We start from the raw sequence: 144,179 nt of genomic DNA, 5'->3' as shown, positions 1-144,179 counted from the left end.
ACTGATGGAAAAAATGTGGGTCTTACACAGTTTGCCCAGCTTTAAACTGTCGAAAATTGAGCTGTGCTCAGTAAACGCAGCATTCTGAGCTGAACGCATCAGGTCAGATAATACTGGTAGTCTAGACCGACAGCAGCCTGGCCTGCAGGGCGGGAACCTCTAGGTTATAGAACCTTATAAATGTAGACGGGGAGGCCCAGCCTGCCGCCATACAAATATCTTGCAAGGCAATCCCACTCGACCAAGCCCACGAAGAGGGCTTGGTCGAGTGGGATTCCACAAGCCCTCCACAAGAGGCCATGCCATGTCTTGCGCATTCCACAAGAGGCCATGCCTCTTGTGGAATGCGCTCTGACACCCAAAGGGCACTGCATGCCCTTGGAGGCGTATGCCAGCGCTATAGCATCAACTATCCATCTGGATAGGCTCTGTTTCGACGCGGCTAGTCCCTTAGAACGTCCGCTAAACGAAACAAAGAGCTGTTCCGTCTGTCTGAAAACAGACGAGCGAGACACATAAGCTCGTAATGCCCTGACTGGGCAAAGGAGGCTCGCGTCTCTTTCCTCATCAGGGACCGGTAGGGCTGACAGAGAGATAATCTGCGCCCTAAACGGTGTGTTGAGGGATTTTGGAACATAACCGTGCTTAGGTTTGAGTATAACTTTTGAGTCATTGGGCCCAAACTCCATGCACGCCGCGCTCACAGAGAGAGCGTGCAGATCCCCTATGCGCTTCACCGAAGCGAGAGCCAGCAAAAACACCGTTTTGAAAGACAGGTGTTTCAAATCGATTGACTGTAAAGGCTCAAATGGCGCACCTTTCATGGCTTCCAGAACCGTAGAAAGGTCCCATACGGGGACTGAGGGAGGTCTGGGAGGATTCAGTCTCCTAGCTCCTTTAAGGAAGCGGATGACTAAATCGTTCCTTCCTATTGACTGACCAAGCGTTGTTTCTGAGAACGCTGCTATAGCCGCCACATAAACTTTGAGCGTGGAGGGGGCCCTGCCCCCATCCAACAGCTCTTGTAGGAAGGAAAGCACCTCCGTCACATCACAATTTGTGGGTGACACACCACGGGCTGTGCACCAGCCCGAAAACACTGACCATTTCGAAGAATAGAGTCGTCTTGTAGACGGAGCTCTAGCCTGCGTGATCGTGTTTAATACTCCTTTAGGGAGTCCAACATGTACCCGTTGATGGCCCAGACATGAAGGGACCATAGATCCGGGTGAGGATGCCAGATCGAGCCGCGGGCCTGTGAGAGGAGATCTCTCCTCACTGGTACTGGCCACGGGGCAGTACTTGCTAACTGCATCACGGCTGGGAACCAAGGTTGGTTTTTCCAGAGCGGTGCTACCAGCAGTACTGAGCATCCTTCTTCCCTGATCCGTTCTATCACCTGAGGCAGGAGAGAGACGGGGGGAAAAGCATAGAGCAGGCGGCGGGGCCACACATGGGCCAGCGCGCTCCTGCTCTTGGAGAAAAATTCTTGACAGTGAGCGTTTTCTTGAGACGCAAACAGGTCCACTTCCGCTCTGCCGAATTTCTTCCACAGCAGTTGGACTGTCTGTGGGTGTAGGGACCATTCGCCTGCCGGAACGTTGTTCCTGGACAGTCTGTCTGGTCCTATATTCATGATCCCTGGCACGTGCGCTGCTCTGAGCGAGCGCAGGTTGCACTGAGCCCATACCAGGAGGCGTTCTGCCAGCCTGTACAGTTTCTCGGATCTGATGCCGCCCTGGCGATTTATGTAGGATACCACAGACATGTTGTCCGAGCGGACCAAGACGTGGTGACCTTTTATTTGGGGACAAAAACGCGTCAGCGCGTTGTCTACTGCCAGCATTTCGAGGCAGTTTATGTGCAGGAGCTTCTCCCGTTCTGACCACTGGCCGAAGAACGGTCTGCCCTCGAGCAGCGCTCCCCATCCCGAGGTGGACGCGTCCGTGGACACCACTTTCACCCTCGAGGAAGTCCCCAGGCTTACACCTGATTGGTACCAGTCGTTCGCTTTCCAGGGTTTCAGCGCTGTAACGCATTTCTGATTGACCCTGAGGCGAAGCAAACCGGGTGCCCACGCTTTGCGTGGGACTCGCGCTTTCAGCCAAAACTGCAGCGGGCGCATGCGGAGCAGACCCAGCTGGAGTACTGACGATGCTGAGGCCATGAGACCTAGCATCTTCTGAAATCTTTTGAGCGGGACAGACGCGCCGCAGCGAAAAGAGTTCGCTGTGCGTCAAATGTCTACCGCGCGCCGTTGTGATAGTCGCGCTATCATGGATAGTGAGTCCAGTTCTGTGCCCAGGAAAGATATTTTCTGACTGGGTGACAGGGAGCTCTTCGCCCAATTGACACTCAGACCCAAATCCTCGAGGTGATCGAGTAAAATGGTCGTGTGTTCTATGAGCACTGCGCGAGATTGCGCTAGAATCAGCCAATCGTCCAAATAATTCAGCACTCGTATGCCTCTCATTCTGAGGGGTGCGAGCGCCGCGTCCATGCACTTCGTAAATGTACGGGGTGCTAGGGACAAGCCGAACGGCAGGACTGTGTACTGATATGCCTGGCCCTCGAAGGCGAATCTCAAAAATCGCCTGTGACGTGACGCTATCTGTATTTGAAAATACGCGTCTTTCAGATCTATTGACACAAACCAATCTCCTTGGCGAATCTGCACAAGGATTCGCCTGGTCGTGAGCATCCTGAACTGTCGCTTCACAAGCACTTTGTTCAGTTGCCTTAGATCTAGTATGGGTCTGAGACCCCCGTCTTTTTTCGGTACCAGGAAGTATCTGCTGTATAGCCCTCCTTCGCTCTGATCTTGAGAGAGGGGTTCTATGGCCCCTTTTCTCAATAGTTTCGTCACTTCGGCTCGAAGTAGATGTGCTACTTCTGTTTTTACCGTGGTCTCGACGCGCGCCACATAGCGGCGAGGGCGTCGGCGAAACTGCAGCGAATAGCCTCTTTTTATAATGTTCAGCACCCACTTCGAAACCCCGGGCAGCTTTGCCCATGCGTCTGCATGGATAGCTAGGGGTCGAATACGAAGCGCGCTCCGCTCGCTCAGCGATGGAGAAGCTTCTGTGTGCTGTAACACAAGCGTGTCGCTCGTGACATTTGAGGCATGGGGCGCGCTGATGACAGCGGGCAGATTGCCCGCGCTCGACTCCTCTACGGTGGTTAACCGCGAGGGGGAGGGCTGGGCGGTTCCCGTGGGAACTGTCATGTCTATGTGTGGATGTGGGCGCGGGACAGCGGGCACATTTATCACACCGAAAACATCGTTCGCTTGCGTGAAGCGAGTGCACGTTGGTTTCGTTTTTACAGAAACCGTGAGACATGCGTAACGTGGTGTTAGTGGGCACTGGGTAGTGGGCACATTCACCATGTTTGAAGCGCAACCGACCTGAGTCGGTTTTATGTGCGCGAGCCCTGTGTGACAGGCTGTGCTTATGTGTAGGGATGGGCACTGGGCAGTGGGCATTCTTACTACACACGAAACACCATCGGCCGTGGCCGGGACACCAGAAAATACGCTCTTTTGGGGATTTATCTGGGTAGCCGTGAAAACGGCATTTGTGTGCAGGCAAGCGGGTGACAGAACCGACTTGTTGGCTGCAGAAAACACTGGAACAGTCACATTTTCTGGAACTGGACGAGCGAATAGCTTTGGTGTGAGTCCGGCCGCAGCGGGACTGGAACACCGTCGTTTTCCTAGCTGTGCTAGGACGACTTCGGGGCCTCGGGCTTCACCGTAACCTTAGGTCGCGGGCCGCGTCCTGCGGGGCGGCGACCGGATGAGCGGGAGCGCGGTCTCGCGCTTCTGGCCTGGCGGCGCTGTGAAGTGGAGGCAGTGGACGGTGGCTGTGGCTGTGAGCTCTGAGCAGACGGTTTCGCACGGCCTGCTGCAGAGCTGGAGCGCTTCGGGAGGAAGTGCTTCATAGCCTGAGACGCTTTCTGTACCTCTGCGAATCTCTCCGCGAAATCTTTGACGGAGGATCCGAAGAGGCCTGCGGCGGAAAGCGGGGCGTCGAGGAACGCGGTGCGCTCAGACTCGGCCATTTCCGAGAGCGTCAGCCATAGATGTCTCTCAGACACGGTGAGAGAAGCCATAGTCCGTCCAATGGCTTGCGCTGCGGACTTAGTAGCACGAAGGGCGAGGTCCGTGGCACTCCTTAAGTCCGGCACGCAGATCGCGTCAGGTCCTTCCTCATCCAGCTTACGGAGGAGATCGGCCTGGAAGATCTGGAGCGTTGCCATGGTATGCAACGCTGACGCAGCTTGCCCGGCGGCGGAGAAAGCGCGGTGGAGCAAGCTCGACGTCGTGCGGCAAGCTTTAGAGGGTAGGGCCGGCTTAGCGCGCCGTCCAGCGGAGGGCGGGCATAAGTGGGCCGCTATCGCCTCTTCAACCGGCGGCAGCGAGAGGTATCCTTTGTTCTTGGCATCGTCAACAGCGGAGAATGCCAAAGAAACAGCAGGACGCACTCTAGCAGAATAGGGGGCGCTCGAGGACTTGGCGACTTCTTCGTGTAACTCAGGAAGAAAGGGCGCCGGCCTGGACACAGGTGAAGCGCGCTCCCCAGGCAGGAAAAATCCATCCAGCCGGTTGTGAGCGGGCTGCTCAGGCGAAGACCACTCGAGGCCGAGGCTCGCCGCGGCCTGTGCGAGTACTCGCATGAGTTCCGTCTCTATGGAAGCTCTCTTGCCTGACGAAGTGCGGGCAGGGGGCGCGGGGTCCTCAGAGCCCGCCCAATCCTCACTGCCTGACGCCAGGATAGAGCAGGAATCATCCTCTCCCAGCAGGGCTTCCTCATCCGCGATATCAACGGAAGCGGCGGCAGACGGCGGCCGCTGTCCGTCAGGAAGCGAAATAGAAGAAGCCGGGGAAGCAAGCGGGCGAACCGGCGAGCTTTGGCGGCTGAGGGAGGGTTCCGGGGCCCGCTGGGCACGGCGCTTTTTACGGCGCGACGCCGCGGCGGGCGGGGGAGCAGTCTCGGTGAAGACGGCTAGGCGAGTCCTCAGAGTCGCCATTGCCATCAGCTCGTAGTGAGGGCATCCGCCGTCAGCGAGCGCGAGAGCTGCATGTTCCTCACCCAGGCAGGAAACGCAGATCACGTGGCGGTCCCCGTCGCTGAGTGTGGCTCTGCACGAGCCGCAGGAAGGCATCTTTAAAAAGACGCTAGCTCTTTTAGAAATGTGTGTCGCAGCGGCGACACACACACACAGAAATACAGTGTAATAAAAGAGAAGGATATAAGCGCCGGAAAGCGCAGCAGGAAGGCAGGAAGGCGGCGCGGCCAGCGACTTCAGTGACTCGTCCCGCTGAAGGTGCTCTCTCTCGACGGCGCGGCTCCTAACCCAGCTCCAGCGATGCGTGTGCTTCGCTTGAAGGATGAAAAATCAGATAATAGCTGCCTGCGAGCGATATTTATAGGCCTAGACCACGCCCATTTCGGCGGGACGTGACGTAGCGGGCGCGAAGTGCCCTGATTGGGTCTGACGTCACGCCAGGCCTCGCTCGATAGGCTGCTGCAGTTGCCGCAGAGCAGCCAATAGGCGCGCGAGCTGTCTCGCCTATGTCTGCATTGCTGCTGCAACGCGTTTTGCATTATAACAAAATTAAGGATAATTTTTGGCTTCAATATCTCGCGGAAAAAGGATTTTCCCCTAGCGTAAGATATCTTACGCAGTACGAGAGACCTCTCGTAAGAGAACTTGATTTTCACTTTAACTAAAGCATTATTATTATGAATCATCCTTGCAGAACTGCTTCAGCTCAGTGGCATTTGTAGGATTTCTCACGCATGAAGATTGCATGCTTGAAAACTTGCAAACAAAAGAAACATGCACCAAACTTTGTGTACATTTTACCACCAGACTCTAAATACTAAACACAAACCAAAGGATAATCTGACAAAAATAAAATGTTAAAATGTGCACAAGCTCAGGCATTAAAGGTAGGGTAGGCAATTTCGGAGAGGCTAGCGATAGCAAGCTAGCTTTGAAAGCATGAGATCCCACCCTCCCCTCCAGAGCGTCTCCAAAGCCACGCCTCCTTCAAAACACATGAACACACGGATCACGCTGATGAACTGTGATGTCGTCTTGAGAGAGCAGGTGCACGGAGGAATGGAAATACATAAGTTATGTTGACAGGCAGGTATGATATCGTGTCATAGCGTTCGGACCAAATACAATGATTGGATGAAAATGTTTCGGTCCTGAGACTTTCACAAAACAATTTTGTTTTTATATTTATACCACTTCTATGAATGATTGCTAACAGGATGTGAAGAAAGTTTCAACCAATTTAACCTATTTAATATCTTGTCTAAAAGTTTAATAAACTATTCCATTTCAGTAAATAATTTTAGGAGTGCAGGCCTGATCTGAAATTGTAAGATGTAGTGTTTTTACTCACAGGAGCCAGAAGGGGGCGATCAGGCTGCCATCCATCAACAGGCACACGAGGGGAAGCCAGTGAACACACTCTCTGAGAAGGACATGCTTTTAGCGCTGCTTCACTAACCATCCACTCCGGGGACCTTCTGTGAGGACAGACATGTGAGCAATGTTAAGGATAGCATACTACCATAATACTATTTCTACAGTACACTGTGCAGAGTATGCAAAAATAAAAGGTCAAGTAGCACTCGACCTTCCTTTTCATGTGAAAATGTCTGTTGCTGCATTACGTTTTCTGTTTCACATTATATTTTTCTATCACTATATCATTAAATCACATTTAGTACTGCCATGAATCGTGATCATGATCTTCTAGCTTCTTTCTTTTCTTCAAATCAACTAGACGACACCCGAGAGAGCTGGATTCATATTTGCTTATTAACTAATTACAGATGCGCTCATCAGTTGAGAACGCAGCCAATAAAAGCCCTGTGATGAGCTTTGAGACTTGAGTTTAGCGTTTGAATGGAACCAAGAGGACAGAGAGCGGGAGAGAGCAGTTATTGCACGAAGACGTCAGTTGTTTTACTGTCTGCGTTATTAAACTCTAAACGGAAACTGAAATTATGAGATAAGCATCCTGGGATATTTTGGAGGTGAAATTACTGTCTGTGTCCTTTAATGATGATGAAATGGAATGAATATGAGCTTAACTCTCATCGGTTGCATATACACATGAATGAAGGCGGAGGTGTATGCATAAATGCAAAAAATAAAAATAAACTGTTATTAATATTAATACATGCATATATTCCTATAATTTAACATTTGTTAGTACTGTATATTGTATAACAGGAGAATCTTATTATACTGAATTGGATTTAATATTGAATTGAATTACATTATATTGAAATGGCTTGTTATGCAAATGGAGTTAAAATGCATTTATACAGCCCTGTGCGTTGACTATTTCTTTAAGAACTGTAGCTTTACATTAAGTATTTTTAATGGAAATAACATCAGTCACCTGCTATCCTTAAAGAAACGGCTTGATTGTTTGCCCTGGGCGAGCTTCTCCAAGCGAGGAGTCAGTTCTGTGGAGACAATCTCAATTACCTTTTTAAATGAATATCTTTACTGAAAATATTTTCAATCACATTGTAAACTTTCACACTGTAAAGAAAAAAAAAAGTCCTATACTTTAACTTTTTAAGTAAAGCAAAAGAGGTGCCAGATTTGCAACCTCGCATTCATTAAAATCATGTTAACATTTTCATAATGCTTCAAGGCGTTCGGTAAATGAAGTGATTGTCATACCAAAGGCAGTTGTGGAGATGTTCTTTGACCTGGTTGGTAGTTCATCAAGCCAGTATACTGAGCGCCTGTTGTGATATTAAAAGAATACAAAATAATTCATTATTGCAGAAAAACACAAAGATAAGGTGAATTGAACACATTTAGCTGCTGTATTTCATCATATACTCTCAAGAATCAAGGTATTTGCAGTGATGGCTCCATGAAGAACATTTAACATCCTTGAAACCTGTCCAATGCACAAACATTTCTTTATAGTGGAAAAAAGTTCTTTAGATTACTAAAATGTTCTTCACACTAAGAAAAAGTGGTTATTTTATGAACTGTTCACTGAAAGGTTCTTTGAAAAACCTTTCTTTTTAAAGATGTACATTTCCAAAACTATTGTTGGGGTCAGTGTCACTGCAGTGTTATAACAGGAATGCGGCAGAGACGAGTTCATGTGAAAGCATGAATAATTCATAAAAGGAAGCCGAAGTTATGTGCTGCAGTCTGAATGAGTCAAAGAGCCCCCTTGTGGGCAAACATGCCAGTTCGTTTAAAAACTAGGTCAAGCACAGACAGAGGTTTTGCCCATGTGAGAGAATGGCAGTCTTTATTTTCCTGGGACACAGCAGTTCAGTTCTGTCCTCTGTAGAGGATGATGCCACATACTGAAGTCCTTGTATGTCTTGTATATCTATATTTTCGAATGACATTCAAAGCAGAGTAAGATGTTCTTTACATATTCTGAATTATTACTCATTATTTATCTATATATAAATATATGGTGGTGGCGCAATGGATAAGACACATGCCTTTGGTGTGAGAGACCCGGGTTCGAATCCACTGTGAGACACCAATGTGTCCCTGAGCAAGACACTTAACCCCTAGTTGCTCCAGAGGCGTGCGACCTCTGACATATATAGCAATTGTAAGTCGCTTTGGATAAAAGCGTCAGCTAAATGAATAAAATGTAAAAAATGTAAAAAATATGGTAACTATTAACTATGACTTTTGCCTCAGTAAACTCCTAATTACTGCTTATTAATAGTTAGTAGTAGTTAAAGTTTAGGTATTGGGTAGGATTAAGGGATGTAGAATATGGTCATGCAGAATAATATGTGCTTTATAATTAATTACTAATGAACAGCCAATATGCATGGTAATAGCAATGGACCTTAAACTAAAGTGTTAGAAATATTTTTTTTTTTTCTCTGGCCCATCTTTGACTTGCTTTTCTTCGATTAATCCATATTCTGTCTCTGAGTTAATCTTGAAACTCTTCATCTTGTTGACTTGACCCCACATCTACTTCTCTCCTGAAATTCTGCCACTCTGTCATCTTTGCACCTGTTTCTTACTTCATTGATACATCTCTTACCTTTGCTTCATTTCCTCTGCCACTCAAAACTGCTGCAGTTTCCCCAGTTCTCAAGAACTGAATACTCAACCTCTGCCTTGATTTACTTATTTCTCGCTTCTCGGATGTGGGTGTTGCTCTTTCTTGGTTTTCTTCCTATCTCTCTGATATAGGCTACAATTTTACATTTCAATGCGGGATTTTAGACCTCAGACTATCCCTCTGAAGCGAGGTGCCCCCCAGGGAACCATTCTAGGTCCATTACTATTCATCATTTACATATACTACCTCATACATGGTTTTATCATTAGCTGATGACATCCAGATATACACAATGTGCAAGCCTGCTTTATCTACTCAAATTGATCATATATCCACTTGTGAGAATGAAATGAGAATGGTTCAACTCCAGCTCTCTGAAACTAAATATGGACAAGCCTGATATCATTATTACTGGAACCCCAGCACTTACAAGCAAAATTCCTACTGACTTTGCCTGTGAGATTGCTACTCTAACCAAACCATTCAGTACTGTAAAACAAATCTGTTATTTTTGATTCCTCTCTCACATTTGAGGCTCATATGAACTACCACCAAATCTGCTTTCTTATGTCACATTGCCCATTATTGCTAATAATGTATAGGCTACTATATACATATATAATGTATGTATGTAGGCTACTATATATTTATCAAAACATTTATGTTGCCTATATTCACACAAATTGAGTGATAAGAAAATTGTAAACATTTATTTGTCAAGTAAATGATGTTATTTGGAAACTTGGCACCGGGATGTTGTAATCACACGTCCATATATAGGAAAACCCCGCTGTTGATCTATATAAATTGGGATGTGCTGGTGTACCTGTCTGGGAATCTGAGCAGGTTTGGTTTGGGCAGCGCGAGGCGGTCTGTGCGCGTGGCCATGGTGAAGCGCGTTCCTGCTCACTAAACACAACAGCTTACAGTAGTTATAGCCGAACTCCGGAACAGAAACTTGTGCTTTAACCTGTATAAATATATGAAAACATACCAAATATATCTGCATACACATGTAGGCTAACTGAAGAAAAATAAAGTGAATGTTGGTATTAACCAACATATGCACATAAATTCGAATGTAAAAAAACAAAAACAAAGCGAAAGAAGCCTAACCTACAACTTCAGACAATACCGTTAAATACCGTTTAAAGGTTGTTTTATTAGATGAACAGAAGCTTCCACAACTCACTCATCACCGGTCCAAGCGTCAGTGGCGCGTTACGTGTCACCATAGCGACCGGTGACGCGAGGACGCTCTGTCTACCCGGATCTTCATTTAAATGCGTTGGGAAAAAAATCTTAAACTTCGTACGTAACATATGGAGAGGTTTAAAGTCATTTTCTGTAGGAGACAGATGTTATTACAAGGCCATTAGGAAGGACATTTCAAATCCCGTGTCAAGAATAGATTCTCTCTCGATTACTCACTTGTTTTCATGTTTTATGGGGACTTTCCATAGACATCATAACTATAGTGTACAAACTGTATATTCAATCCCCTTACTCTAACCCTGACCCTAAACCTACTGAGAACTTTCTGCATTTTTACATTTTCAAAACACTTGTTACTCATGGGGACCAAAAAAAATCCCCATTTATTAGTCAAAATTCTCTCAACACTTTTTACTCATGGGGACCATGACTCCCTCCTCACACCTGCCTCCATTTTGTTATTTGCAATACTATAATGTTCATTTGCACTGCTGACTGTTATTATAGTAACAACTGTTTACATATGCATCTTGCACTAGTACTACCTTGACTGGAATATGCTCAATTTGCACTGCCGACTGTTTATTTACAGTACCGACTGTTTACATTTGCAATACCGTACTTTAACTGTAATATGCAATTACTTTCCACTGCACTTTTACTCGGATAGCTTCTGTCCAAACTTTATTTTCACTACTTTAAATCCATTGTTATACTGCTCATTTTAGCCTAACTTATACATTGTAAAATTCTGTTTATAGTAATATAGCCATCTGTATATTATGCTCACATTCTGTTTATAGTACAGCCATCTGTATATATATTCATAGTACATATCTATCTGTAAAAATTCTGTTTATAGTAATAGCCATCTGTATATTATATTCAGTACATATCTATCTGTAAAAATTCTGTTTATAGTAACAGCCATCTGTATATTATATTCAGTACATATCTAGCTGTAAAAATTCTGTTTATAGTAACAGCCATCTGTATATTATATTCAGTACATATCTAGCTGTAAAAATTCTGTTTATAGTAACAGCCATCTGTATATTATATTCAGTACATATCTATCTGTAAATTCTGTTCACAGTAATAGTTATCTGTATATTATATTCATAGGACAAATCTATCTGTACATTTTTGTTTATAATAGTATTCAACTCTATATTTATGCAGTACATATCCATGTCCTGCACTTATGGAACCACTGTATATCCTGCACTTGCTGCTATTGCACTTCTGGTTAGACCTAAACTGCATTTCGCTGCCTTGTACCTGTACTTGTGTAATGACAATAAAGTTGAATCTAATCAAATAAAAATGTACTGGTATACCTTTGTGGGAGACAACGAATGAGTCCCCATGAGTAAAAAACACACACACACACACATACTGGTATACCTTTGTGGGAGACAACGAATGAGTCCCCATGAGTAAAAAACACACACACACACACACACACACACACACACACACACACACACACACACACACACACACACACACACACACACACACACACACACACACACACACACACACACACACACACACACACACACACACACACACACACACACACACACACACACACACACACACACACACACACACACACACACACACACACACACACACACACACACACACGACAAATATAGGGTATAATGTAGTTGCCTAAATCACGCATACACATTATAGCCTACAAATATACATAGCCTGCCTTGTCCTGGAAATACAATTCAACCTAACAGTTCAAATCAACCTTAATTATATTCTCATCCCTGGCCTGAATTAATGCTAGTGTGGTTTTACTGTGTTCATAACACATACAAAAAATATGATTATATTACAGTTTCAATTTGGACAAAGTTGTGAGGTGAAACCAACATACATAACCACATCAGCTAGAGAAAACAGACATGTATGCAATTGGACTCACTTTAGGGTTGCAAAATACAGACCCCAAGATAATTAATTAAATGATAATAAAATCAATTCACTTGACTTGTGTAAACAGTTTGAGGAGTAGCTAATTCTGCTCACGCGGGGAAGAGCTGCAGATATATAACAGTGTCAGTGTGTGAGAGCTCCAGCACAGCAGCAGAAGGGGGTGAGAGCTTAGCTTGCGTAATGATCACCAAAGTCAAATGTTTTAGACTGGTAACTGTGCCCAGCAGAGGGTGAACCACGAGCACAATGCTGGAGATTAGAAAAACACAAATGCATCAGAAAAGAAGGCCATCAGCAGCTGTGTGTGTCCTCTTTCATTCAGATCTCACTGCACCTCCTGCCAACTCAACTGAACATATCATATTCGGATTGGTCAAACGCACTATACAATGTTTGTACAGTGACCTCTAAAGTGGTAAAAGATTACTGTGCTAGTTTCACATCACTGACTCCATGGTCTCCTCCCTTGTGAAAAAGTAGTACACTAGCATACTTCGAAAACACTCACTTTTTTAGACTCCTAATTGCATGTTATACAATTAAATATAAAATTATTATTGTTTAATTATACAATGCATTTAGTTGAACATAAGAATGCTTTTTGACCCATTTAAGTATGCAATTTCACAATTACTTCTATTGTGTTTGAAATATGTTTAAAGTGCACTGCCGTATGGACTGACAAGAGTTTACGATAAAGTAAAATATAGGTAAATTCTGGATAATTGGGACATTTTCCCCCCAGTCATCAGAGAGGCAACAAGTGTCCAAATTTAGCTGAATTCACCTGTATTTTACTTATAGGCCAATTCAAGTAATTTGGGACACTTTGTGCCACTGAGACGTCTGGGGAAAAAAATGTCCCAATTATCCTGAATTTACCTAATTTAATGCAATTTCTACTGAAACTTGTTTTTAAATATATTTGAAGTTGCAATTTAGTACATAGTTTATAAAACATTAAATAACATGTTAAAATTATAATAATCAAAACAAGTATATATATTTAAAGCATGACAACATATTAAAACAATGATTTATGATGTACTTTGAAATAAAACTTTTAATGTGACTGTTACAAAGTGTACATTTAAAAAGTGTGTAAAAAGTTGCCGCCTTGAATTTTTAAGTACCATCAACTTCGATGTTTAAGTCATATCAACTTAAATTACATTAAACTGACTTTAAAAAATGAGTTGAGTCTTATATAACTTATAAAACTTATTTTGATGAGTTAAAGCAATGTAAAAACATGTCATAACTTATTAATCATCATTTTTTAGTGTACACACTTAAGTGGTCTTTTATTTCATTAATATATTATCTGCAAGAGTTTTTTGTATTTTTTATTATACACTTAAGATTTGAAGTACACTATAAGTACACATTCAATACATTTAAGTGCACTTATTTTCACAAGGTAAATATAGTAAAATAAATTCAACTCATTGCAATATTTCACGTCTACTAAGCATTTGTGCAATAAGCTGGATAATATTAAGTATCCATGTAATAAGTTGGATAATGTACATCGTAAATCAATCCCAACAGGACACAAGAACCCTAATTCCTAAAATAAAGAGGGTTCTTTGCTGAATCATACCATTATCACATCATACTGAGGACATAAGTATAATCTGCTACACCATTAAGCTGGTTAAACCCATGTGAAGCTTAAAGATATTTGAAGAATAAAGGTGAATGTTATGATAAGGTTATTGAGAAAAGAGCTGTACTGTCACTGCAGGGCAAAACTCTGAACATCAGTGTGTTTCAACATGCTGAAGTATGCCAGATGAGCAGAAATCACTGTACATGTAGACACATGCTAAATATTTACCACCGGTATTTGTCTTGCTCGATAATGCATTACCGGGGTGAAATATTACATTTTTCTAGAGTAAAATCCACAAAGGCATTCAAGGGATAGTTCACCCAAAAATGAAAGTTCTGTCATCATTTACTCGCCCTCAAGTTGGTCCAAACCTTGTGTGAGTTTCTTTCTTCTGCTGAACACAACAGAAGATATTTGGAAGAATATGAGTAACCATTCAGTTGATGGACATTATTGACTTCTATAATATGCCAATGGGGCTCATGCATCAACTGTTGGGTTACCGACATTCTTCAAAATATATATAATCCCTTAAGGAAAAAACTGCAAAATGTGATTTATGGTCAGGCATAATACATTCCTCACATGTAAACCTCATCCTTTATCAAATTCAAGCACTTGATCTTTAAGCATACAGAAAATGAAGATGTGTACCTGTACAGAAGTCACAATCATGATGCAGTCTTCAGAGGGATTGTTTAAAGGGGTGGTATAATGCCCTTTTCACAAGATGTAAAATAAGTCTTTGATGTCCCCAGAGTGTGTATGTGAAGTTTTAGCTCAAAATACTCCACAGATATTTTTATATAGCTTGTTAAAGTGGTCACTTTTTGAGGGTGAGCAAAAACACACAATTTTTGTGTCTGTTCCTTTAAATACAAATGAGCTGCTGCTCCCGGCACAGGGGGCGGAGCTTCAACAGCTTGCACTCACACAGACATGCACTGAAAATTTCAAAAACTTTTAGCCTTTTATGTTCAAACGGGATTCAGACAAAGATGAAGAGACTCAATAACAAGTGACAACATGTAGAAACAAACAGGACATTTCTGAATGGTTGATGAATGTATGTAGCTGATGTGTAGTTATCTTCTAGTCATTGATTATCATATTCTGTCTTGATAATCTATAAATCGTGTTCAGGGGGCGGGGTTTATGTAAATGATAGGGTTGGTGATGTCACTAACCCTGGAGGAATGTCGTGTAGTCTCTACCAGCCGTTTGTTGTAGTCCTTAAAAAGCGATTTCTTTAAAAGCAAATATCTCCCTTTGCTTTGAACTTTGAGTGTTGTAACTTTGCAGATGTTGTTTATGCTCAAACAGCAACATTACACACTAACTAAAGTTAGAAAAGTGAAATCATAATCAACCACCCCTATAAAAGCATGGTTTGAGGTGTCTTCCTCTTTGTAGCACAAACATCGCAAGAGAAGTTTAATAGTTTGGGTTTAGAGCAATAATAATAATGATGATGATGCTTAACAAACACCAGTAATAATCTATTACATCACTTACACTGATAGAAAACAGTTTTGAATAATTAAGATTTTTTCTTTCTCCTCTGTTTTCCTCTTATGCTCACCAAGGCTGCATATATTTGATCAAAAATAGTTATATTATGAAATATTATTTTTAATTTAAAATAGCTGTTTTAGATGTGAACATATAGTAAAGTGTGATTTATTCCTGTGATCAAAGCTGAGTTTTCAGCATCATTACTCCAGTCTTCAGTGTCACATGATCCTTCAGAAATCAGTATAATATGATGATTTGCTGCTCAAGAAACATTTATTTTATGTTTATGAATATTGATTATTAATGATTATTATGAATGTTGAAAATAGTTGTGCTGCTTCATATTCTTTATAAAAACCTTACTAACATTCGAATGTTTGGAGTCAAATAAAAAAACTAAATAATAATTAAATTGATCACAATTGACAGTACATACATTTATCATGTTACAAAAATATTTATATTTCAATTAGATGCTGTTCTTTTGAACTTTCTGTTCATCAAAGAGTCCTGAATTATTTTCATCATGATTACCTTCATTTATATGGTAGTAATTCTGCAGAAAGTCTAACTTGTCCACACCCTTCGGTTGCCCTTTCCTGGTCATGCCGGATCAGGCCGAAAGGATCAGCTGTTGCCGTGGTGATCAAGGTGGTTTCCTGGTGGTTGTCCAGGAATTTTCTTTGACCCGACACTGATGAAATGTTCCAGCTTCAGCAAACAGTACATCTACACACACACACACACACACACACACACACACACACACACACACACACACGAATGAACAGTTACAGCACAAGGCATATTAATCGGAAATCAATTACAAACAACATTATAAATAACCAACTCAATATCAACCCCTAATTTACACGAAAAAACAAAACAAAAACAAAAACACATTAATGAGTAGTTGAAGTGTAACACATCCATCAACATTTTAGGATTACAGTTATATGAATGTTTATGGGAAAATGTATATCCTCGACCTACTATGTCATAATGCCTTTTATTTTTCGCAATTTTAATCACCTTTTAATCAGTGAATTTGCCTTCACTAGTTTATAATTGTTGTATAATGATAATTAATCATAATAATAAATAACAAAATTCTGTTTAGAATAGTTCAGATAGAGTGTAGCATGTCAACTACCCAAATGTAAACAGGATTATAATAAACATAATGACTCTATTTCATCTTGTCAAGCGGACAGTGATGCAGCGAGACATTCTCAGCATACCGACAATAACACAATAACACAATAACACAATGCAAGGATGCAGGACGGGTTCTTTACAGTGTGACTCACTCGGGACAATGTTGGCACTGGATTCCTCAGGACAGCAAGGCAGAATATTTCTATGGTCATGAGACGCAAGGAGAACAGAGAAACTGAGAGAACAAGTCGAAATCTGGAAGCAAATCACACCTGCATGTTGCCATCATTTCAGAAGCTCTTTCTGCCACATTATGATTTGGTAAATCATAATTATGACATAAAATGTCATAACTGTGACACAAGCCATTGACCTCATAATTATGACACACTTTTTATTAGTACATCATAATTTTGCATTTGTCATGATTTAATTAATCTCATTTATGATTATCTCATTATTTTGTACTTATTACTAGTGTAAAATTTGACCATTAAGTTAAACTTTTGCAGAAATGTCTTTATTATTACTGTCTTAGTTTTGATTTGTCACAATTATGACTCATTTTTGACTTGTCATAATTTCGACTTTTCTCACAATTAAGAAAAAAAATGCTTTGCTACTGTAGATCATAATTTTGACAAAATGTTATATTCATGACAAAAAGTAAAAAAGAAAAACTGATACTAAGTACTAATTATGCAAAGTCACTCACAAAAATTGACTTCAATTGATCTCATTTTTTTTTTTTTTTTTATGAATGTCAATTGATTTTTTAGCACAATTATGATTTAGTATCTCACGATTTCAACTTGTGCCATAATTATTACTCTTAGTTTTGTGCCATATTTGTACCGTCATAATCATGACTGTTTATCTCGTCTTTGACTTTGAAGAAAAAAATGCTTTGGTATATAATATTTATAACAAAACGTTATATTTATGACAAAAAGTCAAAACTATGAGATACTAAATCATTATTATGCAGTCACTGACAAAAATGCCTTCATCTTATAATTTAAACTTTTATTACTGTCAAATTTTTACTCATAATTTTGATTGTCAATTGATTTTTATCTCAATTATTTTATCTCTTATTATTTGTGTCAATTTTGACCATTCATTTCGACTTGCAATAATGCAATAATGTCATCATTATTAGTGTCATAGTTTTGATTTTTGCCATAATTATGACTTTGTATCTCAGTTTCGACTTCTCGTCATAATTTCGACTTATCTTAGTATTTCATAATTTTTATGACAATTCTAATTTTCCAAAGCACGATTTTTCTTGACTTTCATTCCCCATTACTTATTACTGATAATTTTCCAACGTTATCCTACTTGTCATTGTATTTGCTGCTTATATCGGTTTTTAAATACATCAATATATGTGGTTTAAACACCATATATGTGACCCTGGATCACAAAACCAGTCACATGATCGCACGGGTATATTTGTGGCAATAGCCAACAATACATTGTATGGGTCAAGCTTATTGATTTTTCTTTTATGGCAAAAATCATTAGGATATTAAGTAAAGATCATGTTCCATGAAGATATTTTGTAAATTTCCTACTGTAAATATGTAAAATATTTATTTTTGTGAGTGAATGCTGCACAATCGCGAACATAAATGAACAACTTTAAAGGAGATTTTCTCAATGTTTCGATTTTTTTGCATCCTCAAGATTCCAGATTTTCAAATAGTTGCATCTCGACCAAATATTGTCCTATCCTAACAAACCACACATCAAGAGCAAACTAATAGATGGCGCTTTAAAACAGTCACAGAGCTGGTTCTTATCATCTTCAGATATGAGAAACATTTCAGATGTCAGTCTCTTAACAGCATAAATCAGCCGTGTTGAGCCTGAGTCTCATAACACACACACACATACCCAGAAGCGTTAGAGCTCAGAGTCAACAACAGAGTGTGTGTATAAGCTCGGTCACATGGAGGAGGGCCTGACCTATTTTTTACAGTGTTTGCATGAACGCTTTATAAGGCAGGACCCTATCGCTGCCTTCTGCGTCTCCCTTCAGCCCAGTAATGTCACATCCAGTCTGGATTCAACCGTAACATGGGATAATAATTCAACAACACACTTCTTTTTTTTTTAAGAAAAAAAAAAAAAAACTCCTATTTTATTCCAAAGAAAAGCTGGAAAACAGCAAATAGAAAAACCCCATAAACTCACTAAAATTACAGTCATCATAACAAAACATTATCTACCGTGTGGATCTCTATAGCAAGTCAAAATGCAGTAGTGTGTGTCACGTGCAAGTAAACCAATCCCAAATCACGTACATATGAAAGCTGTTTATCATAACATACACTATAGAGTGGGAGGTTGAGTTTCTTCAGAGGAAAACGCTAGATTTCACCTGCAAAAACATACAGTTGTGGTTTACGATTCTGGGGGACGTGGGCAAACTGACCTTATTTCAGACCTCACGTTAACCTAAATAACCTCAGAATAGACAACAGTCCATGTAAAGGTCACTCATGAAGCTCTAAGTATTGCTAAGAAGTCCTTCGGAAACGACCCGACGGCACTGAGCGAGATCATGATGGGTCGCATTGTGACAGCAGCCTCAAGTGAAGCGAAATGCCACCGTAATAAAGACTGCTTCCTGTCACATACTACAAGACCGGAGCACTGAAGCCAATACAAGTGCAGCATTAGATGGTCTGAGGACATCACTTCCTGTTTTCATCATCCCTCTGCCGCCTGGGATTCTGGGAGCAGAACAAATCTCCGCGCAGATGGCCATCCGGACGAGTGAAAGTCACATTCGGAACATTCCAGTGTCGTATCCTCACTTCCCTTAGCATTAAAACCATGATTCATCGCGTCTAGTTACTGACAAAAGGAAGTCAAGGACCGCTTTCCTGTTCCTGTTCCTAAAGAGAAGCCCTCATTTTCACCTTCAGTCACTCAAAATTTTAATTCGCTCATTATTCACTCACTCTTCATGTCGTTCCAGACCAGCATGATTTCATATCATGGAACAGAAAAGGGAGAAATTTAGTAGAATAGTAGTAAATGTACAATACAACGAAAGTGGAGTGGGACCATCGTAGTTAAGCTCTAAAAAAGATAAAAAGCACCATAAATGTAGTTCATATGACTTTTGAAGCCAAGATTTTAAGTTTAAACTTTTTATTATGGCATAATTTTTATATGGCATATTTTTTTCAAATGTTAATTATGGCTGAACTGCAACCTTAAATCTTATCATGATTTTGTGCCAATTTCAACTTTATCAACGGACCAAAATTGAAGTTATTTGTATCTTTCCCTCTGCCCTAGTTTTATTAATGCAGAAATACAAATGAGAATTGAGAGATGCAACATAGTATGAAAAATTTACATAACTAAAATTGTGGTGATAATAACTATGACATAAAAAGTCAAAATTTACATGAGATAAAAAGTCTAACTTGTCGGAATTGACTTATCTTTTCATTTAGACTTTGTCATCCTTTCAACTTTTTATCTCATAATTATGACCATGTGTATCAATTTCGACTTTTTATCAACAGAGCAAATTTTAAGTTGTTATTTGTATCTTCCCTCTGAATATGAGGAAACAAAAATGAGAATTAAGAGCTGCGACATAATGAAACATTTATGAATAACAACTAAAAATGTTGCTGTTTTCGTCACACAAAGTTACTGTATGGCTGCTTTAAAAGACATGGAATATTGTGCATAAGTCATATGGACTATATTTATGATGATTTTGCCCTTTTTAGTGCTTGACAGCCACAGTCATCATTCAATTTCATTGCATGGAAAAGAGCAGCTTAAAAAGCACTCATAACATCTCCTTTGTCACACAGGTTTGGAACGACACGAGGATGAGTAAATGATGACAGAATCGTCATTTTGGGTGAATTATTTCACTTTTGAAAACAAGGAACTCTACAGAGGATGAGATTTGTAGTGTACATCATTGCTTTTTTTTTTTTAGTATTGTAAATCTCTATAAATACTTTGGTCAGTTTACATTTTATCCTCAAATCTTAAATCTATTATTTGAAGAGTTTTGGAGCAGAAAACAAATATTGCAGTTCCCACAGTGATGCGAAGAAGCATTAAAAGTCCAGCGAGAATATTCTTCATATGCGTGTCGCACATCAATACAGTGTCATTACAGGCCCACTGTGGTGTTTTAGATCACGCTCCGAACACAAATCAAACTCTCAAAGATCCGCTCGAGCCTTCAATGTGTGATTGAAAATGAAGCACTAAAGTAGTCGTCTGAGTTAAGCCCTGAGTGTGTGTGTGTGTGTGTGAGCGTGTGATGAGTGTGTGTGTGTGGCCTCAGAGCGTCTGCACCAGCACCGGGAAGAGCAGAGACAGGTGTTCGGCTCCGCGGATGGGCAGTTTGTTTGTGGTGTAGTAATGAATGACTTCAGGGATGGAGTCGAACGGAGGACTGTTCTCTCCCAGGATGAACTTCCCATCACGAGACTGCGAGAACTTCATGTGCATGAACCCGTGACAGCTCCTGCAGAGAGGCCGAGACAGAGAGACAAAGCCATTGAGTTTGCATGTTACTTTTCCATGGCATGCAATGCAACGATAGAAATGTGTCAGCTGGTAGAGATTGATCTATACTGTTTTACACAATGCTATGCTGAACGTCATGTACAAGTGAAATAGTGTTGTTGTTATTGTTGTTGTGAGTGTGACCTAAAACTACTGAAAATCATTTTTAATTAGATGAAATAAAGCTGAAATAAAATCCAGTGTAAATATTAGAAGTTTGCCTGCCTTGGCAACTAAGTGAAATATAATTATTCAAAATAAAACTTGACTAAAATTTAAAGGTATAGCGGAGGATGTTTTACTTCCTGGTGGGTAACCTATACTATTGGTCCTCCTTATTGTCAATCATTCTGGTGAATCAATCAAACTTTTCAAAAAGTGGAGAGGGCGGGTCTTATCTAAAATTTGGAAAGATCCTCCGCTATACCTTTAAGTTACATAGAAATACAAAAATGAAAATGAAAAAAAATAAGCACATAAAATGACTAAAACTTAAGATAAAAAAATAAAAAATAAACGCCAATTCAAAATATTAATAAATACTATAAAAGTATATAAATAATACTAAAAATAACCCTGAAGTGAAAGCAGTAAAGAAATGTGGAGATATGCATTGCAAAAAAGATAAAACTGTTACAGTTTATGAGCGATGTTGCAACTTGGGGGAAAAAAAGGGGGAAATAATTAAATGAGATGAAGCAAATATCATTTGTTAAGTATTAAATTCACCGGATCATTCATAAAAAGGTCATTACAACATGAATACATTTTTTTGTTTACACTTTATTTTAAGGTGACAGTTGCACTGTACTTCCTCAAACATGTACTGAGTAATATTAGCTAATTAACCACATCTACTTACTATAGAGTTACGGTTAGGTACTTGTAATTATGCATAATTTACTGTTATTACTGTAGTAATGACATGTGGTAACGTGTAACTATGTCACCTTAAAATAAAGTTGGTTTTTTTCAGCAAAAAAACAACATAAAAAAACAATATGGTGATCTGTATCATCTAAAAAACTTGATAAAAGACGCACACCATGATGTAAGATTTTGGTAATTCTGCTCACACCTATACACCCACAGCCATGCTTTTTAGTGGGCACTACATTATTAATAGCATGCTTAACACATTCATTCACACACACAGAAAACACCTCAAACCTGAATAAATTACACATTCAACCAGAATAACTAGATGTAACTTCCCTCCAGCAGGAAAATATCAAGGTAGTTACAGAAGAACAAAGCATGAGGGGAAAAAAACACCCAGATGGCTGCTAGGGGATTGCTATGTGGTTGCTAAGGTGTTCAGGGTGGTTGCTAGGTGGGTGCTTACTGGCCTAAGTCCAAACAAAACCAGCCTCAGATATTCTGGTTTCTAGTTGAGTCTGGGCCTTCCTTCAGTGAACATCTTAGATTACATTGTCAAAATATAAATCGTCATCAAATCTTAATATCAAATGTTCCATTTAGATTGTTTATGTGGATTTTCATAAACCTGTAAATATTAATGGTGGTCATGTGTTTTGTGTACACAGAAACACTAAAGACTCTGGCCTTAATAACCACATAAACATTTGGCAAAGACGCAGACGCAGAAACATGAACCTAGTTTAGCAGGAACAATTTGAGCTATTTATAGAGACAAATGACTCCAACTGTTTCATGAAACAAAAGCGGATATGGGACAAGTACTTCAGTTATTATACCTCTGAAAACAATCACTACAGACAGGACAAAACAGTGGACATTTTAATGGACAATTATACCACACTAAAAGAGAGAAACAGAAAACAGCAGTCATTTTCTACTCTCAAATGACTCACAACACAGACTTTGATTTGCAGCAAAACGGGATATGAAAATCAGAAGAACAGCACTGTGTACTTCAGAAGAACTGAGTAAACTTTAACTGAAGAAATGAGTAAACTTTAACTGAAATGATGTCACTGAATCAGTTTATTGGGTTCTAACAGTGAGTTTACCTGAGAGAGAGCGAATAGTCGTTTCGGATGGTCTGGCTTTTCCTCACCAGATAACTGCACTCCTTACAGAGCGTGAGCAGAGATTCGGCTTCTGAGCGTGTCAATGCACCATGGTACCACCTAACACACACACACACACACACACACACACACACACACACACACACACACACACACACACACACACACACACACACACACACACACACACACACACACACACACACACACACACGGGTCACTACTAGGGTTTTCATGATACAATATATTCAGCAGAAGATACAAAATACCTGGAACATTTCACGATACTCATAACTTCTGTTATTTGAAAATGCAGAGAGATTGAATACAATTTATTTGACCAAATTACAAGGGTAATGAATCGAGATAGACAGACAGACAGACAGACAGACAGATAGATAGAATGACAGACAGAAACAGATAGATAGATATATGGATAGATAGATAGAATGACAGACAGAAAGAATAGATAGAGATAGATAGACAGACAGAAAGAATAGATAGAGAGATAGATAGATATAGACAGACAGAACGATATATGGATAGATAGATAGAATGACAGACAGACAGAAAGAATAGATAGATAGATAGAACGATAGATAGATAGAACGATAGATAGATAGATAGATAGATAGATAGATAGATAGAATGACAGACAGAAAGAATAGATAGATAGATAGAACGATAGATAGATAGATAGAATGACAGACAGAAATAATAGATAGATAGATAGAACGATAGATAGATAGATAGAACGATAGATAGAACGATAGATAGATAGATAGACAGATAGATAGATGGATAGATAGAACGATAGATAGATAGAACGATAGATAGATAGATAGATAGATAGATAGATAGATAGATAGATAGATAGATAGACAGATAGATAGATGGATAGATAGAATGACAGACAGACAGAAAGAATAGATAGATAGAACGATAGATAGATAGATAGATAGAACGATAGATAGATAGATAGAACGATAGATAGATAGATAGATAGATAGATAGATAGATAGATAGATAGATAGATAGATAGACAGATAGATAGATGGATAGATGGAATGACAGACAGACAGAAAGAATAGATAGATAGATAGAACGATAGATAGATAGAACGATAGATAGAACGATAGATAGAACGATAGATAGATAGAACGATAGATAGAACGATAGATAGAACGATAGATAGATAGATAGATAGATAGATAGATAGATAGATAGATAGATAGATAGATAGATAGATAGATAGATAGATAGATCTCAGATCTGCAGATGTGAATACCTACACCTGTTTCTCCAGGGCCAGTGTGGGGTCCACCCTCTCACCCAGGATGCAGTGGGAGTTGCTGGTCTTGCTCAGGCTGGTGGCTCTGCTGGACTCTGGACTGATTCTGGACACTCCTGCTTTCCTCAGGGAATCGTCACAGGGCAGAGTACACTGATCCCAGTCTCCCGCTTCAAACGTCACTACAATACAAACATTACAAACACACTACAGGTAAGCTTTACTGTCAGTACCTTTTTCAGATGATCAAAACCATTAATATTATTGCAATTTAAAATAAGTGTTTTCTATTTTAATATATTATAAAGTGTAATTTATTCCTGTGATGCAAAGCTGAAGTTTCAACATCATTACTGAGTTGATATCATAAATATTAATGCATCATACTGTAAACATCTTGAAATTACATCTTTTTATGACAATAAAGCATAACTCCCCTACTTTTTTGCATGTATAAAATTCACGTTTATTATATTATAATATAGAGTATCAGATATAAGCATAAGTCGTGTCCATAGTACAAACAATGCAAGACGAGTTACAGATGCATTAACGTTAATACTTGCCGTGAGAGTCAAATCACTGAGTATAGAATAAGCATTAATAAGAGTGATAATTCACGCTCCAAGCACGTTAAAGCATCAAGTTCAAGGCATTGACACTTGCTTACAGAGATCTATCACAGGCTCATCTCCCTCCTACTTTCACTCACTCCTACGAGTCTACATCCCTAAGTCTACGATTGGTCAACGAGTGACGTCTCGTGGTTCCATCACAGAGAGCCACAAAATCACTTTCCAGAACATTCTCATTCACAGTTCCATACTGGTGGAACGCTCTCCCCACCCTCATCCGGAAAGCAGAATCCCTGGCAACATTCAAAAGACCGTTAGCACTTAACCTCATAAAAAATAAATAAAAAAAAACATTTCTTTCCTTTCCCTTTAATCCTCCCTTATCAGGCTTATGCTACTGTAAACAATGCCTGAACTTCGTATTTTGAGCACTTCTTACGTTGTTTTTGCCTCTTCATGATGACTCGCTTAATTTAGTCATAAATTGTAAGTCGCTTTGTTTGGACAAAAGCGTCTGCTAAATGACTACATGTAAAGTGAATCTTGCAAACAACACTATTTACTCTTTGTCAGCACAGCTGTTCCTGCTGTGAGTTACCGTAGAGCAGCAGTGGAGGATTCCTGGTCCCTCTCTGCCATTATGAGAAGCTCTTGTCATGTTTGTGTGACAGAGCGTGAACAATCCATGAGCAACTGGCAATCTGATCAGAAGAGGTGAAATGACGATCTGAGTGTGTGTGTGTGTGTGTGTGTGTGTGTGTGTGTGACGCTGATCTTTCTGCACGACTGCTCCTCTCTTCTGGTCTCCATCTATCGTGTGCCCCACATCCCTCTCCCAACAAGAAAATCCAACAGAATAGAAATCTTCCTTCCTCACGTGCAAGATAAAAGACAGACTGTAATCTGTGCTTACCGATTAATCCGTTGATGCGTTAAATCACGGTTCAAAACCAACATGCCAATGGTGACTTGAGAAAATTTACTGGCCAAAAATATTTTTTTTTTTAAACTGGCCACAAAACAGTATTTGCATAATTTCATTAAAAAAAACGTACAGCTACTACTAAAGCCTGGTTCACACGGCAGGATAATTAGGCCGATTTTAGCCCCGATTCACCCCTTCCGACAATCTTAAGGATGCTCCGATAATCGTAAAATAATCTGATCAGATATTCCTGCCGTGTGTGGTGTGTTAAGGCTGCTCTCGTCTGCTCGGAAGGACGTCGGGACCGCTCCGATCTCAAATCGGGGATATCCAACATGTTGGATTTATTTGGCCCGATTTCTTCTCGTGTGTGGTGTCCCCCGAGCACGCAGCCTGTGGACTGTAGCCAATCAGAAAGCGAGGTGACGACGCGGCGAGGAAACACCGGGAAATATAATCAAAACAGCCGGCGGCATGGCGCACCAGAAAGTCCGGTGGACGTCAGAGATCATCGCCTTTTCTTTTGATAACGTTTTTTTCCGGTTAAAAACAAACTACAAACTATTGCCACTGCATCCTCTTCGTCCGCCATGATTGTTTACTCTGAAGTCACGTTTGATCTCGAGGTATTTTGCGCGATTTCCCGTCTGATCTGGGAATGCTCGGGAGTCAAATCGGTTCGTGTGTGATGTGTTGATTTTGCCGTGTGGCTGCGCACCACACACTGTACGACCAAAACTGTTAGACCCGTGGTTTTTTATCCCCGTGTGTGGGGTCTCTCAGGTTTGGAAAATCGGCCGACAATTTTAAAATCGTCCCGTGTGAACCAGGCTTAAAACTAATACTTAGGCCAGAAAGATTTGGGAAATAAACAAGTAATAATAAAAATAGTTAATAGTTAAAATTAATTAATAAATGTATTATTAGTCAATTATGAACAGAGAACTACACAAATCAATAAATATATATTACCACTACTATACTATACTACATTGACTATACTATCAAGTAAACAATCAATGCAACAGTAAATTGAGTATTTATAATTAATAATAATTATTATTATTTATTTATTTTTAAACTACACAAATCAATAAAGAAATATTACTACTGCAATAATAATATCACATACACAATCAATGCAACAATAAATTGATTGCAATAAATTGATTGTATTTATTATTTATAATAATATTTGTATTTAATATTTTATGTGTATTAATTATTTTTAATTTACACAAATCACGCAATAATAAACTGAGTATTTAATAATAATAATAATAACAATGTTATTTTATAGAACAACAGTAAATAAAAATTCTAATATTTATGGACAACTCAATTTATTTGCTTTCAAATGCTAAATAACAGAGGTTTTATTTTGGCAGAAAACTGTGCGAACTGTTACCGACCGACACGGTTTCATATAATTGCATTTGCTACTTGGCGACTGATAATTTTGGACCCTGCTTGCTGAGTAGAAAACCACATTGTCAAAAGTATGAAAATGCACTGTTGTGGAACAGAGCCCAGTGCTACATCTTACCAGCGAAGGCTTTGGAGATGTTCTCCTTCTTCCACTCCCAGGGCTGGTCGTACTCATCGGCGGGCCTCTCGTCGTCCTGGGGCAGATGGCTCTCTCTCTCGTCCTCTGCGGGGGCCTCCCGGGGCCGAAACCTGTCCTCATACGGACTGTCGTAGAGCTGCGGGCTGCTCCTGCCCCCATCTGAGCTGTGCTGGAGCTCTGAACAACATCAAACACAGTCATTAGCACCAGATGACTCGACGATATGGCGTTGTGTATTATGAGAGTGTATGAGGACTGGAATTGTCAAGCTTTGAAGAACATGCAAAAAGGACACATACCACAGACCAGACCACAAATTAAAGGGTTATTTCACCCAAAAATGAAAATTCTGTCAGTAATCACTCACCCTCATGTTGTTCCAACCCCGTAAGGCTTTCGTTCATCTTCAGAACACAAATTAAGATATTTTAGATGAAATCTGAGAGCTGTCTCACTCCTGCATAGGCTTCTCTCTAAGGGATTGGAAGCCTTACGGGGTTGGAACAACATGAGGGTGAGTGATTACTGACAGAATTTTCATTTTTGGGTGAACTGTCCCTTTAAACGTACTGGAATATCAATGGCTGAATAAAAGCTCTTGTGGTAGATTTTTCTTATTTCGCACCTGACCTAAGTCTACCTGGGTCTCGTCTACAATCTACGTCCCCGAACGTCTACAGTCAACGTTAGTTTCCAATAATATTTATACTCTAGCGCGTCTCCTCATCGATGTCGGCTGAGTCCCCTAACTCTCCACTCTAGCGCGTCTACAGTCGACGTCGTCTGAGTCCCCTAATTCTCCACTCTAGCGCGTCTACAGTCGACGTCGGCTGAGTCCCCCTCTCTACTCTAGCGCGTCTACAGTCGACGTCGGCTGAGTCCCCTAACTCTCCACTCTAGCGCGTATACAGTCGACGTCGGCTGAGTCCCCTAACTCTCCACTCTAGGGCGTCTACAGTCGACGTCGTCTGAGTCCCCTAACTCTCCACTCTAGCGCGTCTACAGTCGACGTCGTCTAAGTCCCCTAACTCTCCACTCTAGCGCGTCTACAGTCGACGTCGTCTGAGTCCCCTAACTTTCCACTCTAGCGCGTCTACAGTCGACGTCGGCTGAGTCCCCCTCTCTACTCTAGCGCGTCTACAGTCGACGTCAGCTGAGTCCCCTAACTCTCCACTCTAGCGCGTCTACAGTCGACGTCGTCTGAGTCCCCTAACTCTCCACTCTAGCGCGTCTACAGTCGACGTCGGCTGAGTCCCCCTCTCTACTCTAGCGCGTCTACAGTCGACGTCGTCTGAGTCCCCTAACTCTCCACTCTAGCGCGTCTACAGTCGACGTCGTCTGAGTCCCCTAACTCTCCACTCTAGCGCGTCTACAGTCGACGTCGGCTGAGTCCCCCTCTCTACTCTAGCGCGTCTACAGTCGACGTCGTCTGAGTCCCCTAACTCTCCACTCTAGCGCGTCTACAGTCGACGTCGGCTGAGTCCCCTAACTCTCCACTCTAGCGCGTCTACAGTCGACTTCGGCTGAGTCCCCTAACTCTCCACTCTAGCGCGTCTACAGTCGACGTCGGCTGAGTCCCCTAACTCTATACTCTAGCGCGTCTACAGTCGACGTCGGCTGAGTCCCCCTCTCTACTCTAGCGCGTCTACAGTCGACGTCGTCTGAGTCCCCTAACTCTCCACTCTAGCGCGTCTACAGTCGACGTCGGCTGAGTCCCCTAACTCTCCACTCTAGCGCGTCTACAGTCGACGTCGTCTGAGTCCCCTAACTCTCCACTCTAGCGCATCTACAGTCGACGTCGTCTGAGTCCCCTAACTCTCTACTCTAGCGCGTCTACAGTCGACGTCGGCTGAGTCCCCCTCTCTACTCTAGCGTGTCTACAGTCGACGTCGTCTGAGTCCCCTAACTCTCCACTCTAGCGCGTCTACAGTCGACGTCGGCTGAGTCCCCCTCTCTACTCTAGCGCGTCTACAGTCGACGTCGTCTGAGTCCCCTAACTCTCCACTCTAGCGCGTCTACAGTCGACGTCGTCTGAGTCCCCTAACTCTCCACTCTAGCGCGTCTACAGTCGACGTCGGCTGAGTCCCCCTCTCTACTCTAGCGCGTCTACAGTCGACGTCGTCTGAGTCCCCTAACTCTCCACTCTAGCGCGTCTACAGTCGACGTCGGCTGAGTCCCCTAACTCTCTACTCTAGCGCGTCTACAGTCGACGTCGGCTGAGTCCCCTAACTCTCCACTCTAGCGCGTCTACAGTCGACGTCGGCTGAGTCCCATAACTCTCTACTCTAGCGCGTCTACAGTCGACGTCGGCTGAGTCCCCTAACTCTCCACTCTAGCGCGTCTACAGTCGACGTCGTCTGAGTCCCCTAACTCTCCACTCTAGCGCGTCTACAGTCAACGTCGGCTGAGTCCCCCTCTCTACTCTAGCGCGTCTACAGTCGACGTCGGCTGAGTCCCCTAACTCTCCACTCTAGCGCGTCTACAGTCGACGTCGGCTGAGTCCCCCTCTCTACTCTAGCGCGTCTACAGTCGACGTCGTCTGAGTCCCCTAACTCTCCACTCTAGCGCGTCTACAGTCGACGTCGGCTGAGTCCCCTAACTCTCCACTCTAGCGCGTCTACAGTCGACGTCGTCTGAGTCCCCTAACTCTCCACTCTAGCGCGTCTACAGTCGACGTCGGCTGAGTCCCCCTCTCTACTCTAGCGCGTCTACAGTCGACGTCGTCTGAGTCCCCTAACTCTCCACTCTAGCGCGTCTACAGTCGACGTCGTCTGAGTCCCCTAACTCTCCACTCTAGCGCGTCTACAGTCGACGTCGGCTGAGTCCCCTAACTCTCCACTCTAGCGCGTCTACAGTCGACGTCGGCTGAGTCCCCTAACTCTCCACTCTAGCGCGTCTACAGTCGACGTCGTCTGAGTCCCCTAACTCTCCACTCTAGCGCGTCTACAGTCGACGTCGGCTGAGTCCCCCTCTCTACTCTAGTGCGTCTACAGTCGACGTCGGCTGAGTCCCCTAACTCTCCACTCTAGCGCGTCTACAGTCGACGTCGTCTGAGTCCCCTAACTCTCCACTCTAGCGCGTCTACAGTCGACGTCGTCTGAGTCCCCTAACTCTCCACTCTAGCGCGTCTACAGTCGACGTCGGCTGAGTCCCCCTCTCTACTCTAGTGCGTCTACAGTCGACGTCGTCTGAGTCCCCTAACTCTCCACTCTAGCGCGTCTACAGTCGACGTCGGCTGAGTCCCCTAACTCTCCACTCTAGCGCGTCTACAGTCGACGTCGTCTGAGTCCCCTAACTCTCCACTCTAGCGCGTCTACAGTCGACGTCGGCTGAGTCCCCCTCTCTACTCTAGCGCGTCTACAGTCGACGTCGTCTGAGTCCCCTAACTCTCCACTCTAGCGCGTCTACAGTCGACGTCGTCTGAGTCCCCTAACTCTCCACTCTAGCGCGTCTACAGTCGACGTCGGCTGAGTCCCCTAACTCTCCACTCTAGCGCGTCTACAGTCCACGTCGTCTGAGTCCCCTAACTCTCCACTCTAGCGCGTCTACAGTCGACGTCGGCTGAGTCCCCTAACTCTCCACTCTAGCGCGTCTACAGTCGACGTCGGCTGAGTCCCCTAACTCTCCACTCTAGCGCGTCTACAGTCGACGTCGGCTGAGTCCCCTAACTCTCCACTCTAGCGCGTCTACAGTCGACGTCGTCTGAGTCCCCTAACTCTCCACTCTAGCGCGTCTACAGTCGACGTCGGCTGAGTCCCCCTCTCTACTCTAGCGCGTCTACAGTCGACGTCGTCTGAGTCCCCTAACTCTCCACTCTAGCGCGTCTACAGTCGACGTCGGCTGAGTCCCCTAACTCTCCACTCTAGCGCATCTACAGTCGACGTCGTCTGAGTCCCCTAACTCTCCACTCTAGCGCGTCTACAGTCGACGTCGGCTGAGTCCCCTAACTCTCCACTCTAGCGCGTCTACAGTCGACGTCGTCTGAGTCCCCTAACTCTCCACTCTAGCGCGTCTACAGTCGACGTCGGCTGAGTCCCCTAACTCTCCACTCTAGCGCGTCTACAGTCGACGTCGGCTGAGTCCCCCTCTCTACTCTAGCGCGTCTACAGTCGACGTCGTCTGAGTCCCCTAACTCTCTACTCTAGCGCGTCTACAGTCGACGTCGGCTGAGTCCCCCTCTCTACTCTAGCGCGTCTACAGTCGACGTCGTCTGAGTCCCCTAACTCTCCACTCTAGCGCGTCTACAGTCGACGTCGTCTGAGTCCCCTAACTCTCTACTCTAGCGCGTCTACAGTCGACGTCGGCTGAGTCCCCTAACTCTCCACTCTAGCGCGTCTACAGTCGACGTCGGCTGAGTCCCATAACTCTCTACTCTAGCGCGTCTACAGTCGACGTCAGCTGAGTCCCCTAACTCTCCACTCTAGTGCGTCTACAGTCGACGTCGGCTGAGTCCCCTAACTCTCCACTCTAGCGCGTCTACAGTCGACGTCGGCTGAGTCCCCCTCTCTACTCTAGCGCGTCTACAGTCGACGTCGTCTGAGTCCCCTAACTCTCTACTCTAGCGCGTCTACAGTCGACGTCGGCTGAGTCCCCCTCTCTACTCTAGCGCGTCTACAGTCGACGTCGTCTGAGTCCCCTAACTCTCCACTCTAGCGCGTCTACAGTCGACGTCGTCTGAGTCCCCTAACTCTCTACTCTAGCGCGTCTACAGTCGACGTCGGCTGAGTCCCCTAACTCTCCACTCTAGCGCGTCTACAGTCGACGTCGGCTGAGTCCCATAACTCTCTACTCTAGCGCGTCTACAGTCGACGTCAGCTGAGTCCCCTAACTCTCCACTCTAGTGCGTCTACAGTCGACCTCGTCTGAGTCCCCTAACTTTCTACTCTAGCGCGTCTACAGTCGATGTCGGCTGAGTCCCCTAACTCTAACTTGCTGCGCAGCATTAACTAGACAGACTTCAGACAATGCCTTCGAATATGCTTTAATCACGGCCGGAGGATCTCAGACAAATTTCAGAGAGAATTCCACCCGCAAAAGGAATACAACAGTTTTAATGACATGATACATTCCATAATATCCCTACAATTTGATTGGTTCTTCATAGGCAAACCCTTCTGTTACTAGGTAGAAGCAAACTCTGTTTTCTTGATTACTTCATTGATAATCATAAGTTTTCAAACCTAGACATCCGTCTAGTTTCATTTCCCCTATTTGTTATTTATACACTCACACACTCAAAGTCACGAGGGTTTGGAAACATTTAAGATTCAAAAGCATATGAATGTTGTTATGAAAAATGTTAGTTATGATTAATTTTAAAAATCTATCACACTCTCTTTGGCATTTTTTCACATCTCTTAAATGATGAGAGATCCAGCAAGGAACTACTGTACCGCTTATGAACCGCTGGGCCTCAAACGGCTCCATGTAACTGCTGGAGGCTTCTACAGTGTTCTGCTCCCAGCCGGGTCCCGGCCGTGGGTCTGGCCTGGCGTCAAACGGGTCCGAGTAATCCGTCTCCCCGACCACAGGAGCTGAGGGAACCACCTGGGGAAAAGACCAAGGAACGAGGTTTGAGTGATGTCTGAGTGATCGAGAATCAGAAACGAGGACAACTGCAGTGCTTTACGCAGATCATGTAGATGCTCATGAAGATTTTGTAATCAAGCATTTTCATCCACCAGGGTTATTAGTTAACTAAACCTAAAACCATTTTTGTTACTTAAAGGGATATTTCACCACTGGAAAGATAAATGTGTATTTAAATTGGGTTATTTATGTAGTAGAAATGTGAAATTATTTTAGAAGTTGGTGCCCTCTAGACTGAGAAAAGCCAGAAAATGTAGTTTTGGCTCATGTGGATGAAAGACAACAACTCCCAAAATGCACTTGCTTCGCTGCCCTACGAGGACACTCCCAAGCCACGCCTACCGGTTACAGAGGGCAGTATCGGAAGAAATGATAGAACTAGGCTACTAGTTGACTCGAAACTGAAAAGACGGCGTTTTATCGTGAGATCCCCCTATGGGCGGGTTGAAGACATGCGGAACGAGCTCCTCCTACTGGCTGTAGTCTCTCGCCTCTGGACAAAAAAGCCTCCAATGACGCTAAATGACGATTTTTGCGTAATCATGTTTTTTTTTTCAGACACACAATACAGAAATCTCTCGTCTCAGGGGGACATGAGGGAGGGAAGCACAGTCACTCGAAAATACTACTGGGTTTCTACTGATACAAAGCTTAACGCTAATCTGTGAAGTATCCCTTTAAGTGAAATAAATTTAAGAAAACTTTAGTTGCCAAAGCAACATTTCTCATTTTCATTTACTTTTACTTGATGTACTAAAATAATTAATTTAAATAAAAATAATAAAAACTATAAAAACATTAAAAAACAATAAATAACATTAAAAAAATAATAAAATCCAAAATCTTTCTCCAAAATCAATTCAAAATATTTATATAAAAAAAAAAACTGTAATAACTATACTAAAAGAACACTGTATTTGTATACCTTTCAAGGTATTTTAGAGCAAAAATACACATCAAATATCATCAAAAGGCTAAATAATATCAAGATATTGTGTTTTGACCTGAATTGGCCAGCCCTACTTCACATTATATAACAAAAGTATTCTGAATATGGAGATAAATAGTCTCAAAACTAAGGCATTGGCAAAATATAATTCACAATTACATACATTTATTGTTTTACAAAATAAGATTGGCTAAGGAGGAAACCGCTTAGCAGGATGTTCATGATTCTCTTTTCCATGAAATGAAAGTGGATGGGGACTGGAGCTCTCAGACTCCAAAAGTTGCCATAAAAGCAGTCCATTCGACTTGTTTTCTACACTGCCCAGCAAAAACAAAGTCGCTGTTTTAGTATTTGTAAACAGGCAAATACTTAATAGTCTACGACTGGATCACTATTGCAGTGATTATTATGTTTCTAGCATGTTATATGTTTGGCAACAGTTCTTCTAACCCTAATTGATGAAGTGTGTAGCTTTTCATTTCTTAACTTAAAACACCCATGTAGGAAGACACATCATGGCCATATTCCAGGATGACAATGTTAAGATTCATCAGGATCAAACTGTGAAAGAATGGTTGTGAGGAGCATGAAGAATCATTTTCACACATTAATTAATCCTTTGAGTCCAGAACTTAAACTCAGTGACGTCTCTGGGATGTGCTGGAGGAGACTTTACAGAGTGCTGGACTCTTGCATTGCCAAAACAAGATCTGGACCACAAATGTATGCACCTCTTGATGGAAATACATGTTGTGATGCTATTTCCATCAAGAGGTGCATTCATTTTTGGTCAATATCTTGTAAAGTCTCCTCCAGCACATCTTACCCTCCGCATATCTTCAGGCAAGATGTTTGATGTGCACATGCCTGAATGAAGTTTAAGAGCTATGCTGGAGGGGAAGATTATTCATTGTTACTAAATCTTTTAGGGTGTGTTCACACTGGGTTTGATTAAAACAAACTCTGGTGCGATTTCTCTGTTAGTGTGGTTCATTTGAATAAACACTACCATCTGAACCCTGGTGAGCACGAAAACAAGCGGACCGTGACCGAATGCGACACAGACCAAAGACGAAACTGAAAAAACAGGACATGTTTCATAAGATGACAGAGTGCTTATGCTTGAACCTGTTTTTTTCTCGTCATAACCGTGATGTTGCCCATCACAGTTCAGTTCAGGCATCAGAACTGCGTCTCCTCACTGCTTTTTTGTGTGAAAGAGGGATTCCTGATGCTGTTTTGACTCCTTTACACATTTATAAGCTCTTCACGAGTTCTCAACTTCATCATATTTAGATGTTTGACAAGTTCCATCGCAAAATATCATAAGAGCGTTTAAAAAAAAAAACAGAATCTTTAGGTTCTGTCTTAAAAATTGCAGTGTGAATACTAAACGAATCAGGTTTTCAATTTTTGGTTCGGACTAAATGGACCAAGAGAACCGAACTAGAAGTGTGAACACACCCTTAAAATGATTTGAAGTTAAAAGAAAATGTGAATATTAGATGAAAATTTTAAAGAAACCAATTAAAAAGTTAACAGAAATATATATTTTTAAATTTATAAAAATGACAAAAGCAAATAATAAAACAACTAATAATTAAACAAATGAAAACAAAACCTGAAAAAATAGAACAATAAAAGCCATTTAAAATTAATTAATTTTAATAAACAATGTAATAGTATATAAATAATAGTTAAAATGACCTGAAATACAGCGCACGAGCCAAAATGACTTCTTTTATAGTGCTTTTTGTTCTTTCTAATGATTGACAGTCACCGATCACATTATGCTTCCGTTGTACAGAAAAGAGCATTTTGCTCTATTGTTTCCCTAAAGAAAAACAAGACGAATGAAACAAGAATGGTGGTGTGTGTGATAGTCTATAACCCGCAGGCATTGGGATTAAATGTATTTGGGTTAATGAAATGGATTCCCCATTCCCCCACCCTTCATCTCCGACAAGACAATCGTCACCCGGACGAGCTCTGGAAACACGGCAGAATCGTGCGGTCTGGGTTGGCTTGTTATGACATCCGCAAAACTCGTTCACACACGAGCACCAATCAAATCAACTCTAAAAGAATCACACATCAATGAAATCAATCTCTGCCACGCTCATAATAACCACCTGATCTGTGATATAATGATCTATTCATGATGACAGACGTTGACTGGAGGGTCTTTTCAGGCCATATAAAACCACCAATAAATCACTTTCACATAAACGAACTAACGTTTACTTGACATTATGATGATATTCAAGTTCACATTAGAAGGATGAAGTGCTTAAAAACCACAATTCTCCATTAAAAAAAAACATAGCACACTACTAAACTACATTGTTATACTTTCTGAAGAGGTGTTTGTCTAATCCCAGACATTTCTTATGTCCCAGTGTTTCATATCTTTCAAAACACTCCATTCTTTCTGATAACAGCCCAGTAAGACCCATTTAAGCTCTCTGTATATTAAGAAAACAAGAACTTACAGGGGCCTGCGGTTCCTCAAAGGTCACGATGTTCAGCGGTACTTTGCTACGCCCGAATTCCTGAGATTCCACTTTTATCAGTCTGTGTTTGGGAGACACAATCTTCACCTCCACGCCGTTGGACAGCACTGTGCCAAATGCGGGAAACACTTCCAAAGACCCCGAGCCGTTCACCACGCGGTTCTCTGGGGGTTCGTAGGGGTCCTCAAAGTCCAGCTCTTTCTGAGCCCTGTAGGCCCGTAGGATCTCGCTTTCGGTGTAGTCTGGTTTCGGGGGCTGCGGCGGTCCTTTCCTGCTGCCAAAACTCAGGTGATCTCTAAACCACTTTGCCATGGGTCTACGACCAACGCGAGAAGGAAACAGATCCAAATATATATATATATATAAATGAGCTGTTATGTCTCTAAAAGTCCCTCTATCCTAGTTCTTCCGTGGAACAACATCCATAAATCTTGAAACACCTAACCAATAAGTAACTTATTACTCACAGTGTGTCAATAAACGGCACATAGGATATGATATCGTGCAATAGCTCACCTCAGTTTCCCCAATGCATCGATCCTTTAGAACATCCAACTTCTATTTGGTAGCATTAAATTGATCTGGAAAGCAGAAGCACAGTCATACATGAGACAAAGAGAAAAACAAAAAAGATGTGGATTATTTTAAGCTTCCACTCCTAGACCTGCCCCCAGTGGAAAAGACATATTAAAGGGATAGTTCACGCAAAAATGAACATTATGTCATCATTTACTCATCCTCAAGTTGTTCTTCCAAGAATAAAAGCCTTACGGGTTTGGAACGACAGGAGAGTAAGTAATTAATGACAGGTTTTTGGGGTTTTTTTTGTGAACCCTTTAAGGGTTTTTTCCCTTCATCAGGGAGGATCAAATGAGCTGACTTGCTCTAATAAGGACTTTGGACAAACTTCAGTGAGCTCATTTGATCCTCCCTGGTGAAGGGGGTCTTAAAGGGTTCACAAAAAAATATATATATTCTGTCATTAATTACTTACTCCCCTGTTGCTCCAAAACCCATAAGACTTGTTCAATCTTCAATGAAATCTGAGAGCTTTCCGTGCCTCCATTGACAACTACGCAACTACAACTTTGACGCTTCAAAAAGTTCATAAAGAGAGATTACTTTTATGATTGATGGATGCGCTTTTTTTGGCTTAAAAAAAATGGTACCATTCACTCCTATTATCTTGGCAGAGCAAGGGTATTTTTTAAATATAACTCTTTGGTTGAAATAAAGTCATATACAACTAGGATGGCTTGAGGGTGAGTAAATTATGGGATAATTTTAATTTTGGGGTGAACTAACCCTTTAATGACCTTCTTAAACCCGAAGAACTCCATTCTTCACTGGATGAAAAACGATGCAACAAAAGTAAATGGTGACTGAGCTTGTCAGTCTGCGTAAGAGCTGCTTTTGTGTTTTCCATGCAAGAAAACCATACGGATATACATTAGCGTAAATAAAAGGTTTGGGTGAGCTGTTCCTTTAAAAATACACATCATATCATATACTGTGTGGAACAGACGATAAGCCTGTATAACCTGATCTACAGTAGATCAGGTTATACGCTAATGCATTTGTACTTGGATCATAGATTAAACATAACGGCGATGATTTCTTAGAAATGAAAACATATAATTCAGTATTACTCAGAGAGAAAGTTTCACACTCACACAACTCAAAGAATCCTGTCAAAACAAAAACATGCACCAACTGTAACGTTACACAGTAACACACCCACTTTCGTACTGTTCCCATTTAACTCAACACACAATAGGAAGATATTTACGTATTTTAAACTGAAATTATACAAAAACTGTCAATAATAGATTACAACTAATGTTAGCATGCTGGCTAACATCTCTAAACTTCGCCAAACGACATTATTTTCACTTTCTTTGTCGACAAGTGTGATTATATACACGAATACTAGAGTATATTGAATATAGAGGTGGAATTCTGCATTAATTTGGAACATAAAAGTTTAAAAAAACACACATTTAAGCTGCGTTTTGTTAGCCGGATTGCTTGCTGGCTAACTATGCAGCGCGCGAGCCCGATGGATAGTCACTGAGGAGCGTGTGCAAATTGTTCATGTAAAACGGCAGTTTTAACTCATAAAAACAGTTCCGAAACAAACAAACCCCTCTCAAAACACTCACCTCTCAATGACGGACGGATGGAAGCGAGTATATAAAGAAGCTGTGAGGAAAATCTCAAAAAGTGAAGAGCGTGTGCACGTGCAGATGGATGGATGAGTTGCATCGGATTGCAATGGTTGTTGCAGCTCAGCTGGTGAACATCACATAAGCTCGACTGACTTGTTGTTGAAGCCCACTGGAGAGTTGCATAGTCTTTGTTCTTGCTGAGGCATTTCATTTCACATGGTGCCTCGTGCTGTTTTACATGCATTCTGCAAAATGCTGCACGTCTGTAAAGCAGTTATTATGAAAATACATGTTTAAGGTGAAATAAAGAGATTGAGTGCAATTAAATGCATAAAAACAGGGGCTTCTTCTGGTTAACCACCCACAAAAAGAAACGATCCGATCAATACACGTCGCCAAACCTCATTAACACCTTCTCAGTCAGCAAACAGAGGTCAGATTGTAAGGTTAGAAGGTCACCAGCACTTTGGTGGATCAATATGACAGATGGTAAACAATGGCGTGTTGACACATCAGACTGCATTATCATCACATTAGCAAGTGTTACCTTGCTAATGTGCCATTTGCGATTTAAATGCAGAATGTCAAAAATATTTGATACACAATAATAAGGTAACACACGTTACATGTATTTACTATAGTAATAACTATAAATGTGGAATAATTACATGCAACTAACCCTAAACCAAACCTTAATCCTACCATCACCCCATAGTAAGATACACATATAGTTAACCAATATTACTCAGGTCCCATTTGGTAGCTTAAGTTAATGCATGAACCAACAGTGAGAAATACATTTGTTACAGTAGTTATTCTTTGTGAACATAAGTTAATAAAAATACAAGTATTGACAGATACAACTTTTGATTTCAATAATGTATTAGTAAACGTTGAAATGAGCATTAACTAAGATTAATAAATGATTTAGAGGTAGGCCTATGCATTAACTAATGTAGTTAACAAATGTATAATAATATATCAAATATATTTTCCGAAATATTTGAAAATAAAACAACAAACGGAAAAAATAGTCTAAGCTCGGAAACGAAGCACAAGGAACATTTTATTTGTTTGATGTTTGTGAAGATGAAAGAGTCTATTGGAGATGAATCAGTCTAAATTAGATTCAGATTCACTTATCTCCACTGTAACCCTCAAATGCATTTCCTCGTATTGACTGAACTAACATGGAGAAACAAATACTACATTATAGTGCATAATCCATTAGAAACACATTATAGAGTACATTAGAGACACTGGGATGACGCCGATCTAATAGCGAATAAATTCCAGGCAATGGAAACAGCTTCTTATAGACAGACAGTGTTTATCCAGCTAAAAAGATCATCACTGAAAAATAAAAATCTCTCAATTATACTTTTAGAGTCCAAGTTACTTATTATAGTGGTCTGTGAAAAAAAGAGGTGGTCATTTTTGCTGGTCTGAAAATAAACATTTAAAAACACCACACAGTGTTTTCTCGGCCTAGTCAGAGTTGGTGTCATCGCTGTCTGTGTACGCCCCCAAGAGGCTGAGCGATGAACCGCTCTGAGACGCGGCTGGCTGCCCGTTGGAAGCGCTAGCTGAGGCTGTGGAGGACGCGGGTTTGGCAGCACCGGCCCCTGAATGATCCGGAAACACAGAGAAAAAGCAGGTTAACAGATGTGAAGGAATGAGGGAGTTTAATACGTAAATACAACATCAGGGTTTCACTCATAAGAAAAAAAAATCCACGTAACACCTACGCGTTGGCGGCCAATAAGCCAACACCAGGGATTGTTGGTGGAAACTGTAGTTGGTCAGGGCATCATTTATTCAAGCCCCCTTATTTTATTAAATGGTAAATTTTGTCCGCAGCCATTTATATATATAAAAAAAACAGCTTCGCAATCCACATCTGTACCATTCCTCGATTCCAGAGAAATAATAAAACAAAAACATAATACAAATACTCTCCGAATCATGATATACATCCACTGATGTAGAGTTGCAATTTTCGTTTAATAAAAAAATATCAATTTATTTATTAAATAATATTAATAAAATAAGTCGTCAAGAAAATAACCGTTAATTTGCAATTTTAGTGTTTTAAATATTGTTATTATTAGTAGTAGTAATATTAGTAGTATTAATATATACACTACCGTTCAAAAGTTTTGAGAGAATAATACTTTAAGTAAGGATGCATTAAACAAACAAACAAAATCTTTTCAAATAAATGCTGTTCTTTTGAACTTTCTATTTATCAATGAATCCTGAAAAAATGTCAACATTGATAATGATGATTAATGTTTCTTAAATAAGTAAGGTAAAGTGAATCATCATATTAGAATGATTTCTGAAGGATCATGTGACACTGAAGACTGGAGTAATGATGCTGAAAATACAGCTTTGCATCACAGGAATAAATGACATCTAAAAATATATTCAAACAACAGTTATTTTAAATTGTAATAATATTTCACAATATTACTGTTTCTACTGTATTTTTGACCAAATAAATGCAGCCTTGGTGAGAAGAGACTTCTTTCAAAAACATTGAAAAGTCTTCCTGACCCCAAAATGTGCTATTGTGTTTAAATGATTGCATGATTTCTTTCATAATTGTAATGATGTTAATTGCTGCTTACACCCCCCCCCCACACACTCGTTCTGACCGGACTGTCCCTGACACTTTTGAGAAATCACAGATTGACTAGTTTTAATAGATCATGAACCTTTCTGTGTGTCAGGAGCCTGTGGTTTCTTCCTCACCACCAGAGACCCCAGAGCTCCCTTCCCGCCCAGACTCCCGACACTCCTCTCCCAGCTCTCCAGCTTCTGCTTCTTCACAACCACAGACGATGATGAGCCCTGTGGAGTTCAGGAGGAAAAACAGCACAACAATTAATGAGAAGCATTTAAAAAAAAAAAAAAAAATGAAGTGGGAAAATTTACTTTAGGACCACAGATCATCCTATATGAACATATAAAGTATAATGTATAGTTAAGCAATCTGTCAGCTGACAGTGCATTATCCTTCTTATTACATGGTTACTTGGCAAATAAATAAATAAATGAATATTAAATATTGATTTGAGCTGAAATTATTATGTGAGTGTGGAGTGATAGGAGAAACATGAAACTAGCACAGCTACACTACCGGTCAAAAGTTTGGAATAATTATGTATTTTTTATGTTTTTGAAAGAAGTTTCTTCTTCTCACCAAGGCTGCATTTATTCGATCAACAATGCAGTAAAAACAGTAATATTGTGAAATATTATTACAATTTAAAATAACTTTTTTATTTGAATTTATTTTAAAATCTAATTTATTCCTGTGATCAAAGATGAATTTTCAGCATCATTACTCCAGTCTTCAGTGTCACATGATCCTGTGTTAGAATCATTCTAATTATTATAATCAATATTGTTTTGTGGGACCAAAATACACTACCATTCAAAAGTCTGGGGTAAAGTTTAATAAAAAAAATTTTTAAAGAAAAGATGACGAATAGTTTTATTTGGCAAGGACACACAAAATTGATCAAAGGTAAAAAATAAAAAAGTTACCAAAGATTTCCATTTCAAATAAGTGCTGTTCAAAGAATGCATTGTTTCCGCAAAAATATGAAGCAACAACTGTTTGCAACATTGATAATAAGCAGAAATGTTTCTTGAGCTGCAAATGTCAGCTCCACTTTATGGACAAGTGTTGCAAATTAGCAGTTTTGCTATAACACTAAAAAACAATGAATCTGGTTTGTCCAATGCTGTTGTTATGTCCATATCAAATAAATAAATAAAAAAAAAAAATCAGCATATTAGAATGATTTCTGAAGAATCATGTGACACTGAAGACTGGAGTAATGATGCTGAAAATTCAGCTTTGATCACAGGAATAAATTACATTTAAAAACATATTAAAATAGAAAACATTTAAAAATTAAAATTGTAATAATATTAAACAATATTGTTGTTTTTACTGCATTTTAGATCAAATAAATGGTAAGAATAAAAGATTTCAAAAACATTAAAAAACTTGCTGTAACTCGTAGTAAATGTAGGAAATTGTTTGCGTGAGAGCAACAAAAATTATATTTGATCACAGCATGTCACAACTGACCAATCAGAATTGAGTATTCCAGAGCCATGTAATAAACATTTTTTTTCCCGATTATAATGTATAAAAGTGAAAATGTTAAAAAACTAAAAATAAAACAATAGAATAAAGAAACTCTAATTGAGGCTACTGTCTTTCACCCGACCTGTGATCCTGCGTTCCCTTCTGTAGTGAGGATGTCTGTGGGTTTATCAGCCGTGGGTTTCCTGCCTTCGTCTTTTGCATTTTCCGTCTCTTCCTCAGAGTCCGAGTCTCTCAGTCGCTTAATCAGAGCTCTGTCTAACATCTCTCTATGAGGAGCAAGAGAAGAGAGAAGTCTAAATCACAGAATATATATATATATATATATATACTATAGAATTCATGTTTCTTAATCTTGACATTAAGGTCTGGTTTCACAGACAGGGTTTAGATTAAGCCAGGATTAGGCCTTAGATAAATGTAGACAGTAAACAATATGAACACAATTATGATTTTCAAACATTAATATTTTAGGTTAAAATACACAGGAATATCTACATATTGTACATAAACTATATTTTAGATGCTGTAATCCAGGGCTGCCTGATTTGGGAAAAAAATCTAATTTCAGATTTTCTGATAAAATTTGCTATTTAAATCTTTGTGCACTTAATTGGACCTGTAGTGTGACATTCATTGTTAAAAGTTCAAATATTCCACCATTAAAGGATAATTCACCGAAAAATGTAATTGTTCAAAACCCGTATGAGTTTCTTTCTTCTGCTGAACACAAAAGAAGATATTTTGAAGAATATTATGGGTAACCAAACAGTTGATGGACACTATTGACTTCCATATGGCGCTTTTCCATTACCAGTACCAGCTCAACTCGTCTCGGCTCACTTTTCGCTCCGTTTTCCATTGCAGATAGTACCTCCACAATAGTACCCGGTCGTCATAGCGACGCCACAGGAAACTGCCGTGACTTAATCTTCTACGCGACACACACCCGCTACCCACACACACAGGACAATGGAGGAAATCGAGTGTATGCTGTTTTTGGATGCTTTTGTTTTTGCTGTTTTTTATTCAGGATACTCCGTCTGGCGCGTGCAATGATGACGCAGTGAATAGTGACGATTCTCTCTGACCAATCAGCAGTCTGCCGTGTTTTCACGTCACATTTTAGTATCGCCTCAGCTCGCTCAGAACCTCGCCGGAGGTGGTACGAAAAAAAGTACCTGGAAGCAGGTACAGGTACAACTTTTACACAGTGGAAAACCAAACAAAGGCGAGTCGAGTCGAGCTGGTACTGTGTAGTGGAAAAGAGCCAATAGTAGAAAGAAAACACTATTGAAGTCAAAGGGGCCCATCAACTAGTTACTGACATTCTTTAAAATATCTTCTTTTGTGTTCAGCAGAAGAACGATATTCACACAGGTTTGGAACAAATTGAGGATGAGTAAATGATAACTATCCCTTTAAGTCTAAGAAGCAAAAAGTCCAAGCCTTTCTCTTTTCATACTTGGTCTCTCGTTCGTCTTCATCCAGCTCTCTTTCTTTCTGTCTCCGCTCCATATCCTTATACTTATCCAGCATGCCCTCAAAGTCCACCCGCGCCTGCCTCTGGTTCAGATCCTTCAGCTCCTGCAGGTTCTCCAGCACCTCCATCTCCATCTTTGAGTCCCGTGTGCGGTTCTCCAGGACCTGTGACAGCATTCAGGGAGATTAGCTTTAGTGGTCGACCGATATATCGCCAAGGCCGAAATATCGGACGATATTTGGCATTTTTTAAATATCGGCATCGGCCGATCAGTTTTTCTGATTGGCCGACGTGTTGGAAGCGGGACTTTTATTTTGACGGGCGGCGCTGAGAACACCAGCGCCTCATCACACAGCGCTCACTCACATTCTCCGTCTTCATTAGTTTAGGATCTCTGTCAGTCATATCTAATACTTTGTTAGACAGAACTGGCAAACAAAGAAAGTAAATGGTATGCGAAGTAAGTATAGCGTTTGCTTTTATATTATTTGTAACAGAAAAGGCAAACAATCAAGCTAAAATACTTTATCATTTACCGTCAACATTCAGCAAATGCGCATCTACATCATTTAAACAAATCTCTGAATATCTAATAAACTTTTAATTTCACAAACCTTGCAGATTTAATTGAATCCAGCTGTGATATCTTGTGAAGTGTGCGTTTGTAGCCTGATGTTACTGCGAGTGACGGTGAGAAGTGAGTGAATGCGAACAGAAGATCAGCTTCACAGGAGACGCCATCGAAAAACTTGAAATCCTTCATTTTAAAATATGCTGTGCTATATCCAGTTGCCCACTGTGTCATATTCATATCATTTTCATTATGTGCTGTATGTAAAATTAGCGTTACCTTGTCTTTAAATATGATTACCATTGCGCATGAAATTACCAGATTACTGAGTGCCCTGTTACAGTGTTTACTTCCTTTTTATTCACATATTCATATATTTTTAAACAATTACTTTATTTGTGAAAAAAAACTGTAATAGGATTGCAGATTCAAGAAGTTGCCATCTAAAGTATAAGCATGTTTAATTTAAGGATTCGTTTTCTAATTTATTTCAAATTTATTAAATATTGATTAAAATAAATATAAAGTATATACGTGACCCTGGACCACAAAACCAGTCACATGGGTCAACTTTTGGAAATTGAGATTTATATATCACCTGAAAGCTGAATAAATAAGCTTTCCATTGATGTATGGTTTATTATGATAGGATATATATGAATATTTGGACGAGATACAACTATTTGAAAATCTGGAATCTGAGGGTGCAAAGAAATCGAAACATTAAGAAAATCTCCTTTAAAGTTGTCCATTTATGTTGGCGATTGTGCAGCATTCACTCACAAAAATAAATGTTTTTATATATTTGCGGTAGGAAATTTACAAAATATCTTCATGGATCATGATCTTTACTTAATATCCTAATGATTTTTGGCATAAAAGAAAAATTGATAATTTTGACCCATACTATGTATTGTTGGCTATTACCACAAATATACCCGTGCGACTTATGACTGGTTTTTGTGGACCAGGGTCACATGTTGCCTTTGGCTTGCTTAGTTGGGGATATTTTATTTTATTTTATTAATCAATAAATTCCACTAGAAACAAACCTTGTTGTATTATTTTAATTTAATACTGTGAAGCTGCTTTGATACAATCTGTATTGTGAAAAGCGCTATACAAATAGACTTGACTTGACATATATAAAAATATCGGCCACCCTGCTCTCTAAGATATCAGCATCGGCCATAAAAAAAACAAAAAAAAAACAGTATCGGTCGACCACTAATTAGCTTTTTATGGGTTTTTGATGGTTTTCTTACAAAGACACTGTAAAGGCTTTTATGTACACCATCTGTGGAAAACAGTGGAAGAAAAACCGAAATGCTTTTGTCACAAAAATACGCTGATGGAAAAATGGAAGTAAATAAAAAATTAAACACGAATAGCACAGAATAAAACAATCACCCCCCTGACTAGGGATGGGGCCGATCCGATCCAGTATCGGTATCGGGACCGATACCAGCGTAATTCACGTATCGGATTTTCCCGATCCAACCTGCGGAGATATCCGATATCCTTGAGTCATGTCTGCGCTTTAACGTTGTCTGCTGAAATGACTCCAAAAGTGATTCCCGCCGGCTAGTCTGCTAGCTGGCTGCAAACTGCGGAATGGATTTCCTGAACGGAGGCGCGGCTCAATGAGACACAGAGTTATGAGACACGCCACCGCTCAGGAAATCCATTCCGCAGTTTGCGGCCGCTGTGTGGAAATTCTTCACACTGGAAACACCGCAGAGCAAGACAGCAAAACGCAATGTTTGCAAAGCCGTAATTCAGAGCTCGTTGAAGCTCCCTCGCGTCGTACAACACAACGAATGCAATCAAACATTTAAAAAAGCACCACGTTACTGTGCGTTCACACCAAACGCGAATAGCGCGTCAAATTCGCGTCTGCCGCGTCTAGTTGGACGCTTGAATATTTTGAATCCATTCGCGCGCCCAGAGCGAAATTGACGCTCGTAAAAAGCAAAAGTTTGAAGCGAAATTGACGCGCGTCTGAGGCGAAATCCGCTTGTCTGTGGCGAAATCCGCTTGTCTGTTTGCACATGGCTGATGTTGATCGAGCATTCATCGAGAGAGTTACAGCATCGGAGCGAGGATCACCCTTTAGATAGTGTGTGTGTGTGTGTAAGATGTTTACACTTGCACTTTTCTTATATTTCAAGAGGGAATGTAATAAATATTGACATGACCTACAGTTGCATATTTGTTTTCAGAATGGGATTTTTCCTGTTAACAGGATTTACTGTTTTTCTGACTTCCTTTTCTGACCTTATACTTACCATACATGCATAAATATGTAGGCCTACATATCATACTTGCCTTTTGAGAGGAGTTTATTTCAGCATCATATAAAATAAACAATAATGATAATAATAATATTAAAGCAAACACAGCTCTGGTATCGGAATAGTATCGGTATCGGCCGATATCCAAATTCAGGTATCGGGATCGGATCGGAAGTGAAAAAATGTGGATCGGTGCATCCCTACCCCTGACAAAACCTCTATAAGACTACATGTGTCTTTTATGATATTAAAGTGTCTAACAGACCTTCATGGGGTTATTGAGTTCCTCTTCCTCTCGCTCCAGCTGGATCTTTTTCTCCTCCTCCTCTAGCAGTTTCTCAGCCTGAAAATTACGTGTGGCACCATGTTCCATGGCATAGTCTGTGTTCTCTGGATCTGTCTGCGAAACACACCAATCAGATGAAGTGCAACCGAACAAACACACAAGAAGATCTCCTGAAGTGTTGTAGTTCATTGGAGTACCTTGAAGGTGATCTCAGCCAAACATCTGGTGCATTTAATGTAGAACCTAAAAATGGGAAGCCCCATGTACAGTTCGTTCTGAACCGTCTCCTTACGAGCATTGAACTTCTTCCCTTTGTAAATGTATTCTCCACATGTTTTACACCTGCAAAACAGCAAGTATTATTACCTGAAAGATGATATAATCTATAATAAATCAAACTACATATGTTTTCCTCACAAATCAGAGAAATCAAGAGATTCTTTGCCATTAAAATAGTATTATGTTCAGTATTCATTATCTTATTTTTACAGTGATATACAGTACCAGTCAAAAGTTTGGAAACATTACTATTTTTAATGTATAAAGTTTTCTCAAGCCTACATTTATTTGATTAGAAATACAGAAAAAACTGTAATATTGTGAAATATTATTACAATTTAAAATAATGGTTTTCTATTTAATGAGGCAATTGTACAGTATATATAATGCGTTTTGATTCACAGAGGTTTTTATTTTACACAGTATAGCAATAAGTTTTGAAATTTTAGTCTTTAGTATATTTATATGCGCTTTCCAATTTAACTTGTCATCAGTATTGATTCCCAAAAACTTTATTACATAAACCCTTTCAATTTCTACCTCCCCAATTTTGAGTCGACATAGTTTGTTTACTAACCTTGTTTCCAAATACAATATATTTAGTTTTATGCAGATTTATGGAAAGTTTATTTACTTCAAACCATTTTTTGAGTATCTTAAGTTCGATTTCTACTGAATTCAAAAGCAGCTCAAGATATTTTCCCGAACCGTACAAACTGGTATCATCAGCAAATAGGATACATTGCAATTTGTTAAGGACTTCACTAATTTCATTAATGTACATAATAAATAGTTTAGGTCCCAGAACGGAGCCCTGAGGAACACCGTGGGTTATTTTTGCCTCCATTGAACTGATACCATTAATATGTACATACTGATTTCGGTCACTTAGATAACTTTCTAGCCAAGCATGTGCTAAGCCCCTGACACCATACCTTTCTAATTTATTTAAAAGCAATGAATGGTCTATAGCGTCAAAGGCCTTGCTAAGGTCAATAAAGACACCAACAGCACACTCACTGTTCACAATAGATGTTGATATCTGTTCTACTAGTTCAGTGACTGCCATTGAAGTGGACCTATTGGATCTAAAATGTTCACTTAACAGGTTATGCTTGTCTATAAAGCTATCAAGTCGTTTCACAAATAGCTTTTCCAATATTTTTGAAAACTGCGAGAGTATTGAGATCGGTCTGTAATTAGTAAACTGTTGCTTTTCTCCACTTTTAAAAATAGGTATTACTTTGGCAGTTTTCATTTTACTCGGAAAGATACCCATTAAAAAAGACTGATTACATATATACATTAACGGAGTAACAATACAATCAATGATATCTTTCACGAGGACCATATCAATGTCAAATCCATCTGTTGTTCTCTTGGTCTTGAAGGAATATGTACAATTTCCATAATTTCTCTCTCACTAACACTTTCAATGAAAAGTGAGTTTAAATTACTTTTAATATTAATTTCTTCAAATTCTTTTGCATTGTTTGATTGGACAATTCCATTGGCTAACTTAGGCCCGACACTGACAAAAAAGCTATTAAATGCATTAGCAATTTCCATTTTTTCACTGATGATTGAGTTATTCACTGTGAAGTAATTTGAATATTCTTCCTTTTTTCTCTCTTTCCTGATAATGCCATTCAAAACCCTCCGGGTACCTTGGGTATCATTCTTGTTCTGCTCTAGCAAATTGCAATAGTATGCTTTTTTGTTAGATCTTATTATTTGAATTAACTTATTTTTATACATTTTATACCTTTATTCAGTTTGTTTAGTCCTTTGCTTTAAATAAACTCTATAGAGTTGTTGTTTTCTTTTACAGGCCTTAGCTATGCCCTTGGTAAGCCATGGCTTATCCTGGCTATTTTTGTTTTTAATGTAGTATTTCTTACGCGGACAGTGCTGGTCGTACAATTGGATTAGGGTAAGTAGGAAGGCATCGTATGCCCTATCAGGGTCAGGAGTTGTATACACTTCTTCCCAAGTTTGGGCACATAAGTCACCCCTGAGAGCAGCAATAGCTTCACGAGTTCTATGTCTTACAACTTTGAAATAATTTGTTTTGGTTGTATTATTTCGTAATTGTTTGAAAATATTAAAAATAGGAAAATGGTCAGTGATGTCATTGATAAGTACTCCAGCGGTAATTTGACTTGCTAATTGATTAGTAAAAATATTATCTATTAATGTTGATGTGTCCGTAGTAATTCTTGTTGGCTTAACAATAAGCGGAAATAGAGAGTTGCTATACATAGTATTAATGAAGTCTGTTGTTTTCACATTTTTCTGAGGGTTCAGAAGATTAATATTAAAGTCACCACACACAATATGGACCTTGTTTAAATTACTAAAAAGACTGTCCATTTTTTTTGAAAATGTCTACGATCCAGGTGTTCTATACACACAACTAACAACAATATTTTTAGATTTTTCTAAAATAATTTCACATGTTATACACTCCAAAACATCATCAATGGTGGTTGACTCACTACCAATCCTCCTAAACCTCATATCTGTATCTATAGTGCAACACCCCCACCTCTTTTATTTATCCGATTGGTAGTGAACAATTTCATATCCATCTAATTCTACTTCACAGCACCTGTCTGCATCCAACCAAGTCTCAGAAACAGCAATGACACTGAATTTATTAAACTGACTAAGATATTGTTTAATGTCGTTATAATTTTTGTTCAAACTCCTACTATTAAAGTGTATAATACTAAAGGCACCATTCATATTATTATTAATGCATTTAAATTGCTCGTCAGTGTAGTAATCACAATCATTAATTATATTATTAAACAAATGCTCATCCGGATCTATGTCGCAGCCAAACTCATTTGCTCTATAATTTATATCATCGTACAAAATGATGTCTTCACTACCATTTATAAATTCTACATTATTGTTGTCAATATCCACATCACTCAATTCATCCTCACTGTCATACATTTGTTTTTAGTTTTGTCATACCTACACCTGTCATACCCTCCAAAAATACATAACGTTGGACCACCCAACCCCAGGACCCTTCACGCTCATGCCCGGGCATAAATGTGACACTGAAGACGAGTAATGATGATGGAAATTCAACTTTCATCACAGGAATAAATTATATTTTAAAGTATATTCAAATAGAAAACCATTACTTTAAATTGTAATAATATTTCAAAATATTACTGTTTTTTTGCCCTGTATTTTTTTAATCAAATAAATGCAGCCTTGGTGAGAAGAAGAGACTTCCATTAAAAACAGTAATGTTTCCAATCTTTTTACCAGTAGTGTATATTGTTGTTCTTCTATGTAATTTTATCCTTAGTTGAGAAGCTGCATAAAGTGCTGTTATGAAATAGTTAAATATTATAGTTCTGTATCTAAAAACATGTCATTATATGAAACCTGCAATAATTCTAGACATTAAAACTACCTCATGTCCTTATATGACAGACCTGTGTGTCTATCTCAAACCATGTATGATTACTGGCAATAGTTATATAAGTTAAAATAAAAAATAAACTTGTCTCACCTCATATTAAATGGTGCCATCAATCTGACCACATACTGACGGTCTTTGGGCAGTTTGAGTTTAGGGATTTTAGACGGATCAAAATCCGGAGGATAGTATTTCTGAGGAAGAAAAACGAGAAGAAATGCTGTAAAAGTGACAGTTCACCACAGTAGCGTAACTTTGTCAACAGAAACTTATTTCCAGGTTCATCTTAATAACTGTTACGTGTGTTCAAGATTACTTATGTAACGTTACTTTAAGCTTAAATACTTAAACAAATTTAATAAAATGTATACACTGCGTTGCTACTTCATTAGCATGCTGTTAATGATTATCTTAGACATTACTCCTCTAATCCACCTTAAGCCGCAGCACAATAATAATATAGAAGTAAACAAAGAGGTACTTACATTCAAAACTTTTCTTTCCGACATGGTTCTCTTTAATTCACTAAAATGTAAACTAAAACCGACAACTGAATGCTCAAATGTTTGTTACTGTGAGCTGGACGCTTCTTCCTCGCTGTCTGTCGCGCGGTGTGTGTGTGTGTATCCGTCACTCACGCGCTGCAGTGCTGCCCCCACCGGTAGAGCCTCAGTATTACAGGACACAAGGCAAGCATTAGCATACAGAAGATCATCATATGTAGGCCTGCATAATAATACAAGCCCAATAATATCATATGAACATGCTTAGTATGCCAAACATTTTTATAAACAGGAAGGTGATAGGGTGAGTAAGGTGGTTTATCATATATTAAAAACAGAAGCATAAATCTCAAAGGCATAAAGACTTTCACTGAGGCCACTAGAGGGAGATGCTGAATAATAAATCAATTATTAAACGCTAAAGAGTTTTTCGTGTTGCTTCAATGAATTTTAGCGCATGCATTTCCTAGTAAAGTACAAGCTGTGATATTCACAATCACGACATAGAAGAAAGCAAACCCAAAGTGTTTGGGAGAGATCCTTTGTACTAAATAGAGCAAGTAGTTGAGTGCAACCTTAAGAAAAAGTAAAAAGATATATTTACTACTTTTTATAGATATGACAGTCACTGGAAACACAAATCCTGACGTTAAAATCATCCTGTAAGGACAAGCCAGCCGTGCCCAAAGTGAACTCTGCATTAGGCACCGGTCAAAACAATCAGTACCTGCAGTAAAAGAGTCGTACAGTCATTTTTTCTTGCTTATTATCTAATTTGGCGCGCGCAAATGTTTGGTTATGATGCGCGTAATCCTGCAGAAGCTCTAGGGCGCGCGCATGCAGAGAGACGCGCAAACGCATGCTGTGCGCAAAACCAGCTGGACACATCCATAAATGGCTTAAAATTCAGTCATATCTTCAATGGGAAGCACGGACAACGTTTGGATACGGAGTTCTCTCTTAAGTGAATGCTGGGATATAGATAAACTTTAAATCTGGATCGCGTAAAACACGTAAAATGAGCGTTGCGTGGGATTTAAGAGTACTAATGCATTTGTGCGGAATCCAGATTTCAACAAACAACAATTTACCTACAGCAACAGAGACAGTCTGAAAAATCTTCCCAGAGTCCTTGACGGAATACTTTATCTGGGACTGGGGTTATTCCCATCATGGATCAGTTTGGGATTTTGGATTTACATCAGCGCAATAAATGGAAATGCGTGGACGCAGTGCTGCAATTAACGGAGTTTACATGTAAGAGCATTTTTTTTATTTACATTTAAAACGATAAAAGTTGATGTGGGTAATACATTTTGTAATCTTTGTAGAGTTTCTGAACCTAATTCATTGCAGGTGTAATTCCCCATAAGCAATATTAAAAAATATGAATAACAGTTCAGACATAAAAGTAAAACTTCTTCAAGTTTCAGCCTCCTTCTTTTCTATAGTTCTATACTGCATGGTTCTTTGGACATTAATAAAAAAGTTGTTGTTCCAATATACTGCAGGTTCTTCAGATCAGATTTCCGTATTTTAACAGAAAAAAACTGAAGGTCCAAAAAAAAAAAAGAAAAAAAAAAAAAGGGAAAATAATGGATTTCTTTTTCATTTCAACTGAGATATAAGTTGAAGCATATGAGGATTTAGAAAATATGTAAAGAAAGAAAAGTTTAAAGAAAAATCATGTATATTGAAAAAAGGGCTGCACTATCACTAAAGTGTTGCTCAATGCTGATATAGTGCAAAACTTTCACTTGTGGACTGTGATTCAACCTGAAAAGAACTCACTCACTCATCCTCGTGTTAATGGTGCCATGATTGTGGGTTTAGTTCCTGCACTTGGATGTATTTCTCAGCGCTGATTGTTTGAACCCTGTCCTCACTTCTCTCTCATCAGCTGGAGTTCAGATGGCCTGCAGGGTGGACAGATATAATGCATTATGGGTGACCTTAATATACATGACTCCTCCCATTTAATGATCCTTAATGGATCTGTTGGTTTTATCAGGTCGTGAGCATTCAGTGAAAGCATGACTTGTGTGTTGTTGTAATTTTCAGGAATTTTAGTTGTGATTTCTTTCCTAAAATCCCAGTACAATTGTTGGCACTTTATTTTACCGTGTCCTTGTGACACATTACATAGTTACTGTTGTAGCCTAATAATAACTATAAATTATGCATACATGCAACTAACCCTAAACCAAACCCTATTCCTAACCCTTAGGTAAGAATGTAGTTAATTAGTATTACTCAGTACTTAAATGTATAATTACACTGTAACATGGACGCCTTAAAAAGTGTAACCAAATTGTTTTAAAAAAAAGATACTGCAATTAAGAAAATGTCCTTTGTCCAATGTGATCGTTATGACAAAAACACTTTATATTACTAAAACTTTCAAATAATAAAATAAAATGTAAAATTAAAAACTAATTCAAAATATTAATAAAAACTATAATAGTATCTCAATTCGTTTTCCTAATGCATTAAAATGCATTCATTATGCCTTAGAATTCATCATATGTTCTTGATGCATTATAATATTTAAACAGTATACTGTAATACTTTAAATCACATGGTCAACCACTTGTTTCATAAGTTTATGCTCTTTAAGCATGAATTGATAAGGATTAAGGGTTTAAATTAGTTTTAAGCAGAGGTTTTCAAGTTCAATCTTGCCCCAAAAACTGCAAATAATTTGCATTAAGTAATTTAATAAGCAAGTGAGATGTACATAAAATTGCTTAGACATATAACAAAAACTTAAACAATATGACCATGACCACATTTCTTTGTTTGTATACCAAAATATATAATGCCTTACTTGATGTACAGCATTATGATTGATATAGAAAACGAATGGATGATTACGATGCCTTAATTCTTCGAAACGTCTCTGTAAAAGTGACTAAATAACACAATATCTGTTTGCTCTGATGAAATATTTGCGCTTCAAAATGTTTGCACTGGTTCCCGTCCGAGAGAATAAGCAATTCCAATGTAAACTTGATTAAAAACTGACAGGTGTCATTTGTCTGTCGGATGAAATATTACACTTGGCTTTGTACAATTATCAATAACACAAGCTAGCTGTTGTATTGTATGACCATAAGGCTGACTATTTGGATCCTTTGTTCCTCAACCGATGAAAATAGATCAAAAATAGCTCCATGATGTGAACCATGAAACATAAGATTAAAATTTAAGATACACATTGAAAAGAGAATTTGGATTGAATTTTGATGAGGACGGCCTAAATCAGCCGTGCTGCATTAGAGTCTCTAAATCCACAAGTTTATTAAACGTAAAATAACCTGCTGGAAAAGTTAATACAATCAAGAGTAGAGATACAAATGAAGAACCTGGAGGAAGCACAAGACAGAATATGACCGTGTGTTTGTGAAAGTACTGCCTGTTAAGACGATTAACAAAATCCTGACTTTGATTACATTACGTTTGAGAGAATGTGAGAGTCATTTAGACTGATATCACATAAAAATCTACGACACACACTGATTTAGCATTATTAGCTGAAGGAGTGTTAATTTCAACACTCATCAGTTTGATCAAAGGTCAGGAAATGAAACGCCGGATTTGTGATTTAAATGACTCTTTTTATGTTCAGAATGGTCTTTTTAATGGCTGTTAAGGCTCATATGAAAGCTTCAGAAATACTGTACATGGGGACAGACCTTTTATTTTAAATGAGAACCGATGATCCTCTAACACACTCTTAGAAAAAAAAGGTTGAATTGGGTTCTATTTAGAACTCTTGGGTTCTCGACTAAGTTTTAAAGAACCCTGTTTGCCAAAAAGGTTCTATATGTGGAGATATGTCTTAAATAATTCCAAAAAACTTTCATGTTTAAAAGGTTATTTCATTTTTTTTTTTAACTAGTGAACAAGTGTTTATGAGCCGTTTACAATTGAATTAAAATAAATACCCCTTTAATTTAATTCAATTTGTAAAGTTTGCAATTATGTTTGGTGGCATTTGTAATGCAGAAATCACATTTGTAATGCAGAAATCACATTTTTTGTCTTCTGGGAGTAAAGCCATCGAGAACACTGCTGTATTTTGTTGCGTTTTGTATACGACACTTGGTCAGAGTGAGGCTAGGCATCGACCACTTCAGTTCATTTGACAGTTTTTTAAATTGCTTTGGCACAATTTTCACAAGCAATTGAAAACTCTTAGTACTAATATCACAACAGATCATAAAAAGGGCACTTTTTTCAAACATTCCATATATTTTCAATTGTATTAATATAATACAAAAAACCTTTTCACTACACAAAATAAGGTTTTTTATCTATATGTTTCATGTATAAGTAGTAGTAGTAGTACTTTATGAATCCCAGTTAGGAAATTAAAGTTTCAATATAATGTTATATTGCATATTTCATTTAAAGTAACCTCCTTTCATAAAGCTCTTACTGTCAAACTTCTGATTTGCATCTCTTCTCGTTCAGTTTAATACATTTGTCTGTTATTTAATCCAACTGAATTGAATGGTTAATCAATAAATCATTTGGCACACCTATAGATATTGATTCTATAGACGTGCAACTTCGGATATGGTAACCAAATGTTATGAATTCTTTTTACATAAGTGATTTATAGATAAGAACCACTACTATGTTCAAAGTGTGTTTGTGTGTGTGTGTGTGTGTGTGTGTGTGTGTGTGTGTGTGAGTGAGAGAGAGAGACAGAGAGATTTGCAATTTGTGAACATAGAGCAGCATTTTACAGTATGCCATGTGATACTGTAAACAGAGACAAAACTATGGTAGAGACTGGCAGAATATATTAAACAGTAGTATAGATTGAGTCATATACAGTGAGAACATTTACTGTATTGGCAGCATATACTGTTTTATAGCACAAAACCCCCATGGCCGTGTCATAACTTCATCACACCTTTTGATAACACACTGGCTAGATACTATTACAAACAATATGGATTCAGTTACATAAGTTAGGTGATGCAAGTTTTCTAATGTGGCACATCTGTAGCCTGTATTACCGTTTTTTTGGTTACACTTTATTTTAAGGTGTCATTGTTACAGTGTAATTATATATTTAAGTTCTGAGTGATATTAAGCAACTACATGTACTTAATATAGGGTTAGGGTAGGATTAGGATTTGTTTCAGGGTTAGTTGCATGTAATTATGCATAATTTACTGTTATTACTATGGTAAGTACATGTAATGTAACAAGGACACTGTAAAATAAAGTGTTACCGTTTTTTTATTTATTCGCTTTAGTACTATTTTCACAAGGTATACATTTTCAAAACTCTTGAAACTAATCCAAACTGATCACACTTGTAACACAGCTGGTCATTCTTTCAAAACCTGATCCCATGCTGTCATTACAGTTATACACATTTCAGTCCACATAATCATTGTTTCAAACACATTATTATTGTAATATGTAATGAGAACATTTGCTTTAATCACAGGAACACAACAGTATGATCTTCTTTCAGTTTCGTACTTTTAACACTCAGTTCATTCAAGAGCAAACAATGCAAGATACATGTTTCAAATCACCCTTGTTGCTGAATTAATTACAGTAATACAGGCTTCAGTTGCCACAAACACACTTACATTACCTAACTTATGTAATTGACTCCATAATTTTTGTAATAGTATCTATCTAGTGTGTTACCAAAAGGTGTGATGAAGTTATGAAACTGCCATGAGGTTCTGCACACCAAAATTGCTGACAATACAGTAAATGTTTTCACTGTACAATATATGTTGTAGGGAGTTGTGGCAGTCTCTACCATGGTAATCTGTTTACAGTATCACATGGCATACATACTGTAATGTAAAATGCTGTATTTGATGCCATCTGTCTCCCTTCTAATGATCTTTATCTGATCAATCTGATGTTACAATACAGTCATTGACTGTTTACACTCCCTTGAGCTCTGTGTTCACAAATTTGCTGATGACTATCAACAATCAGACTCCAGAGAATCTTTCTGCACTGGTTTAGTTCCAATCGGGCAAAAAAACTATAGGGCTAGTTCGCAAAAATAGTTTTTTCGGAAAAATCCAAAACAGAACGGTTTAGGAGTTATGAGCCATTACAGACTTTTGATCGCTGTAGCGCCATCATCAGGCCGATTGGGGCGAGCTTTGGTGACGTTGTAGACGGGACCATACAGGTTTCGCATTTAAAGTCTGTGTAGAGCTTCGCTATAGTCTGTGTGTTTCCTGTTAAAACGGTGTCGTGTTAGCGGCCCCAAAGTTAATAACTAATGATCGTTGTGACGGAAGTGAATTAATCAAATGAACTTTAGCTGGAAAATAACTTTATTCAAGAACTGCTATAAAGCCAAAACAATCTCTCTTTAAACTATCCTTGTATCACTGTAAAGCCGCTTTGGAACAATCTACATTGTTAAAAGCACTATATAAATGAAGATGACTTGACTTGACTACCATCCCTTAAAGTTTACAGTGTCTACGACTAATGGTTTGGTCTGCCCGATCACTTTTAGGGGAGAATGCTGATCCTTGCAAATTATAACAATTATAATAGATTTTCAGTGCTACACACTTGAACCCCTAAAAAACTGTAAAACCAGCATGTTGGTGCCCTCAACAGGCCTCTTACAGGCTAATCTGGACTAGCAGCACCAGACCAGCTTGGAGACTCGTGTTGGTACATGCTTTTGCTTGTTTTCTTACAAAAGAAGCACAACAGAAGTGACGTCCCACATTAATGTGCGTCTAAACTGACAGCTGAGTAATTTGCTACAGTTGAGAATTGTGGGTCAGATCAAGCCGCCGTAAGCCACTTTGAGGCTGTGGGTTAGATAACGTTTCTGGCTCTGGTCGGCGGTGAAGAATTTAAAACATGTCTGCCAGGGAAGGAACAGGAACTTCCTTCTCCACGCACTAATCTTCAGAAACACGTCACTCCAGCTGCTGAGTTAAACTGCAATAAAAGCACAGGCTATAAATGAGAGCGGGTTAGGCCTGTTAGTCATCAGTTTTAATATATGCCCTGTCTGACACCAATTTAGTCTGATGTTCCATTCAGGATGAGAGATGAAGCAGGAGGTTGAGGAGGTCAAGGCTGGATAAGCTTTTCTTCACGCTGGACTTAGTGGATGATTCCTTATACAACATACTGTATGACTGTACTGAATGAATCCGCCTCTGGTTCAGTCACAAATTTCTAAACACTAGAACAAGAAATCACTAGACGGAATTGATTATCGCTTAAAGGGATAGTTCACTTTGAAATAAAATTTTGGTATGTTTTAGCTTACCTCAAGGGCATCCAAGATGTAGGTGTCTTTTTTTCCGCAGTAGTTTCAATTTTGATATTTTTAGGTCAAACCGTTCTTGTCTGTCAGTCATATAATGCAGGTCGATGGTCACTGTCTCAAAGAGCATGCACAGAGTCCAAATTAAACAATTCCCCATCGTAAGTACACATTGATGGCCCAAGACACGAAACGAGTGGTTTGTGTGAGAAAACGAACAGTATTTATATCGTTTTTACCTCTTGAACACAGCCACGTCCAAGTGATCTGAGAGCGCGGGCGGGTATAGATATATACACTAGATGTCGCATTGGCTACGGTTTCGCAGGAATAAATACTGTTCGTTTTCTCACACAAACCACTCGTTTCGTGTCTTAGGCCATCAATGTGTACTTACGATGGGGAATTGTTTAATTTGGACGATGGGGAATTGTTTTAATTTGGACTCTGTGCATGCTCTTTGAGACAGTGACCATCGACCTGCATTATATGACTGACAGACAAGAACGGTTTGACCTAAAAATATCAAAATTGAAACTACTGCGGAAAAAAAGACACCTACATCTTGGATGCCCTTGAGGTAAGCTAAAACATACCAAAATTTTATTTCAAAGTGAACTATCCCTTTAAGATTTGAGAATCTTACACATGACTACTGGAATATGTTTCTGTAACTTTCAAACAAAGTCACCATGAACTGCTTGGAAGAAAACCTGTCAAGAACATGTCCAGATCGTATTCCTTTCTGCATAAAATACATTTTGTTACTTTTTTCATGACAATTAAAGCACTTAATTTTTTTGTTATTGCAACACAAAAATTGCATTTAAAGGGGCTATACGTAGAATTCAGAACCTCTTGTTATTAGTGACACCGCTGGCTGTTAAGTGAACTGCAGCCAGCAACTTACTGCTCGTGCTCACGTAACACGTCATTTCTTTTTGGTTCTTTGCTTAGTAGTAAAAAGAAGTTGGGAATACTTTTGAAGCGATATACTGTTAACGAAAATCCAGACACTGTCCACGCTGCTGAGAGTGACATTTAGATGAATATGCAAATATGTGCTGTGCGCTTTCTTGTCAATAACAAAATAAACACACAACAAAAATGACAGCGGTGAGAAAACAGCAGTTTATAAAGCATCTGATCATAAGGATGTGGATATGTTTGCTCAAGCTCTGCAATTAACCAGCATCATGTCGACAGATTACAATTATACAGTTATAATAGTTTGATTTAAAGCATTTTTGAGACTATAGATCTGAACATGTGGGACTATAGTTTTAATTAATCCCTTTTCTTTGCATGACACAATGGCATTACAGTACAGAATGGCTCTTTCAGCATTATCCTGAACATTGTATAAGCATTTATTTCAAGTGTCATTGAACGAAATAGATGCTTTCATGAGCACATGTAAACGTCTTACATACTGTATATTTCTTGAGCGGCAAATCATTTTAGAACGATTTCTGAAGGATCATGTGACACTGAAGACTGGAGTAATGATGCTGAAAATTCAGCTTTGATCACAGAAATAAATAACATTTAAAAATATATTCAAACAGAATACAGTTCTTTTAAATTGTAATAATATTTCACAATATTACTGATGATTTTACTGTATTTTTTATCAAATAAATGCAGTCTTGGTGAGCAGAAGAGACTTTTTCTTTCCTTTTTAAAAGCATTAAAAAAATCTTACCAACCCCAAACGTTTGAACAGTAGTGTATTGTGTTCAGACAGGATGATTTTAATTACTGCATTACAGTAATAATACAATGAGAATCATCATGGAGGAGGAGAATGAGAATTATAAATTCAATGAAAGATATGTGTGCATTACAGTATTGAGAGCGGCAAAGAACAAATTCTCTGTGTAAAATATAATTTCTTATTCATACATATAAAATATGATCTATACATGTTCTTAGAGAGATTCACCCTATTACAGGGTCAATATTACAGGACTGACTTCTGACTTCAACTGACTTCAGAGAACCGTAAACATGCAAATGTGTTAAAACATTACCTTAAAATCTCAGGTGGTACTTCAAGAAAATATTTTAGGTCAAAAGGGGTTCAAAAAATGTCTGAAATAGATAATAAAATATCAGATCAAGTGTATATATCTGCATGTCTAAAATGTTGCAGGTGCTTTTCACTTTACTTTCCTTCATTATTTTTGCTCAGTGTGTTTGAATCAGCTGGTGTTTTGGTGATTTTTAATGCGTAAAGTCAGTTCTCAAGTTCACACAGATGTCTTAGCAGAAGAGCCACATGGCACTCACAGAAAAAAGGTACAAGAGCTGTCATTGGGGTGGTACCTTTTTCAATAGGTACGCTTTTGTACCTCATTTACCCCTGAAGGGTGCATATTAGTATCTTAAAGGAACATAATATTATCTAAAGTGATAATATTATGATAATAAAAGTATTAGTACTTTTTCAATGAGTACCAGTGACAGATTTTGTACCTTTTTTTTCTGAGAGTGGGAAGTTCATCTTAACGAGGTGGGAAGTCGTGTTTATGACTTCAGGTGCCTTCAAGTCACTTACGTTGGAGTAAGATGGTGGTGTACCTTCTCTTAATTGACTACACAACATTACAGCAAGGCTTTTAAACTCTACTTAAGAAATGAGTAATAAGAAATGGTCCTTCTTTGGCACCTCCTATTTGAAACCTTTAGGGTGTATGAACTGGGAATTTAGATGATACACGGGATCCCTGGTACGTCCCCTGAGCATAAAAATCCCTGAGGAATCCCCATCATGCCCTTGAGTACATCAGGTGACTCCAGAGGGACTCAACACACAGTCATTCTGCTGTAAACTGCAAAACAACAAGCTCATAGAGTGACTTTCTAACTCTATTTTTCTCTCTGTCTCATGGCCGACTCCATCTATAGCTTTGAGTAACTTGTAGTACAGGACGATCAGGATGAAAAGATGGCGACCATGCTCTTACCAGCGGGTCCTGATGGCTTGCGACCGTACACTCGTGAGTCTCTGGCGGCCATCGAGCAGAGGATCAGCGAAGAGCGGACGAAGAACACGAAGGATTACAAGGCGGACCCCGGGTACACGGAGGAGCCCAAACCCCGTGCTGACCTGGAGGCCGGGAAGGGGCTTCCTCGGATCTTTGGTGATATCCCTGCAGGACTGGTCGGAGTCCCGCTGGAGGACATCGACCCTTTCTACTTCAAGAATCAGAGGGTGAGTCAGTCTGAGGTTACAAGTGGCCTTCGAGATGTTTTAGTGCATCTTAAAAAAAGACTAAGTGCTGTAGCCTACATGAGGCCTAATGGATGTGAAGTTCGTGTTTTTAGTTGAATATCGCCACAGTCCATGAATAAACAGATGTATTTATAGAAGTGCATGTAATGCTTTTGTCTTCGAGATATGTACTTGTGCATTTTTAAAAGCTGTGGAAAAACATTTTCTGTTTTTTTCTGGATCATCTACCTTGAAATCACCCTCTTGGTTCTGCTCTGGTTTCTCCTGGAAAGCAATGAGATTAACTGGAGAGAAAATGAAGAACATTTCCTACATCTCCTGAAAAACAGGACCCTCTAACTTTTTGTCTCTTTGGCCCTGTTTACAGCTGGTATTAAGATGTGTATTGGGTCGATCGGATCACAAGTAGACGAGGGAGACACATTCCCGTTTACACCTGGTGTTTTAATCCGTGTCTTTTGTCCACTTTCAACCACTTCTGTCCTGATTTCTTCGAGGAGAGGGTCTATGGGCGGGTAAATGTGTGGACTTTTTCAGATCTTTCGATCTAATGGACAAAATAAGCTCACGCAATTTTCTATGATAGCCGCAAGATATTAGAAATCAGGAATGATGAGAGAACATTGTGCTTGGTACATTTTTCATCTTCGAAACCAAACTTTGGTCTAGTTTAAATCCCGTCTGGCTAGAGTGCTTCCCATAATATTTACGCATTAGGTCAGTAGACGGATAGTAGACGGTCTTTTGTTTCTGTTCAAACACATTAAATCACATGAGCGTTTACACTACTAAAGCGAATCCGGTCAATGCGTTTTCAACTACCTCTGGAAGTGGTTGAAAGTGGACAAGCTCAAAATGTTTTAGACCCTGTTCACACCTGTATTTAGCATTGTCCACTTATAATCCGATCGACCGAAACGCATCTTAATACCAGGTGTACACAGAGCCTTTCAGAATAGATAATGTCTCAAACTGTGCTCAGATTTGCCAAGATAAAGTCTGCAATCAAATGATCAAGCTGCTGTCCACATTTATTTACAGCGCTCTACTATTACTATATGTTAACGATTGACTAATTTCTTTCAGATGAATATTAGGAGAAACATCTGATCTGACACATAATTGAGAATTTAATCAATTCTGCATTTCTATATGATAAAACAACCTCTTAAATTTACATAGTTTTCACTAACAACCCATTATACAGTCATAAACATAATTGACAGCAGAAGACCAATCAGAATAAACTATTACAGAGAGTGATTATCTATTATTGGCCAATTTGGTCACTGGTATATTGTGATACATCTGATGAAATATTAGCTGAACATTTAGTTTATATATCTATTTAATCAATTGTCTTTTCTAAAAATAGTGGTATTGTGAAACATAATTACATTTTAACCCTCTGGTGCTCTTCACATGGTGGTCAAAAATGACAGATTTTTATTATTATTATAATTTCAATTAAATTATTGTACAATTTTTTAGTTTGATAATGTTTTTTATTTAATATGTGTATCTTTAGGGGATTTTATGGTTCTAAATAATATTTATGCAGTAGTTAATTTATTATTTTATTTACTTTTTGAGCATAGTCCAGTCTTCAGTGTCACATGATCCTTCAGAAATCATTCTAATATGCTGATTTGCTGCTAAAGAACCATTTCTGATTATTATCAATGTTTAAAACAGTTGAATGCTTAATATTATGGTTTTTTTTAAGAATAGAAAGGTCAAAAGAATGATTTAACATTATTTACATTTACACTTAACATTTTCACATTATGAATGTCTTAAAACTTTTGATCAATTTATCGTTTCCTTGCTGAATAAAAGTATTAATATTTCAAAAATAAATCATTCTGACAACAAACCTTTGAACATTATGTATCTTTAGATGCAGAATAGTGACATTTCATCTGTTCAGACTGACTGTTTCTCTTCTTTTTTCTCTTTTCACAGACTTTTATAGTAGTAAACAAGGGAAAAGCCATCTTCCGCTTCAGTGCCACATCTGCACTCTACATATTCAGCCCGTTTCACTGCATTAGAAGAATCTCCATACGAATTCTAGTCCATTCATATCCTTCCACTGAACGTTTCTCTATATGTGTGCATGTTTACTTGCTTGGAGAATTACACAGAGATTTGGTCTGTTTATAGCCGTGCTTCTGATTTGTGTTTAGTAACTTGCGCAGATATCAGACCTTAAGACCACAAGCTTCTCTAGAAACACAGCTGCACTGATTTCTTTTTTCATTTGCGAGGTATTTTATAACCATATAAATCTGCTTTCCAAAAGCGCCATTCAAAAAGGTATGTATGAGAAACTAGAGTTGGGTGGCAGGCTATTTTGACTTGGGCCAGTAAATAACCTAGAACTTCCTAACAACCACAAAGCAACATGCAAAAAAAAAAAAAAAATTGACCCCAAATATCATAGAGCATAGTGCATTGGCAACCATCCAAGACATCGTAGTATCATGCTGGTGATTTTTGCACGGGCAAACACCACTTACATTATCAGAAAACGTAGAAACAGAATTTAAAGTGGTTTGGTTTTTCCCATTTGGCCTCTGAAACTAATGAGGATATTATCAAAAGGCATCAAAAGCCAAAAATCTGGACCAACAGCAAAATGATATCCAGCTGCTCACATTGTGAGCCGAATCTGAAATATTTACCATCAGAGTTCTATTGGATTTGGTCTCATCCCTGAAACAGCTCTGTAATGTTCTTCCCTGGCATCGCCAACCAAATCCGCTGATATTCCTCTTCTAATTCCCCAAATGAAATAAGAGCGCAGTGATTTGGCATCATGTGACAGCTGCATGCACAGATGTTTGAGTGTCCGCGGTCACGATGCACGCAGGTTTCCAGTTGTTTCTGTGTTAAAACAGTTAAAACCATTAATATTTTAAAGAGAAAGGGACATACAGACTGTATCACAATGCCACTCCAGGTTACTGTCATCATGCTTTACCAGAATACACATATATTACATTCTACATTTCTACGGTAACATTTACTGTATCTTTTTATTTATTTATTAAACTCATCATTATTAAAAACATTATAATAATATTAATACAAAAATGCTACTACTTTACTAATTAATTAATATATTGATATTTTACCTAATTTCAAACAAGGTCACAATAAATAATTGTAGTTTTTTTTTATTTTTATTGAAAAAAAAAAAAATCTAATTATTATTCTTTTTTTCTTTTTTTTTACCATAACTAACCATTAACTTGTTTGTATTGATACAAAATATACATAAATTAATCTGAATTTTATATATATATATAGTTTTTATAAAAAAAATTAAATCACATTTTACCAACGGCTTGCTATTGCAAAAATTCGAATACTTTATATTAATCAAATTATATATTGATATTTTACCTAATTTCAAAAAAAGATAAAATGTTTATTTATTTATCACTACCCTGTTTGAATTGACAAAATAATCTAATTATTTATTATTTTTACCATAACATTACTGAGACTAAAAAAATACTATTTTGTAAAAATATTTAATTAATCTGAATTTGAATTTAATTCATCTGAATTTGTCTGAATTAACTTGTTTGTATTGACAAAAATATCTATAAATAAAAAATGTATATATTTTTTTGCCATAACATTACTGACACTAAAAATGCTGTTTTGTAAAAATATTTTATCTGAATTTCACAACATTATCAGTTTGTTACAGGCTATACTTTTCAGATATGGTTTAACAGATATGGTTTCATTTTCCATTGTGGGACAGATAACAGAGTTCTTTGAATGTAATACAAATACGCCAGTAGTTGCCTTTATAACGCAAGAGTTTACAGACGATATGAGATGTAAATAGCGACCGTGTTATGGAGGATGAACAGATATTTCTGTTTTTAACTTGTGTTTACTTCACTCAAATAGCGTTATTTGGACAGCTACAGAGAAACTGGCAGCCAGGCATCAGACAACCGAACCAGGCTCACGTGGAAATATAACCATAACTGTTCCTTACTGTTCTTAGAACCCAACGGTGGAAAAGCGGCTTTATTCTATGCCAGCCTTTCTATATTTTCATGCTCAGAAATGTACAAACAAAAAAGTTTTCAAAAATTCTGATAATATGATGTAAAATATACTGAGTTACTGTTATTAGGAACATCAATACAAAATGTTCTAGATACAAGCAAGACTTTAGAATAATTTGTAGAATGACCCACATTTAGTTTAAACACTATACTATGCCACACGTGACGCAGCATCTCCTCTGGCTGGACAGTTCAGACAGGGCCAGCTATATCTTGTTTTATCCTCAAATGCCACAGGCTCTGAAAATCCCTCTGTGTCCATGTTCAGGCTCTATTAAAACCTCAGATCCATAAAACAGAAAACAGAGTAAAGGAACAGCTGCTTGCCAATCACTAGGGTGAAATCCTTTCATATTTCCAGTTAGGATAAGCATAAATGACATCATGAATATTACAGGATAGCAACTTGACATGACGTACACCTTAGATCAGCAAAGTCCTCATATACTGTGTAGTTTGGCCTACGATGCAACTTACTTCATGTCATGGATTTTTAAAAATATTGAAATGTTATGGTTAGGGTTAGGGTTACTTAAAATATTAATATGGTTTTTGTTTGCACAAAAACCAAATATGGTACACGTACTTTCTTTAGAAAGTGTCCGAAAGGATCCGTGTGAATGGGAATCATTTTGATGACGTTTTTATCTATACAGAGGGTGGAAAAAAAACGTTTGTAGTAGGAAAAGGATCTACCGCCTGCAGTTGATTTTGATTTTATAGGTATTATCAACTGGCCAGAATTTTGAGATCGTAATAGATATGAAGGACTATAATGGGTTAAGAGCTCGCTCAAGTACTGGCGATCTAAACCATTTAGTGCTTTGAAAGTAATTAGCAAGATTTTAAAATGTATACAGTGTTTAATAGGAAGCCAATGCAGTGTTGACAGAACCGGGCTAATATGGTCATACTTCCTGGTTCTGGTAAGAACTCTAGCTGCTGCGTTTTGGACCAGCTGTAGTTTGTTTATTAAGCGTGCAGGGCAACCACCCATAAGAGTCTTAATACTGTATAATCTAGCCTTGAGGTCATGAATGCATGAACTAACCGTTCCGCATTTGTCATTGAGAGCATATGTCGTAATTTAGATATATTTTTAAGATGGAAGAATGTGGTTTTACAGATGCTAGAAACATGGCTTTCAAATGAAAGATTGGTATCAAAGAGCACACCCAGGTTCCTAACCGACGACGAAGACTTGAAAGAACATCCATCACAGAATCTAATTTATTATGTGCTGAGGTTTTTTCAGAATTAAGAGGTAAATTACTAGTCATCCAGTTTTTTTTATATCAGCTATGCATTCTGTTAATTTTGTGAATTGGTAAGTTTCATCTGGGCGCGAAGAAATATAGAGCTGAGTATCATCAGTGCAACAGTGAAAGCCAATGCCATGCTTCCTTATGATATCTCCCAAGGGTAGCATGTGTAATAAACAGCAACAGTCCTAGTACTGAGCCTTGTGGTACTCCATACTGAACATGTGATCCACTTCATTTATTGCTACAAACTGATAACGGTCAGATAAGTATGATTTGAACAATGCCAATGCAATTCCACTAATGCCAACATAATTTTCGAGTCTATTCAAAAGAATGTTGTGGTCGATGGTATCAAATACTAAGATCCAGTAACACTAATAGAGAGATACAAACAAGATCGGATGATAAGAGCAAATCATTTGTAACTCTAAAGATAGCTGTCTCAGTACTATGATACGGTCTAAATCCTGACTGTAAATCCTCGCAGATACCATTTCTTTCTAAAAAAGGAACATAGTTATGAGGATACTACCTATTCTAGTATCTTTGACAGAAAGGGTAGATTCGAGATCGGCCTGTAATTGACTAATTCTGCAGGATCAAGTTGCATTTTTCTAATAAGCGATTTAATAATAGCCAGCTTAATTTTTTTTTGGTACGAATCCTAATGGAAAAGATGAGTTAATGATATTAAGAAGAGGATCTATGACCTCTGGAAGCATCTCTTTCAGTAGCTAAGTCAGTATAGGGTCTATTATACATGTATATATAATATGATATACGGTAATATTGAATCCAAGTTCAAATGACTTTTCTGCATCCTGCTTGCCACCTTAATTCAATTTTAGGAATTTAATTTGAATGGCATTCTCAGTTCAGTTATGTATAGTGCACAAGGGCGTAGATTTGGTTTGAACATTGGGGGGGTTGAAGTTTGGGTATGCCTCCTGATACCTCCTTTTCATGTGATCATGGTATAAATATTGGGGGGGTTGTAATGCATAGATTTAAATATTGGGGGGGTTATATCCCTCCCAACCCCCCCACAAATTACGCCCCTGATAGTGCACAACCCTTAACTGCTGCTCATTTCCTTAACTTGTTCACTTTGTTTAGCTTGTTCATCATGTGCACAATTTTGACAAACTGCAGCTTCATGGCGATGTCGGATCCTCCGCTGTGGACCAAATACCTAGAGTAAGCAACACCTTTATTCTGTTGACTGTTTTTAAATGTTTAAACATATATATTACAGTATATATATAACTACAGTAAACATTTTGTATTTTACTACTGTTTTTAGTTATCTCTATAGATATTCTTATTTGATCACAGTTTTAAACTCTAAAAACAGCTGCATATTTAATTTATTTGCACATATGTATTTTAAGGTCACAACCCATTTTACTTCTAAAATGATGCATTTCTGAGTGAAATAGGATATTTAATGAGAAATCAATTTACATTAATTTCATGTTGACTGACTGTAATACACAAGAATATAACGTTATGGGATTCTGTAGGTTTTATAAGGGGACATTTAAGACTTTTTCAAGACCTTTTTAAGACCAAGATTAAAAATGAAATAAAATATGAAATCTTGTGTTCTGTGAAATTGATCAAAATTAAGTATTTTTGCTTAAAACAAGAACAAATATCTGCCAATGGGCTCAAAAACAAATCAACTTAATTCAAAGGGAAGTATAAGCATAAACTAACTTCATTCTGTTACATTTTTCAAGACTTAATTTTACACTTGCATCTCAAGTAAATGCCAAAGATTTTTAGATATTTGTTTTGGAAAACAGGACAAACATACTGAGGAAGATATTCTTTTTTTGCAATGCATGCTAAATTGAATGCCATAACTTTATGAATTTGAGACTTTCTGCTCTATTTAAGACATTTTTAAGGCCTTAATTTGTGTAAGGGAAAGTTAAGACCTTTTAAGACCTGCAGAAACCCTGCATAAGTGCTTCAGAATGTGTATCGAAATGCTAAAAAGAGTTTTCATCTTAATTTAATTGCTTTGCTAGGGTCCTGATAACCACATTGGTAAGAGTTGCATCTTCATAAGCCTGCTGTCGCCATTCTGCCTGCAGCATCAGGAATGCCACATTTCCATGACAGTTCAATTTAAGCTAAAGCTGTGTAGCGCAGGTTTCCGGTGTCTAAGCCCTGACCTAGATTTTAACAGATGACCGGAGTTTCCATATTCACTGATTATGCCTCTAGATTCTCTAATACAAAGCCACGGTGACCCAGCTCAAATAAAACATCATATGCATGCATGGAATATATTTTAAGAGATTGAATCTGAGCATGCAGCATGTTAACAATTCACCACTTGCATCAAAATAATAACTGTGTGAATGTTATATATGTTTAAAGGGGTCCTATTATGCTTTATTTTTTTTACTTTTTTTTTAGTCTTTAGTCTGTAATGTTTCTGTTTGAGCGTGAAAAAGTTTTGCAAAGTTACAAAGCACAGCGGGAGTTATTCTCTGTTTCTGTATTCCCTGAAACGCCTCCATTGTAGTCTTTAGTTTTCTTCCGGGAACAAAAATGCCACAATAATCCAGCCCAAGGCATGCACAGAATAAAGGGACGAGGTCTGGTTGAGTTAGTTAATAGTGTGTTGAAACTCGCGGTTATGGAAAGGGGAGGGGCATTTCTTGCTCAAAGCAGATGACCAATCACAACACACTGGTCCAACCAACCAATCAGAGCACATTATGCTTTTCAGAAGGAGGGGCTTCATAGAGACAGGAACTAAACAGAGCGTTACTGACAGACTGGGAAGATATAAGCTGTTTTTATTTTTTTTTACATTAAAGCATGAAAACCTATTCTAAACAAAATCAAGACTTAATAGGTCCCCTTTAAAAAAAATCCAGTTAGTAGTGACTAGTAACAGCTCACCGTAAATAGTTCATGTTTTCTCTGGTATTCTTTCAGGTATACATTCACTGGCATTTACACATTCGAGTCTCTGATTAAGATCTTGGCCAGAGGGTTCTGCATAGAGCCCTTCACCTTCCTCCGAGACCCATGGAACTGGCTGGATTTCAGTGTCATTGTCATGGCGTGAGTGTGACATTTCATTTTTATTAAGACTATAATAACTGTCCGTTCTGAAAGCTGTGAAATTAATATGAATAAGCTGTTCAGAAATATGAAAAGTCTGTCATCATTTACTCACCCTTGTGTCATTCGAAATTTATATGACTTTCTTTCTTCCCTGGAACAATAATGTGACCCTGGATCACAAAGCCAGTCACATGTCGCATGGGTATATTTGTGGCAATAGCCAACAATACATTGTATGGATCAAAATTATCGCAGAAAATCATTAGGATATTAAAGATATTTTCCATGAAGATATTTTGTAAATTTCCTACCGTAAATATATAAAATATTTATTTTTGTGAGTGAATGCAGCACAATCGCGAACATAAATGGACAACTTTAAAGGCGATTTTCTCAGTGTTTCGACTTTTTTCAACCCTCAGATTTCAGATTTTCTAATATTTGTATCTCGGCCATATATTGCCCTATCATAAAAACCATACATCAATGGAAAGCCTATTTATTCAGCTTTCAGGTGATGTATAAATCTCAATTTCAAAAAATTGACCCATGTGACTGGTTTTGTGGTCCAGGGTCACAAATGGAGAAGTTTAGCTTAATGTTCATGCTGCTCTTTTACATTTATGTATCCAAAGTGCCTTAAAAGAAGCAAAAAAGCGTCAAAGAGACAACAATATTCTTAATTTACAATGCCAAGTATGTAGGGTGGTTAAGTGGTTAATATAACAAATGCAAAAAGTGATTTATAATATCAAGCTCAAAAACAACAGCAAGTCTCATGTTAGTAGTTCATTTGTTAAATTCCAAGTCCTACAATTTGTCTATGTGAGAGACAGACTTAAATTTAAGTTGTTATTCACTGAAATGTAATCTCAGTGAAACTTTTTGTATATTCATATATCCTTTGTAAACATATTTTACTGAAAATGTGAACAAGTGTAAAAAAAAAAAAAAAAAAACCCTGACTGTTCTTTAAGTAGATAGTAGCATATTATAACCAAGGAGACAAGAGACTGGAGTTGAGTGGAATATAAAAAGGGAGGAATCAAGAAAGATGTAAATCAAGGTACACAGGTATCCAGAAAGAGATTTGTCAGGTGACCTAAATATCCAGCATTTACAGCCCAACCAAATCAGAGGATTGGATTAACTAAAAGAGACAGACTACTGCAGGATGAACATTTCCCCTCATTAACAAACCGCTCTAGTTTGTCCTTCCAAGCTGTTTTTTAAAAGTTTAGAGGGTTTATCTCTTCTCATGCTTTGCATCTAAATTTTTGTAGGGTCAGATAAATGTCAGATGCACTCTTTCTCAGGACACCTGGGCATTTGTGAACCACTCATGCCCAAAAATAAATAAATAAACAAACATTTAATATTATTAATTATCAGTAAATGTTTATTATTATTTTATATCTCATTTTAATTCATACATACATATATATACATATATACACAGTCACGTGAAAAAAGAAAGTACAACCTTTTGAATTCTATGGTTTTATGTATCAGGACATAATAAAAATCATGTGGCTTTTAGCAGGTCTAAACATGAGGTAAATACAACCTCAGATGAACCACAACGCATGATATATTACACCGTGTCATTACTTATTTAACAAAAATAAAGCTAAAATGGAGAAGCAATGTGTGACAAACTAAGTACACCCTATGATTCAGTTGCTTGTAGAGACACTTTTAGCAGCAATAACTTGAAGTAATCATTTTCTATATGACTGCATTAGTCTCTCACATTGTTCTGGAGGAATTTTGGCCCGCTCTTCTTTACAATGTTGCTTCAGTTCATTGAGGGTTGTGGGCATCTGTTTATACACATCTCTCTAAAGGTCGCGCCACAGCATTTTAATCAGGCTGAGGTCTAGACTCTTGACTGGGCCAGTGCAACTCCTTGATTCTTTTCTTTTTCAGCTATTCTGTTGTAGATTTGCTGGTGAGCTTGAGGTCATTGTCCTGTTGCATATCGGCCAAGCTTTAGCTGTCGGACAGATGGACTCACATTTGACTCAATAATACTTTGGCACACAGAGGAGTTCATGGTCGACTCAATGATTGCAAGGTTCCAGGGTCCTGTGGCTGCAAAACAAGCCCAAATCCTCCCTCCATCACTGTCATGAACAGTTGGTATGAGGTGTTAGTGCTGATATGCTGTGTTTGCTGTTCGCCAAACGTGTCGCTGATGTGCATTATGGCCAAACATCTCCACTTTGGTCTCGTCTGTCCAAACGACATTGTTCCAGACGTCTTGTGGTTTGTTCAGATACACATTTGCAAACCTAAGCCGTGCTGCCATTGTCCTTTTAGAGAGAAGAGGCTTTCTCTTGGCAACCCTTCCAAACATGCCATACTTGTCCAGTCTTTTTCTAATTGTACTGTCATAAACTTTACTATTTAACATGATAACTGAGGCCTGTAGAGTCTGACGCCCGTTTCATACATACTCCGTTTGCAGTGCGTATGCGGTGCGTATTTTTTTCCGTACCCATGTTAGAGCTTACACACTGCACGCGGCTGCGGTCCGTCGATCCGTTCCAGGTGCGGTGCGTATACAGCAGTGCAGCAATCGTTTCCGCACCGAGTCTATTTCTGCTGTGCTGCACATGTGCTGCACGCGCTGAATTAAAGTGACAGCGCATGTTTCGTGGTCAAAATGAACACATATTGACCTGAAGATGTAGTAATTTCACTATAAATGCGATTAATTAAATAAAATGTAGTAATCTCACCATAAATGTATTTAATTAAATACTACTTTTTTTCACTTTAAGACCGGGGTAAAGCAACGAAAGCTACAATTGACCTCAACAAGGCGACATAATGAACAACACTCGTCTCATTCGTGGAGGTGGAAAAACAAGTTCTTTGTGACATGCAAGATTTATTGTATTAAAATTTTAATGAAAAAGAAAAGGCATGAGAGTCGGCTGTTTTTGTTTGCGATTTAATATAAGTACATGGTTAAATATTTGAACACTTGCTTGAGCAACTTAATATAAGTAGAAGTAATGCATTGAATAATAGGCTGACGTTGTTTAAATTGTGTTTAAACGTGCATACGTCTATTATAGAGTGTAGCCTACATGCGCACAAAGAGCATCGCAATGCTGAGACGTTAAGACCGGCGTAAATCAAGGGAAAATATTTACTTCAACAAGTCAACATAATGAACACACTCGTCTCATTCGTGGAGGTGGAAACACGTTCTTTGTGACATGCAAGATTTATTGTATAAAGATTTAAATTATGCAAAAGAAAGGGTAGGTCTGCTGTTTTTGTCAATTTTAAGTTTTAATTTAAAATGTAGGCTATGCGATTTTAATATAAGTAGGCTACATGGTAAAATATTTTACCACTTGCTTGAGCAACTTAATATATAATTATATAGAAGTAATGCATTTAATAATATGTTGTTGTTTAAATTGTGTTTAAACGTGAATACGTCTATTAAAGAGTGTAATGTGTACAAAGAGAATCGCAATGCTGACAAAAAACTCTTTTTAAATAAAAGTTGCTGATAACTTCTGGATTTGAAATACAAATAGTGAGTATGTATTTGTGGTATAGCCTACAGCAGCGGATCAGTTACGCACTGCAAACGCAGCTTATGTGAAAGCACTAGTGTGCATGCTGCTCCTGCACTGTATACGCACTGCAACACGCACCGCATACGCACTGCACACGGAGTATGTGTGAAACGGGCGTGAGGTGTAGTTCTTGGGTTTTCTGCAGTTTCTCTGAGCATTGCACGGTCTGATATTGGGGTGAATTTGCTGGGAAATGTCTTGAATGTTTTCCACTTGTGAATAAATTTCCTTACTGTAAAATAATGGACTTCAAATTGTTTGGAAATGGCCTTGTAACCCTGATGGCAGCGACATTTTGCCTCTCTAAGATCATCGCTGATGTCGTTCCTCCTTGTCATTGTGTTAACACACACCTGAATGATCCAGACCAACGAAATGCCAAAACTTCTGCTTCTATAGAGTTGGTCACATTTGCTAATGATCAATTAATCAAAGACATTTGATTAGCAGCGCCTGACTGCTACTTACTCTCTTTATTCCTATGGAAGCAGTAACTTCGTTTGTCACACATGCTTCTCCATTTCGGCCAAGTTTTTTTTTTAAAATAAACCATGATATGGTGTAGTGTGTCATATATGTTGTTGTTTGTCTGAGGTTGTATTTACCTCATTTTAAGGCCTGCCAAGGGACCACATGATTTTTATTTATGTCCTGATATGTAAAATCATAGAATTGAAAAGGAGGTACTTTCTTTTTCACATGCACTTCTTTGCACACTTTTTCTTTCTTGTTTACACACACACACACACACACACACACACACACACACACACACACACACACACACACACACACACACACACACACACACACACACACACACACACACACACACACACACACACACACACACACACACACACACACACACACACACACACACACACACACACACACACACACTGGTATATCTATCATTATGAGGACATTCCCTAGTCGTAATGGTTTTTATACCCTAAACCTACTTTTTTCCTCATTGGGACCAACAATTGTTTCCACAAGGTAAAAGATTTATGATATTGCCATCCTTTTGGGGTATATTTGACCCCATACACGCACACACACATTATGTTCTGTTCTGTTCTGATGATGTTCAATTACTAATTATTATTCATTAAGTTGTCTGTAAGCACACATAGTGGGAACAATCTGCTGCTAGTGTGTGACACCAAAATATCCGCTCTGCTTGTTATTAATTTAGCAAAATGGTCAAAGCCCATAAAGCCCAGCTGATTAGATTATTGTGATGTCTTTTTGTGTAATGTCACGAGAGGACAGAGACGATTTCAGATGTCATGTCCTCTGGTGGCAAAACTAGAGAAATACTGTGGTGAAACATATAAAGATTTTTTAAAAGATTTAAAAGTTTAGCTGTATGTACAGCATCTGTGACAAGCTGTTGACTACCACAATAAATCATTTAAACAAAATCACATGTACAGAAAATAGAAGTTTAGAGTAACTTACTTGCACATGACATGCATAAGGATCAGGAAGGGTTTTTCCATCCACAGGAACACATCCGGATGTTCATCCACCTAGACAAGTAGTCCTATTGGTAAAAAGGCAAATGAGAAACTTTATTAACTTTATTAAGACATTTTAATAAAGAAGAATTGATATATGCACTTTAATAAAATCAAAATCTGCATATATTATATTTACACCCCCCTGAATGGCGTCCATTGCAAGTGCATTACTGTAAACCTGAATTTCGTTTGCTTTTACAAATTGAGGCGCGAGTCAAAAGTATTATCTTTGAATGAATATAAATCAATGCTCACGGTCTGCACTCTTCTGAATCGAAGAATGACTCTGAATCTTTTTCTTTCCAGGTACGTGACAGAGTTTGTGGACCTCGGCAACGTATCAGCATTACGGACGTTCAGAGTTCTGCGTGCTTTAAAAACAATATCAGTGATCCCAGGTGAGCGACACCTTCAGGACCACAGTCAGCTTTGCTTTCATACAGACACTAGATTTAGTGATGAGTTAAAATGTGGGATATATTGCATATATTTTATATATAATATTAACCTTCCTGTTTTTTTTATGTCTGTAGGTTTAAAGACCATTGTCGGTGCTCTTATCCAGTCGGTTAAAAAGCTAGCGGACGTGATGATCCTCACTGTTTTCTGTCTCAGTGTCTTCGCTCTGATTGGTCTACAGCTCTTTATGGGCATCCTACGCCAGAAGTGTGTCCGTAGCCCCGCCCACTGTGTTAACTCCACCTACCCTGGCAATGGGAGTTTCGTTTGTAACAATAAGACATGGCTGTCCGTCAAGGACTTCTTAACAAATGAAGGTTCAACCGACTTATATTGGATATAATGCTTTATATTGTAAATGTTAACTATTAATGTCACAGTAGGGGTGTAATAATTCATTTGTTTTCTTGATGCATCACTTAAAAATAATTACTTACCTAAAGCTGCACTTTCTGTGTCAGTGCATCAAAGCTCATTTGCATAAAGTTGAGCTCAAGTTTGCCACGTGATTGTTTATTTCATCACAAAAATGTAAACTGTACTGTAAACTCTTGCATTGAACTGAAAACAAATGAATTATGAATCAAATCGTTTGGCTGTCAACCCAAAGATTCAAACCTCTACATTACAGGTTAATATTTAAATGTCGAACAAGGTTCAGCGATCAGCGCTGAAAACAAATCAATGAAACTCACCAAAATTGTCAGTCAGTATTAGATCAACATGACAGCTTCTGTTAAACTTAGTATATAGTGATGAAGTCTATAATTAAACTAAACAACAATTGAAAGTGTCAGTGATTCTCAGTCTAACGATGTCTTGTAAAATTCATTGAATCTTTCTCACTCTTGTTCCCGCAGACAATTTCTACAAAATTGAAGGATCCAAGGATGCCTTAATATGCGGATTCAGCAGCGATGCTGGGTAAGTAATCTGACTTACTACACTGAGCAAACCCAACAAGGTTTTCTGTACAGGGATACGACTACGAGATCAATCTTCAGACATTGCGTGCTTCAGCTCAGACTTATGTAGATAATCACTCGGTATCAGTTTACCATGAGCTCATCCAGCCTATTGTCATTACTATGAAATGAAACAATGTCGTAGTGCAGCAATAATATCCATAAATCCTAAAAGGGACCATGGTTTATCTGAGAACATACAGACGTCGTCTCTGCGTGTGAGGAGACTGAGCGGTCAGCATGGTGACATGTGGCATATAATCGGAGGTCCGTGATAGTTAACCACAATCTCTCATGATGTGACTAAATGAGCAGCTGTCATTGGGACAGGGTGCTTTAAAGCCCTTAGGAAAAGTTTAGCAAAACTGCAAAAATGATGGTTTTCATATAGGTTTCCCAAACCAGGGTTATTATCATTAACTAAAACCATAAAATAAACCATATTTTCGCCACTTGAAACAAAATAAACATGAGCTAAAATAAAAAAAAAATATGAAAGAAACAAACTTTTTTTTTAATAGTTCCCAAGGCAACATTTCTCATTTTATTTAGTTTAAGTTAAAATACAATAAAAAGAACGACAACTAAATAAATTAAAACTTTGTAGACATATATATTAAAAAACTAATACAAATGACAAAAACACATTTTTTTTAACAAAAATGAAAATGAAAACAGACAATATAAAAATTTAGTTTAACTATTTGCTTATTAGCATGCATATAATTAGGATATTGGCTGTTTATTAGTACTAATAAAGCACATATTAATGCCTTATTCTGCATGACCATATTCTACATCCCTTAATCTTACCCAATACCTAAACTTAGCCAATACCTAATGCCAATACCTAAACTTAACAACTACCTTACTAACTATTAATAAGCAGTAATTAGGAGTTTATTGAGGCAAAAGTCATAGTTAGTTATTAGTGAGAATTGGACCCAAAACTAAAGTGTGACCAAAAAAAAATCGAATTCAATATATTAACAAAAACTATAACAGTATATCAGTGATACTAAAATAAAACTGTCCCAAACACTCCCCTGAAGATCAAATAAATAAATTACAGTATTTACACTCATCAAGAGAACTGACCTATACTAGTTGTCTCTGCATTATAAGATAAAGTATATTAACATTCAAAAAATGCATCATTGCTTTTAAGCAACACTAATAAAAAATAAAATAATAATCCTATTTTATAATATGTTGCTGTACAGCCACCCTAAAATGCTGTATTAATCTAACCCGACTGGTTTAGCCCTCTCATACAGATCTCAAACCAATCCTCATGCCTAAACGGTAATCGGTCCAATGCAGTCTAGAAACCACTAAGCTAATAAACCTGCAGTGATTCTCCTATGGGAAAGAGGCTAGAGATTATGATGCACTTTCCTCAAAATCTTAGATTGCATTCATGACTAAGTTGCATTGACCCAATTTCATTGATCTCTTTAAAAGTCCTATTATGTTTTTTTTTTTATTGTTTTTTTTTTTTACATTTTTCATTTTTCCAGCTTTCTTTAGTGTGTAATGTTGCTGTTTGAGCATGAAAAAGGTCTGCAAAGTTACAAAGCACAGAGTCCCTCCAGCGGGAGTTATTCTCTATATCAGTGTCAGTGTTTCTGAACTCCCTGAAACGCCTCCATTGTAGTCTTGAGTTTTCTTCCAGGAACGAACACGTCACTATATTCCTCATTTAAATAATTCCCACCCAAGGTATATGCAAAAAATAAATAAATAAAAAAATTGTGGGAGGCCTGATTGAGTTAGTTAGTGTGTTGAAAATAGCTTGCTGTGGCGCGAAAGGCAGATGGAGGGCATCATTTTTTTTGCATTGTTTATGGTTTCTCAAATCGATCAAATCGTGAAACCACAAGGAGGTTTAATCGTTTACCAAAAGTTGTTGCCTTTAGTGACGTTTTGTGTCCGTTTATACTGAAATGAATACAGATACCTGCTTACCTTTTGTTTTGTTTTTGACTTGGTTAAATACTCACATACTTCATGGCCTTGTTTGCAGGGAAGAGAAGCTATTTTATCGCATTGCATGATCATTTGATGCTTTCACTGAAGTTTTGTTGAACTCCATTCACAATGTTGATCTGGTTACCATGAGAACAGTGTCACGTGATGCTGCTTCAGCCGTCATATGTTAGAAATATCTAAATAAATGTGTTCAACAAGCTGACAGAAATCGAACCATTTCTTTGTTGGAAAGTATAACTAAAGTGTTATTGTTGTCATTGTAAATTTTCACTTTCACATATGCCCACGGAGGAGAATCGGAGAGGGTCACATTCAGCGAACAGACACCGACATGCTATTTCTTTGTAATTATTTCGACAAATGACAACCAAAATCAAATCCCTAGAAGCTTGCGAGCAAGTTCTGCTAATTCACAAGCCGATTGAGAGCCATACTCGCAAATGTAATGTTAATTATTAAACCAAACAAAATACAAAACTTTCAAAAACACTCAGCAATGTGATTATTTTATTGAGTGGTTTAATCAGTGACATTATTATATATTTGCTATCCGGCGCCTTCCCGTCACCTCCTCAACCTGCTGTCTTGATGTTTTACATGTAGAAAATGGTTTTCTCTCTGAACGATGGCAATTTCCTATGGCAAATCTCGATTCAGCAATAATGACCTACAATGGCAACATTTTTCACAATCACTGGGAAGAGAGGAGCTGTAACAATGTCAAATATTTGAAAAATAATGTGTTTTTGACCATTCCAGCATGAAAACCTATTCTAGTAGAGCCCAAAAACAAAATCAAGACTCTGTAAAAGGGCAAAATATGGTCTCTTTAAAGTCTAACCACTGGTCAAATTACAGCAAAGGCTTAAAGAGAGCAAATTAATTCATTTGGCCATTTACATGAGCCAAATAATTAGAATGACTTTATTAAAAGAATTACACTTTAACTGAAACACTTTATCATATACAATTCATGAACACTCAGTGGGGATTTTTGTTTGTCCATAAACAATCTCACGGAATAATCCGCTGAATTAAGAGTGAAAGTCCTTCATTGTGGGTCTCACTAACCATCTCTGTCTCTGCAGTGCACAGGGACATAATCCTGCAAATCCCAGCAAAACTGTTAGCCACGGGATGATGTTCGTTCAAGGATTTCATTGTGCTAAATACCCAACTGTGTTAATGTGCAATTCTGCTCTGTTAGGGCGAAGATTATTAATGACTGAGAGGTATAGAAGTAAAAATAGAGAGAATAAAAAAAAAAGCCCACCGGGCTTACACGACACACACACACACACACACACACACACACACACACACACACACACACACACACACACACACACACACACACACACACACACACACACACACACACACACACACACACACACACACACACACACACACACACACACACACACACACACACACACAAATAGTATAGAAACAATTTTCACTCAGAAATTGCTAGTAAATGTCACCATTGATTACATAGAAATGGCAAGTATCATATTGATTTTAACATCAAATTTTGAAGTAGAAAGACTGCAATAGTATTTTTAGTACAAACCGAACTTCATCTGTTTTATTTGAATATATATATATATATATATATATATATATATATATATATTTTTTTTATTTTATTTTTTACATTATATAAATAGATACTATAGTTCAGGCTCTGAATTCTGGACGCTTTTGAGAAATGCTATTCTATATAGCTACACATAGAAATAACAGCTCTGTTTATCTAGATATACATTTGTAAAAATATTTTCATACATTAATTTGTGCAAGTGACAACATGTGCACAATGACCAGTCCTAAAATACAGATATTTAAGAGAAAAAAAACTTTCAATTTTACAGTGGAGATGCAGTTTATTTGCATTTTAAAGGACAAACTATTGAATAACTTTAGGAAAATTCACACTTTATTTATTTAATCTTAAAAAAATAAAGGGGGGTTTTGCAGCAATACCATAGAAGAGCCATTTTTAGTTCCCCAAAGAATCTTTCAATGACCAGTTCTTGAAAGAACCATTTAGTGTGGAGAACATTGACTATAAATAACCTTTTGTGGAATGGAAAGGTTCCATGGATATTTAAGGTTCTTCATGGAACCATCAATCCCAATAAAAAACTTTATTTTTAAGAGTGTAGGGTTTTGTAATTACTTGAGATCATTCAAAGGTTTCACTTAATAACCACAAACCTCATCCTACGAGTCCTTACAACTAATATCAAACTCACCCAGTAGGAACAAACAATGATCTCTATTTTTAGTTTGTCTGAGATCTAGATTTAACACTTTAAGAGTTCCTCTGAACTGAACTGCTCTCCTCGGCTCACGGCACACATCCTAGAGAAGATTTCCCATCTACATTCACATTTGATCCATCCTAAGCCCCTTTGTAGGTTTGGTAATGGCTGTTTTTACGACAACAGAACATTGGGGATTACACTGCTCTTCTCTCTCTCTCTCTCTCTCTCTCTCTCTCTCTCTCTCTCTCTCTCTCTGTTGTCATTCTCATAGACAGTGACTTTTTTGCAAAGTGTTTGGAATAGGATGCATAAAATGGCCCTGCTACTATCCTTGATAAAACCATGCCACTTACAATGCCAATGACACAAGACAAATTTAAGTTCTCAGCACATGCTTTCTACCCAAAGCAACTTACAAATACAGTGATGAACACTTCTTGCAAAATCCAATGAAGACAGCTGAGAATAGCAAGCATCTTGCTAAGATAGACAATTTGGTTGTTGTGAGTATTTGCAGCGTGTTTCTGTATTTTGTTGAGTTGTGAGTATTTGCAGCGCATTTCTGTATTTTGTTGAGTTGTGAGTATTTGCAGCGTGTTTCTGTAATTAGTTGCGTTGTGAGTATTTGCAGTGCATTTTTGTATTTGGTTGCGTTGTGAGTATTTGCAGCGAGTTTCTGTATTAAGTTGCGTTGTGAGTATTTGCAGCTAGTTTCTGTATTTAGTTGCATTGTAAGTATTTGCCGCCCGTTTCTGTATTAAGTTGCGTTGTGAGTATTTGCAGCGAGATTCTGTATTTGGTTGAGTTGTGAGTATTTGCAGCCCGTTTCTGTATTTAGATGTGTTGTGAGTATTGGCAGCGTGTTTCTGTATTTGGTTGAGTTGTGAGTATTTGCAGCCCGTTTCTGTATTTAGTTGCGTTGTGAGGATTTGCAGCGAGTTTCTGTGTTTAGTTGAGTTGTGAGTATTTGCAGCCCGTTTCTGTATTTAGTTGAGTTGTGAGTATTTGCAGCGAGTTTCTGTATTTAGTTGTGTTGTGAATATTTGCAGCGAGTTTCTGTATTTAGTTGCGTTGTGAGTATTTGCAGCGAGTTTCTGTATTTGGTTGAGTTGTGAGTATTTGCAGCGTGTTTCTGTATTTAGTTGCATTGTGAGTATTTGCAGTGCATTTCTGTATTTAGTTGTGTTGTGAGTATTTGCAGCGAGTTTCTGTATTTGGTTGCGTTGTGAGTATTTGCAGCGAGTTTCTGTATTTGGTTGAGTTGTGAGTATTTGCAGCGAATTTCTGTATTTAGTTGCGTTGTGAGTATTTGCAGCGAGTTTCTGTATTTGGTTGAGTTGTGAGTATTTGCAGCGAGTTTCTGTATTTGGTTGAGTTGTGAGTATTTGCAGCGTGTTTCTGTATTTGGTTGAGTTGTGAGTATTTGCAGCGAGTTTCTGTGTTTAGTTGAGTTGTGAGTATTTGCAGCCCGTTTCTGTATTTAGTTGAGTTGTGAGTATTTGCAGCGTGTTTCTGTATTTGGTTGAGTTGTGAGTATTTGCAGCGAGTTTCTGTGTTTAGTTGAGTTGTGAGTATTTGCAGCCCGTTTCTGTATTTAGTTGTGTTGTGAATATTTGCAGCGAGTTTCTGTATTTAGTTGCGTTGTGAGTATTTGCAGCGAGTTTCTGTATTTGGTTGAGTTGTGAGTATTTGCAGCGTGTTTCTGTATTTAGATGCATTGTGAGTATTTGCAGTGCATTTCTGTATTTAGTTGTGTTGTGAGTATTTGCAGCGAGTTTCTGTATTTGGTTGAGTTGTGAGTATTTGCAGCGTGTTTCTGTATTTAGTTGCGTTGTGAGTATTTGCAGCGAGTTTCTGTATTTGGTTGCGTTGTGAGTATTTGCAGTGCATTTTTGTATTTGGTTGTGTGAGTATTTGCAGCGTGTTTCTGTATTAAGTTGCGTTGTGAGTATTTGCAGCACGTTTCTGTAGTTGGTTGCGTTGTGAGTATTTGCAGCACGTTTCAGTTTTTGGTTGCGTTGTAAGTATTTTCAGCATGTTTCTCCTGTTTTGGTTGAGTATTTGCAAGTGTGCAAGTGTTGTCAAAGCTTTTTTTTATTTGCATGTTTTCTTCAGTTGCACATACTATTCACAATAACTCACTTCTCTCATTCGGCACACATCACTTTGGAAAATATGTTCTGAAGAAAACCACTAACCATCATGGTATTCCAGGGTGTTGCTATGCAGTTGCTAAGGTATTCAGTGTGATTTGTAGTACGTTGCTATGCAGTTGCTAGGAATTTTCTGGTCTATATGGCTCAGGTTTCTTCAATACAAGTCTATGAGATTTGTTTGGTTGTTTTATAGTGTACCAAGTGAAAATCATAAGCCTGCTCACTTATAAAATGTATAATAATAGCACACCTGCATCTGGAGTACAAACGGTGCCACAGTTTATGTTTAACAGAAACACAAATATATGTTTGATTGGCCTTCTGTCAAATGATTGCATACTTGCTAAATTCTATAAAGCAGCTGGTATGAAAGGTCAGCACTTACTTGTGAGTGGGCAGAACCATCGTTTCAACCACTGTTACTGTAGAGACCCGAGTACCTCTGTCCTCATGGCAACCTCAATCCTGACTACTTAATCTGTGAATTGACTGCGAACTGGACCAGACCTACAGGAAAGGAAAAACACAAATTACGTCTCATTAATCTGTTTTTTCTCCTATAATTTTGCTTAAGTCTCCTGATTCTTAGATGTTGATCCTGAGAAATAGATCCCAGTAATCTTTAAAATCTTCAACAGTAAATCTTCACTAGAACTATAGCTTCAGAAGAGATCTCAAAATGATCTCAAACTGTGCTCAGCGATACCCAAGTCTGCAAAGATAATATGACTTAATGGAGTTCTTAGGTATGTGTCATTAGAGCATCAACTTTGTCTGAGATGTTTCTCATAAAGCTTATTAGAAGAAATAAAAGTAGATACAAATAAGATTGTTGTACAGATCTAAAATGAAGTATAGATATATAAAATTATAGATTCACTACTAGCATTTAAAAGTTTGGGGTAAGTTTTTTTTTTTTTAAGAAATGAATTATTTTATTCAGCAAGGATGCATTCAATTGATCAAAGCGCTGTTCTTTTGAACTTTCTATTAATCAAAGACTCCTGAAAATGGTTTCCACAAAAATATGAAGCAGCACAACTGTTTTCAAAATTGATAATAATCAGAAATGTTTCTTGAGTAGAAAATTAGCATATTAGAATGATTTCTGAAGGAGTAATGATGCTGAAAACTCAGCTTTGATCACAGGAAAAATTTTCATTTAAAAATATATTCACATAGAAAAGAGTTCTTTTAAATTGTAATACTATTTCACAATACTACTGTTTTTACTGTATTTTTGATCAAACATATGCAGCCTTGTTGAGCATTCTTTTTAAAAGATAAAAAATCTTACTGACACCAAACTTCTGAACGGTAGTGCATAAAGACATGCACACATACAATTGTCAACAATTCTCTCATTAGTGCCTGTTTTATTCTCCTTTCAGAGAATTTTAGGATAATCATGAGATAACTTTCTGCTTGGCAAATCCAGTACTGTAAGATCTCTTCTCTTGTCTATGACACAGGTTGTATCGCAACAGTCACTAAGCATGGTATTGTACTGCACAGTATTATATAAACCTGAGTGTGTTTGAACACATTGTCAGGGAGATCATGTTTGCACGATCTCTCTCTCTCTCTTTCTGCCTTTGGGCGAGAGATTTACAGATGGCCTCGTTTTGCGGCTCTGCTGTCCAGCTGTTGGCATTTCCATTACTAAATGATCCCTCTGTCAGATTGACATGCGTCTGTCCTCTGCTTGGCCTGTCACTCAAACTTAATGTCACCATGGTAACCGAGAGAAAGAGAGGATGGACTGAGGTCAGGAGGAAAAAAATTAACTGCAACTCGATACCCATCTGTTTACTTATAATCTTTTTTTGGGACCTCAACGCATGTGACTGCTGTGCTGTCCGAGATGGTTTCATATCCTATAAAAAAACTGTACACTAAAGTCCAAGAGTTTGGGATCATTATGTTTTTAAAAAAATTAAGAAACTGATACTTTTATTTATCAAGGACACACAAATGATCACAAATGACAGTAAATATATTTCTATTTCTAATAAATGCTGTTCTTTAGGATTTTCTATTCATAAGAATGGATGATGCTGAAAATTCTGCTTTGATCACAGGAATCAATTATATTTTAAAACATATTCAAATAGAAAAAACATTGTTTTAAAATTCTAATAATATTTCACAACATCACCGTTTGATCAAATAATTGCAGCCTTGGTGAGCAGAAAAAAATTCTTTTAACCCTTTCATGCATGAATTATGATATCCTCAGTCAGGATTTTTTTCCTATGTGTTTTTATTGCTCTTAGGGCATGAAAAACAAGAATTGATTTTTATTTTATTTTTTTACAAATTTTTCAAAGAGATCTTCAGATGTCCACTTGAGTGGACAGCATGCGTTTGGTTTAAAATTAAGATATACTAGATTTAATATAAGACAATAATCAAACACATAAAGTATGTGAATTTAACGAACTAATCAATACAATTATATCAAATCATGTGAAAACTATAAAATATATACAAAAAATCTAAATGCAAAATATTGCAAAGGCTTCATACAGCTTCATACAAGTTGCACTTCGCGTATCTTTGATATCAGAACATGAGGACGTGATTCCATCAGAATTTTCTACAGCCTGTCAAGGCACAACTGTGGAAACCACTCAGATGCTCCCTCCAGTGCACCAGCGTATGGAGATTTACCCTTATTAGCTGATAATTCTGATTATGTTCAAGATGGACATGCACATTTCTATCATAGCCCTCCTCTGAGAAAACCTAGCGATACGTTTTTTTAATCTCATCTGAAATGATCAGTGTTGAGGGTAACACACTACAACTAACATGCATAACGCATTCAGATTACTTTTTTGATGTTACAAGTAAAGTAATGTGTTACAAGTAACATGCATTACCTAATCAGATTACTTTTTGATGTTATGAGTAAGGAAACGCATTACAAGTAACATGCATTACGTAATCAGATTACTTTTTGATGTTATGAGTAAAGAAACACATTACAAGTAACATGCATTACGTAATCAGATTAATTTTGATGTTATGAGTAAAAAAACACATTACAATAACGTGCATTATGAAATCAGATTACTTTTTGATCTAACAAATAAAGTAATGCATTACAAGTGTCATACATATGTAATCACATGACTTTTTTCAATGTCAATGAAAATTACATTCTAATAATACAAGTACATTTATTTACAGTAAAAAAGTCACTGCAGATTAAGTTTTTAAGTTTTAAATTTCAAAAACAATATTCACATTATAATTATGAATTGTAGCTGAAATATAGCAGTTGATGCATGACGTCCACTACAGTGGACATGTGATTAATCAGAGTTTTCTCTCAATCTAAAATAAAAACTTGGAAAATTTTACTGTGATATGACTCATTAGATATTGCTTGATGCTGCAATATTTTTTTTACCAACAAGAGTCTCCTAGATTAGAAGGAATGGGTGGATATTCTGAAGCAACTTGGCATGTCTGACTGACCCTTGGCCATCTTGATTTGGAGGGGGAAAAAATCGAAATACAAAGGCTTGCCACTTGATTGCAATTTATAGGATGATGCACAAGGGTCCAATGAAGAGATTGATGTGCAACTTTGCCATAAAAACCCGTGCAAATTCAAGAAAATGCATTTTTAATAGCTGTCCACTGTAGTGACCACTATGCGTGAAAGGGTTAAAATGTTTTATTTGTAAACATTTTAACGAACTTAATAATAATGCAATTAATGTCTAATAAAGGTTGGTTTAAAGCACTTAATTAATGTCATTTTCCATGATCTAATCTAGTGAGAACTATTTACTGTTAATAAGTTGTTAACAAAGCATTATCTCATTATCTATTAAACTCTTTACAAATGAGCTAATTAAACGATAATAATTTGTTAATTACAGTTGAATGAAGAACTCACTATTTGTATATAGTCTGTTAATGTTTTAAAGCTGCTCTAAGCGATGTTGGGTGACGTCACTTCTTGTTGACGTTCTAAGTATTGTCAAACAAAACGGAGGCTAGCTCGACCCTCCCTCCTCCTCATCCCGTCCCCTCCCCCTCCCTCCCGTGCTTCCTGAAACAGTCATGAACCATTTAGAAAAAACAAACTGGATTTACCCTCCTGTCCAGCAAAAACAGAGCCTCCTGAATGTCGGATTGGAAGCCCTTCTGCCGGCGGACTTCTCGCCACCTTTTCCCTATTCTTTGTTATTTGTTCATCGGAACGTCGTCTCTTTGGTCGTGTGTCGGCCATTTCAAAATTCTCAAGAATATAACATTTTAACGTTAGTCGTTGTTAGGACATCTCTCCTCTAGCTAACTTTCCTCTTCATGCTTCTCTCTCCCTCACTCCCCACATGTGCACCCCCACCCCCAAATCATTCTTGTCGGTTATTGGCTGGAACACTGTTTGTTATGTTTCGTGGTCCAGGCTGGGCCAGTTTGTTTTTCTTGCCGTTTGTGGAGCCTGCGCTGTCTACAGAGACCGCGTTATTTTACAGTGTGTTCAGGGGAGAGGCAGCTAGCGGATAGTGAGGAGATGTTTGCTGTATGTGACAAAAAAATGTTTGGCCTAAAAAAATCGTGACATCGCTTAAGTTGATAAAATATTAATTAACTATAAACTAAATTTGCAAATGGAGTAAGTACTTTATTACACTATAGTTATTATAAAGTGTTACCCTAATTTTTTTGTGATAAAATGTTTACGAACATTTAATTCATAAAGTTTAATTAAAATGAACTAAATCCATGAAAACGATTCCCTGATGGGAACCCCTATAGGTTATATATGTGAAGCGCCTGACAGACCCTTTAAGGTTCTATATAGAACCATTTCTTCTAAGAATGATATATGCTCCTATGTCTTACATTATCATTCCTGCTGTTAAACATCTTCATGTTTCTTTCATACACAGGAAGTGCCCTGATGGGTTTGACTGTTTAAAAACAGGTCGGAACCCAAACTATGGCTACACAAGCTTTGACACGTTTGGCTGGGCCTTCCTGGCTCTCTTCAGACTGATGACACAAGACTACTGGGAAAACCTCTACCATCAGGTACAAGCCTTGACACTGAAGACATAATAACCTTTTATCACAGAGACTAATTATTATTACAAACCTCTCTTCTTGTCCTCTCCGTGGCAGACTTTGCGGTCAGCAGGGAAGACCTACATGATTTTCTTTGTGCTGGTGATATTTCTGGGTTCGTTTTACCTGGTGAACTTGATCCTGGCTGTCGTGGCCATGGCATATGAGGAGCAAAACCAGGCGACCATCGCAGAAGCCTGGGCAAAAGAAAGAGAGTTTCAGCTGGCGATGGAACAGCTACGCAAGGAACAGAGTGTAATTCGACAAATATTCTTATTAACAATCTGAAATAAAGAAGAATCACCTGGACATTAACTTTTTGTGTTGGCCCAGATCCGGCCCACATCTGGTACACGTGGATTCCACACGTATGTGGGCCGGATCTGGGCCGACACTATGTTGCTTTCTAGGGTGGATTGCAAACGTTTTTGAATACAGCTGAAAATGACTGAAATTATGTTATTTTCCCAGCAACTACCTAAAATGTTTTGCTTTGCACTGCAAGAACTCAGTTATAATACTCATTGCAAATTCAGATCAAGCACATCTGATTTGTCTGTTCTCTTTGGTGTTAGGCGTTAGCAAAACAGCGTAGAAAAGACGCTGAGATGGCCCTGGCAGTGGATTTATCTCCGTCAACCTTCAGTCGGAAAAACTCTTTGAAAGGCCAAAGTATAGGCCTACCGAGATCCCACAGAACGCTGTCAGAGGAGACGGAGGACAACATTTTGCCAAAGTTTGACCCGTTTGATGAGAAAGTAAGTATTTTCTTAGTATTTCAGAACTCATACATTTTTAATGATTAAAAAACAGCATTTATTAATCCTTGTTCATGCCTTATTGCATGATATATTAAATAATAGAGAAAAAAAATATTTCCACACATTTTATTACCAGTCATAGAGCACATTGAACAATTCAACACATCATTTACAAAAATTATAATAATAGGGGGTAGATCTAGGTATGTTACTTTGGCGCAACAACATGCAATAATGGGAATAAATACAAAAAGTGCAGTCTATTTAAAATATATCTCTTTATTTCATAACAAAACACATTTTATGAAAGATCTTCAACATCAACTTCATTTAAAAAAAAACATTTGTACTGAAAAAGTAATACAGTTACAACCAGTTACCATCTTAGTGGGGTTTGTTACCTAGAAGTAACAATGCGCAACAAAGGAGTATTATTGTTATGCATTCATTCTCATTCAATTTTCAAGGTAAAAATCAAAAACTGGATAGAAAACTAATTTGTGTTGTTTAAAACAGACTAAAGAACAAACACTGGTGGATCATTCACTATTAACACATAAATCATGGATGAGCCACTTCTTCATCTTAGGTTACTGTGTGTGAAAGGAGAACAGTTTTGTCAGGAGTGTGACACAGAAACACGTCACATTTCATGCACTTGATTATGCCATTGCATCCAGGATATTTACACCTCCCTCTGTTTTCACTGTAGACAGACCAGTGGTCTATGCGGTCCAAGCGGACTGGGGCCGGGGGTAGAGGTGCAGTTGCGCCCCGTCTTTTTTTCAGGTCTAAACCTGAACCTATTGCTGATAATATTGTATTGCTAACTAGCATGAAAACAGAGAATTCTCATTCCACTGTTGCATATTGTTGCTTTGAGGCAACATAGCTATTTTACCCATTTACAAAAGAAACATTCAATGAAAACATAATCAACAGAGTGAAATTAAATCAGAACTTACCCAAAATTGTGAAAATATTTTTAATAAGGAAAATGTCACTTTTTCAAAGTTTTGTGGAGCTGAAAAAACATGGCTCTGCATGTGAGTGCAGGTGAGGAAAAGACATTGAAAAGGGGGTTGGACAAGTCATGTAATCAAATACAAGCATTCTATTGGCTTTTCATACTTCCTCCAGATTAAAATAAGCAGGTTTTTTTGGTGTATGATTTTGTAAGCCTGAGAATATGAGGGAAAATGGGTATGTTACCCTGAAGCAACACTATGCAATAGAGGGTTAACTTATGTTAAGAAATAAGACATTGTAAAGTGTTACCCTTTTTTTAATCAGGAAAAATGACAAGAGTGAACATTTAAAGCCCCAAAATAAATATAACTGGAGAAATAGTAGCGTAGTTCAGGCAGAACACTGATCGCTAAACAATATCAGCTGACGCTCAGCTGATTTGTTACTCCACCTACTCGAATCAACTATAGTATTTAAGCTCATTTAACGAATGCTCCGCAGTCTGTCGACATTTACACCACCTCCACCCCTTCACCTCCTAGCATCTTCATAATAGAGCAGTGGATTCTGTATAGAAACTCTATGTACGTAATCATTGTATCTCCTAAACATATGCTAAGAAACATTTGGTTATTAAAGGCTTGGGGGATTTGTGTCTCAAGAATGTATATCTCAAGCTGTCTAGTACAGGTGAAACTTGAAAAATAGAATATCATGCAAAAGATGTATATATAACTATATACATATGCATGATTATACTTTTCAGAGGGCCGACATTTCTGTATTTAAAATCCTTTTTTTTTTATTGATTTCATGAAATATTAAAATTTTCAGAGATTTTGAATTTGGGGTTTTCATTAAGCTGTAAGCCATAATCATCAAAATTATAACTTTTGCACGATATTCACATTTTTCAAGTTTCACCTGTATGGCAGCTCAAGCACCTTAGAGACTAAGCCTCTCGCCAAATCCAAAGATTGTCAATAAATTTCATTCTCAAAGTGGTCCTGACTGAAATATACACTGGCGGTCAAAAGTTTGGAATTATTACGATTATTTAATGTTTTTCAAAGAAGTCTCTTCTGCTCAATAAGGCTGCATTTTGACCTTTAGTCAAAACTTGCCCTGTGTTTTTGGGTAAGATCTTTAAAAAAAAATTTTTTTAATAGAAATTAATACTTTTATTCAACAAGAATGCATTAAATTGATTTTCCAAAAAACATGCAAAAAATTATATTTTAAATAAATCCTGTTCTTTTGATAGAATCCTGATTTTTTTTTTACAGTTTCCACAAAAATATTAAGCAGCGACATTGATAATAAGAACTATTATTATTGCAAATCAGCATATTAGAATGATTTCTGAAGGATCATGTGACACTGAAGACTGGAGTAATGATGCTGAAAATGCAGCTTTGATCACTGGAATAAATTACATTTTAAAATATATTCAAATAGAAAAGAGTTATTTTAAATTGTAATAATATTTCACAATATTACTGTTTTTACTGTATTTTTGAGCAAATAAATGCAGCCTTGGTGAGCGTAAGAGACTAATAAAACAAATCTTAATTTTTCCAAACTTTAGACAAAAAAAATGAATAGAGCACTTAACCTAATTAAATTTTACATTTAAAAGTACCACATTTTCCACATAAAATTGCTTCTGTCTTGCTATATGAATGTCTTATATCATCTGCCCTCTCTCTTTCAACCTCTTGTCCTCCAGCCAGCTCACCCTCTGCTCGCCACTCTCTCCTCTCATCCTCTGAGCTCTCATCGCGGAAGCCAACTCAGTATCTTCACCTTCCGGCCGCGCAACAGTTCCGAGGCCGACTTTGCAGACGACGAACACAGCATCCATGACACCGGCCGGAGCCGAGCGGGCTCTATGGCGACTCCGTGGCACAAGCGACGTACGGGCAGCATCAGGAGTCACTCCTCACAGGTGTTCACGCCCACCCTCACTCTTAACGGCAGACTAAACCTTTCTTTGGACCAGAACGGCATCACCAGCATCGGCCTGCACACCCCAACCTCTTTTCCAGCGTTCAGTATGGAGCAGGTCAAGGAGGGCACGGTATGCTCTTATCTGCATCACACCAGATTTACACTGATTCAAAACCTGTATGTTTGTCCTCCAATGACACAAAAGTAGTTATCGAGGAGAATGCCCAGACACATCTATCCAATTAAATGTTTATGGAAAAGAGCAGAGTTGATGGTTTTTGTCCCAAAAGTTAGTAAGGAATGCATTGCAACAATCTCAGTGAAATAATAAGTGCAGTAATAATAATTTGATGCTGAAAAATATACCAACCAATATGTGTATGCATGCCTGGCAGCTTGTGAGGAATGTTTTCAAAATGGTGACTTGTAGCGCTTTTCACAATACACATTGATTCAAAGCAGTTTTACAGAAAATCATGATGTAAATGTTTATAATGTCTTAATATTTTCATATCTTATAATCGGATTTAGCAGATTAGAGCTGGGCACAAACATTTTGTGATGAGACAAGCATACAGGCAGTTGAGATTTGCTTCATAGTATATATTGCTTTATGTGGGTGTACTATATGTACGCGGATAAAGTAGGAGTACAATAACTGAAGACAATATAGTTACATTTTGCAATAATTTTTTTTTTTTAAATCAGGCTGTACAATATTTACTGCTTTCCATTAGTGTACTGTATGTATGCAGATATAATATGTATCCAACTTTTAATATTTCGCTGGTCGATAAAATAGTTTACATTTTCCAACAAAATGACAATCAAGCAGTTGAGATTTGCTATATGTGACCCTGGATCACAAAACCAGTCACATGTCGCACGGATATATTTGTGGCAATAGCCAACAATACATTGTATGGGTCAAAATTATAGATTTTTCTTTTATGCCAAAAATCATTAGCATATTAAGTAAAGATAATGTTCCATTTCCTATCGTAAATATATGAAATATATATTTTTTTGAGTGAATGCAGCATAATCACGAACATAAATGGACAACTTTAAAGGTGATTTTCTCAATGTTTCAATTTTTTTCAACCCTCAGATTCCAGATTTTCAAATATTTGTATCTCGGCCATATATTTCCCTATAATAACAAACCATACATCAATGGAAAGCTTATTTATTCAGCTTTCAGGTGATGTATACATCTCAATTTTTAAAAAATGGTTTTGTGGTCCAGGGTCACATATAGTCTCAGCGCTTATGCTGCTTTAGAAGGAGGTTCACTAGGATTTGATGTTTTGATGTTCATTTTGATTGACAGGAGTCAGTGTGTCAGACTGAACAGACCACTGCAGCTGCCAAGCAGGAGGAAGTCCCGCCCCCTCAAAGGAAGAGAGGACTGAGCTCTGTCAGCTTCTTCAGTGACGCCATGGACGGTGTGATGGACAAAATTATTTAGACAAATTAAAACAGACAAATGAGAGAATTTTTGACATGCTTTAGAAGAATAGACGTAGATGTGAGAGTATCAATGTGGATATCGGATCATATCAGTAGTAGATCATTTGGTTTTAGAAGAATTTGATGAGAAATATTTGAGTTCACATTGAGATCTCTAGCTTTTGTTTGCAGACTTTGGTATCTTAACAAATCTGAGCACAGTTTGAGACCGCTGAACTCTCTTCTGAAACTCTTTCTCATGAGACAAATAGTGAGAAGCAAAAATGAACATTGATTGCTCTCGAATTAATCTCACCTTGCCTCAAGGAGAAACAATTTATCTATTAAAAGATTTTACCTTAAATGCACGATTTTACTTATTTATTGTCTCCATCTCTTCTCTTAGAACTTGAAGAGGCCCATCAGAAATGTCCTCCATGCTGGTATGAATTTGCGAAGAAGTACCTGATTTGGACATGTTCTCCAACCTGGCTGAGAGTGAAGGACACACTTAAAGTCATGGTGATGGACCCCTTCCTGGACCTTGCAATTACCATTTGCATTGTTCTCAACACATTGTTCATGGCACTGGAGCACTATCCCATGACTGATGAATTCAACAGCATGTTGAGTGTTGGAAATCTGGTGAGGACAATTACAGTAAAAGTGGCGCTCTTAAAAACTTGGTTTGTTTGAGCATCTCAACCAGCCCTGTCTCTTTGCTTCTTCTGCATCTGTAGAATTAAACTACTGGCCAACAGCACCAAGGTTGCATTTATTTGCTTAAAAAATACAGTAAAAACAGTAATATTGTGAAATATTATTACAATTTAAAATAACTGTTTTGTAAGTGAATGTTATGTTAAAATGTAATTTATTAGTGTGATTACAAAGTAAAATTTTCAGCATTATTACTCCAGTTTTCAGTGTCACATGATCCTTCAGAAATCATTCTAATATGCTGATTTGATGCTCAAAAAACATTTCTTATTATTATCAATAGCTATGTTTCCATCCAAAGTTGCAAATTTAACTTGTGCGCTAAATAGGATTATCAGAATGAAAAAAATTTTGAATAAAACATTGATGTGAAGTTGCTGCAACCAAAAATGGAAGTTGCTGCAATCGGGGAAGCTACTTCCTAATCATAAATGACTAGCGTCTCAGAGCGTGCAGACGAAACACATTAAACGCTATCATGTTCTCTTGCGTTCGGATGCTGGTGTTTGGGGACGCAATCATGCGAGACACCTCTGGGAGGGAATTAAACTTAATCGTTCTGTCGACAGACTTTGGCTCAGGAATTTCAGAATGACAAAACAAACTGTGCAATGATTAGTCCACTGGTTAGTCCAGTTATTCAATCACATCCACTGTTGAGAAAAAGTCATGTGAGTTTTTTGTTGAGCATTGAGGGATTTATTTGGTAAATGTTTATGCACATCATCTTATTGGATAAGAAAAATGGATCTGCCTCAATTGAGTGCACATTTTTGCACATCTTGGTGTTTCTATTCAGTGTTTTTTTTTTATGCGATATCCCAAAATGCACATAAAAATAAGTGGACTAAACTATATTTTGTGAAAACAGATTTTTGGGCGTTTTTGCCTTTTATGAGGACAGTAGCTAGACAGGAAGTGAGGCGTGAGAGAGAGGGGGGATGGGATCGGGAAAGGTCCACGAGCCGGGACTCGAACTCAGGTAGCCCGAAGCACAACGGTGCTTACATGTCAGTGCACTTGCCCATGAGGCTATTGGCGCCAACAAAAACTGATACAGGTTTTTTTTTTTTTTTTGCCTTTTATGAGGACAGTAGCTAGACAGGAAGTGAGGTGAGAGAGAGAGAGGGGGGGACGAGATCGGGAAAGGTCCTCGAGCCGGGACTTGAACTCAGGTCGCCCGAAGCACAACGGCGCTACATGTCGGCGCACTTGCCCACGAGGCTATTGGTTTAGGATTCTTTGATTAATAAAAAGTTCAGAAGAACAGCATTTATTATATTTATTCACAATATTATTGTTTTGAATTTATTTTTGGTCAAATAAATGCAGCCTTGGCAAGCATGGACATCTTTCAAAAAAAAAAAAAAACGTATTATTCCAAACGTTTGACCTGTAGAGTATAATTTTAAATGTAGAGTTTTGTTCTTGCTTACCAGGTGTTCACTGGAATCTTCACAGCGGAGATGTTGCTGAAGATCTTTGCTCTGGATCCGTACTATTACTTTCAGCAAGGCTGGAACATCTTTGATGGAATTATCGTTAGTTTGAGTCTGATGGAGTTGGGCCTTTCCAATGTGGAGGGTCTGTCTGTCCTCCGCTCGTTCAGACTGGTAAGTTTCGATCCTGCTTGGAAATAGACATATTAAATTCTCCAGATTGGACAGCAGTGGATTGTCACGTGGATAATATATGAGAATGCCATAAGGAGACCTCTGAATATTTTTGAGCGAATCATTGAATCAGAGTTTTGAATCAGTTAAAGGGGGAATTCACTGCTAGCAAAATGGGCTTTTGATATAACTTGGCTGTCTACGCTGTAGAGACGCAAAAAAAAAAAAACCCTGCTACGCGACCAGAGAAACCCGGCTGTGGTGTTACATTTTGCTTAAACCTTCAATACTCATTATGCACTTTTGATTTTGGTGCCACCCTTCTGTCGATTTGATGTAAAAAAAAAGTCCTGGAGCTATCAAAAGTCCACCAGATAATGCAAAATTATTATTTTTGTGTCGTCCGGTGAAATCTGCAGACAAATAATCAGGGATATCTGGGAGCAGGTGACATAAAGAAAGAATAAAAGTTTACATATTTTTCATTTAAATACTACAGATATTGTAACAAAACAAACCTGGGTGAAAATCAGCCAATTATTCATTAACTGAAGCAGATTATTTCAATTTATTCACACAAATGTTTAAATCAGAATCTCTGTCCAACATCTGTCGTAACACTCACATACTTATGGGTCTCAAGACATTGAAGGATCATGAAACTAATTTAATGTCATTAGAAAACTTAATGGCCAACTAAAAAGCACATTAAAATCATAAAGATGAAATAAAATTTCAGTGTTACTTAATTTTATATTGCCAGCAAAATGACTGTGAATATATCATGCATATTCAATACATTGCTTTGAATATTAGTATGCATCATTAAGAGATGACAGCTTTGAAAGAAAGAAAAAAACACCATAGGTTTACACAATTCAGATTTGTATTATCCCAAAACGGACATCATTTCACACTTGATCTTGATCCTTGGCTCTAAAACTGCCATAATTTTTTTGTACCTGTAGTGTGTAATTAAGAGGCATAAGTGTATTTGACACACACTGAATCCATTAGTGCAGATAGCCCACCGACACATCTGTATTTATGTGATGAAAAACAGTACGCGTGACAAAGGTGGCACGCAGAGTCCATCGGAACTTGTATGACCCCATGTGACCTCAAGCGTCTTACAGTTCATTAACAGATTAAAGCTGCACAGTGCTTTTAACATCCCTTTATATTGTGATAATAAAAACAGTTGTTAAGCAGCTGACCATGAAAAAGTCAATTTTTTTATGTACACACACAGCATGTGTACATTAAAAATTTGACTTTTTCATGGCTTCACCCACATGTGCATATTTGGCTGGGTAGTAATCCATTATCCATTAGTGATATTTAATATGTTAGAGTTGACATGTCAGAAAGTATAACTTTCTTTTAGTTCAACATCAGTCATATTGCTAACTAAATATAGGTCATGCTTTAGCTCAAATAAAATGACCAGTTAGGGGAATTTACATGAGGAAATATGTATTTGATTGGCATTCAAAATCTGATGGTTTGCAACATGATTATTAAATTAATAATTTGAGAGACATTATAGAGTACAGCCAAAACATATCTTGCAATTTAATTCAACACGAATGCATTCACAACTTCTGAAATCTGATGTATTTCTTGAGATATTCAAGGAGAAAAAAATGTATCCATCAAAACTTGATGGTCAAAAGTTTCTCTGTAGTGGTTCAGTGGTATGAAAAATAAAAGAGCTTAGCGACTGCAGCCGATACTGAAAGGCGTTTTTTGGTCTGGAATCAAACAAGCATGATAAGACCAGAATGAATTTACTGAATTAATTAGGGTTATTTTTAATTTCATGTTAACTATATTGATATATGATCTGTATTTTGTCCTCAGCTGAGAGTTTTTAAACTAGCGAAATCGTGGCCCACCCTCAACACGCTGATAAAGATCATCGGTAACTCCGTGGGTGCTTTGGGGAACCTGACGCTGGTCTTGGCCATCATCGTCTTCATCTTCGCTGTGGTAGGCATGCAGCTGTTTGGTAAAAACTATCAGGACTGCGTGTGCAAGATCAGCTATGACTGCACCCTTCCTCGCTGGCACATGAAGGACTTCTTCCACTCGTTCCTCATCGTCTTCAGGGTCTTGTGCGGGGAATGGATCGAGACCATGTGGGACTGTATGGAGGTGGCTGGACAGCCGCTTTGCATTCTGGTCTTCATGCTGGTCATGGTCATAGGAAACCTGGTGGTGAGTACGAGAGCTCAGGTTATGATAATGAGATGCTGTGGAATACTTGATTCTGATTGGTCAATCACGACATTCTGCTGTAAAACATCACTCAGCAGTCTTTTTCTTCACACATAATAAATTAGTCTGGATTACTGTATGAAGATGTGATTGATCAGAGTGGGAATATCCATGTTCCTAATAAATGCAAATTCTTTTTCTTATCTAGTAATACGTTAAAGCATTTGTAACACATTTGCATAATGCCAGCCTATGGTCTTCATTGGCTTCCCTCGAACAAGGTCTACTTCGACCCTCAGACACTGTAGTTGAAGCTGAGACTGGAAGAGTTTGGTTCGTGTTGTCAACATGTGGAGAAGACGCTGTTTTCTGTGCTGTGAATGCAAATCCACTTTGCTGCTCTTCCAAAGGATGAATTTATACTGTAAAACTGACGCCATCGTTACTGTTCGTATCACTGTGTGTGTGTATACAAGTGCTGAGGAAGGTCTGGATCTGAAATTCAGATATGGTAATAGGCGTTTCTTTTCCGACACGCGCTGTAAGCGGTGGACCAATCACAACAGACTGTGCCATCTGACCAATCAGAGCAGAGTAGGCTCTCGGAAAAGAGGGGTTTAGAGCGACCGAATCCTTGACTGAACCGTTTCAGACACTGCGAGAAAAGAGCTGATGCTGCAAATGTATTTTATATGAAAATTAAATGTTTTTTGACCTTGGATTCATGTAAATCTATCGTAGGAGATCACAAAACAAAATTAGGAACCTTTAAAATAGCATAATAGGGGCTTTTCCAAAACAGAAAAAGGAGACGTTAGGCAGAATGTCCAAGCTAATAAGAATGTGAATGCATATTTTATACTGACAAGCTCCAAGGACAATGTTTAGGATATTTTATGGTATTTTTTGGAGCTTGGCAGAATACATTACCACTCACCTTTGGTGTATGCAAAAAAAGCATGCCAAATGTTTGGGTAAATTATTCCTTTAAAGACAAACTTGAGAGAATGGATTTATGCACTGGCTAATTCAGAGGCATAGATGGTCAGTAACAGGAGACAGAAGCGGTGGCGTTTAAACACAGGATTTCCTCTACCGAGATCGGATTATTATTGAAATGACTCTATGATGGGGTCATGATATCTACTGAACTCCTGACTCTCAAACGTTTAGACATCACAATCATTTATTGACTAGACAAAAAACAAAACAAAAAAACATGAGAAGAAACACAGATCACATACACAGAAGTTTTGCATCTTAAAACACTAAATTGCCATAAATTTGCAGAATTTGCATACATTTTTCAACTAGTTTCTGGGAGGTCTGGTTCATTATTCTTTGCAGTGAAATATATATTTTAAAGATAAACCATCATACTCTAAGAAAAATCTGATTGTGGGGATTCATAAGATGGAATTAGAGAAATATTACTTAGGCCTAATACTCCCAGATGTTCTTGATCCAGTCATGACTAAAAATACCTCCAAGAAATTAGGGTCTTTTCCCAGAAAATAAGACGCTACTAAGCTTTCCTAAGTTTTCCTGTTTTGACATGATGACTGTCCTAAAAAAAGACACTGATGATGTTTCAAAGAATGAAATTGCTGATGTAACAAGCGCAATTATTTTCAATCGCTATAAAATGGCTTTTAAAATAGCCAATAATCACGAACATTAAAAATCATTGGGCAAAAGGTGTGAGAATCCTGGTTTACTGTGTTTGGCAGATTGCAAACAAAGGAAACCTCAGGGTAGATGCTATGTAGGGTGATGCAAATGGAAACAAGTCATTGAGGGATAGATAAAGTTGGTTTATTGGCTGTACATATTTTGTACAGTTGTGTGTGCACTAAAATACTTTTTGGAAAGACTTTTTCAATAAGTTCCTTCCTAATGATTGACACCAATTTACACAAAAGTACATCCATTTGAACGTAGTACTGTACTTCTGTCCCTCAAAGTCAAGTTTTCCTGCAATAATATTGTAAACCCTGACTAGCAAAGAAAAATCAGCACATTTTAGCCTTTATTATTTTACCCAGAAGTCCCCTGGTGTGTGTCGCTTGGAAACACATTCAATATGTCCAAAGGCTTGTGCTTAAGCATACTTAAGTACACTGTTGTCCTATTCTGGATTTTCCAGCTCAAAATTGGCAACTTGTGTACTCTATAAATGTTGTAAAAAATAAATAAAAAAAACTCTACAGAAGCAGCCGACATTGGTAATTCATTCACAATTCTTTTTAAAGCCGGGTAGAGGGTAGACAGCATGGGGATGCAAAATTGTGAGGCACTTTGTCCTTTGTCCAGAAAAGGACAAAAAAGCCTCACATCTCAAGTGGTGTGGATGATCTCTCAGTGAAGGTCTTAAATTAAAATCACTAAGATGACATATGGTCCAAAATTATCAAATGGCCATTTCTACAGAAAATGTGCATCTTTTTTTTTTGGTGTTTGTTTCAATTTAATCACAGACCACTTAATCAAACATCATTTTATAATCTGAACTGGGTCTGAACGTAAATTATATATAAAAATTATATATATATAAAACGTAAATTGCAAGAATATTTTCTCACCTATTGACCTTATTCGCATAAGCCTCCTCAAACCCTCTGTAACACTATCCGGTGAGATCTGTCTGGGATTGAGAAGTCAGTTTGGGATTATCTTTGCTGTCTTATTAAAGGTCAGAGTGCAACTAATCAGGTTTCCATGACAGCCCGTAAAGTGGCTCTTATAATAGACCAGACTGCAGGAAAAAAGCCTGTTGTGAACATGGGACATTTTTGTAAGCGATTGACCATTCCTGCTTGGCACAGGAGGACTGCCATGGAAACAGTTGATGTAACTGAAGGTATTTAGATCAACAACTGTGCTCACAATATCCTAGTCGGATATCAAGATTTACCATTTCAGTGAATGTACCGCTTTGCACAGCTGCAACATCAGAACATATAATTATCTCACTCTAAAATAGAGTTGGGTCCACAATCTCAATTGGCTATCCAAAAACAATCCCAGAAATCAAATTTGCTTACAAATCTGCATTCTTTGGTTCTCTCTTAGGTGTTGAATCTGTTTCTGGCCCTGTTGTTGAGCTCCTTCAGCTCTGATAACCTGTCTGCGCCCGATGAAGATGGAGAAATGAACAACCTCCAGATAGCCATCGCTCGAATCCAGTGTGGTTTCTCTTGGCTGCTGAACGCCATCAAAGACCTCTGCAACGGGAACCTGGCAGGGCACAGACAGAAGGCCAAGGAGGTGCCGGCGCCCCTGAAGGAGAATCATGCTGAGTGCAACGGCGGTTTGGGAAGTTTGGGGCAGCATGGAGAGAAGTCCGTTATTCCAGAAGTACAGGACAGTTACATGACCAATCCCAACCTCACCATCTGTGTGCCCATCGCACCAGGAGAATCAGATGTGGAATTTCCTGAGGAGGAGGAGGATGATGAAGACACGGTGTCATCAGAGGATGAAGATCAGAAACCGGTGAGAGGTTATGAGAGGTGATTTATTAGTATTAGTGTTGGGAATTTGGTTCATTAGGTTCTTGAGGTTGTGTAGTCCGATTCATGAGCAAAAGATTCATAAGAGTCGGTTCTTTTTAATGGATTGGTCAAAACACTCTTGGTTGGTTAATTCGGTTTCTGATCCGCTCAGTGTTATTTTTGTATTATTGAGATACAAAAGTTTAAGTAATTTTGTGTATTTTGGTATTTTTAGTAGTTTCATTCTGAGTTATTTTAGCTAAAATGAGAAATGGAGGCTTTATTTTTAGTTGATATTTTAATTTTAGTTTTAGTTATCTTTAATAACCCTGGCTCTAACTTAACATGTACATGTTTTCTTTATAATTAATGAGTATTAATTAATCATTTAAATAATTAAAAAATACTTGACAAAAGTCTTTGTTTTTTGGGACCAACTATTTTTGCATCCTTAATTGTTAATGAAATTGTTTATTATGAAACCGGAATCATTTCCATTTTAGTTCTGTGAAATAGAACTGAAATTCAAAACCAGAATAATACAATTTATTTTGATTATGATCCCTAATTAGTAGCTTATACATCTGAACTTTTAAGAAATCACACCAATTTTTTAAAATTGGTATCACAAATTTGGACTTAAAGGGTTAGTTCACCCAAAAATGAAAATTATGTCATTAATGACTCACCCTCATGTCGTTCCAAGCCCGTAAGACCTCCTTTCATCTTCGGAACACAGTTTAAGATATTTTAGATTTAGTCCGAGAGCTTTCTGTCCCTCCATTGAAAATGTATGTACGGTATACTGTCCATGTCCAGAAAGGTAATAAAAACATCATCAAAGTAGTCCATGTGACATCAGTGGGTTAGTTAGAAGTTTTTGAAGCATCGAAAATACTTTTTGTGCGCAAAAAAACCCCAAAATGCATCACACACATGACCAGCGTCGGCCAATAGTGAGCTTACGCGTGACGTATAACACAGACGCGCTACGCTGTTACACTACGTGAACTAACTCGAGGCCCAGAGAGAAGGAAATGAATAGTGGAATAAAGTCGGGTTTTTTTGTGTTTTTTTTGCGCACAAAAAGTATTTTCGATGCTTCAAAAACTTTTAACTAACCCACTGATGTCACATGGACTACTTTGATGATGTTTTTATTACCTTTCTGGACATGGACAGTATACCGTACATACATTTTCAATGGAGGGACAGAAAGCTCTCGGACTAAATCTAAAATATCTTAAACTGTGTTCCGAAGATGATCGGAGGTCTTACGGGCTTGGAACGACATGAGGGTGAGTCATTAATGACATCATTTTCATTTTTGGGTGAACTAACCCTTTAACAATAGACAAGCAAGTCATTTCGCATATTGATATACAGTAATGCCATTTAACTTGCTTTTACACTGTTTAAATTCAAATGTCTGGATTTCTAGAAAAAACAAATGCATAAATGGCATCCGGACCAGTTAGATATATAACCCTAAATCCTTCATATACTGCATATAATAGTTCATTTGTTTATCCCTGTTGTGAGTGGCTGGGAGCTCAAACGAGCGAGTGGTGTCAGAGGTCAGAGAGATGATATGATATAACACGTGTGAGGAAGCGAGCCAGTGGCCGTATAGGTGGGGAGGTTGGGGGGTGGGGGGCATCCAGATTCATAAGCTGATAAGCTGCAAAGCAGGCAAGGTGAACCCAACAGACACGCCATACAGTATATTTGTTATATAAGAGAAACGGGATTCGAGAGGAGCATAGGAATGTAGATATAAAATGGTGGAATGGTGGACCAAAAAAGTAGCACCAAAAGTAGTCCATACAACAGCGTTATATTTCAGACGACAGCTTTGTTAGGAACTGCAATTTAGTTGTTATTTACTGTAGGTATTTGCTGTACCTCTCAAACCTCAATCTGTTCTACTATGGTGTATCAAGATTATTTGGCATTATTGTCCTGCTGACACGTCTTTTTGTCAAGTCAAGTCAAGTCACCTTCATTTATATAGCGCTTTTAACAGTATGGATTGTTTCAAAGCAGCTTTACAGTGATGATAGGAAATCACCGCAACAGATTGTTTAGGCTTTACAACAGCTCTAGGATAAAGTTATTGTCCAGCTAAAGTTAGTTTTGATTGATTCACTTCCGTTGCGAAGATCATTAGTTATTAACTTAGCTGGGCCGCTAACACGACACCGTTCTAACAGGAAAACCCTTAACGCGCTCCGGCCGCCCATCCGCACAAAACAGCGCCTGGTGTCTCGAGAACGCACTCCCTGAAATAGGTTCGAAGGTGCAAACGATTATCCGTTATCTCTGCGCAAACCTCGAAAACGCAGACGTCGCGCACATGCGCATTACGTGTTCAGTCCAAAGGTATGCATGTTTGAATATATATATGCGCAGGCGTGTTCGACCCTCAATAAACTATTTTGTGACTTATTAGAATTGTAAGTTTCACAACACTGAAGAGTGACTTCATTGAAACTGGCAAGCGAAGTCTATGAGACCACAAGATGCCATTTGGAACAAGGCCTTTAAAGATCTGTTGTTTAAGTGCCCCTGTTATGCTTTTTCAGATATTACTTTTCATATAGTGTGAATCATTCATTGCATTAAAAGCATCTCAGGATGAACTTCCTGGCATTGTTTGGTTTCAAACTTCTTCCAAAACCTTTTTGACGTCTTAAGGCACAAAATTAAGAGTAATCCAGCCTCTCTCACACACACACACACACACACACACACACACACACACACACACACACACACACACACACACACACACACACACACACACACACACACACACACACACACACACACACACACACACACACACACACACACACACACACACACACACACACACACACTCGCCTGCCTCGTAATGTGGGATTACATAAGCAGCACTATTGGATTGTGCTGGCACCTTTGGACCAGTAATCTCCGTAAATCATTTAAAATATGTTGCCATTACATGCAGGGAAAATCTCATCAAAATTGTATTAAGAAGGCCCACTGCCTACATAGAGAAAGAAACAAGGAGAATGAAACAGTATAATCTGAAATCTTGCCATCTCAGATTATACTGGAGGTTTCTAACCTTGACTTGTGCACTCGTGGATTAGATGCATATGCTAGTATCGCGCCATATGTATCTTGGGATGCATGTGTTCTATTAGCTGTCTGTGTTTTCCATGCCAAACCCAGAGGTTTTTTCAATCAGTGTTGATTTCCTGGCTTATATGTGCAAAGATACACTGAATTGACAGATATAATACCAGTATATATATGAGGCCAAGCAACTAAATGGTAGCATAATTATGCATTGCATTAAGCATTAGATGAAGAATGAACAGACAGAGGGAATATAATGTAGAAAACTGAGATGGTTCATAACTTACCCTGTCCGTTCAAGCACACAGACATACAGTGATTTATCCAATAGGTCCAGCAACCATGCTCATCTGAGCTTAAGATCAACTGAGCCAAACTTGGAAAGAACTGAACATAATTTGTTGGGTGAAGTAGCACTAGGTGGATCGGTTTCCAAACTTCTCAGTAACACTCAGAACATAATGCTAAAGACCCCCACAAAGTTGTGTTTTAAAGGGGTCCTATTATGCCCTTTTACGGAGTCTTGATTTTGCTTTTGGGGTGTACTAGAAAATGCTTGATTGTTAAAAAAAACACTATTTTTCACATATTTTACATTATTAAAACTCTCCCCCCAGTCTGTCCCGAACAAGTCGTTTTCGATGAAGGTTTCCAAACTTTCGTGTGCTCAGGAAATTTGTGTTCAGCACTTAGCGTGTGTTCAGGAAATGTCCCGAACTGGGATAATTCATCCATAACTGCGAGCCATAACTGCAAGCTCTATTCTAGTGTAAATATAAAGGATAGCAGCATTTTAAAACCAATTTGAGCCCGATTCAGACCCTGACAATGTTAACAAACAAGATGATCACCCAGAAAGGATTTCATGTACGGACTTTGCAATGCACGGATTTCACACGACGTTTCAGAGTGGTATGTTTTTCTTATACATTATAGATATGATGTTATCCACCATTTAATCATGATATTTGTCGGAAAACTATGGTTATACAAACAGCAATCAATCACAAAATTATGGTTAATTTCCTAAGAGGCGGTGAACAGCCTTACAAAAGCGAGAGCTTACAAAAGCTATAGTAAACAACACTATATCAACACTAATGTTGGCAAGAAAGAGAGCGTAGCAACAACATAAAACTCATAATTGGAACTGTTAATAGAAAATGCAACTAAAAATCCAACATAAAGATCCAACACTAGATTGTCCTGACAAAGTGGAAACTCCACTTCAGGAGAAGTTTTTGTGTGTAGCCTGCATTGTGGTTCTGGAAGCTGTTCTCCATAAAATGTGCAGTAAAATTTTAGAATGATTTCTGAAGGATCATATGACACTGAACGATGCTGGAAATATATCTGTGCATCACAGGAATAAATTACATTTGAAAATATATATATATATTAAAAAAAAAGTATTTTAAACTGAACTAATATTTCACAATGTTACTGTTACTATATTTTTGGTCAAATAAATGCAGCGTTGGTGAGCAGAAGAGTCTTCTTTTAAACACATTAAAACTGACGGTGGATTTGAATGGTATCTGTAATGGTTGATAAAATCTTAATGAAAACTCAATTCAAGCTTTGCTGCCCTGTTCAACAGGAAGTCATCAGCCTCTCTGAAGGAAGTACAGTGGACCTGAGGAAGCCTGGGGAGGATGAGGAGGAATATTCTGAGATGGGAGAAGATGTCATGGATCCAGACGAGTGTTTCCCTGAGTGTAAGCAGATAAAACACAAAACAAGACTATATAATATTTGTTCTCCTGTGAACATTGCACTATGCATGGTGTTTACAAGACCTAATCTCTCTGTATCTCTCCAGTCTGTATGCAGCACTGCAAGTGTTGTAATATAAACACAACCAGAGGTTTGGGACAGATGTGGTGGAGGTTGAGGAAGACGTGCTATCAGATTGTAGAGCACAGCTGGTTCGAGACCTTCATCATCTTCATGATCCTCCTCAGTAGTGGAGCTCTGGTGAGGAACAAAGCTGATTGGTGAACTTTAACCATTCGTTTACTGTTTACATCAAAGCAAAATCCATCTTCCAAACCGTGTTTTGTCCATTGACTGCTAGCTAGAGCGCCAAAAGTTACACAGTGTACCTTTAAAATGGTCCAAATTGTGATTAAATGTGTCGTTAGATTAATCAGAATCAAGTTTCCTGTTCTCATTGTGTAATGATATTCTTCTTCTGACAGGCGTTTGAAGACATTTACATAGAACAGCGGAAGGTGGTGAAGGTGATGTTGGAATATGCTGACAAGGTGTTCAGCTACATCTTTGTGCTGGAGATGTTTCTGAAGTGGATCGCTTACGGCTTTAAGAAATACTTCACCAATTACTGGTGCTGGCTGGACTTCCTGATTGTGGATGTGAGTAGAAGAATCTTCTCTAGCTGAATACTGGATCAGGGTTGAACTGTTGCGTTTCCATCTGGTAGACTTGGATCATTTAATTTAGGCCAAGACGCTTCTGAGATGGATATTTAGTATGACATACAGTCTTAAAAATAAAGGCTCTTTATTGGCATTGATGGTTTTAACAACCATGAAACCTTTCCGTTCCTCGAAAGTTTATTTATAAGGGAAAAAAGGTTCTTTAGATTATTAAAATATTCTTCACGCTTGGAAAAATCGGTTCTTTTATGAACTGGTCACTGAAATGTTCTTTGAGAAACCTAAAATGGTCCTTCTATGGCATCGCTGTGATAAAACCCTTTTAGAACCTTTATTTTTAAGAGTTTTTAGACTATATTAGATTTATAATATTTAGTGTAACAATATATTGTTTTAGTATAAAAGGGCCATGAATGTAAAACTAGATATATTCTAACTGGTCTAACATGAGGAATCATTCATTTTGCAGATTTTTGAAGGCTGTTTGTTACAGTGATTTTACCACAAATAATATGAAACGTAGTGTCCTTAATCATGGAAAAACACACAACGCTTTAATAAAATGTCTGCAACAGCAATCTTATAAAAACACCAATGTTCAATAAATAGTTTGATTTATTAACAACTGGAATAAATAATTCTTCCACAAATAATATCATTATTCTTACTGTAGGCTGTTTACATTTGGAAAGCAATAGAGTAACTTGTTGCATTAATGTAGATGTGCAAATTTAGGATTTAGAGTTTGAGCTATACAATGACATTAGAGATATAGGGCCAGATTTACTTATTTCCCATAAAAGCACCGATGGGAGTGGTAAGTTTTCGCACGTGATCTACTGATAACGCGCAAATTAATGAACACAGACGCAACCGGATCATTTCCATAGTGACCAATGCAAACTAGCAGTTAGCTTCTGGTTTAAGACGTGCGCTTTTTTTGGGAGGTAAATAATGGCGCAAATACCAGTAAATTGACTTGCGCAAACCTTAGTTAATCACCTTGCATGATTCATTTAAATACTCTCCTAGCATAAATTTAGCGTCTGAAAGGGAAACTCCTACAAATGCATATGCAATTAGGTCAGCCGCAAAATAACCCTGTCCATGTCTTTTCAGTGCTAACTTTTCACAGCGTGTCTTTAGTAAATCCTGACAGTAGTTTTTTAACGCCAAAAGAGGGTTTGCGGTGACGCAAGTTGTTAGTAAATCTGGCCTATACTGCAAAGATTTCATTTTCAAGATTTGAAATTTTCATTGTTAGTTTTGGTTTTATGGTTTAGTGTTACTGCCATTTTTAGGACACCTCAAACATTTTATGGCAGATTGTAAGTCAAAATTGAGATGTTATGGAAACAAATCTCTCATACACCGGGATAATTCGCTCAAAAAACATGTACACACAACACAACTATACATGAACACACTGAATGAAAGCATCTGGAGTAGCTCAACTAACACTAGCAGATTGTGTGAGTGTGTCTCACCTGATGCTCATCTGACCCACACAGATCTCCACACACACCTCTAATGATAGGGTAAGTTCATAGTTCAAAGGTCAGAGGTGAGCGAAGGCTCACATCTGTATCTCAGCTGCAGTTCTCTTCTCATCCAGATATAAATGCCACCGTCTCTCTGTCAGCATTTATTTCCACCTGTAATTTAACATGGTGTCAAGTTTGAGATGTTTGATAAATATCTTTACAGGACCTTGGCTTTTATATCAGAATATACACACTGTATCAAAGAATTATCTGGAGAAGATCAGTTACATTTAGGACTGTCAATAAAATCAATGATTGTAAACGTACATTACAGTGAGACGTGTTAGTAACTAAAGAAAATATGATCTAAAATCTGTACCGTAAAGTTTTTATGACTTTTTTTTTTAGTTTTAGTTGTTAATTTTGCACTTTTAGTTATGTCATTCATTCTTTGTCTTCTGAAGTTTTTGTTTTAGAGCCAATTGCACAGAAATATCTTCTTTAGATATATTGCAGTGACAAGGGAAACTATAGAAATAGTTTTTTATAAAGAACTTACTATTCTTGGGACTTTTAAATTTATTAAGCCATACTATGAAACAACATCCTAATTGGAAAATCAGAATACTATTTGGACTGATGAAAATAATAATAATAAATTATGATCAAAAGAAATTATTCAAAAGAAAAACCCAAATTCTTTATAAAACCTCACTCTATTTTTATATATATGCATTTTGATTATGCATATATAGTTGAGTATGTGGGTATGTACATTGATGTACATATGTGCATACTTGTCCATGTTTTGTCTTCATTTCACCTCATCGACCAAAATCCCACTGTACCTGTGAGCCACAACCTGCCATTACAGCAGAAGACCATTCTGTTCTACACTGTCTGTCGACTTTGACTGTAGAATAGAGTGGAAACCTATTGCGATTTGTAAAACCGATCTGATTTATATGCCCTAATAAATAAGTTCCTATAGAATGTCCCAAAAATGCATAAATATTTAGTCAAAAGGTGTTTTTTCTTATTATTTTATGCTGGTTATTTTATGCTGTTTTGATATAGCATTACCAGCAGTCAGTAGAATGTTAATGTCTCTACAAACATCTTTATTAGGTATTATTTTTTTATTTTTTTATTCTAATTTTTTTTTTTTTTTTTAGTCTTATGCCATTTTTTAGATTGCCTATTAAATATAAAAATCCATTCATAATTGTTAGAATTCAATATTTTATTAAAAAGTTCTGTATGTTTTCTCATATTGCAGGTGTCCTTGATTAGCTTGGTTGCTAACTCTCTGGGCTACTCGGACTTTGGGGCCATCAAATCTTTAAGGACTCTCAGAGCTCTGAGGCCATTGAGGGCCCTGTCTAGATTCGAAGGAATGCGGGTAAGATGCTCTCTAAATATGTTATAAAACTGATAAAGCATGTCGAGTTTTCAGGGAATCTAGTCAGATCACACCACCCTGCATCATATTTGCTGAATGAAATCCAATTCTTGTTTCTTACTAATTTTGGCGTGCTGATTCGTTTTGCTCTAGCATGTTAGCCTGGGAAAACCCAGACAACTTCCGGCAAATTTAGATTTGCTCTGCAAGTAGTCTGGCAAAGAGCTCATTCAAGCCCATTTCCATGCCGTCGAAATCGCGGCACCAATCAGAAACGTTGAGGCGGGCTTTACACGATGATGATCGCTCAGATTGGTTTTAGATCTAGCCTATCCAATTGCGCAGAGAGGCATTTGAACGACGTCCACTCCGTTGGTGAAGCGCACCAACTTTTATATGCATTATTATATTCAAATTGCAAACACATGAGGACAGTCTCCATGAAAGACCCACTGGCAGATGAACGTGCTACTACATTTCTCTCCGAAACGGGAGGAAATTAAATTAGATTTAATAGAGGATTTTAACTGTGACAAGATGATTGACAGGGCAGTTTACGTGACAGGATGCACGCGACAGATCCGTCCGATAAAGATGACGAAGTAGTATGTCCCAAAGCTTGCCTACTTTTTTGCTATACATTCAAAAGTAAATACATTTTCTTCACAAAAAGAGTACATATACTTTTATGGCGTAGTGTAACTTAGGCGAATTGGGACGCAGCATATGGCTTTACACGATGCCGATCGCTCTGATTGGTTTTAGGAGTTTTAGGTCTGTCCAATTGCGCCCAGAGGCATTTGACGTCCGTTGGTGACGCCCCTTTGGAAATTAGTTATTAAAGAAGCTTTGCCAGACCATAACTCAGTTACTACTGAGAATGGTCTGGTTTTAACCAGGCTACTAGCATGTCACACTTTCTCACAAAATGTGCATTTCATAGCATCTTTGCTTTCAACAACCATTTGTAAGGTTAAGAAGTCTGGTATCATCCCCTAATCACCAGAAAAACTGCCACAAACACATGATTCCTAACTTGCTCTGAGCCAGGTTAGAATTATTTGTTCAATTCTCAGCCGATTTTCACATGCTTGACATTATTTTATGCCCAACCCTGATTTCAAGTTTAGAACTATGGCCGGTGACACAAGGAAATGTAAACACGACCCAGATGTTTTCTGCTACATGTGTTTTACTACATCCAAACAGCAACATCATTTTTTTTATAAACTTGTGTTTTTGTAAAGTTCTATTTGAACATATTTTTTCACCCCTTTGCCGATTGCAAGTTAAATTACACATTTTGAATGCTTCTTTTTGACCTTTGACGGCTTTTATTATTTTGATAAGTGCATTCAAGCTGATATACTGTATATATATATATATATATATATATATATATATATATATATAATAAAAAAAAAAGGTTTTATTAATAACTTCTAACTCAGCATTATCAAATTAGTTAATATCAAAGTCCCTTTCCGCCAAATCATTTAACTTGGCGGCCATCTTTGAAACACCTCTCGGGCAGCTATTTCAGTCATGCAAGTGCAGCTCCTATCTCTTTGAATGGGGAACAAGGCAAGGCAAGGCAAGGCAAGGCAAGGCAAGGCAAGGCAAGGCAAGGCAAGGCAAGGCAAGGCAAGGCAAGGCAAGGCAAGGCAAGGCAAGGCAAGTTTATTTATATAGCACATTTCATACACTATGGCAATTCAAAGTGCTTTACAGAAAGGAATTCAAATAATCACAAAATAAAAGCAAGGAAAATTAAAACAGTTATAAAAGAAATTAAAAGAGATATATGATACAGTTATAAAATGAATTAAAATAGTAAAAAGATGATACATAGATAAACTTCTCATCTGGCAAAACACCGGTGTATCATATTTTTCACAACTCCCAGTTTTACTCTGAATGTAGACAGAATGTAGTTACACCATTTTCCCATGGTGATTACACTGTGTCTGTGGTGTTCTTTTGGCGCACCTAAGAAATCTATTGGACGTCTTCGATGGACCCGATTTTCCCCTAAAATCGGACAGGAGGAGCTCTAGGACTGACCTCGGGTTCACTGTCCCATCAGTCCGCACCCCAAAAACCCATTTATTCAGAAGCTCTATATGGATTCAGTCCAGTCCGCACCCCACAGAACCTCGAGTTTAATTACACATCAAACTCACTACTCCACCACAGACCCAGGTCATCAGCATGGTTTCATCTCTCAAGTTCCCCAATTAAGTGGTGTATGTTTCTCTCTTACCCAATTCTCAGTGCCATTTGAGTTCAGTTTAGAATCAAAAGTAGGAATACAGTGCAATCAAACATCAGCTCAACAGCTCAAATTCTCCAAAGCTGTTCACCAAGATTATGAGATCTCAAATGAAATCTGACAACAACTGTGTCATACAATTGTTTTGTTTCAAAACGCTAAAATTTTCAGGCTGGATCAATGCGCACGTAAGCGTGAATAAACGTGCATCTCAGAACACAGACGGCTTTTAAAAACAGCTGCATAGTGACAATAACTTTACCAATTGGCGATTGGCTCTTTTATTTAGAACGCGAGATTTATTTCGCCTTATTGCTTTATTCACTTTCTCCCATTTAAAAGAGTGATGCAGGGGTGACATCAAAACCCTTTGATGTTCCACTAGTTTTGGAAAGATTGATTTTCCACTAGTTAACTTGAGATTTTCCTATGGGTTTTATAATGTTTATTTTTTATTTATGAGTAAAATAAAGCCTGTGGTAAACATAACTTGACAATACTTGAACGTTTTATTCTACAATGTAAATGGCACACAAGTTCTTATCTAGTTACGTATTAGAAACATACGCGTAAAAAATAAATTAAAAAAAATTCGCATTTTCGATATTGGTGTGTGTGATTTACGTTGTGGAACATCATGTTCAAATAAGTTATGTTTACCACAGACCTTAGTTTACTCCTAAATTGAAAAAAAAAAGAAAACTCATAAAACCCCCTAGTAAAATCTCAAGGCAACCCGTGGCAAATTAGTCTTCTGTGTTTTGACGTCATCCCTGCACCACTCTAGTAATATGAGTGCACCATCTTTGTATATTTAAAGTCTTTGTTAATATTAGGCCTTCTTTGCAAACCATCAGACTTTTTTTCCCCAAGAATCAGTAGTTAAAAGGCTGATTAAATTACATTTACAAATCTTGAGCAAAATATGCCTGAATTTGTTATTTAGCAGACAGATCTGATTACTTTATGTTTGAATTGCTTGTGTGATCTAGCAATGCAGTATCTGCATGCAGTCACAATATGATTGATTTCTGTATGGTATCACAGTCACCGGGATGTTGCCAAGTAAGACATGTTTCCAGGACCACATTCCTGTCTGAAAATGTATTCCTAACCATATCCCTACCCCTGACCAAACCCTACCCATAAGTTATCCCTAAAATCAGAGGGGAAGATGAATACAACTGATGTAGAAGCACCTAACCCTGGCTGTAAGCCTAAACTTGACATAATCTGTAAACTTGGCCCTCAAATCTGATTGGCTGATTCAAATGTTGTTCTTGGATCAAAATTGGATAAATTTTATGTTGCACTTGGTGAAATCACATTCACCATGGTATCACATTCCTGATTTCTGTTGTTCAGGTGGTAGTGAATGCACTGATTGGGGCCATCCCGTCCATCATGAACGTACTGCTGGTGTGCCTGATCTTCTGGCTCATATTTAGCATCATGGGAGTCAATCTTTTCGCTGGGAAATTTGGGAAATGCGTCAACAGGACAGGATACATCCACAATGTAACCCTGGTCAACAACAAGACTGATTGCCAATCCATGAATGACACCCAGTTCTACTGGACCAAAGTGAAAGTTAACTTCGACAACGTGGGACTTGGCTACCTCTCGCTTCTGCAGGTGGTGAGTGTCTTGAAGCTTGTGCACCAGAACTGGCAAACAGGAGGCAGAATTCTAATTTAAATTTAAGGAAGTGGAGTAAAACTGGAATGCTGCTGTAAGTTTAGTTTTAAACAATATAAATTAAATTTTTAAGCATTATCATACACAAAACATTTGGGGTAGAAACATTTTTTACAAGACATTTTTATATTTTATATTAATATTTGATGTCGATTATCCAACAAAGTTTTAAATTATTCATTTATTTTTAATAAAAATAGTTTAATTCGTTAATTGTAAGTGCATGGGAATATTTCAGTTTAGGAAAAATTTATTTTACACATCAGCCAACAAATTAGCATAATTAGTCAAAATTAATGATGTGATTATTTATGTTTGTCAAAAAACTTGTGTTGGACCCATACAATGCCTCTGTAATTTGACTGATAAATGTCTTTGAATTGCGGTTCAGTAAATTCCTCTTCCTGTCATTCCATTCCATTGTTGTGGCCAATTCAGATTCAAATTCAAGGGAGCAAATTCTTACATTTAAAATTCTGACCTTCCTAAAGAATTTAGTCCAACACTTTTAGGGATTGTGCTGTAGAATCATCCTTCATAATTGTTAAGGTAGCCAAGCAACCAGAGTTCTTCAGGGCCCTGCAACTCCTCGATGGACCTTAACTTGTTATTTACCTCTAAGAACAGTCTCTCAAATCACCACAGGTTATGATTTCTGTAACCATGGCAACGACATCCCAAAATGGCCTTGCTTAATAGCATTCATGCTGACTCTTGGTGAGTCACCCTTTGTCTTTACAGAAAAGAAATGACTCGTAAAAGCGTAATTACCTCAGCCTAAAAAGTCAAGTTTTGCCACAGTCAGGCATTGAAAGAGATGTGCTCACCTAGAAGCAGAACATATATTTGAATAAATTGACAATCTTTCTCTTTTAGATGGACATTTTGAATGATTAAATACTTGAGTATTCTGTTTTTCAGGCAACATTCAAAGGCTGGATGGAAATCATGTATGCCGCCGTAGACTCTCGTGGAGTAAGCATGTTTTTTTCATTACTAAAATTAATGACTTGCACCAAGAACCAAGCTTCACTTTACACTTTACAAAAAGGTCCCGGATAATGTTAACAAATGCAATAAAACAAGTGTAAAAAAAAAAAAAAAAAACTTTCATATATTTAATCTTAAACTACAATCTAGTTCTGAAAAAAGAAAGTCAATTCAAAGAACCTAGAATTTAACAAGAACTTTTTTAACCTCCAGAAAAACTAATAGTAACTCAATTATCCAATGCAAAAAATAATCATCTTTTTTGATAAAAACTAAAGAGGGTTCACCTGGTTCAAAGAACCATTGAAGAACCTTCATTTTAAGAGTTTTGAGAATTGAGAATTGTCTAAAAAAACTGTCCTAAGTTTGATGTTTTTCTTGTTTGTCAGGTTGAGGAGCAGCCCGTCAAAGAGATAAACCTCTACATGTACCTCTACTTTGTAATCTTCATCATCTTTGGATCGTTCTTTACCTTGAATTTGTTCATTGGTGTCATCATCGACAACTTCAATCAACAGAAACGAATGATAGGTGTTTAAGATTTACTTCTTTTCCTGAAGCATTTAGTTTACATGTAATGTGTTCCATGAAAATAATAGCAGCTGGTTGTTCTCTGTACTAAAGGTGGCCAGGATATATTCATGACCGAAGAGCAGAAGAAGTACTACAACGCGATGAAGAAACTTGGATCCAAAAAGCCACAGAAGCCAATTCCAAGACCAATGGTAAGAGTATGATTTTTATCAACAAAACATTTGTAATCGATCTCATAACGGATGCCCTTTCTAATTTCTAACCATAAACACATTTCCATCTAGAACATTCTACAAGGATTCTTCTTTGACTTGGTGTCCAAGCAAGCCTTTGACATCACCATCATGATGCTCATTATCCTCAACATGATAACCATGATGGTCGAGACCGATGAACAATCTGCTCGCATGGAGTCCATCCTCAATAACATCAACCTGGCCTTCATCGTCATCTTCACCACCGAATGCCTCATCAAGATTTTTGCCCTTCGCTGTTATTTCTTCACCATTAGTTGGAACATATTTGACTTTGTTGTTGTCATTCTGTCCATCGTTGGTAAGTGCACGACTTTCCAGTCTGGTAAGTGGTAGTGTGGCTGATGTAAGATACGTTCCCTTCTGAAAAGACCAACTTGGTTTATACTAGTTAGTACTGGTCTATCTGGTCACCATTATGGTGAAGCCAAGGAAGTTTTGCTGGTTAAAGATAGTTAATAAACTTGGGAGAGACACCAGCTGGTCTTTTCAACGGGGTTGAAGTGATCTGAGATGTTCAAAGTGCCATTTCTCAATTCCTCAAAAGATTTTTCATTGCATATGTTGATTTCTCTTCTTTGTTTGTCTTTCCAAACAGGAATTGTCCTTGCTGACATAATAGAAAAATACTTTGTGTCCCCAACTTTGTTTCGTGTTATCCGGTTGGCAAGAATAGGAAGAGTTCTCCGACTAATACGAGCAGCTAAAGGAATAAGGACGTTACTTTTTGCCTTAATGATGTCGCTGCCGGCGTTGTTTAACATCGGCCTCCTGCTCTTCCTGGTCATGTTCATCTATGCCATTTTTGGCATGGCGAACTTTGCCTACGTAAAGAAGCAGGGTGGGATTGACGACATGTTCAACTTTGAAACCTTCGGGAACAGCATTATCAGCCTTTTCCAGATTACCACATCGGCCGGTTGGGATAACCTGCTGGATCCCATTCTGAACAACTCACCGGAAGAGTGCAGCTCGGTTTTCATCAACACTGGAACTCATACTAAGGGCAACTGCGGCAATCCCTCAGTAGGGATCACTTTCTTCGTAAGCTACATCATAATTTCCTTCCTGATCGTGGTCAACATGTACATCGCCATCATTCTGGAAAACTTCAGCGTGGCCACCGAGGAGAGCACAGAACCTCTGAGCGAGGACGACTTCGAGATGTTCTACGAGGTGTGGGAGAAGTTTGACGTCGAGGCTACGCACTTCATCGAGTACTCCAAACTCTCCAGTTTCGCCGACAGCCTTTCGGAACCTCTGAGAATCGCCAAACCCAACAAAATCAAGCTTGTCCAGATGGACCTTCCCATGGTCAGCGGCGACAGGATCCACTGCCTGGACATCCTGTTCGCCTTCACCAAGCGGGTCCTCGGGGAAACCGGGGAAATGGACGCTTTGAAGCAGCAAATGGAGGAGAAGTTCATGATGACGAACCCTTCCAAGATGTCCCATGAGCCCATCACCACCACACTCCGGCGCAAGCAGGAGGAGATTTCGGCAACCCTGATCCAACGCGCCTATAGAGGGCACCTAGTTAGACGGCAAATGAAGCAGGCTTCTTACTTGTACAGGCACATAAACCAAGACACACTCTGGTCAGAAGAGGACGGCGCTCCGGAGCATGAAGGACTCATAGCATCTATGATTAAAGAGCACTACGGTCCCAAGAGGGGGCCACCGGTGCGGACACTGTACTTAGCTTCCTCTCCGCCATCCTATGAGGTTATAACAAGGGGTCCTAGTGACTGTTTCACGATGTTAATATCTGACTCCAGATCCGGTGAGCCTCATAAATCAGAAGAGACGTATGACGAGACCTTTCTTTAGGAACTCTTTTCTAAGTAGACCATCTTTGCTTGCTTTTTTTTTTACTTCGTTTGGATGCGTCTAATCAAGAAGAATCCTAAACAAGATTTCACTTTTTTTAATATATAAGAACGTCAACAACCTATGTTGTTTTGTCTAAAAAATATGACATGGCATCATGGTAAACAGACAAATATTCATGGATATATCAAAGTGAGGATGTACACGCTAACCTTTCAGGTAGAGAATGTACTTCAACTCGGATTGTGTTGCACATATCGCAACTGTAATATATTGCACAGACGTTATTTTTATTGTTTCCTATAAAGCTTAACAGGCCACATATAGTTTTTTTTCCCAGGATTACAGAATATAAGCAGAGTTTACTGTTGCTCAGGTGAGGCATGTTATCACTTTTTTACACTTGAGGAGTGTGACTGTGATTTTGAGTAACTGGTGCAAGGAAAAGGCCCCTAAAAGCAGTATGAATGACTAGTTTGCTTCTTACAAAGTGAGTGATTTTTGCATTTTTATCCGTGCTTGAGGAATTTGTTTTTCTTGTTGAACACAGGCAGGAAACTGTTTAAAAAGGGTTTAAAATCAATAAGAAATCGAAATTGATTATTTGAGTCATTATGTATTGTGCATGTTTGGCACACATTATGCCAAAGAATGAACATGTCTATGTAATCTTTCTTCAAAATGTATCAACTTTCCTTTACAAGATGATGTCATGTATTTTTTAATCTCTTCTCTCCAACTGCTTTCCTCCATTTTGATATGCAACGCCCAGTTTTAATGATTCAATCAATTCCCAATGGATAAAAAAAAAAATCCTGTGTCACTAAGCTCAAAGCAGTAAAATGGATTTCATGTTGACTTAAACTGAAATAAAATGGTTGAACAACTATTTTTAATACAAAATCTGAATTAGCTAAAATTACCTTCAGCTCTTGTGTTTTATTCAAGGGCTTTTTTTTTTACTGCAGCATTGTCAATATGTGGCACATGGAAATACTTGCTAATTACTGGTTCTCAAACATCGAAGAGCTGGTTCTGTAAGAAGCTATTGTCTGTCTTTGTTCCCAGTAAAGAAAGACTGGTCCACATGATGTTTAACATTCAAAAACAGGTGCTTCATACTCAACAGCGGGGCAGTTTTTGTTGATTTGGTAACGGTAGGCATAGATTCGTGCTCTGGGCTCTTGGTTAGGGAGCCAATTTGGCTGCGTCCCCTGGGAGTTTGCCCTTTCTCCAGCCCAGGACGAGGGTGTTCAAATCCTCCACTGACCAGCTGGACCTCCAGGATAATCCCAGCGGAAAATAATCACTTGTTTTAATTACACACAAATGCACGCATACTTTAGTTCACTCTCTGTCACACAGTCACAGACCTTAAAACTGATAACTTTTAGAAACACACAAATGCGGTTGCTTTTCCATTTGGAAAAGTGAATGCTTGATATTTCTTTTCAAAGATTTAAAACATTTTATGAGAAAAATTATGAATCAAATAGCCTTCAAGTGCTAATGAATTGCATAATGATGGCTAAATGATGGTAAATTAATTTTAAAAAGTAATAATATTGGTATATTTTGAACTGTGATGGACGGAAAATCTTGAACCAAAATGGTAGATTTGGAATTGCCAAGTCGTTCTATAGAGAGCATTATTTTGTTTGATTTGATTGTCTAACACTGCATTACTCTATCTGTATATTTTTACAACTTTGTCCAGTTATTTTATGAACATGGTTTGATTCTTTGTGTCTCACTTTAAAGAAATCCACTTTAATGAATGTGCCTGCGTAACTGATCTGATGTTTAAACATCTGAACATGTGGCTGGGATTAAGCTCAACTAAAGGAAACCCATTATTAAAGATTAAAATGCACTATAACTAATTACATAAACACGCACATGCACATCTAAATTAACACACACACAAAAAAAGTGATTTTTAACAAAAAATTTAAAAACAAAGTGTTTTGCTATTTTTTATTTAGACAGCAAAATAACGCAATCAATGAGTAAATGCGATTAGATTAGTACCAGAGGAGTGACTGATGAAGATAATCATTTGTCCACTTCCTGGATTTAAGGATGTGAACACTCTTAATCAGGATGTGTGCATTACCGTTGCCATGGCCACCATGAAAAAGCTCCACTTGATTGGTCTAGCCTTCTGATTAAGTTATCACAATAGACTAAAAATGTATAATAGAAACTACAAATAACAAGTCAAAACCTTTATGAAAGGGTACTATTGATAATATATGAATTTTCTAAATTAAATTCATTTGTGAAGTCACTAACTCTAAATACATTCATGATGTATATTTGAGTACAGTGTGTGTGTGTGTGATACACGTACTCAATTCACATCATAAATGTATATATATATATATTTTTATTATTATACATTTATATTCATCAAATACACATGAATTTTTGTGTGTATATATATATTCATATAGATATATATTTATTAATAACAACAAGCCGGCTTAAACTCCTGAGCCATTAGGAAAAGATAACAGTCATAAAGACTGCAAAATCTACATGCGTGTGTTTGTGAAAAAAACAGGCTGACATTGAGACATAAAAGCTCTCAGAAGCTCTAAAGTGCATGACATCTACAGTAAAGCACATTCGTGACCTTTGACCTTGTGAAAATCCCCCCAAAAATGTATATCATCATATCGTCTCTTGCTATTTTGATGTCTCTGATAAGACTTTTGGGAGATATGAATAAGAATATTTGAATGTTAAGGAATAGTTTGGTCAATTCAGTCATCATTTACTCATTCACTCATTTGTGGGCTCAAACTAATCCTTAAACAGATGCATGAATTAATAAATGTTCATATGAGGACATCATGGAACACTACAGTGGAAATATGATTCCAGTTCTTGAAATACACAAGCGAATGTGTACAGCACCATCTTCTGAGAAACAAAAAAATCATAATATGATCATAATAATCCACCATAGAAAAAAAAAATAGAAAAAATGGAAAAATGCAATTAACGCCGTCCATCTGTTGGTGCAGCAAAGGCTTAGAAAGGTTTGGAGAAATCCTGACCCGGAGGGAAGCTCTGCTTATTTCCACTAAACTGAAAAAGAGACTTTTCCGGAAAAAGGCTTTTTTTGTTTGTTTGTTTTTGCTGTTGTTCTTTTTAATGCATTTCTTTTGCCATTATTTAATCTTGAATAGAGTCAGCATGTCATGATCACAAAATAAAACGTATCATGACCCTGACGTTAAAATCTGTTGAAATGATTCCACACTGCAATAATGTTACAACATTAATTTGCATATTATTATTCAACTTAATTTGCATACTATTACAATGCAACTTGTCAGATATCATATACACAGTACTACAGTCTAACCTGTCTTGCTTTATTTAAAGTTCGTGTCTCACCGGTTTGTTGTTCTTCTGAGGGATGCTTCAGTTGAGCTTCTGTCCAATGCGTCATTGTTTCTCGCATGTTGTAATCGAAAACATCAAGCCAGTCTAAATATTTGTAACAGAGAGAGTTTGCTTGAACAAAGACTTCACTTTTGGTCTGTTTCTAACACAAAGTCATTCTATAAGACTTGGACCTAGTGCTCAAGACATGCTACTTTTAAAGATCTCTTGAAATGGCTTGACGAACGCAGCTGTCTTTCCAGTGTTGAAGTGTTTCCTATTCAAACAGGAAGTTGAGGCGGGGCATATTAAAGGTCTTGTTTTTTGCTTTTTGTTTATTTTTTCAATTAACCAATAGCCTTCATTTTATGTTAAAGCCGTAAACTATGACAAATGAAGGCTTGAAGGCAAGCTACAAGCTACACCAGCCGCGGAAGAGACAGACAATCAGCCAATAGCCGCGCCGCTAGGAGTGCTCGCATCTGATAGGCGGAACTAGACCAATGAGACATCAGCTCCAACCCTGTCAAAATTTGCATATCCAAACGCAATGAAAGCGAAGGCTGCACTGAAGCCAGTGTCAACGGTGGTAGCGGTGAAAGCTGTATTAACACTAGTAGCCATATACACAGAGTCAACAGCATAGAGGTAACCACTTCATACAACTAGAAAGTTCAAAATACATGAGTAAGAATACATCCACCAAAGCACACAAAAAGCTGGTCCGACTGACGGAAGGTGGCCGAGCGATTCACATACCTCCGCAAAGCCCTGATCAGCGTCACGCGAAGATGACGGTTCAGCAGATAAAGCAGGCAGGGAAACAACCTGTGCTTTGAACGGTTTAGAGAGTGACTTAGGCATATAGCCCCGTCTCGGCCGGAGAGTAACGATGCAGTCGCCCGGGTCCGAAACAGATACAATCATCATCCACCGAGAACGCGTGTAAGTCTCCAATGCGCTTCGCAGAGGCGAGAACAAGGAGCAAAGACGTTTTGAGGGAGAGCTCCTTAACAGCAATCGAAGCTAGGGTCTCGAACGGCGGTAGAGAGAGAGAGCCCTCAAAACTAGAGCTAGATCCCACGGCGGCACCGATGGCGGCCGTGAAGGACACAATCTCCACACTCCCCTGAGACATCTGGTCACCAGAGTCAAGTCAAGTCAAGTCAAGTTTTTTTGTATAGCGCTTTTCACAATACAGATTGCATCAAAGCAGCTTCACAGTATTAAATTAAAATAATACAACAAAGTTTGTTTCAAGAGGAATTTATTGATTGATAAAATTAAATTAAATATCCCCAAAATATCCCCAACTGAGCAAGCCAAAGGCAACAGTGGCAAGGAACCGAAAAACTCCATCAAGTGACCTAATGGTGTCCTAAAACTCCATCAGGTGCCTTAATGGAGAAAAAAAAAAAAAAAAAAAAGCAGAGTGTGCTTACCGATCAATTGCCCGTTAACCGGGGGAAAAAACGAAGCAATAGCGGCCACATACACCTTCAGCGTGGATGGCAAACTCCTGCTATCCAGTCTGTGCTGTAAAAAGCGCAAAACATCCGACACGGACATGGCACCATTTTGCAAAAACTCCCCACTTTAGAGCGTAAAGGCGCCTAGTAGAAGGCGCGCGCCTCCGCGAGTCTGCCAAGCACTCGGGAAGGCAGTGTCTTGCTCGTTCAAGGTGCCTGAAGCAGCCACACATGAAGGTTCCACAGCTTGGGGCTGGGGTGCCATATCGTGCCGTTCGCCTGAGACAGCAGGTCCTTCCTGAGCGGGATTTGCCATGGGGGAGCCAACATTATCTCTCTCAGGTCCGCAAACCAGGGCTGGTTCGGCCAGTTCGGGGCCAGGAGGATCACTGACACTCTCTCCCCCATAGGCAAAATCTTCACCGGAGGGAACGCGTAAAGCCTGGCTTTCGGCCAAAGCGATGTCAGAGCATCTCCCGTCAGCGGGGAGTGAGATAGCGAAAAGAACGTCTGACAGTGCATGCTCTCGCTCGTGGCAAACAGATCCACGTCCGCCCTCCTGAATCGATCCCAAATCATTTGCACCGATCCGGGGTGAAGCCTCCAATCTCTTTGAGGAATCCCGTTCCTTGAAAGTATGTCCGCTCCGCGGTTTAGGAGACCGGGGATGTGCACCGCTCCGATGGAGAGAAAGTGTCGATCCACCCACAACAGGAGACTCGCTGCCTGTTTGAAATGAGCTCTAGAGCTCACGCCGCCCTGGCGATTTATGTACAAAATGACAGACATGTTGTCGGTTCAGATCAGTACATGCTGCTGCTCCAACCTCGACCGAAAAGCTTCCAGGGTTAAGGACTTCGCCTTTAATTCCAAACGGTTAATGTGCCTGTGACTCCGACCACAGACCTGAGGCAGGCACGCCCAAGCACACTGCTCCCCAGCCTGAGGTCGACGCATCCGTCGAGACCACGGTGCGTTGTGTCACTATTCCCAAAGGCACTCCTGGGCTGAACATATCCGGGTAGCGCCACGGTCTCAGAGCGCTGACTCAACTGTGAGTAACTGGAATGCGCGTGTGACCTGAAGACCACGCACTTGGCGGGACTCGTGTTTTCAGCCAAAACTGCAGCGGCCGCATATGCAGCAGACCCAGATTGCACACTTGAGAAGCCACAGCCATCAGCCCCAGAAGCCTCTGAAATTCCCTCAGTGAAACAGGCCTGCCCAGTCTGAAATGGCGCAGAGTCGATGAAATTGTCTGTATGCGCTCTCTCGAGAGGTGGGCTCGCATCGCCACCGAGTCGCAACACACGCCCAGATATGTTACAGTCTGACTCGGGATAAACACGCTCTTCTGCACATTCACATGCAGTCCCAGTGTATCCAGATGGTGAAGCAGCGTTTCCACGTGACTGATTAGCATAGGGCCGTGCTCAGAGGAGATGAGGACGGGCACAGGTGCGCGGCAACGTTCTCCGTGGGGCATGCGCACATAGCCGTGGGCTTCCGCTCCATCCACGTGAGCAAACATAGCCTGCGTGGCAGAGCGGGTGTGCGCCGATTGGGGTGCAGACCACGATCTCACAACATGCTCGTGGACGTCCGGAAAGAATGGAGTCCTCCTCCTTGAAGCAGCCTGGCGGCGGCCTGACTGGCAATACCACGAGTCCAGCGAGCTTACTGTTAGTAGGCTCGTCCAGAGCATTTCGACGTCAAGTCCAGCTCCTTGACAGACCTTGCCGAGGACCCTGACGAGCTCCTCCTGGAGGTCTAAAGGGCCCTCTTGGTCAGGGCGGTCCGGTTTGGATGCTGCATAATCCGGCAAAAAAAGCTTGCGTCCGCGAAGAGGACAGGTGAGCGCAATGATGATGATGATGGATGACAGCGGCTGGCTTCAATGTAAAAGGTTGCTAGTCCTCCTGGTGCAGCTTCCACGTTGACAGCGTGAAGAAAGAGATTCTGACGCAATTGTCGCGCGAGCCTGTCAGTATTTGCATACTTCGCGACAATTGGTCAGCTGTTCCAAGCTGGCGTTATCGCATAAGATTTTTAAAAAAGTGGAGAAGGGAGGAGTTCCGGCAGCGTTGCTACGCAATGCAGTTACCGCTTTGAACAAAACTTATGTTTATTTTGTATCTCAAGTATCTTGATTTGAGGATATTCATGGTCATTTGTATTGGAAAACATGACATAAAAACTGAGGAAGATAAAAGTCTACTCATGTTTTGCATTGCGTGCAGTATTTAATGCCATGACTTCATGAATTTGAGACTTTCTGTTGAAGAGTGAATTAAGACCTTTTTAAGCAAACTTGCATTAAAAGGTTTCTAGGAAAAATTTTATTTTTTATTTTTGACTGATAAACCAAAATACTCACGGTCAAATGAATCGTCTTGTTGTCAATAGAACCGTTAACGTCTATTTTAAGCAGGTTGTCTTGTGACTCTGAGGATTTCAGTCATTTGTCATTCATGGTGTATTATCGTAGATCCTTACAGGGACAGAGGAGTCTGGCGAGATTTCTGCGAAAATGTAATATTTGGTACTGTCCTGTCCATATGTCCTGTTTCCTAACCTTGCATTCAACATCTGTCCAACATGAGTGCATGCGCTGAGAGATCATGAGAACACATACTGCCCTCTGCTGCTGCATATAGTCATAACAGAGCGTCAAGTGTGTGAGTGAATGCAATCTAAAAAAAAACCTGTATTTGTATAATTGATAATTACACAAAAACTACAGGTTAGAATGTGTTTGTCTAAAAAAATATTAGCCTACTCATTCACATAAACGAATGTGGTCAGATGAATCAAGTCACATCTTATGTAATATCACATTCAATTGCGAGTTTACATCTCGCAATTCTGACAGAAATAAAGTCAGAACTGCGAGTTATAAAGTCGCAATTACCTTTCTTTTTGAAAATTTTCAAAGAAAAAAAAAGGTCAGTTTTAAGGGCTAATAAAAAGACAAGAGAGAATAAATAATCAAAGAGACAGAGAAATAAAAATAAATACAAGTCTCTACATCCAACAGCAAACGACAAACAGGACGTTTAAGTGAGAAACATGGGTAATGTTTAATTCAACAAAATACTGAACATGGCAGCAGAATCTGAAATGACCCAAACAGGGGCAACACAACACATTTACTACATTAGCAGCAGTAAAAATAATTAAAAAACACATCAACAGACCCCCATCATCTCCTTAATGAGAACCAGCCCACATCAGGCCAGCAAAGGATCATGGGAAATCTGTACTCAGGTAGTCCTAATGGATGAACACTTCTTCAGTTTGTGTGAAACGTAGAGAAATATAACAAGAGTAAAAGATGCTTCAACTACATCAGTTAGCGGATCTAATATCGTTATATACATCACACATCAACACCTGATATAGGATACAAAGTTTGGCTTAAACTAAAATTTGCACAACTTGCACTGCAATACTTTAATTATGTTTCAAATCCCTGATTTGATAATAGACAAATCCAACTTAATACAATTGTTAAGGTGGAGACAAAGGAAGAAGATACATGTACCACACAAACAAACGAAAAACACAACTGTGAAAGGTTTGCATGTCCTCAGAGAACAGTTATTCTGAACCACAGAAGCCATTTCACCTGCGGATGCTTGACTCGAAGCAACAAAAAAAATAAAAAAAATAAAAAACTTTGTGAAATGCACCGAGCACCTGGCGATCAAATTCAGAGCACCTTCTGTTAAAAATAACCGATTAAAAACAAAAAGATCTCCTTTAAATCACAGAAAAGCAGCTGTATATTAAATTATATTGCTACCACAAAACAGAATAAAATACTTTTTTATATATATATATATTTATACTGTATATAAAAAACTCACAATATCTGAGGTATATCTAATCACTGAGCGTATGAAGGTGGATATTCAGTGAAGGTTTTAGTGTCACGCTGAATGAGTTTGATAAAAGCTGCCCGTTTCTGAACAACACCGGGAGTCCGTGAGATGATTGAACAGTTTGACAGAGCAGATTCCAGCACTATGGACATTCAGTCTTCTTCACTGCTGAAGTTATTGCGTGAAACAGGCCAGCTCTGAGAAATCACCACTGCCGAGATGATCGTGAATCAAGAAATCTCCAGGTCATGTTTCACCTCAAAAACCAACAGAAAAAATAAGAAACTAAAACGTTGCATTAAGTGAATAAAGTCTACTTTAGGACCATAATGATTTTTTTATATTGTGACATTATTTTAAAGATATTTTAGCACATTTTATTCTCATTACAGCAGTGCAAAACAAATTATATCTGTGCTTTAATTGTTTTGCATTATGATACTGATGCTTAATTGTTATAAAAATAAATGCTGAAATGGCCCCAAAAAAACCAAAAACAAAAAAAACTTTATTTTATGCAAAATGTAATGTTTCCATAAAGAGAATGAAAACTATTTTAGGACCATTATGTTTTTTATATTTTGACATTTTCATAATAGTTCAGCACATTTTTTTCTCATTACAGTAATAAAAAAATAAAAATAAAACATTACTACGATTCGAGAAAAAAACATTTAATAGTAAAATATGATTGTAAATGTATTTAAGGTAATTTTTGTTGTGCTTCACATCAATAGAACAAAAATAGTATTTTTTTTGCATTACGGTAATGATAACTTAGGGGACAAAACTGTTGCTTAATTACGGTTATGAAATGTATGCTGCAGAAGCCCAGATTTACTACTTTTGCAAGAATTTTTTTTTAATTTCTAAAGCACATCTGTAAATATATTTTGCTCTACAAATTAAATATATTTTAAGGTAGCTTATGCTGTACCAAATTCCTTACACTCATTTCTTTTTAATAATTCTTTTAATTTTAATTGTTTAGCATTACGCCAATGATAATTTGGAGAAAATGTGCACAATGGTTATGAAAATAATGGCAATCTTGGCCCTAAAAATAAACTTTACTTTCTTTGAGTGCAAATTTTCCTAACTGTATAATTGAATATTTTTTCCATTTTGATTCGAAGATGATTTATGACCCAGGTTTTTCTTAGTGAGATTCACCATACTGCTGAGAACTATTGCTGTAAGAGTGAGCGGTCACACAATCACGTGCACAGAGTTTACCTGAGTAGTGTAGTGGAGAAACATCACACACTTTCCTGATGCACCGATACATTTAGCTGTGATTGAAAATCAAACCTGTAACGCAGCGCTGGTCTTTGTGCGGCCGCAGCGCAAAAACATATTTCCACTGCAGCTCTTGTCACGCAGAAACAACGAACGCTAAAACACGCCGCTCGGGATGCTCTACTGATGGCACTTCTGATACTTCAATTTAATGCGTCAACGACAAGCGGATGCTACATTAAAATCAATCCCGACGCTCCGAAAGGCAACTCAAATCATAACAGTCCTGCTGCCTTCAGCTTCCAGTGTCCGGGCCACTGCCGTCACAAACGCAAAGAAGAAAAAACAACATCCCACGAGACATTTCAGGGAAGAAAGGGTACAGGTAAACAGCAATAAAACTATGCTAAAATTCACTGAGAACAAAGAGGACCTTGTGTGCTCTTGGGAAGGTTGCTTTAGTGTAACAGTCATCAGATCGTCGCGTAGTCTCGATAAAATCGGGGTAGAGCGTTCGGATGGAGGTATTCATGGAGTGAAGGCAAAAAAACAACAACATAAAAATGGCATTAAAACTGATGAGGTAACGTGTGCTCATATCCCAGCAGTCTGAAACAATCCCCTGAATGCCCTCTGAGAGTTCAGTCTTCTCACGTTTGAGGTTTTCTTTTGTGTCTGCCTTCCGAGAGGAAGAATACAGTAGATGAATGTGCTGGTGAAACCGATCCAACGATGCGAAAAAATTAAATACATGACGATCGAGAGATCAAATTAGCAGCAAAGTTCACATTACTGGAGAGGTTGATTCCCCTGCAGCGTTCAGGTTCAGGTGCTGGACTCTTTGGGAGGAAGGTCCGTGTCGCTGTCAGATGTGACCATGGAGACCAGGCACTCTGAGGTAGACGTGTTGATGGTGTTGGGTGCCTTGGAGGCGGTGGAGATGCGCTCCTCCACGCAGCCCGCAGAGAGTCGAGCCTCGGCGTCGTGGTCCCAGCACTCCTCGATGGTCTCGCATAACTGGCCAAGACCCTGGTGGGGAGAAAGATGTCAAAAAAAAAAAAGATTATTTAGAATATTTGATTTTGATTTGATTAAGCCTAAAAGGGGGGACGGGGGGATTTCTGATAATTGCAATTATTTTTTTATTTTTTTTTATTATTTTTTAAGGTTTGCTGTGTTGTGAATATCAATATGGCTATAAAATAATAATAATAATTATTAATACTAAATAAAAATGTAAACAATTGCTAAATTCAAAATCCCCTAGAAATTCTTGTTTAAGCTGAACAATGTGTCAAATTTTGTAAATATTTCAATATGGCTACAAAATAATAATTATTAATAATAGTATTACTACTAAATAATGTAAAAATTACTTAATGAAAACGAAACAAGAAATGCTTGTTTGTTCGGCTGCACAATTTGTCCAAAATGTTGTAAATATATATCAATATGGCTACAAAATAATAATTATGATTATTATTAATATTATTACTACTACTACTAAATAAATAAAAATGTTAAATTACTAAAAGAAAACTAAAATAAGAAATGCTTGTTTGTTGGGCTGCACAATTTGGTCAAACTCTAATGGTCATTTATCAATATGGCTACAAAATAATAATAATAATAAAGTTTTTATGATGATGATTTTTTATTAATATTTTATTACTAAGATGATTGGAGCATGTTGCGTCCCAAATGTACGTTGCAAGAGCCCAAACTCAGAGCAGATGCAGAGATGAAGTTTGTGTGGATCAGCATTTAGTGTGAACCGAGTCGCTCTCAGACGCTGAAACGTGTAAAGGAACACAGTGACAGTACAGCACATATCGTGATTTTGGTTTTAGTTGGATTAACGGTGCAGCCCTAATTCCTATTCAAATGTATGTTCTCACCGGATGTTTAATCCAGCAGTCTTTAAAGGTGGGCCGTATCTTCTTGTGGACCACCGCGTCTTGAAGGTCCTCTAGTGAAGGGTGCTGGCCCACCTCCTCCTCAAAGGGCAGCTGGTACTCACCTACAGGACCTGAGTGAGACAGCAACAGCATTAGCTGCAGCACACACAATATCAGGACTACCCCTAATAGTGGACTAAACGCTAGTCGACTAGAAGAGGCTGAGAAGACCAAAAATGTTACTAGCCGGTTTAAAAAAAAAATCTCGCTCTAATGTTAACCTAGATAAATGTGCGCTATTATTAGGTGCATATCCAAGCATTTGTGTAGAGTGTGGAAGCTAAAGTATTCTTAAAGTAAGCTAAAGTAAACTTAAAGGGGTCATCAGATGCAAAATTCACTTTTATATGGTGTTTGGATATAAATGTCTCTTTGCGGAGTGTGGACACACAACCACCATTCAATGAGAAAAATCCATTCACACCTTTTTTTTATCCTCAAAGTCTAAACACTCTCAATAATCAGGCCGTTTGGATTTTCTGAGCAATATGATGTCATATTGCTCATGCTCCGCCCACGATCGCTGACGAAATGTACCGTATTAGCATAATTTCCATATTAGCATATTTCCACCCTCAGCCATTTGTATACTGTCCGCCAAGGCATCTCTTTAAGTGTCTTTTGTCGACACGCCCCACGGAAAAGAGGGGGGGGATGAGCAGTTGCTCATTATCATTTAAAGAGACATGCACTGAAACGGGTCGCTGTGAACAGAGCTGTTTTTGAGGAGGTAAAAAGGGTTTTGTTTTACACAACCATTGAGGAATTTTAACCACAGTATGTTACAAACTTTACATGAAGACCCTAAAGAATCATACCAACTTGTGGAAAATGGGCATCCGGTGACCCCTTTAAAATACTGTGTCATTTTTGGTCATACAAGAGTAATACATCATTCGAAACTGTAGAGGGTCTACTTTTATTTGTGTAAACTCACAATAACGAGAAAACTTTGCCTTTGTAAAATAAAGAAAGCAAACAGGATGCGCCTTCTGTCGCCTCGGTCTCCGTGAACTGGAGCGCGTCCCAAAAATGAACCAAAACTCAGGATACTCGCTTCACAGACATGAGAAATATATCCATAGAAAGCTTGAAAATGTCTACTTTTAAACTAACCAATTCAACTAATATAGAAATACTCTCTGATTATGTAACCCGTATGAAAGGTGCATTTCACTATACAGCGGAGATGGCAGCCGACACTGACTCAAAAAACACTAGTTTATTAATAAAAAATTTAAATATCTCCCTGCAATTTTTCTCCTGACATATTCATAATCATTACTTTTGCTGGTGCTTTGCGGCAAGCTTTATGTGTGAGCTTGAGCGCTGATTATATATATTATACACTCATTATGGTTTAGTAGTCTCCTCAGTAAGTAATTTAATTATCATGCATAAAATTCCAGAAGCAACTCATTGACTGCACACACAGAGCCGGAGATCCTGATATGTGTGTGTACTCACCGTCAGAGGCGGTGCAGCGAGACACCAGTTCCCAGAGCACCAGTCCTAGAGCGTACATGTCGATCCTTAGGAAGGCGTCCCTTTGGAAATTAATGGCTCCCTCCAGCACCTCTGGAGCCATGTAACGGCGCGTTCCCACCTGTGACGGATACAGAAAACACACGTGTTAGACACAGGTTCACTGTCATTCCAGTGGAGTTTGGGGACAACTTGGCAAACATCCAATGTTTAATATTTGTACTTATTTTTACTTATAATTGGCTAAATGAAAAATGATGTACTCTTATTTAAATAATATATATATTTTGCTCCAGATTTTTTAAACATTATTTATTTGAAGTAATGAAGATGTGTTGGGACTGGCACATTTGCCTTTTCTTTTTATTAAGATTTTTCATTTTTACAATCCTTCCGTAAAATTGATTTGATCTCGGACTGAAAACTTCATGCTTCTTACATTTATTTATTTAGCAGATGCTTTTATTCCAAGACGAAGAGAAACTTTATCATAATAGCAGCAATATTTTCAGTACACAATGGGACATTTCAAGTATAAGATGGACTGGACTAGTGTTTCTTTGAATTTGCATTTATAGTTTTACACTAGGTGAGAAGATTTTGTTTTAATTTTTTCTGAATTGATGCACCTGAACACCAACAGTTAAAATTGATATACAATTTTACACAAACCTTTTAAAAGTTTGGGGTCACTGAGTTAAGACAATGATAAAGTTCAAATTTCAAAATTCAAATTGAAATTCTATTTCAAATTAATGCTGCTCTGTTGAACTTTCTATTCATTAAAGAATGCTGCAAAAATGCTTCACAGTTTCCACAAAAATATGAAGCAGCACAACTATTTTTAATATTGATAAGACATTTTTCTTGAGCATCAAATCAGCATATTAGAATGATTTCTGGAGGATCATGTGACACTGAAGACTGGAGTAATGATGCTGAAAATTCAGCTTTACATCACAGGAATAAATTACATTTTAAAACATATTCAAATACAAAACAGTTCTTTTAAATTGTAATAATATTTCACTATATTACTGTTTTTGTTGTGTTTTTTAACAAATAAATGCAGCCTTGGTAAGGAAAAAAGAAAACCTTATCGACCCCAAACTGGTTGTGTATAATGCTGCAGAATTATTATTATTTTTAAATTTTTTTACTTCAAATTGAATTCAGATATTTTATGTGGATATATGAAGTGGAATGCAGTCAAAGGCTTGGCTTCATCTGTTTGCACTCAGATCCTCACCTGACCGTGTGTATCTCCAGGCGGTTTCCCAGGCTCAAAGCGGACCGCCAACCCAAAGTCTGCAATCACTGCACTTAAATCCATCTTGAGCAGGACATTCTTACTCTTGAAATCTCTGCAAAACAAACATCAAATCATACAATGCCTGCAGTAACAGCAAGAGCATAACATTTAAAGCTCTTTTAAAAGTACACATCAAATGCTGCAAGATCAGGTTTGTGTACCTGTGTGCAATTGCTGGTTTAGGTCCCTCTACACGGTAAGGAAGGTCTTCATGAAGGTACGCCAGGCCACGGGACATAGTTGCTGAAATATGGCACAACTGAGGCCAGCTCAACGGGTTCCCCTTCAGGTAATCTGTTAGCGAGCCCTGCAATGAATAAAGACATTTTTATGACATTATGATTGCTTCTATGCATATCTTTAGATACAACAGTTTTTATTTGGTGCATCTTTAAAACATCATTTGGTCCATTTCACCCCATGCACATTGAGGTTGTGTGTTATGGGGGCATTTGAAGCTAAATGAAACACACACTGACCCTTTCGTGGAATTCTGTGACCAGCCACAACTCCATCTGAAGGTTGGTGCCTCGTTTTTCTGCTGAGATGTAGAGTAGAATATTCTCATGTTTAAAACCCTCTGTGAGGTAAATGTCTCTTTCGTTCTGCCATGACTGCTTGTCCTGTTAATATACACATCGTTTTAGAATCAAGCATTATACACACACACACATTAGAACTCATTTGAGAAAACCAAAAGCAAGCAATCCTCTTTTCAAGGTGCATGAGTGGAATATGTACCTGGATGGGAAATATTTTCACCGCCACATATTCGGTCAGTAACTGGGCCTTCCACACACAGCCAAAGCGCCCCCTAGCCTTCAACTCCAGCAACTGCAGAGGCTTCAGTCCAACCAGAGGAGACGGTGGAGGAAGACCGGCATCCTAATCAAGACAATCAAAATTAATACTCATTTAAAAACACAAAAGTGCAGCTGTATAATCAAAGAAAATACATTTAGTATGACATGCATTTTGAAAAGTCTCTTTTGCTCACTATGCTTATTTGATCAAAAATAGAGTATAACAGTATTATTGTGAAATATTACAACTTAAAATAACCATTTTCTATTTTAATACATTTTCAAATGTAATTTATACATGTGAATTTTCAGCGTCATTACTACAGTCTTCAGTGTCACATGATCCTTCAGAAATCATTCTAATATGCTGATTTGCTGCTCCAGAAACATTTCTGATTATTATCAATGTTAAGAACAGCTGTGTGGTTTCATATTTTTGTGGAAACCGTGAAACAATTCTTTGCGGATCCTTTGGTGAATAGAAAGAATTTATTTGAAATAGAAATCTTTTGTAACATTATAACTGCCCCTTTTGATTAAATTAATGCATCATTGCTGAATAAAACTTAAGAGAATGGTAGTGTATGGAGCTACAAAAATATTAAGCGCATTTTTATTCAAGGGCATTTTCAAATCTGGTTCGTTTGGCGCGTTCGTTTCTGCTTTAGTTCGATTTGTCTAGGCATATGTGAACACGGCAATAATGCTCGGATCCGCACCAAAACAATCAATCCGAGATCGCCTGAATGACGTGGTCGGCCCGATTAAAAACAAACCCTAGAGCGGTTCTGCGGAGGTGAGAAAGCAATCCGACTCAACGGACCAATGAACCAAGCGGTATCAGAATTCATAACGGGAAATTTGTAATATGAAAAGCAGCAGTGTCTGAATCTGTGAGTGAACATACTAGCTATCGCAGTTGAACACCAAGTGTCTCTTCATCTTAATGTCGTGTAATTGCTCTTCTCTGTGCATTGCAAGAACGCTGTCCCGATGAAGCCTTGATTCCCGCTCTAACTGCATTATGTATCATTTATCAGTTAGAGCGGGAATGACGGCTACGTTCGTATAGAGTCTGTATGTGCCGCGACAGCAACAAATAAAGCCATAATATGCAATGGACAGTGGAGCAAACTTGTCATTCCATTTTGATGGATGACATGGAGGAAACTCTGACTAATAAAAGGACACTTGTTCTCGCATGTGAATCGCATAAATCAAGAAGAAAATGCAACATTGTAACAAATTAAGTCCCTGTTTCAGAACAAAGCAAACGATCTACAGGTCTGAAAACACCCTAAGACACACATAATTGTCAGACCTGGCCGATGTCGACGTGTCTGTAGGGTGGTTTCCGTTGGTGGTACGTCCAGCAGGCGAGCACCAGGACCAGAGAGAGAATGGCCAGAGGAAGAAGGGAATAAACCAGCACGCCCAGGAGAGACGGGCCCGGGTCTGGAGGCTGGATTTTTACTAGAAGAAAACACACAACATAATATCAGCTGAACAGCAATAGCAGACAAGGAATGTATTCGGGTGTAAAATAAAGTTTGAAGCCATTATAAAATCGCTCAGCTATGGTCGGATATCAACTTTACATTAATATTAATCCATCATAGACTGTGATGGTCACGGAAGGAGGAACAAATGAGTTTTGTTCTCGTGAGTCAAGCAAGTACACTTGAGTTTATGTTTGCTGATCAAAGTTTATATGTGAATAAAAGCCTAAATTAAATCTGTTCATCATATAAAGCGATCGTGTCTCTTCAGAAGACTGAATTCATATGGATTTATTTTATGATCTCTTTATGAATGTTTCAAAGTGTCAGAGTTTTGGATGAATAGACCTTCAATGGAGGGACCGAAATCTCATGCATTTTATTAAAAAGATCTTCATTTGCGTTCTGAAGATGAACAAAAGTCTTACGGGTTTGGAACGACACGAGGGTGAGTAATTAATGACAGAATTTTCATTTTTGTGTGAACTAACCCTTTAAGCATGGTAAAAACATGACAAACATGCTGTTTTCTACACAAAACATTGACAATTATGACTATTTACAGTCCAAATAGCAATGAAAGTCCCATCCACAGATATTGTTGGCCAGAGGAGCCTGGAGGAGGAGACACATGAAGTCTGCTTTACCTGCAGGGGCGATGGCTTCTGGCAGGTGTGTGAACCTCTCGTTGCAATAGTTTCCCTCACAGCAGCAGAAAAACACCTGCGGACTCTCTTCTGTGGCCACACACTCCTGTCTGCTCACACAGAGAAACAGTGAAAGGGATGAATTGAAAATTAGTTGTTGCTGTAACATTGCACTGATTTTTTTTATTTTATTTAAGACTGCTATGTGGTAGAAAGGCATTGCTAAATTATAGAATCAATCTAACTGAAGCAAAATTGGCTATTAACGGTTTACATCTGGTCTTAAGATGCGTTGCGGTTGATCGGATCACAAGTGGACGACACTAAATACAGGTGTGAACTAAAACATTTTGAGCTTGTCCACTTTCGACCACTTCCAGAGGTAGTTGAAAACGCATTGACCGGATTGCTTTCGTAGTGTAAACGCTCATGTGGTCGAATGTGTTTAAACCGCCACAGAAGACCGTCTACTATCCGCCTACTGGTTTGAAGATGAAAAACGCACCAAGCACAATGTTCTCTCATCATTCCTGATTTCTAACACACACTCACAGTGTTCGAGTGGTCCTGGCTCAGAGCAGAAACTAAAGCTGATGCTCTCTCTGTGTTTTTCCGTCGTCTCCAGGCACGTTCACATGTAAATTGCGTGAGCTTATTTTGTCAACTAAATCAAAAGATCTGAAAAAGTCAACATTTACCCGCCCATAGACCCTCCCCTCGAAGAAATCAGGACAGAAGTGGTTGAAAATAGACTGAAGAGACGGATTAAAACACCAGGTGTAAACGGGAATGTGTCTCCCTCGTCTACTTGTGATCCGATCGACCGAACGCATCTTAATTAAAGCTGTAAACAGGGTCTTTGATGTCTGCAAGAAAATCAGCAAGCACATCTGCAAAAACACCATTGTTTCGGCTTTTCCAAAAAAATCATGTTTCCAGTCCTCATTGATCACTTTCTAATGTGACCTACATCTGCACACGTTCACTCAAGAAAAGATGGCTCTTGGCTGAATTGTTTTTTGTATATATAAAATTGAAAATTGTCGTAATTTACATCAGAATGTAATCAAGAAAAATGTCTACTCTACACTAGGGCCCTATGCAAAACATGATTTTATTGTGCGTCAAAGCTATTCAAGTGCTTTTTATTTTCCCTAACAGTTCAAAGTAAAATGGTTTTATTTACAAATATAATATACATATGATTTATTTTCATTATCCACTACCGTTCAAGGGTTTGGGGTCAGTAAGATACTTCAGTTCAGCAAGGATGCATAAAACTTGAATGCAAAGGATGCAAATAAATGTTTTTCTTTTGAACTATCTATTCAAAGAAATTTGAAAAAAAATATGCATCACGGTTTCCACAAAAATATGAAGCAGCAGCACAAAATGGATAAGAAATGTTTCTTGAGCAGCAAATCAGCATATTAGAATGAAGGATCATGTGACACTGAAGACTGGAGTAATGATGCTGAAAATTCAGTTTTGCATCACAGGAATAAATTACATTTTAAAATATATTACAACCTAAAACAGTTATATTTTACAAGATTAATGTTTTTACTGTATTTTTGATCAATATTTTTGATCGTATTTTTGAACAATAGAGTAAATAGCTTCTATCCAATACAGCCAATGAAGCTATTTAAAGTGACTTTGGGTTTTAAACCATGTTGTTAAAACTAGAAGCAAAAGATTGAGATGAAAACATTTGTGGGGAATGACCAGACCATATCAGTGAAAAAATAAAATAATAATACAATTCGTCCTGTCGTACCTGTCGTAACAGTTGAAGTCGTCGAGCCAGCAGCCTTTTTTGACCAGGCGGATGGTCCCGGTGGAGTTCATCCAGGAGGCGTAACAGTGCAGTCTCTTGTCCTTCTCCCCCTCACACCTCTCAAAGCCACTCTGATTGGTTTTCTCTGTCCGCCAGTTATCATTGTAGTAGACGCACTCTCTGGTCGCCACCTCCGCATGACTGGCTCCTGATAGAGAAATACAGACATAGAGATATTAATACATCGAATCATTTTTCAATTTAATACATTGGCCAGGGACAATTTTCTAGTCTAGAACCCAGAAATCAGTTGGCATGCTCTCACAGTGCATTATGGGTATTCTCTAGCCGTTGAGTGTACATCGGTTGTACACTCGTTATCACGGTGCATTGTGGGATTGAATGAGTCAGTGTACTTGATAAGGTCCACTATGGTTTCGGACACCACTACAAATGGCTGCCCCCTCAAATAATTTTGTATTTAAGGGTATACGCTGATTTCACGAAGCCGTTATTTTGAAATCGAAAGCGAGGCTCCGGTGGGACGAAAACCGGAAGTGTCGCCTTTAATCACAGGAGAGTCGTGAATGCGATGGCGTATTGTTGTGTTTAATGATGGTGTGTCAATTCTAAAAATGTACATACATTTATTTCATACTTTAGACTATATACAGTGAAATTCATTTATAAATAAATTTTTTTTTTTTATATATATAATTCAGAATGTAAAAAAAGAAGCAGGAATGAACTATATACATATCCTATATTGAATAGTAACATCCAATAGTGTAAATCGCGGCAGCAGCTTCAGGTTGGTAATCCAAGGCATTGTTGTTTATCTTTACTTCCGGGGTTCTTCCCACCAGTGTTGTTTTCGTCAACGATGACGATAACGAAATGATTTCGTTGACGCACCTTTTTTTTATGACGATAACGCGACGATGACTAGCTAAAAATGTCTCTAAGGTGACTAAAACATGACGAGACGTTTTCGAGTTTTCGTTGACGAGACGAGACGGAACGAAAATGATTATAAGTCTGACGTTCAAATTAGGGTTGCCAACCGTTCTGTATAATACGGAATCGTCCGTATTTGACACAATAAAGTCTTGTTCCATATTGAACTGATACGGAACGCACTTTGTTCCGTATTTTTGAGAATCAATTCAGTGCAAATCCATGACAGACACATAGCTTCTAATATGTCAGACTATGAACGAAGACATTTGTAGGCTATGAGAAAAAAAACCCGACGGTGCGGTAGATGCTAATTTCTCCCCCTGTTTGTCTATGATCAGCATAGCGTTTTTAACATCTTGGAACATCATCAGAGAGTGCCCTTTTAATTGGTCGTTTCGCATTGTGAGTCACGTATCGTAGCAACGATGACGACAAGTGACAACAGCGGGAAATGTAAAAATGACTAACGTTACCTCCGAGCAGCCGGCGAAAAAGAAAAGAGCACAGAAATGTAAAATTGAATGGGAAAATGATTACCCGTGGCTGGAATGCGTGAGGGACAATGAATACAAGGCCAATTGTACCATATGCCGTCGCGATGAGAATGCGTTGGATATTAAGCAGCACACATCAGGAGATAATCTAATGATTCTATTGAATAAGTTCGCACACAAGGCTACAGAAAACTGTTGTGTTTATTTTTCTTCAAATGCAGTCTAAGCCGGTGAGTTTTGAATGTTATATGTTGTATTTGTTTAAGTTAAAAATAAAACGTATTATAAACTAAACAAATCCATGGTTCATTGTTGGCAAAATGATCATGATAGCCTTTATATTTCACATCTATGTGGTTCAGTCTAGTAACTTATATTGATTAGGCCTAACGTTACTTTGCTATTCTATAAATATATAGGCTAGGCCTAATAAGTTGTATTATAATATGCTATAAGGTATGAAATATATTTATCTAAATGTATCAATTAGTTTCCACAATATTCACCAGAAGTCATCATTTCAGGGGTTATTTTTCAACAAAAAAAAAAATGTTATGAATTGCAACACTTGCTACAACCTGTCAAACCTAAGCCCATGTCCAATACTTTTTAACCTAAATAAATTTTTTAAAGACTGTTACTTTTTGTTTTCTTTTTTTTTTACTAAAATTGACTAAAACTTGACTAAAACCTTTTTGCGTTTTCGTCGACTAAAACTTGACTAAAACTATCAAGTTTATAAGTGACTAAAATGTGACTAAAACTAAAAAGCATTTTCGTCCAAAAGACTAAGACTAAGACTAAAACTAAAAGGGCTGCCAAAAACAACACTGCTTCCCACCGGAGCCTCACTTTCGATTTCAAAATGGCGGCTGCGTGAAATCAGCGTATAGGGGGCGATTTCGGACACAGCCAATGAGTCTTTGGTTAAATGCCGGAAATAAGGTCTGTGGTGAACACATACTTTAAGATATTTTCACATTTTATTCGATGACGTAAAATACATCAGTAATACCCCCTTGTGATTTAAAAAAAAAGCTTTTACTTGTCTTTTCATGGGCGGTTGCTAACAAGTGTCTAAATGAGACTATATAGGTTGTCAGGGATGTTAGGTCTTCAGCCTAATAGGTAAACTCATCTACTCCCTCACTTTCACAGCCTTGTTTTTATAAATCACTCGCTTGCAAACTCTTCTAAATCAAACTTTCAGAAAAAATCAATGTTTGAAGTAATGAGACTTGTGTAGTTCGTTTACAGCCTACATTTAACTTTTTACTTCTAGCGACTGCATTTAGGCTTCAAAACTCATAAATGCTCATCTGTGAATCTCAACATGAACAAAACGTGGAAGAATTATAAACTTTTGGTGGTCACAGAGCTTTTTTTTTGGCAATAATCCAGAAAAAACAATGAAAAAATCTTATTGGGGTTTTGTTGAGTGAAAAAGGGTGATGCTAACTTCCAGGTTGAGCTTAAAAAAAATTTAAAAAACATCATCAATGCAGCGCTTTATTAAGAAAAATATATTTTAAAATGTCTTCTGAAGCTCACTGGGATTCACTTATGTCCGCCTATGTAATGCATTGCACAGTAGTTACAATAAATAGTGTATTAGAAAACAAAATATAAAACCATCGTGTATGCAAACAAATGATGCATTGCAAATGATTTACAACAAAAGACAAATGTTTTGCTTTTGCTATCTTAAAAAATAATAATAATTTTGGAATGCATAATGCATTAGAAGTGTGGCTGCATCTATCCAGGTATTAGTTAATAAATAACTGAACTGAAAAACTATTATATATATTATATCAAATATTGGTTTTCATAGTTGTAAAGTAGTTCAATATATAACAAGCAACATTTACCTGTCAATCAAAGCCTAATGAGACATTTGAACTCTTAAAAACCCTTCATCAGAAACCCCAGTGTGTGTTCAACTAGCCATCAAACCTCAGTACCAAAACACACAGCCACAAACCACATGCTTCAGAGGTTGATGATTTAAGACCCGTGAATTGAGTTTCTGTGGTCTTTAAGAAAACCACCAAATCAAATCCAGATGTCGGATCAGCTGTCAGAAGGCACTTCTTCATATAACCGACTGCGTGCATCACTGCACACATTTGCACAAAGAACTGGGTCATGGATTGTGAGATGTTTACATAGCATAAGATCCACACAACAGGCGAGGAGAAAGACCTCCTAGGGTCAGATTTAAATGGGGGAAAATACAGATTATGACAATGTTGGATGGGCTACACCGACAAGGAGGTTTATGCTCATTGCATCCTTTAAAAAATAAAAATAAAAACAAAGCCTGCCCCTTTAAATTTGATGTATAGCTGCCGGCCACCCATCCCCCCTGCAAATGTGACCCCACCTACTCACTAAAGCACCCAGGATCAACAGAAATAAGGCCTACAAGAGCTTCAGCACCAGCGTTCATGGTATAAGTTGATGTTCATCATGCTTTTAATGGCTAATTCCTGCCTATAGATCTGCACATGTTCAATCTATAGCTTCTTTGTCACTGATGCTGGGTGTCACATGATAAGAGTGAATTACATCACAAGCCCCCTACTTAAAACCCACAGCACTCCACTTTCCTCATTCACACACACACACACACACACACACACACACACACACACACACACACACACACACACACACACACACACACACACAGTAGTGTATTTCTAAGATCCCCTGTGGTGCGCTTTCACGCCGAAGCGCCCAGATTTTACCTTTCTTCACCCTGTCACCACCCCGCAGCTGACACACACACACTGATCTAGAGGGGTGTATCAAAGACTCTTTTGTTTTGAGGGGGTTTCCTCCTCACAGTGACCTGTAAGGGACTCCTACAAATCAGCTTTAAGGATAAGATATCCTCACTGTTCCTTAAAATAATTATCAAAATCAATACATCAGCATCAATAACTGGACAAAGCAGAACGTTTGTCTGCTGGTCAAACAAACAGACTGGACTATAAGGGAATATGGCTATATCAAAGGACACACACACACACATATTCATCTTATATATATCTTATATATTCCTCTCACTCTCTCTTTTATATGTACATATATCTCATATACATATACTTGAGAAGTATTTGTTCTCCATTTGAGTGAGATGCTTTTATGTGGCTAATTGAGCAAAGTGCTTCCATATATTTTATTATTATTAGTATTAGTTCAAGAATAAAATAAAAATATCGGATTGATATCGGTATCGGCAAATAGCCAAAGCTGCGGCATCGGTATCGGAAGTGAAAAAGTGGTATCGGGTTATTAAAAATAACTTTTAATATTTTTTATTTGACAGCACCAGCACTGAACCTGATGCTTGCTTTAGTGTTATTGTTATACATTTTTTTTATATTTAACTAATTTAGTTTAATTTCTGTTAAAGTGCATTGCAGTTTTGAATGAGTTCATGGCTATTATAATAATAATAATAAATAAATTAAAAATGCTTTAAATATAATACAAATATTGTGTTTGTTTATATCATAAAGGACTGAATGTAGAAAAGCAACAATCCCAGCCAAGAAATTAGATGTTTATTATTGTATATCTAAAATGTCTTATAAAGCTGGCCTGAAAATAATCCAAGTTGGGAAACCAAATGTTGCATGAAAGCATGAGGTGCATCTGCTAAATGTTTTGTGGAGAGCGATTGTTTCAACACGCCACCAGCTGTTTTTTTACTTTGTGCCCATTGAGCCTTTAAACAACCCAAAATCTCTCACGAGAAACATTAAAACAGCCAGGTCGAGCAGCCTGACGAACCACAACTAAAGAAATATATCAAAGTACCCACGTGAGTGAACAACAAATTAATGTTACATTGAACTCAAACACTCGCTAGAATGGTTTGGTAACACTGACCGCGTTTCCAAACCTAATGCGCTGCCTACCTAGGTAGCATTATTGGGCTTCACGTGCGAACTAAACGCTGTCTAGATAGGCAGCTGACTAGGCTTAGTAACAAAGCCAACCAGATACCATCGTATTAATTGAAGATGAACCAAATCTCTGTAAACGAACGCCTTACCTGTGCACCAGATGAGTGCAAAAGTCAGCCAGGGAACAAACATATTCCTTCCTTCGAGGATCCTGGCGCTAAATGTTGTCCTTTATGCCGTGAAAGCATTTAAGAATGAAATAAAACACTTGAACGCGAAGGAGCCGCGGGCCTGCGCGCGTTTCTTCAACGCTACAATAACAACACGAGCTCTCATTCACAACAACACAATGTATCCCTCAGAAGCGAGCTGATCGGAAATAAAGTCCCTGATGCCACAATCATCCAGCAGTTCATCCTGCCCGGGCCAGCATGGAGGATCTCGTGGTGGAAAGCGAGTTTGGCGGACGCTTGGAGTAGAAGCGAAGCCCCCTTGTGTGCACGAGCTCGTGTGTTTCTCCCCCTCTGCCGGGGCAGTTGGAGGGGGCAGGAGGGACTGACATGCGAAAAGCTGAACAGCGTCCAAAATGGCTCCTGAGAGCCACAGCAGCGGTGCCAGCGGGAAACCCGGATGTTCACCAGGGCCTGTGTGTGTGTGTGGACTCACTGCTGCACTTCATCATCACAAGTCAAACGAAATAATTAAAACAAATCTACTAGAAACTTGATTAAGTTCAATTGCAGTTACTATTTTTAATTTTATCTATTTAAAATTCATTAAAACAATAAACCAATTAATTAAAATACAATTCTCCTATACAATTGAACAATAAGGTTCATTCGTAAATTTCAATTGCATTATTACTGCCCCCATTTTTAATGTTAAATTAAACATTGTGGACTTAAAAGTAACGGCACATCCCACTCGAATAAAGGCACAACAACCCAATTATTAATAATAAATAAAATATTTTCCTATATAGGCTAGCCTACTTAAACAAAATTTATTTAATTTCAAAATACATAAAAAGGGTGGACTTTTACCTTAATATATATTAGTGCTGTCAAATAGATTAAAGTTAAAAAGAACAGAATTTATTCAAAATATTATTTTAATTACTACCACTATTAAATATATATATATATATATATATATATATATACACTCACCTAAAGGATTATTAGGAACACCTGTTCAATTTCTCATTAATGCAATTATCTAATCAACCAATCACATGGCAGTTGCTTCAATGCATTTAGGGGTGTGGTCCTGGTCAAGACAATCTCCTGAACTCCACACTGAATGTCAGAATGGGAAAGAAAGGTGATTTAAGCAATTTTGAGCGTGGCATGGTTGTTGGTGCCAGAGGGGCCGGTCTGAGTATTTCACAATCTGCTCAGTTACTGGGAT

General features: G+C 38.2%; 6 protein-coding genes across 13 annotated transcripts in view; 2 read left to right on the top strand and 4 right to left on the bottom strand.

Moving 5' to 3' along the window:
* Positions 1–11,673, bottom strand: part of spmap2 (sperm microtubule associated protein 2) — an 18,197-nt gene extending 6,524 nt beyond the window's left edge. The window contains exons 1-5 of one of the 4 annotated variants that reach the window (XM_082173247.1): positions 11,659–11,673; positions 9,930–10,725; positions 7,723–7,787; positions 7,433–7,499; positions 6,422–6,548 (exon numbers count right to left, since the gene is read on the bottom strand). In XM_082173247.1, coding sequence (XP_082029373.1) covers positions 6,422–6,548; positions 7,433–7,499; positions 7,723–7,787; positions 9,930–9,991 — 321 coding nt within the window. In that variant the 5' untranslated portion in view covers positions 9,992–10,725; positions 11,659–11,673. Of the gene's footprint in view, positions 1–6,421; positions 6,549–7,432; positions 7,500–7,722; positions 7,788–9,929; positions 10,957–11,658 lie in introns of those variants that run through there. The other 3 variants (XM_082173250.1, XM_082173248.1, XM_082173249.1) reach the window with 3 other exon arrangements.
* Positions 11,674–18,692: 7,019 nt separating this feature from the next.
* On the bottom strand, positions 18,693–39,405 carry shda (Src homology 2 domain containing transforming protein D, a). Of its 4 annotated transcripts, none has more exons than XM_082173134.1 (8): positions 38,711–39,405; positions 37,069–37,133; positions 36,532–36,992; positions 32,895–33,048; positions 27,481–27,678; positions 24,436–24,616; positions 23,123–23,242; positions 18,693–21,087 (listed from the first exon to the last, which is right to left on the bottom strand). In XM_082173134.1, the coding sequence occupies exons 3-8, from the start codon at positions 36,862–36,864 to the stop codon at positions 20,901–20,903; spliced, it is 1,173 nt and encodes a 390-aa protein (XP_082029260.1). In that variant the 5' UTR covers positions 36,865–36,992; positions 37,069–37,133; positions 38,711–39,405; the 3' UTR covers positions 18,693–20,900. The 4 variants fall into 4 exon arrangements, with proteins under 4 accessions (XP_082029260.1, XP_082029261.1, XP_082029259.1 ...); XM_082173135.1 differs by having other exon boundaries at positions 38,715–39,405; XM_082173133.1 differs by having other exon boundaries at positions 36,532–36,868; positions 38,715–39,399.
* A 358-nt stretch (positions 39,406–39,763) lies between these two features.
* yju2 (YJU2 splicing factor homolog) lies at positions 39,764–51,844 on the bottom strand. The gene is made up of 8 exons (XM_082173195.1): positions 51,690–51,844; positions 51,298–51,398; positions 47,678–47,822; positions 47,460–47,594; positions 44,312–44,493; positions 42,971–43,115; positions 41,441–41,576; positions 39,764–40,345 (listed from the first exon to the last, which is right to left on the bottom strand). The coding sequence occupies exons 1-8, from the start codon at positions 51,711–51,713 to the stop codon at positions 40,209–40,211; spliced, it is 1,005 nt and encodes a 334-aa protein (XP_082029321.1). The 5' UTR covers positions 51,714–51,844; the 3' UTR covers positions 39,764–40,208.
* Positions 51,845–61,703: 9,859 nt separating this feature from the next.
* Positions 61,704–66,630, top strand: LOC309500508 (sodium channel protein type 1 subunit alpha-like; the record flags this gene model as incomplete). The annotated part of the gene is made up of 3 exons (XM_082172117.1): positions 61,704–62,218; positions 64,205–64,352; positions 66,605–66,630. Exons 1-3 carry the CDS (start codon positions 61,952–61,954, stop codon positions 66,628–66,630), a joined length of 441 nt encoding a protein of 146 aa, XP_082028243.1. The 5' UTR covers positions 61,704–61,951.
* Positions 66,631–68,727: 2,097 nt separating this feature from the next.
* Positions 68,728–118,841, top strand: LOC309501021 (sodium channel protein type 5 subunit alpha-like; the record flags this gene model as incomplete). 2 transcript variants are annotated; one of them, XM_082172919.1, is made up of 24 exons in its annotated part: positions 68,728–68,798; positions 70,560–70,688; positions 76,129–76,220; positions 76,356–76,598; positions 77,142–77,205; positions 88,581–88,722; positions 88,813–89,010; positions 89,331–89,513; positions 92,215–92,565; positions 93,769–93,883; positions 94,294–94,532; positions 96,047–96,220; positions 98,084–98,440; positions 101,513–101,935; positions 106,661–106,778; positions 106,883–107,037; positions 107,262–107,435; positions 110,223–110,345; positions 113,983–114,255; positions 115,237–115,290; positions 115,695–115,836; positions 115,930–116,030; positions 116,124–116,394; positions 116,692–118,841. In XM_082172919.1, 24 exons carry the CDS (start codon positions 68,728–68,730, stop codon positions 117,921–117,923), a joined length of 5,424 nt encoding a protein of 1,807 aa, XP_082029045.1. In that variant the 3' UTR covers positions 117,924–118,841. The 2 variants fall into 2 exon arrangements, with proteins under 2 accessions (XP_082029045.1, XP_082029044.1); XM_082172918.1 differs by having other exon boundaries at positions 116,124–116,418.
* A 7,002-nt stretch (positions 118,842–125,843) lies between these two features.
* On the bottom strand, positions 125,844–143,369 carry acvr2bb (activin A receptor type 2Bb). Its single transcript, XM_082173067.1, has 11 exons — positions 142,919–143,369; positions 137,396–137,603; positions 135,616–135,725; positions 134,791–134,942; positions 133,408–133,551; positions 133,146–133,289; positions 132,828–132,973; positions 132,604–132,718; positions 131,337–131,475; positions 129,810–129,940; positions 125,844–128,940 (listed from the first exon to the last, which is right to left on the bottom strand). Exons 1-11 carry the CDS (start codon positions 142,959–142,961, stop codon positions 128,737–128,739), a joined length of 1,536 nt encoding a protein of 511 aa, XP_082029193.1. The 5' UTR covers positions 142,962–143,369; the 3' UTR covers positions 125,844–128,736.
* Positions 143,370–144,179: the final 810 nt, after the last annotated feature.

The sequence above is a fragment of the Leuciscus leuciscus genome (genome assembly GCF_965113295.1).
Source record: "Leuciscus leuciscus genome assembly, chromosome: 6".
NCBI classification, from domain to species: domain Eukaryota; kingdom Metazoa; phylum Chordata; class Actinopteri; order Cypriniformes; family Leuciscidae; genus Leuciscus; species Leuciscus leuciscus.
This window is presented reverse-complemented; position numbering and strand designations above follow the sequence as displayed.

Bases quoted from the DNA above. Each gene is read 5' to 3' on its own strand.
- yju2 (XM_082173195.1), bottom strand. From the start codon at position 51,713: ATGTCGGAAAGAAAAGTTTTGAAT. The intron at 43,116-44,311 runs GTATGAAAAGAG...TGCTCCTCATAG, and splicing joins GAAGACGAACGAGAGACCAA to AGAGATGTTAGACAGAGCTC. The intron at 41,577-42,970 runs GTCGGGTGAAAG...TGAACTCCACAG, and splicing joins AAGGGAACGCAGGATCACAG to GGCTCATCATCGTCTGTGGT.
- shda (XM_082173134.1), bottom strand. From the start codon at position 36,864: ATGGCAAAGTGGTTTAGAGATCACCTGAGTTTTGGCAGCAGGAAAGGA. The intron at 33,049-36,531 runs GTAAGTTCTTGT...TCTTTTCCCCAG, and splicing joins TTGAGGAACCGCAGGCCCCT to GTGGTTCCCTCAGCTCCTGT. The intron at 27,679-32,894 runs GTACAGTAGTTC...GATGTTGTTCAG, and splicing joins GGCCCAGCGGTTCATAAGCG to AGCTCCAGCACAGCTCAGAT.
- acvr2bb (XM_082173067.1), bottom strand. From the start codon at position 142,961: ATGTTTGTTCCCTGGCTGACTTTTGCACTCATCTGGTGCACAG. The intron at 134,943-135,615 runs GTAAAGCAGACT...GTTTTCTTCTAG, and splicing joins AGAAGCCATCGCCCCTGCAG to TAAAAATCCAGCCTCCAGAC. The intron at 132,719-132,827 runs GTACACAAACCT...TTTGTTTTGCAG, and splicing joins AAACCAGCAATTGCACACAG to AGATTTCAAGAGTAAGAATG.